Source organism: Gadus macrocephalus, chromosome 23 (assembly GCF_031168955.1).
Source record: "Gadus macrocephalus chromosome 23, ASM3116895v1".
NCBI lineage: Eukaryota > Metazoa > Chordata > Actinopteri > Gadiformes > Gadidae > Gadus > Gadus macrocephalus.
The window spans coordinates 15,088,346-15,213,355 of NC_082404.1; the positions used below are offsets into that span (position 1 = coordinate 15,088,346).

A 125,010-nucleotide genomic window follows, 5' to 3' on the forward strand; every position below is an offset into this window, starting at 1 on the left:
TACGTAACCCAGCACTCCGACACAAAGCCCACTGGATGCGACTCGACGCGAGGACGGTCTGAAGGTCCGAACGCGGTGATGTCAGACCCGAACCAGTCCTGGTAATTGTCCCGATCCTGATCCGTCACCCCGGGAGGTCTGGGGGTCTGTGACTGACAGCGGTCAGGGAGGACTCACAAACACACACACGCACACATTCACATTCACATTCACATACACATACACACCCCCGGAGGAGGACTCACACACACCGACCCCAGAAGAGGTAAGGCTGATTTCTGTTTATTCCGCAATGCAACCTTGAACCAGGTGCGGTTCACAGCGGGGACTGAGAGACCTGGCTCTCTGGCTCTCCGACCCCATTTCGCAATACTTGCTCGCCGCTTTTACCGTGTGTGTACCGGACTGGAGCCCTCGGCCCCACTGAACGTGTGTTCCTCTCCCCGGGTGGAGGGAGAGCTCTGACGTAACGCGTCTGGATGGAGGTCTCTAGACCCCCGTCTGGATGGGGGGTCTCCAGGTCTCCAGGCCTCTAGACCTCCGTCTGTATGGGGGTCTCCTCCTTCTGGATGGGGGTCTCACAGACATCAAGGCCCTCCGCATCACGTCAACAGACTGGGGGGGGGGGGGGGCTGCATGTGCAGGCTGATTCCAGCTGGTTATGTAAAGTGTAGGATGGTAGGCCTGATAATACAACGAAGTTAGCTCACGGAAACGATGTTAATGGCGCTTACTGTTTATTATTTCTAATGATGCATAATATCAACCGCCCATTGCAATGGGTCCATGCCGTGTTTGTGTGCAAACACGGCAATGCTCTGACTTGCTGCATTTGAGATACAGACATTGCGTTGACGTGGACTTGTCGACGTGTAAATGATTCAATGTAATGCTCCGGCTCGCAGCCGAAGCTAAAGCAGTGATGCTAAACCCTGCTCCTTGTTGCAGGTCTGTACTTTAGCGTGACGTCTGTGTGTGTGAGTAATGAAACCATATCTCACTCTCCCTGCAGACCCCCATCACCACCACCACCACCCCCCCCCCTCCCACCAGGGAGTCTCCCGCCCCCCTCCCCCCCACTAACACAGCCCCCCTCGCCCATGACGTCACCGGACTCCCCGCCGCTGGCCTCCCCGTCCCCCCCCCCCTCGCCCACCCCCTCCTCCCCGGGGCCCTCCTCCCAGCTGCCCCAGCAGCCCTCGCTGCCCCCCACGGGGGAGGTGATGGTGCTGGCCCTGGGGCGCAGGAAGCAGCGCGTGCTCATCGCCCTCAGCATCCTGCCCAACCTCTTCCTGGCCTTCCTGCTGTCGTCGGACCCGCTGCTCACGCTGGCCCCGCCCCACCACTGCCACCTGGCCGGCCCCCTGGTGGTCAACGTCTCGGTGCCCTGGGAGCGCGGCGGCCGACCCGGGGAGGAGGGCCGGCCCTCCCGCTGCCAGCAGTACGTCAACGGGAGCCCCCCCGCGGTGGACTGCACGGCGGGCTGGGACTACAACGTCACCGAGGGCCTGCAGCACAACATCGTCACCGAGGTAAACGCACACCGCGCGCGCACACACACCGCGCGCGCACACACACCGCGCGCGCACACCGCACGCACACACATTCCACACAACACCTGCATTCCACACCGCCGGTCCACACCCCCCCAACACCACACAACACATTCCAATCGAAACACACAGGACACAATACATACCACAACACACACAGACGCACACCACACGCAACACAAGCCACACACACACACAACAGCAAACACAACACACATGACACAATAAACAGCACAACACACACACGACACAAAACACACACCAGCAGCAACACACACACAACACGTGCACGCTGACTGGTCGAAAAGTGCGCAGGTGCGATTTGCAGGTAAAAAAAAATTGAATAGAAGAAATTGACTATTCCTTTAAGACAACTTAGATTCCCCCCCCCCCCCCCCTCCCTTTGAACCGCCACACACACACACACACACACACACACACACGCACACGCACACAGGCTCATGGCTGAAGGTGAAAACGGGAGGGGGAGATGCAGTGTACCCCTGAGGATGTGTTGATGATACAGTGTAGAGAACATGCAATATTGTATACGTGATACTTCCAACTAGCTCAAAAATAACTGCAAGTGAACTCTGATCGGTCAGCTTGACCGATCAGAACCTCATGGTATCCTGACACTCATCAGAGGAGCGTGCTTCTAAGGTGCAGGGAAAAAGTAAACAAACACATGGAGAAGCTATGATGCTGTTTAATGACCCGATATTGCATGCATTACATTACATTCGGTTTTATCGTATAGATATGATATATGGTTATGTGAAAATAGCTGAAAACCTTATTGTCCACCGCTATCTTACCCTCATCAAAGGTAACGATGATTACATTATCCAGGTGGATGTCTTTGTGAATATAGGGTTTGTGTTTTATAAAGCTAACCCTGCTAGCCGCCGCCGAGGGTCCTTTAACCGGCCCCCCTGCGGCCAAGCCTGCGGTCGGGCCTGCAGGGGGGCCGGTTACAGGGACCCCCCCTGCAGGCGCGGCCGCAGGGGGCCCGTGTTGAAGCAGGTCTATGCGGAGGATGATCCGTGACCTGGTGCTCGATGAAACCATGTTGGAGCTCTTTGCCTGACTAGCTGTGTTCAAAATCGTTCCCTATCCACTCACTCACTATTCCCTATATAGTGTTCATGATATAGTGCACTATTTAGGGAACAAACAAACGAGAATTCGGACACTACGCTGAACATTTCTAAACGTCATTTGCGTCAGTGAATGCGCCGGGTATTTGTGTGACGCAGACAGATGCGCCCACATCATGTAAACAAACCGGGCACTCGCGAGGAAAGCTGGAGGTTGTATTGATGTTGAATGTTACATTTCCTTGATCAAGGAATTCATTAATTTTTTAATGTTACATTTTCTATGTTAAATCCCGATTAAATTATTGACACTTCTAAACAAAACCCGGAGACTCCATTATTAAATGTATTCGGAAAAACACGACCGCATTGCATTGTGGTATGCGGGAGTAACATGTAGGGTACATCGTATGTACACTCAAATTTTGGGTATTTTAAGTGCACTCTTATAGTGCATGAAATTAACCACTGAGAATTCGAACACCACTACAAAATGGCGAGCACCCTATATAGTGCACTATATCCGTGACGGGGAACGATTTCAAACACGGCTCGTGTCGGAGCTCTTTGCCTGAGACTGTGTGTGTGGAGATGAGTGGTTTAACCTGCACACACTGATGACTCGATGTGCAACAGTTGTGCAGCCTCACCAGCCCCAGAGTCCAATCACACTGGGCCAAGTGAGGCCGCCTCAACCAGCCATCATCCACACACACACACACACACACACACACACACACACACACACACACACACACACACACACACACACACACACACACACACACACACACACACACACACACACACACACACACACACACACACACACACACATGTTACAGCATGATACATGCTTGGAGCTGATATGTCGGATCAGGACCTGGGTCACCCCCCCCCCCCGGTGCTCATGTGTCTCAAGGGTTCTCTTAACGTTTGTCCAAGGTTGCCAGGTATGCATGTGTTCACCATTTACAGCCCCTCCAGTCAACACAGCCCCTCCAGTACTCCCCACATGTCTGGTGGTCTGATCAATACTGACGGATTCGCTCCGGCCTCTCAAAGGATCGTCGCTGACTTCAGCGCTTGGAATGGTCTCGTTGTGACTCATGCCAGCGGTAGGAGCCCTGCCAGGACCGCACCGCCCCGCCCCACCCCGCCCCACCCCGTCCCGGAGCCCAGGCCCGGGTCTTGGCTCCGGGCCTGCTGGGGGACCACGCCCAGGCCTTCCCCTGGCGACGGCTCCCCTGGAGATCACGCCACGGAGAGACGTGCAGGAACAGCAAGACCTCAGAGCAGCTGCAGGCCGGCCGGCTGTGGCCATGGATACCCCGTCGTTGCCCTTGGTAACGGGGGGGGGGGGGGGGGGGGGTGTTGAGGAGGAGGAGGCCGCAGAGTGGGTCAGACGGTGAGAGGGGGGGGGCATCGATGAAGACGGACCGATGGGGACACACTTTTACTCTGGAGAGAGGGGGGCGTAAGAACCTTTACAGTATGTTCTCTGACTACCTGTGCGCTGTAGATGAGTTAACAGACCCATTCTCTTATTTCCTATTGGCTGGTTCCCCAGTTAAGTCCCTGGACTCTTCCTTCCTATTGGCCGGTGCACCAGTTAAGTCCCTGAACTCTTTCTTCCTATTGGCTGGTTCAACAGTTAAGTCCCTGGTCTCTTCCTTTCCAATTGGCTGGTGCACCAGTTAAGTCCCTGGACTCTTCTTTGCTATTGGCCGGTGCACCGGTTAAGTCCCTGGACTCTTCTTTGCTATTGGCCGGTGCACCGGTTAAGTCCCTGGACTTTTCCTTCCTATTGGCTGGGTCACCAGTTGTCTTTGGAGCAGGACAAATAAGAACATAACATGAACAACAACAACAATGACAAGGAGAATAAATATTGAATGTTTTAACAAAGAATTTCATGAAGCAAAACCCGATACTGTGACCGAAACTGAGATCCCTCTACGTGAAGCCCCGCCCATCTTCGGCTGATCACTGCTGAACCATGTGACCGAACCATGTGACCGAACCGAATGTGTCACGCTCTGCCAAGCCTGCTCAGAGGTCCCGCCCCCTCTCACGATGACAGACACGGGGCGCACCCAATCCCAGGCGAGGAGATGAGATGGCAGAGGAGTGCAGACACTCCGGAAAGGGGTCTTGCTCGGTAGACCTACTGATCAATACTCCGCCGCTGCGATGCTAAATCTGCATCCTGGCGGGCCGGAAACACGGTCGGATCAATAGTCTGTCAGCTGGTTCTGAGGTCACCACGGAGCCACATGGCTGCTCAAAGTCTGAAGGGGTCCTTCGTCAAGCCCACACAAACACACACATGTCCTCATTGCTCTGTTAGTTAGACAACATGTAAACAGTAGCGCTAGCCTAGAGGCTAGGCTACAGCAGTAGGCGCGGCAGTGGGACCTTGGACATTTGGTCCGAGTCCTCATTTTAACAGCCAGCCGAGCTGGTAAAATGAGCTCGCCTAGATGCTAGGGCGAGCTCATTTTACCAGCTCGGCTAGCCGGTCTGCTATTGGTTCAGGGTCGCGGTGCCGGGTACAACGTGTAATGTTCTTTGCTTTGCGATGATGTATTTAACTGCACGCCTGCGTCGTTGGTATGCAAATTAGCAAATCAGTTCAAAGAGCAGATCGTGTAATCCTGTTATCTGTCACCCTTTGACAAAACGTCACTTGGGGACTTTAGGACTGGAAAGGCTGCATTCCTCCTGGCCTCAGGCAGAGAGAGGAAGGCTGATCATGGTGTCGTCTGCTAGGACTTCACCGTGTCTCCTCAGCCTGCTGTAGGCAGAGCAGAGCGTCTATGGAGAGGCAGGGAGGTGCTGGAGTTGTCTGCCCGGACTTCACCCCGTCTCCTCAGCCTGCAGTATGTCCAGGAATGTGCAGGGAAAGGTCTCTGTCCGCCCTTACTTTAGAAGTGTGTCTGAAACATGAAATATAGGCCAAAGGTCATGTCTCTGACACTGCAGGAAGAGCTCGCAGTCCTGTTGTGTAACCCAGCCGGGGAAAAACCCCTCACTTTATTTTATACTGGGAATAATTTAAAGAAAACATTGTTGTGTTGCTGAGCTCTAGTATTTTACTTCCTTGATCCACAGCGTGCGAGCTTAAAGAAAATCCTATTTATCCAACAAGGTGTCATTGCTTGTCGAAGTTGATGCTGGCTTTCAGCTTTGTGACGTTTTGTGAGTTCACATTAATCTGATTCTATAATCCAGTGTGTGTGTGTGTGTGTGTGTGTGTGTGTGTGTGTGTGTGTGTGTGTGTGTGTGTGTGTGTGTGTGTGTGTGTGTGTGTGTGTGTGTGTGTGTGTGTGTGTGTGTGTGTGTGTGTGTGTGTGTGTGTGTGTGTGGGTGGTTGGGTGTTGCGCTATATGACCATCGAAAGGCAAGCGTTCCCATTCAACAAATTATTTCGCGGCATTCAAATGCTGGGATAATTCACTAGCCACAGCGACCAGTTAGATGTGAGGTTAAGCGCCTTCGGCCAGGAAGTGGAGATTTACCAACGTGCCAGTGTGCGACATGCTGATGCATGCTGTTAGGATGTGTCATGTGCTGTCCAAAATCACATGACCCACATGACACGCGCACAATAATTGTTAAATCAAAAAACATTTTGTGTGTTGAACTAACAGGTCAGAGCTTACCGGTGATCGGCGACCCTCAGATAAAATATTAACTAACTAATAAAATAATGACTTGCAACCCAGCGATGGGCTGCACTGCCGGACATGGTCTCTGCAGTGGGACCTCAGTGTTTCGCCCAGTAAATGTCTTAGTCAAGGTGGTCAAGGAGCGTGGGGGGGGGGGGGTCTCCCCGTTTCAATTCAATTCAAAAAGCTTGATGGCACGACCATTGTTGTGAACAGTATTACCGATGCATTATTGATCTTTATTTTTTACACCTGATGGAAGTATGTTTTGTTTCCCTACGAGAGTTTGCTACTTTGTTAATGCATCATAATTAAAAAATACATATTTAAAAAAATAGAAAAATAGCAAAAAAAATTGTCTATATACATTGGTAGTCAAGGCGGGGCCCTATTGTTGTTAAGGCGGCCGCCTTAACAACACAGTGCTGGGGGAAACACTGCACCTGGTCTGACTCCCCTGTCTCTGTCTCTGCAGTGGGACCTGGTCTGACTCCCCAGTCTCTGTCTCTGCAGTGGGACCTGGTCTGTCTCCCCTGTCTCTGTCTCTGTCTCTGCAGTGGGACCTGGTCTGACTCCCCTGTCTCTGTCTCTGTCTCTGCAGTGGGACCTGGTCTGACTCCCCTGTCTCTGTCTCTGTCTCTGCAGTGGGACCTGGTCTGTGGACAGTACTGGCTGGTTCCTGTGGAGGAGGTCTGCTTCATCCTGGGGATGCTGACTGGATGTCTAGGCCTGGGCTTTGCTGCTGACCGGTAAAAAAACACAAACACACGTACACGCACTCACAACCACATACACTCAAACACACACTGGGGATGGGCAAAACGATTATTTTCCGGGAATAAGTTCTTTCAGTTCCGTTCACTATCACGATTTGTTTGTTTGATTCGTTAGTTTGATTTGTTCGTTTGATTTGTTCGTTAAGTCAGATGGTCTTTTACGTCATTTGCCAGGGAATCGGAAATTATGGAATAAATGTTAATCAACATGCATGTAGCCTACTACTTTCTTACGTTCTGGCGAAATTACAGAGGTTAAGTGTAAATATTAAGCATATATTATAAAGCACATGCGTCCCTTTTTAAAGTATCCTTAATACATAATGGGGTGCGGTAAAAATGTAATGGCGTCTTCCAATTAGCGCTAATAAGCAGTGAAGCACGTTAGCAACTCGACCAAATGAGACTCGTAATGGTAGGTAAAAACAATACTTTATTAAATCATGTAATTGTGATGTAGAACAAAAAATAAATAAAACATAAAGTGCTAGAATGATATTGAAGCCAACAGCGATCGTTAGTTAACTTGTGTGTTGGTGCCTTATCATTTGTTTACCCATGGGCCATGGCAACGCGATTGCTACCTGCTCTCATTGGCTGAATCGATGAGAATGTTTTGGACTCAATCAACATAAGGTCGCGGGTAGACGAAGCTCTGTTCGTTTGTATATTTTATTTACATGCCCATATTTTTGTTATATGTTTAAAGAAAAAATAATCAGTTCTCTTGTTTTGGGAATCGGTTCTCGTCGGTCACCTTCGGGATTCGTTCGCTCTGACCGAATAGTTCGCGAGCGACCCAACACACACACACACACACACACACACACACACACACACACACACACACACACACACACACACACACACACACACACACACACACACACACACACACACACACACACACACACACACACACACACACACACACACACACACACACACACACACTAGAGGCTGCCTGTGAACATGGAGACATACATTTTTTTCTTTTGTCTCTCTCCTCCCTCCCTCCCTCCCTCCTCTGTGGTCCCTCCCCAGGCTGGGCCGGTCCAAGGCGCTGCTGACCTCCCTGACCCTGTCCGTGGTGTTTGGGGTCCTGGTCTGCGTGGCGCCGTACCCCTCGGTCTTCATCGCCATGCGCTTCGCCCTGGCAGCAGCGAGCGCCGGAGTCTACCTCACCCTGTACCTCACGCGTGAGTGGGGGGTCCTGGGTCCTGGGTCTGGGGGTGGAGGGGGTCCCCTTAGGTTCAGACCACGGATGGACCTCCGATGGGTGACTAGGACCCATCGGTCCTAGTCACCCTGGTGTCTAGGACTCGTATTGCCAGGGAGAGCCAGACCAGCGGGGGGGTCAGGTGGCGGGGTAACGGCTGGAGAGAGGGGCTGCCTTAGCCTACGTCCATGTCCCTAAACAAGGAAAGCACTGGAACAATTAGCTTCCAGAAGACCCTCCCCCACAGGAAGCCGTCCAGAGGGAGCGGCTCGGTCGGGCATTGTGTTGTTTGTGTCGCTCGTGACGGAGAGAGTGGTGTTTACCAAGCGGGGAGCTGTTGTGTACTTCTTATCCTGTTAGCGCTCGATGACCCGTTGTTTAGCTCCTTATCGCGCTCCAATCACCTGGAGACTAGACACACACACACACACACACACACACACACACACACACACACACACACACACACACACACACACACACACACACACACACACACACACACACACACACACACACACACACACACACACACACACACACACACATTAATGTTTCACTTTTCTAGAAGGAAAACTGCCCAGTGCTAATGTCTGCCATGGTGTGTTTGTGTCTCTGCGTGTGTGTGTGTGTCTGTGTGTCTCTGTTGGTGTGTCTCTGTGTGTGTGTCTCTGTGTGTGTGTGTGTGTGTGTGTGTGTGTGTGTGTGTGTGTGTGTGTGTGTGTGTGTGTGTGTGTGTGTGTGTGTGTGTGTGTGTGTGTGTGTGTCTCTCTGTGTGTGTGTGTGTGTGTGTGTGTCTGTGTGTGTCTCTGTGTGTGTGTCTGTATCTGTGTGTGTGTCTGTGTGCGCGTCAGGCCTGGAGCTGTGCGAGCCGTCCCTCAGGCTGCTGATGACGGTGCTGGCCGGTCTCCTGAGCGTGGCCGGGGAGCTGCTGCTGCTGGCCGTGGCCCTGGGCTTCCAGAGCTGGAGGGGCCTTCTGGGGGCCGGCGCCGCCCCCCTCACACTCTTCCTCTGCTACGGGTGGGTGATACAGGCACACACGGAGGGTCCATAGGTCCTCACGGCCCCCCAGTGTCTGCAGGGGCCCTACTTCCTCAGGGGCCCCCCAGTGTCTGCAGGGTCCATAGTTCCTCAGGGGCCCCCCGAGTGTCTGCAGGGTCCATAGTTCTTCAGGGGCCCCCCAGTGTCTGCAGGGTCCATAGTTCTTCAGGGCCCCCCCAGTGTCTGCAGGGTCCATAGTTCCTCAGGGGGCCCCCCAGTGTCTGCAGGGTCCGTAGTTCTTCAGGGACTCCCGCTGTGTTTCGGGGGCCCCCAGGGTCCCTAGTTCCTCACACCCCCCCCCCGCTGTGTTTCAGGGTTCCCGGGGTGTTCCCGGAGTCTCCACGCTGGCTGCTGCTGGCCGGCCGGTCCGAGGACACGACCTCCTTCAGCGGGAGGAGAGGCTCCAGCCGAGAGAGCCGGGACGACGAGAGCTTCACAGGTAGGCCTTCATCAGGGAGGAGGAGGAGGAGGGGGGGGAGGCGGAGGAGCAGCAGGCGGAGGAGCAGCAGGAGGAGGAGGAGGAGGAGGAGGAGGAGGAGAGGGTTCTGTGGGTTCTGTGAGATGGAGAACCAGCTGTGCTGTGATGAAGACAGGGTTCTGTGGGTTCTGTGAGTTGGAGAAGCAGGTGTGTGCTCAGTCTGCTGACCGGTGTGATGTTCCTCAGAGCTGGACCTGGAGCCCAGCGGCTGCAGCCGGCCACGCCTGTCCTACCATGAGCTCTTCCACAGCAGGAACATCTGGAAGAACATCTGCGTCCTGGCTTCACCTCGTAGGTCTCCCACAGCTTCTGCTTACGTGGACGTCGTCATTCAGTCCTCTCCTCATTCGCGGTCCTACAGGGTTAGGGTTACCTTACGGAAAGGAGATGAATCTCTCTCTCTCTCTCTCTCTCTCTCTCTCTCTCTCTCTCTCTCTCTCTCTCTCTCTCTCTCTCTCTCTCTCTCTCTCTCTCTCTCTCTCTCTCTCTCTCTCTCTCTCTCTCTCTCTCTCTCTCTCTCTCTCTCTCTCTCTCTCTCTCTCTCTCTCTCTCTCTCTCTCTCTCTCTCTCTCTCTCTCTCTCTCTCTCAGGTTCATTTCCCATGGCATCAGTCACTGCTACAGCTCGTTCCGCGGGGACGTCCGAGGCGACGCCCCCAGCTTCTATTGGACCTACCTGCTGTCCGTCTGTGCGGGGGGCGGGGCCTGGCTGCTGCTGTGGGCCACGGTGGACCGGTGCGGTCGCCGGGGCATCCTGCTGCTCTCCATGACGATGACGGGGCTGGCCTCGCTCATCCTGCTGGGGCTCATGGACTGTGAGTGGCGCTCTGTTAGACCCGGGTCTGACCCGGTCCAATGTAGTCCAGGTCTTGATCAGGACCAGGAAGGTCAAGCAGTGACCTTCCTCTGTCACTTACACTTTTTAGTGGAGGAGCTAATTATATTTGGATGCCACATTCATAACCATGTTCATACTAACCCTCCTAGGTATTCAGATTAGGGTATTTGATTATAATATAATATAAACAGAGGATTTAACTTTGAACGATTCAGGCCTTAATTCAGATGCTAGTGAACCCACCAGCTGTTGGCCCAGTCCTGTAAATATGAGCCAGGATTCATAACAATATCTCTTGAGTTGATGCGATTTGCCTTTGTTGACGTATAATATTAAAAGTCTAAACCAGGCTTCCGCTTGTTAGGCTGAATACAGAAACATGACCCTAACCTGCAGGATCACATTTGTAATTTATTTTAATTTATTCATCTGACATTGGGACATTGGAAGCAAAGTCACTGTAACGGCTGATGGCTAATGGCTAATAGAAGGTAACATCCCAGTACCCTAAAAGGTTGGATACCAGCACCGTAGAAGGTGACATACAAGAGCCGTAAAGGTTACATACCAGTACCGTAAAAGGTAGACACTAAAATCCAGAGTTAGCCCACCATGGCCGCTGAGTTATTGTCATAGTAGAGACACCAATACAGGCCGCTGCAAAAGACGTGGACCTGATGTGTTCCTCAGTAGAAACCACATCATCTGTTTTGACTCGTTTGGTGCTCCTCAAACGTATTTACATCCATTATGCATAAAAAGTCATGGATCAAAAATGTCTGCCCTCTCCTCATTCTCAACGGACTCTAAACTACATGATAATTGCAATTGCTAGGCTAATGTATGGTTGGCTGTTTGTATTTCTGAAATATTTTGACATAATTGGATCCAACGACCTTGATTCTTGAGTCTTCTGAAGACAGAAACGACCAAACCCGAAGTCCTGATCCTGGTTCCCCAGGAATGTTCTGCAACTTCCGTTGTTCTTTACCCAGAAAACGTCCTCGTTGTTTTGGGGCCAAGTGATATTGTTTTGACCCTGGCCCTTGAGCCCACAACACAAAGGAGGCGCGGGTTCAACTCCCTAACCCCCTGCTGTCCTCCTGTCCCTGTAGATCTGAGCGAGACGGCCATCACGGTGTTCTCCGTGCTGGGGCTGTTCTCCTCGCAGGCCACCGCCTCGCTCTGCATCTTCTTCACGGCAGAGATCATGCCCACCGTCATCAGGTAACCAGCGCCGCCCTCTGCAGTATGGATCCCTGATAGGTAGAGCTGCTCCGATACCGATACCAGCATCGGAGATCCCTCAGATCGGCCAGTCTATGCGGCAATACTCAATACTGATACAAGTAGATGCACCGAAACGAAAATTCTTGGCCGAAACCGAAACCAAATATAATGAAACAGTTGGACGAAGGCCGAAACCGAATACCGAATGTGGCTTTTAATGTTTTTCATTCATTTTGCTTTAATTTTTCACCATTGCATAAATCAAACAATTAAATCTTTTTTGTCTTGCTTTTCTATAAAAAAAATGTAACTTTTAAATAAATGAGTAAAATAATCAAATAATTTTTTTTTTTAAATAAAAGTCTTCGGTGTATTATGTTATTTTACTACTTCGGCCGAAACCGAACATCATGTTTTGGGCCATTTTCGGCCGAACATGTTCGGCGGCCGAATATTCGGTGCATCCCTAGATACAAGTTCATGCTGTGTGTCCTGCGTTTCCAGGGGAACGGGCGTGGGCGTGGTGCTGGCGCTGGGCTGCGTGGGCCGCCTCAGCTCTCCGCTCATGGACCTGCGGAACCACTACGGGTACTTCCTGCACCACGTGGTCTACTCCTCGCTGGCGCTGCTGGCCGTGCTGTCCATCCTGCTGCTGCCCGAGAGCAAGAGGAAGACGCTGCCGCAGACACTGGCCGACGGCGAGCAGTACCGCCGCCCCCCGCTGGGCCGCAGGAGGCGGGACAACGTGCCCCTGCTGGTCACGCCCAACCCGGAGACCTAGCCGCCTGGCCGGGGGGGGGAGGGGGAGGGGGACCGAGAGACTTGGTTCCCGGCTGAAGGACGCTGGAGATCTGGGGGGGGACCCCGAGACCTGGGGAGGGGGGACCCCGAGACCTTACCTCTAGCGCTGGCGATCCAGACATCTGGGGAGGGGTCCCAGAGACCTTACCCCCAGTGGAAGAGTCCCACTTTATCCCTAGGGGAGTTGACCCCAGAGACTTTATCCCTAGGGGAGTTGACCCCAGAGACTTTATCCCTAGGGGAGTTGACCCCAGAGACCTCACCTCTAGGGGAGTTGCCCAGAGACCTCACCTCTAGGGGAGTTGACCCCAGAGACCTCACCTCTAGGGGAGTTGACCCCAGAGACCTCACCTCTAGGGGAGTTGGACCCCAGAGACCTCACCTCTAGGGGACTGGACCCCAGAGACCTCACCTCTAGGGGAGTTGGACCCCAGAGACCTCACCTCTAGGGGGCTGGCCCCCAGAGACCTCACCTCTAGGGGAGTTGACCCCAGAGACCTCACCTCTAGGGGAGTTGACCCCAGAGACCTCACCTCTAGGGGAGTTGACCCCAGAGACTTTATCCCTTGGGGAGTTGACCCCAGAGACTTTATCCCTTGGGGAGTTGACCCCAGAGACCTCACCTCTAGGGGAGTTGACCCCAGTGACTTTATCCCTTGGGGAGTTGTCCCCAGAGACCTTACCTCTAGGGGAGTTGACCCCAGAGACTTTATCCCTTGGGGAGTTGTCCCCAGAGACCTCACCTCTTGGGGAGTTGACCCCAGAGACTTTATCCTTAGGGGAGTTGACCCCAGAGACTTTATCCTTAGGGGAGTTGACCCCAGAGACCTCAGCTCTAGGGGAGTTGACCCCAGAGACCTCACCTCTAGGGGAGTTGACCCCAGAGACCTCACCTCTAGGGGAGTTGACCCCAGAGACATCACCTCTTGGGAGGTGGACCCCAGAGACCTCAACTCTTGGGGAGTTGACCCCAGAGACCCCACCTTTAGAGGAGGGACCCCAGAGTTGGGGAGGGGTGGGGGGGGTCCTAACCCAGCGATCCTGTTGAACCGGGACCACAGACAAACACGCACACACAACTACACATACAAACCTACACACACACAGCTACACACAACACACCTACACACACAGGTCTTTAGCGCCCTCTTGTGGTCAGCTTCTCACACTGCACCTTGTAACACGGGACTCCTATGGGGTTATGTGTGTGGTCCATTAGTCTTAGAGGCGTTGCACCGCCTTGTAGCAACACGTGTGTCAGTGTTGGTGCCAACATGATGTTACGTCTAGTCCTGTGTCTACACTCCATGTTCCCGTAGAACCTTCTGGACCGATGTGGTGTTCACCCCTACAGGCTGTGGTCCTTTCGACCACGAGTGATGAACACACACCTTAAGGAGCCTCCTCAGACCTGCTGAGGTCGCTAGTAGGGCCATGTTGGATTTAGGCGGACTGGAGCACATGGACTTGACTGCAGTGCGGAGGTCCGGCCAGCAGGGGCAGCACTGAGGAGGCCTCAGTCCTTTCTGTTTGTACTGGAAGAATGGCAGAACGTCTCACTGGTGTTTTACTGGTGTAGAATCCGTCACTGATGGTGCGCCGTCACATAACTTGAACTGTATGTGATTTAGATAAGTTAAACCCATGTCCTGAAACCCGTTGGAGGGTTAGCAGTAGAAGCTCCTCACTAACTCTGATGCCAGTTATATTATCTATGTTTCATGAAGGAAGGAATGTCAGAGATTTCTAGATTAAATAAATAAACATAATTGTAACTCTAATGTGTGTGTGCGTATGTTTATGTGTGTATGTGAGTGTGTGTGTATATTGTTCACCAGATTACTTAACTAGTTTTTGTGCATGTGTGTGTGGTTAAAAAAGTCAGACTCCACTGTTATGTGTGTGTATGTGAGAGTGTGGTTATATCCTTTCCAAACACTGATGAAGGGGTGAATGGAGACTCCACTGTTGGGTTGGAGGAAACGTCTCCAGAAGACTTGGAGGATTTCAACTGAACAAACTTGAAGAATCATCTGAACATACGAGAAGGTTCAGTTGATCCACTGAGTTATTTATTAACATTATGCTTTATGAACAATTATAAATCCTAAACAGGTATCTTTAATAACTGAACATGTTGACTTGTTGTTCCCAATAGAACACAAAGATCTTCAGTTTAAAGTCATCCACCACATGAACATCTTAACCCTTTCCATTAGAACCCTTATCATCATTTATGATTATGTTGTTTAATCTGCTTTATATCACGTTCCATGTCAGGCATGGCAAAATAAAAACTGGTATCAAATTCCTTTATTACGATGTTGAAAATATATAAAATGTAGTAAAATAACATGCCATCAATCAACATTTAAAACACATTATACATTAGAAAGTAAATCTTTGTAGAACCTGATTAACCCAAAGGAAGATCTTCCTTTTTATGGTTTATGCTGAACCTTTCAGAAGCCCAATAAAATGCAGCATTTGGAAAAAGGGCTGTAACAATTGACTAAATAATCTAATCTAATCAAGATTTGAAGAGTCTGGGTGTAGTGGTTTTCAATCAGGGTTAGGGTTTCACAAATCTGAAACTATGTTTTATATTATGTATAGCCTCACTGTGATAATGTAGTCCAGATTTGAAGAGTCTGGGTGTAGTGATTTTAAATCAGGACCAGTTCTAATGCGGTCTGGACCACAAACAAGCGTTGAAATGTGCCTTTATTGCATTTTAACAAATAGGGAAATGGTTTCACAAATCTGAAACTATGTTTTATATCAGAATCAGAATCAGATCATATAATGTATAGCCTCACTGTGATGATCTAGTGAGGCTATACATTATGTGATGATCTGTGATGATCTAGTGAGGCTATACATTATATGATGATCTGTGATGATCTGAGGGGGCCTCAGTCCTTTCTGTTTGTACTGGAAGAATAGCAGAACATCTCACTGGTTTCTGACTGGTGTCTGACTGGTGTTGAATCCGTCGCTGATGGTGCACCGTCGCATAATTTGAACTCAGGGACGCGGGAAGTCAGTCCGAGGGGGGGGGGTCCTGAGAGAGAGTCTATATAATGACGTCATAATAAATGCTGCGCAACATCCATTGTTTACAGAGACGAGATGACGGGTGACGTCACATTCCGGGCTCCGCTCTGATAAACACTCTACTGGTGTGTAAAAAGAGTTAGGCAAACGTTAGCAAGTAAACAATGTGGAAATTAGAGTCAACTCGGCTGATACTGTGCTGAATTTCTCCAAACTAACAACATGCCGACAAGCTGTTGCAGGGGGGGTGCTGCAGCACCCTAAGCATCCCCACAAAAAAAACATAAGGGTTGTTTTTTATTGGTCGTCATGAAAAAAAACATAAGGGTTGAATCCCACGCTTTCTCTCTCTCTCTCTCCCCCGATCATTTTTATTGGTCGTCATGAAAAAAAACATAAGGGTATTTATGTCGATATTTATCAAATAAAAAATAGGGGGTAACACTGTTGTTTTTCTTTGGTCGCAACACTGTTGTTTTTTATTGGTTGACATGAAAAAAAACATAAGGGGTAACACTGTCGATATTTATCAAATAAAAAATAGGGGGTAACACTGTTGTTTTTCTTCGGTCGTCATGAAAAAAAACACAAGGGATAACACTTGTCGTTTTAATAAAATGAAACATGAGGGGTAACACTGTCGTTTTTATCAAATGGAACATGAGGGGTGACACTGTCATTTTCCTTTGGTCGTCATGAAAAAAAACACAAGGGGTAACATCGTTGTTTTTTATTGGTCGTCTTGAAAAAAAACATAAGGGGTAACACTGTTGTTTTTTGTTGGTCGTCATGAAAAAAAGCATAAGGGGTAACACTGTTGTTTTTTATTGGTCGTCATGAAAAAAAACATAAGGGATAACACTGTTTTTTATTGGTCGTCATGAAAAAAAACACAAGGGATAACACTGTCGTTTTAATCAAATGAAAAATGAGGGGTAACACTGTCGTTTTTATCAAATGGAACATGAGGGGTGGCACTGTAATTTTTCTTTGGTCGTCATGAAAAAAAACATAAGGGGTAACACTGTTGTTTTTTATTGGTCGGCCTGAAAAAAAACATAAGGGGCAACACTGTTGTTTTTTATTGGTCGTCATGAAAAAAAACATAAGGGGTAACACTGTTGTTTTTTATTGGTCGTCATGAAAAAAACATAAGGGGTAAAACTGTTGTTTTTTATTGGTCGTCATGAAAAAAACATAAGGGGTAACACTGTTTTTTATTGGTCGTCATGAAAAAAAACATAAGGGCTAACACTTGTTTTTTATTGGTCGTCATGAAAAAAAACATAAGGGGTAACACAGTTGTTTTTTATTGGTCATCATGAAAAAAAACATAAGGGTTAACACTGTTCTTTATTGGTCATCAAGAAAAAAACAAAAGGGGTAACACTGTTGATATTTATCAAATAAAACATAGGCGGTAACACTTGTTTTTCTTTGGTCGTCATGAAAAAAAACACAAGGGATAACACTGTCGTTTTAATCAAATGAAAAATGAGGGGTAACACTGTCGTTTTTATCAAATGGAACATGAGGGGTGGCACTGTAATTTTTCTTTGGTCGTCATGAAAAAAAACATAAGGGGTAACACTGTTGTTTTTTATTGGTCGGCCTGAAAAAAAACATAAGGGGCAACACTGTTGTTTTTTATTGGTCGTCATGAAAAAAAACATAAGGGGTAACACTGTTGTTTTTTATTGGTCGTCATGAAAAAAACAATAATGGGCAACACTGTCGTTTTTTATTGGTCGTCATGAAAAAAAACATAAGGGGTAACCCTGTCGTTTTTTATTGGTCGTCATGAAAAAAACCATAAGGGGTAACACAGTTTTTTTTTATGGGTCGTCATGAAAAAAAACATGAGGGGTAAGATTGTCGTTTTTTATTGGTCGTCATGAAAAAAAACATAAGGGGTAACACTGTTGTTTTTTATTGGTCGTCATGAAAAAAAACATATGGGGTAACACTGTCGTTTTTTATTGGTCGTCATTAAAAAAACATAAGGGGTAACACTGTCGTTTTTTAATGTGGTTCATGAAAAAAAACATAAGGGGTAAGTCTGTCGTTTTTTATTGGTCGTCATGAAAAAAAACATAAGGGGTAACACTTGTCTTTTCAAATAAAATATAAGGTGTAACACTGTTTTTTATTGGTATCTTTAATTTTAAACGTAATGCCATCATGTTAATTGCAATGTCATATATAACCTCAGACATAACTATTTCACAAATCTCAGTGCGAAGTGGCGAGCGCTGGGAGCTAACCCCCTGGAGACCAGGGTTCAAGTCCGGTTGATGTCATCTGTTGGAAGACTCTTGTTTCTATTTCAAGAGAATTATAAAGTCAAGTATAACCATTGTGTTGACTTCATTCAGTGTCTTGATGGTGCATTGATAATTTCGGAGGTTAACGCTCTAAACTGTTGAGGATCGGATCCCCGCAAAAACGTCGAAGGGGTAAAACTGTTTTTGTTTATTGGTCGTCATGAAAAAAAACATAAGGGGTAACACTGTCGTTTTTTATTGGTCGTCATGAAAAAAAACATAAGGGGTAACACTGTCGTTTTTTATTGGTCGTCATGAAAAAAAACATAATGGGTAACACTGTCGTTTTTTATTGGTCGTCATGAAAAAAAACATAAGGGGTAACACTGTCGTTTTTTATTGGTCGTCATGAAAAAAAACATAGTGGGTAACACAGTCGTTTTTTATTGGTCGTCATGAAAAAAAACATAAGGGGTAACACTGTCGTTATTTATTGGTCGTCATGAAAAAAAACATAAGGGGTAACACTGTCGTTTTTTATTGGTCGTCATGAAAAAAAACATAAGGGGTAACACTGTCGTTTTTTATTGGTCGTCATGAAAAAAAACATAAGGGGTAACACTGTCGTTTTTTATTGGTCGTCATTAAAAAAACATAAGGGGTAACACTGTCGTTTTTTAATGGTCGTCATGAAAAAAAACATAAGGGGTAACACTGTCGTTTTTTATTGGTCGTCATGAAAAAAAACATAAGGGGTAACACTGTCGTTTTTTATTGGTCGTCATGAAAAAAAACATGAGGGGTAACACTGTCGTTTTTTGTTGGTCGTCATGAAAAAAAACATAAGGGTAACACTGTCGTTTTTTAATGGTCTTCATGAAAAAAAACATAGGGGGTAACACTGTCGTTTTTTATTGGTCGTCATGAAAAAAAACATAAGAGGTAACACTGTTGTTTTTTATTGGTCGTCATGAAAAAAAACATAAGGGGTAACACAGTTGTTTTTTATTGGTCGTCATGAAAAAAAACATAGGGGTAACACTGTCGTTTTTTATTGGTCGTCATGAAAAAAAACATAGGGGGTAACACTGTCGTTTTTTATTGGTCGTCATGAAAAAAAACATAAGAGGTAACACTGTTGTTTTTTATTGGTCGTCATGAAAAAAAACATAAGGGGTAACACAGTTGTTTTTTATTGGTCGTCATGAAAAAAAACATAGGGGTAACACTGTCGTTTTTTATTGGTCGTCATGAAAAAAAACATAAGGGGTAACACTGTCGTTTTTTATTGGTCGTCATGAAAAAAAACATAAGGGGTAACACTGTCGTTTTTTATTGGTCGTCATGAAAAAAAAAACATAAGGGGTAACACTGTCGTTTTCTAATGGTCGTCATGAAAAAAAATATAAGGGGTAACACTGTCGTTCTTTATTGGTCGTCATGAAAAAAAACATGAGGGGTAACACTGTCGTTTTTTATTCGTCATGAAAAAAAACATAAGGGGTAACACTGTCGATATTTATTGGTCGTCATGAAAAAAAACATAAGGGGTAACACTGTCGTTTTTTGTTGGTCGTCATGAAAAAAAACATAGGGGGTAACACTGTCGTTTTTTATTGGTCGTCATGAAAAAAAACATAAGGGGTAACACTGTCGTTATTTATTGGTCGTCATGAAAAAAAACATAAGGGGTAACACTGTCGTTTTTTATTGGTCGTCATGAAAAAAAACATAAGGGGTAACTCTGTCGTTTTTTATTGGTCGTCATGAAAAAAAAACATAAGGGGTAACACTGTCGTTTTTTATTGGTCGTCATGAAAAAAAACATAAGGGGTAACACTGTCGTTTTTTATTGGTCGTCATTAAAAAAACATAAGGGGTAACACTGTCGTTTTTTAATGGTCGTCATGAAAAAAAACATAATGGGTAACACTGTCGTTTTTTATTGGTCGTCATGAAAAAAAACATAAGGGGTAACACTCGTTTTTTATTGGTCGTCATGAAAAAAAACATAAGGGGTAACACTGTCGTTTTTTATTGGTCGTCATGAAAAAAAACATAAGGGGTAACACTGTCGTTTTTTATTGGTCGTCATGAAAAAAAACATAAGGGGTAACACTGTCGTTTTTTATTGGTCGTCATGAAAAAAAACATAAGGGGTAACACTGTTGTTTTTTATTGGTCGTCATGAAAAAAAACATAAGGGGTAACACAGTTGTTTTTTATTGGTCGTCATGAAAAAAAAACATAAGGGGTAACACTTTTCTTTTCAAATAAAATATAAGGTGTAACACTGTTGTTTTTTATTGGTATCTTTAATTTTAAACATAATGCCATCATGTTAATTGCAATGTCATATATAACCTCAAACATAACTATTTCACAAATCTCAGTGGGAAGTGGCGAGCGCTGGGAGCTAACCCCCTGGAGACCGGGGTTCAAGTCTGGTTGATGTCATCTGTTGGAAGACTCTTGTTTCTATTTCAGGAGAATTATAAAGTCAAGTATAACCATTGTGTTGGCTTCAATCAGTGTCTTGATGGTGCATTGATAAGTTTGGAGGTTAACACTCTAAACTGTTGAGGATCGGATCCCCGCAAAAACGTTGATGGGGTAAAACTGTTTTTGTTTATTGGTCGTCATGAAAAAAAACATGAGGGGTAACACTGTCGTTTTTTATTGGTCGTCATGAAAAAAAACATAAGGGGTAACGCTGTCGTTTTTTATTGGTCGTCATGAAAAAAACCGTAAGGGGTAACACTGTCGTTTTTTAATGGTCGTCATGAAAAAAAACATAAGGGGTAACACTGTTGTTTTTTATTGGTCGTCATGAAAAAAAACATAGGGGTAACACTGTCGTTTTTTATTGGTCGTCATGAAAAAAAACATAAGGGGTAACACTGTCGTTTTTTATTGGTCGTCATGAAAAAAAAACATAAGGGGTAACACTGTCGTTTTTTATTGGTCGTCATAAAAAAAAACATAAGGGGTAACACTGTCGTTTTTTAATGGTCGTCATGAAAAAAAATATAAGGGGTAACACTGTCGTTCTTTATTGGTCGTCATGAAAAAAAACATAAGGGGTAACACTGTCGTTTTCTATTGGTCGTCATGAAAAAAAACATAAGGGGTAACACTGTCGTTTTTTATTCGTCATGAAAAAAAACATAAGGGGTAACACTGTCGTTTTTTATTCGTCATGAAAAAAAACATAAGGGATAACACTGTCGTTTTTTATTGGTCGTCATGAAAAAAAACATAAGGGGTAACTCTGTCGTTTTTTATTGGTCGTCATGAAAAAAAACATAAGGGGTAACACTGTCGTTTTTTATTGGTCGTCATGAAAAAAAACATAAGGGGTAACACTGTCGTTTTTTATTGGACGTCATTAAAAAAACATAAGGGGTAACACTGTCGTTTTTTAATGGTCGTCATGAAAAAAAACATAAGGGGTAACACTGTCGTTTTTTATTGGTCGTCATGAAAAAAAACATAAGGGGTAACACTGTCGTTTTTTATTGGTCGTCATGAAAAAAAACATAAGGGGTAACACTGTCGTTTTTTGTTGGTCGTCATGAAAAAAAACATAAGGGGTAACACTGTCGTTTTTTAATGGTCATCATGAAAAAAAACATAAGGGGTAACACTGTCGTTTTTTATTGGTCGTCATGAAAAAAAACATAAGGGGTAACACTGTTGTTTTTTATTGGTCGTCATGAAAAAAAACATAAGGGGTAACACAGTTGTTTTTTATTGGTGGTCATGAAAAAAAACATAAGGGGTAACACTTGTCTTTTCAAATAAAATATAAGGTGTAACACTGTTGTTTTTTTATTGGTATCTTTAATTTTAAACGTAATGCCATCATGTTAATTGCAATGTCATATATAACCTCAAACATTACTATTACACAAATCTCAGTGGGAAGTGGAGAGCGCTGGGAGCTAACCCCCTGGAGACCGGGGTTCAAGTCCGGTTGATGTCATCTGTTGGAAGACTCTTGTTACTATTTCAGGAGAATTATAAAGTCAAGTATAACCATTGTGTTGACTTCAATCAGTGTCTTGATGGTGCATTGTTAAGTTCGGAGGTTCACACTCTAAACTGTTCAGGATCGGATCCCCGCAAAAACGTTGAAGGGGTAAAACTGTTTTTGTTTATTGGTCGTCATGAAAAAAAACATAAGGGGTAACACTGTCGTTTTTTATTGGTCGTCATGAAAAAAAACATAAGGGGTAACACTGTCGTTTTTTGTTGGTCGTCATGAAAAAAAACATAAGGGGTAACACTGTCGTTTTTTAATGGTCATCATGAAAAAAAACATAAGGGGTAACACTGTCGTTTTTTATTGGTCGTCATGAAAAAAAACATAAGGGGTAACACTGTTGTTTTTTATTGGTCGTCATGAAAAAAAACATAAGGGGTAACACAGTTGTTTTTTATTGGTGGTCATGAAAAAAAACATAAGGGGTAACACTTGTCTTTTCAAATAAAATATAAGGTGTAACACTGTTGTTTTTTTATTGGTATCTTTAATTTTAAACGTAATGCCATCATGTTAATTGCAATGTCATATATAACCTCAAACATTACTATTACACAAATCTCAGTGGGAAGTGGAGAGCGCTGGGAGCTAACCCCCTGGAGACCGGGGTTCAAGTCCGGTTGATGTCATCTGTTGGAAGACTCTTGTTACTATTTCAGGAGAATTATAAAGTCAAGTATAACCATTGTGTTGACTTCAATCAGTGTCTTGATGGTGCATTGTTAAGTTCGGAGGTTCACACTCTAAACTGTTCAGGATCGGATCCCCGCAAAAACGTTGAAGGGGTAAAACTGTTTTTGTTTATTGGTCGTCATGAAAAAAAACATAAGGGGTAACACTGTCGTTTTTTATTGGTCGTCATGAAAAAAAACATAAGGGGTAACACTGTCGTTTTTTATTGGTCGTCATGAAAAAAAACATAAGGGGTAACACTGTTGTTTTTTATTGGTCGTCATGAAAAAAAACATAAGGGGTAACACAGTTGTTTTTTATTGGTCGTCATGAAAAAAAACATAAGGGGTAACACTTGTCTTTTCAAATAAAATATAAGGTGTAACACTGTTGTTTTTTATTGGTATCTTTAATTTTAAACATAATGCCATCATGTTAATTGCAATGTCATATATAACCTCAAACATAACTATTTCACAAATCTCAGTGGGAAGTGGCGAGCGCTGGGAGCTAACCCCCTGGAGACCGGGGTTCAAGTCTGGTTGATGTCATATGTTGGAAGACTCTTGTTTCTATTTCAGGAGAATTATAAAGTCAAGTATAACCATTTTGTTAGTTTCACTCAGTGTCTTGATGGTGCATTGATAAGTTCGGAGGTTAACACTCTAAACTGTTGAGGATCGGATCCCCGCAAAAACGTTGATGGGGTAAAACTGTTTTTGTTTATTGGTCGTCATGAAAAAAAACATGAGGGGTAACACTGTCGTTTTTTATTGGTCGTCATGAAAAAAAACATAAGGGGTAACGCTGTCGTTTTTTATTGGTCGTCATGAAAAAAAACATAAGGGGTAACACTGTTGTTTTTTAATGGTCGTCATGAAAAAAAACATAAGGGGTAACACTGTTGTTTTTTATTGGTCGTCATGAAAAAAAACATAAGGGGTAACACTGTTGTTTTTTATTGGTCGTCATGAAAAAAACCATAAGGGGTAACACCGTCGTTTTTTATTGGTCGTCATGAAAAAAAACATAAGGGGTAACACTGTCGTTTTTTATTGGTCGTCATAAAAAAAAACATGAGGGGTAACACTGTCGTTTTTTAATGGTCGTCATGAAAAAAAATATAAGGGGTAACACTGTCGTTCTTTATTGGTCGTCATGAAAAAAAACATAAGGGGTAACACTGTCGTTTTTTATTCGTCATGAAAAAAAACATAAGGGGTAACACTGTCGTTATTTATTGGTCGTCATGAAAAAAAACATAAGGGGTAACACTGTCATTTTTTATTGGTCGTCATAAAAAAAAACATGAGGGGTAACACTGTCGTTTTTTAATGGTCGTCATGAAAAAAAATATAAGGGGTAACACTGTCGTTCTTTATTGGTCGTCATGAAAAAAAACATAAGGGGTAACACTGTCGTTTTTTATTCGTCATGAAAAAAAACATAAGGGGTAACACTGTCGTTATTTATTGGTCGTCATGAAAAAAAACATAAGGGGTAACTGTCGTTTTTTATTGGTCGTCATGAAAAAAAACATAAGGGGTAACACTGTCGTTTTTTATTGGTCGTCATGAAAAAAAACATAGGGGGTAACACTGTCGTTTTTTGTTGGTCGTCATGAAAAAAAACATAAGGGGTAACACTGTCGTTTTTTAATGGTCATCATGAAAAAAAACATAAGGGGTAACACTGTCGTTTTTTATTGGTCGTCATGAAAAAAAACATAGGGGGTAACACTGTTGTTTTTTATTGGTCGTCATGAAAAAAAACATAAGGGGTAACACAGTTGTTTTTTATTGGTCGTCATGAAAAAAAACATAAGGGGTAACACTTGTCTTTTCAAATAAAATATAAGGTGTAACACTGTTGTTTTTTATTGGTATCTTTAATTTTAAACGTAATGCCATCATGTTAATTGCAATGTCATATATAACCTCAGACATAACAATTTCACAAATCTCAGTGGGAAGTGGTGAGCGCTGGGAGCTAACCCCCTGGAGACCGGGGTTCAAGTCCGGTTGATGTCATCTGTTGGAAGACTCTTGTTTCTATTTCAGGAGAATTATAAAGTCAAGTATAACCATTGTGTTTGCTTCAATCAGTGTCTTGATGGTGCATTGATAAGTTCGGAGGTTAACACTCTAAACTGTTGAGGTTAGGATCCCCGCAAAAACGTTGATGGGGTAAAACTGTTTTTGTTTATTGGTCGTCATGAAAAAAAACATAAGGGGTAACACTGTTGTTTTTTATTGGTCGTCATGAAAAAAAACATAAGGGGTAACGCTGTCGTTTTTTATTGGTCGTCATGAAAAAAAACATAAGGGGTAACACTGTCGTTTTTTAATGGTCGTCATGAAAAAAAACATAAGGGGTAACACTGTTGTTTTTTATTGGTCGTCATGAAAAAAAACATAGGGGTAACACTGTCGTTTTTTATTGGTCGTCATGAAAAAAAATCTAAGGGGTAACACTGTAGTTTTTTATTGGTCGTCATGAAAAAAACATAAGGGGAAACACTGTCGTTTTTTATTGGTCATCATGGAAAAAAATCTAAGGGGTAACACTGTCGTTTTTTATTGGTCGTCATGAAAAAAAACATAAGGGGTAACACTGTCGTTTTTTATTGGTCGTCATAAAAAAAAACATAAGGGGTAACACTGTCGTTTTTTAATGGTCGTCATGAAAAAAAATATAAGGGGTAACACTGTCGTTCTTTATTGGTCGTCATGAAAAAAAACATAAGGGGTAACACTGTCGTTTTTTATTGGTCGTCATGAAAAAAAACATAAGAGGCAACACTGTCGTTTTTTATTCGTCATGAAAAAAAACATTAGGGGTAACACTGTCGTTTTTTATTGGTCGTCATGAAAAAAAACATAAGGGGTAACACTGTCGTTATTTATTGGTCGTCATGAAAAAAAACATAAGGGGTAACACAGTCGTTTTTTGCTGGTCGTCATGAAAAAAAACATGGGGGGTAACACTTTCGTTTTTTATTGGTCGTCATGAAAAAAAACATAAGGGGTAACACTGTCGTTATTTATTGGTCGTCATGAAAAAAAACATAAGGGGTAACACTGTCGTTCTTTATTGGTCATCATGAAAAAAAACATAAGGGGTAACACTGTCGTTTTTTATTGGTCGTCATGAAAAAAAACATAAGGGGTAACACTGTCGTTTTTTATTGGTCGTCATGAAAAAAAACATAATGGGTAACACTGTCGTTTTTTATTGGTCGTCATGAAAAAAAACATAAGGGGTAACGCTGTCGTTATTTATTGGTCGTCATGAAAAAAAACATAAGGGGTAACACTGTCGTTTTTTATTGGTCGTCATGAAAAAAAACATAAGAGGCAACACTGTCGTTTTTTATTCATCATGAAAAAAAACATAAGGGGTAACACTGTCGTTTTTTATTGGTCGTCATGAAAAAAAACATAAGGGGTAACACAGTCGTTTTTTGCTGGTCGTCATGAAAAAAAACATGGGGGGTAACACTTTCGTTTTTTATTGGTCGTCATGAAAAAAAACATAAGGGGTAACACTGTCGTTATTTATTGGTCGTCATGAAAAAAAACATAAGGGGTAACACTGTCTTTCTTTATTGGTCATCATGAAAAAAAACATAAGGGGTAACACTGTCGTTTTTTATTGGTCGTCATGAAAAAAAACATAAGGGGTAACACTGTCGTTTATTATTGGTCGTCATGAAAAAAAACATAAGGGGTAACACTGTCGTTTTTTATTGGTCGTCATGAAAAAAAACATAAGGGGTAACACTGTCGTTTTTTATTGGTCGTCATGAAAAAAAACATAAGAGGCAACACTGTCGTTTTTTATTCGTCATGAAAAAAAACATAAGGGGTAACACTGTCGTTTTTTATTGGTCGTCATGAAAAAAAACATAAGGGGTAACACAGTCGTTTTTTGCTGGTCGTCATGAAAAAAAACATGGGGGGTAACACTTTCGTTTTTTATTGGTCGTCATGAAAAAAAACATAAGGGGTAACACTGTCGTTATTTATTGGTCGTCATGAAAAAAAACATAAGGGGTAACACTGTCGTTCTTTATTGGTCATCATGAAAAAAAACATAAGGGGTAACACTGTCGTTTTTTATTGGTCGTCATGAAAAAAAACATAAGGGGTAACACTGTCGTTTATTATTGGTCGTCATGAAAAAAAACATAAGGGGTAACACTGTCGTTTTTTATTGGTCGTCATGAAAAAAAACATAAGGGGTAACGCTGTCGTTATTTATTGGTCGTCATGAAAAAAAACATAAGGGGTAACACTGTTGTTTTTTATTGGTCGTCATGAAAAAAACAATAATGGGCAACACTGTTGTTTTTTATTGGTCGTCATGAAAAAAAACATATGGGGTATCACTGTCGTTTTTTAATGGTCGTCATGAAAAAAACATAAGGACTAACACTGTCGTTTTTTATTGGTCGTCATGAAAAAAAACATAAGGGGTAACACTGTCGTTTTTTATTGGTCGTCATGAAAAAAAATCTAAGGGGTAACACTGTAGTTTTTTATTGGTCGTCATGAAAAAAACATAAGGGGAAACACTGTCGTTTTTTATTGGTCGTCATGAAAAAACATAAGGGGAAACACTGTCGTTTTTTATTGGTCGTCATGAAAAAAAATCTAAGGGGTAACACTGTAGTTTTTTATTGGTCGTCATGAAAAAAACATAAGGGGAAACACTGTCGTTTTTTATTGGTCATCATGGAAAAAAATCTAAGGGGTAACACTGTCGTTTTTTATTGGTCGTCATGAAAAAAAACATAAGGGGTAACACTGTCGTTTTTTATTGGTCGTCATGAAAAAAAACATAAGGGGTAACACTGTCGTTTTTTAATGGTCGTCATGAAAAAAAACATAAGGGGTAACACTGTCGTTTTTTATTGGTCGTCATGAAAAAAACATAAGGGGTAACACTGTTGTTTTTTATTGGTCGTCATGAAAAAAAACATAAGGGGTAACACTGTAGTTTTTTATTGGTCGTCATGAAAAAAACATAAGGGGAAACACTGTCGTTTTTTATTGGTCGTCATGAAAAAAAATCTAAGGGGTAACACTGTAGTTTTTTATTGGTCGTCATGAAAAAAACATAAGGGGAAACACTGTCGTTTTTTATTGGTCATCATGGAAAAAAATCTAAGGGGTAACACTGTCGTTTTTTATTGGTCGTCATGAAAAAAAATTATAAGGGGTAACACTGTCGTTTTTTATTGGTCGTCATGAAAAAAAACATAAGGGGTAACACTGTCGTTTTTTATTGGTCGTCATGAAAAAAAACATAAGGGGTAACAATGTCGTTTTTTATTGGTCATCATGAAAAAAAACATTAGGGGTATCACTGTCGATATTTATCCATTAAAACATAGGGGGTAACACTGTCGTTTTTATCAAATGAAACATGAGGGGTGACACTGCCGTTTTTCTTTGGTCTTTTCATCACGACCAATAAAAAACAACAGTGTTACCCCTTATGTTTTTTTTCATGACGACCAATAAAAACAACAGTGTTACCCCTTGTGTTTTTTTTCATGACGACCAATAAAAAACAACAGTGTTACTCCTTATGTTTTTTTTCATGACGACCAAAGAAAAACAACAGTGTTACCCCCTATGTTTTATTTGATAAATATCGACAGTGTTACCCCTTATGTTTTTTTTCCCATGATGACTGATGAAAAACAACAGTGATACCCCTTATATTTTATTTGAGAAGGACAATTTTTTTTTTTTTTAATATGTTTTTTTTCATTACGACCAATAAAATACGACAGTGTTACCCCTTATATTTTTTTTGACAAAGACAACAGTGTTACCCCTTATGTTTTTTTTCATGACGACCAATAAAAAACAACAGTATTACCCCTTATGTTTTTTTTCATGACGACCACTAAAAAACGTCAGTGTTACCCCCTATGTTTTAATTGATAAATATCGACAGTGTTACCCATTATGTTTTTTTTCATGACGACCAATAAAAAATGACAGTGTTAACCCTTATGTTTCTTTTCATGACGACCAATAATAAACAACAGTGTTACCCCTTGTGTTTTTTTTCATGACGACCAATAAAAAACAACAGTGTTACTCCTTGTTTTTTTTCATGACGACCAAAGAAAAACAACAGTGTTACCCCCTATGTTTTATTTGATAAATATCAACAGTGTTACCCCTTATGTTTTTTTCCCATGATGACTGATGAAAAACAACAGTGATACCCCTTATATTTTATTTGAGAAGGACAATTTTCTTTTTTTTATTAATATGTTTGTTTTCATTACGACCAATAAAAAACGTCAGTGTTACCCCCTATGTTTTAATTGATAAATATCGACAGTGTTACCCATTATGTTTTTTTTCATGACGACCAATAAAAAATGACAGTGTTAACCCTTATGTTTCTTTTCATGACGACCAATAATAAACAACAGTGTTACCCCTTATGTTTTTTTTCATGACGACCAATAAAAAACAACAGTGTTACCCCTTGTTATTTTTTCATGACGACAAATAAAAAACGACAGTGTTACCCCCTATGTTTTATTTGATAAATATCGACAGTGTTATCCCTTATGTGTTTTTGCATGACGACCAATAAAAAACAACAGTATTACCCCTTATGTTTTTATCCACGACGACCAATAAAAAAACAATAGTGTTACCCCTAATGTTTTTTTTCAAGACAACCAATAAAAAACAACAATGTTACCCCTTATTTATTTTTTCATGACGACCAAAGAAAAACGGAAGTGTCACCCCTCATGTTTCATTTGATAAAAACAACAGTGTTACCCCCTATGTTTCAATGGATAAATATTCACAGTGTTACCCCTAATGTTTTTCTTATGACGACCAATAGAAAACAACAGTATAACCCCTTATGCTTTTATTCATGACGACCAATAAAAAAACAACAGTATTACCCCTTCTTTTTTTTCATGACGACCAATAAAAAACAACAGTGTTACCCCTTATGTTTTTTTCCCATGATGACTGATGAAAAACAACAGTGATACCCCTTATATTTTATTTGAGAAGGACAATTTTCTTTTTTTTATTAATACGTTTTTTTTCATTACGACCAATAAAATATGACAGTGTTACCCCTTATATTTTATTTGACAAAGACAACAGTGTTACCCCTTATGTTTTTTTTCATGACGACCAATAAAAAACAACAGTATTACCCCTTATGTTTTTTTTCATGATGACCACAAAAAAACGTCAGTGTTACCCCCTATGTTTTAATTGATAAATATCGACAGTGTTACCCATCATGTTTTTTTTCATGACGACCCATAAAAAATGACAGTGTTACCCCTTATGTTTTTTTTCATGACGACCAATAATAAACTACAGTGTTACCCCTTATGTTTTTTTTCAAGAATACCAATAAAAAACAACAATGTTCCCCCGTATTTATTTTTTCATGACGACCATAGGAAAACGGCAGTGTCACCCCTCATGTTTCATTTGATAAAAACGACAGTGTTACCCCCTATGTTTTGATGGATAAATATCCACAGTGTTACCCCTAACGTTTTTTTTTATGACGACCAATAAAAAACAACAGTATTACCCCTTATGTTTTTATTCATGACGACCAATAAAAAAACAACAGTGTTGCCCCTTTTTTTTTTTCATGACGACCGATAAAAAACAACAGTGTCACCCCTTATGACCAAAGAAAATCAACAGTGGTGCAAGTGGTAATGATGCTATGTTAGTAATCAAGGGGTTGTGTGATTGATTCTCTCCACGGTCTGATCGATTTTTGCTCTTTTAGTCAAACTTCGGCCTTGGCAAAACGCGAGTATTTATTCATTCCACCTTCCTGAATTGTGCTCCCTGGTCCCCGGAATACATAGTGCTTATAATATTGAAAGTGGTTGGATTCCATCATATGCTGTACATCAGAGTATGTTACAGTTTTTGTTTTTGGTCTGTTGGCTGCAAAACATTCTGAGTTAGCATACATACTTGATGATTGGGCCACTTTACACACACCTTTTATGCTCTATAGATTTGTATAGTCACTGGCCGCCTTTAAATTGTGCATCTATGCTATTACTATAGCCTACTATTATTATTGACACTTTTTTTTAGAAAATTCTAACTTTAATTTCAATTTTCATATTTTGTTCTTTGGTTTATACATTTGAATTCTTGACTATCATGATTCGTAACACATTTCGTGACACAAGTTTTTATTTGTTTTGTTACACTTATATCAAAGTATATTACACTATAACTTTCTTCATGGGATATTTTATTAGTCTTTGACATTTATCAAACCAATAGGCTATACAATATAGTCAATATAAATATTGTAAACATCACTGTATTACAAAGTTAATTCAAAATTAATTAAATATAGATGGATAGACCAATAGGCCTATTATTTATATTATAAAAAGGCCTATAAATATCTAAGCTAGGTATATATTATTATTTTTTATTATACTGACGCACGTATATTTATTCTGTTCAATGAGATGTTAACTGATAACATATAGGCTTTTGGTTATGGTAGCTGCCATGGTGACAATGGCTGGCTGCCACAGGTCGCTCATTCAGTCATACCTCTGGTTGGTTGCGACCTATTTGCCGCCAAAAGGGTCGCAATGCTTTTATGGTCGCGACCTAGTCGGTCAGCCTGCCAGAGCCAGCTGCCAGCGGCAGCCAGCGGCCAGTGGCCAGCGGCAGCCAGCGGCAGACAGCGGCCAGCCGTGGCTGGCCTGTCGTCGCAGCCAGCCAGCCGATACCAGCCAGGCGTCGCAGCCCGTCATTATGCCGTATAATTATCATGCCATCGTACTAAAACATACAAAAATGTTAAAATGAAAGAGGCAGATTGCGTCAATAAGTTTGACTAAAAGAGCAAAAACATGACAATCCGTGGAGAGAATCGAACAACGGTCTTCATGATTACTAACCTAGCGTGACTACCGCTTGTAACACTGTGGCAGTGGCTTCAAATTATTGCACTTATATTTATCTTAATCACTCTATAACGAAGAACTTTGTGCATAATATACGTTATTAGGCTTAATGACATTTAACAAAACAAATAGGCTATATATAATATATAAAATACATTATTTGAATACGCCCCAAATTACAACTAATATATTTTATTGATACTGATAGACCAATGATTTCATCATTTAAACTGTACTTCAATAGAAAAATATTGAAACAATATTAGCAATAAAGAGCTGTAGGTAGCTTTCGCCAGAGAGCATGGCTAACTGTCGCAAAAAAAACGTTAACATGCAAATCAACTGATTATATAGCCTTTGAGCGAGCCAGCCAGTGACCACAGCGACTGAAAGCAGCCAGACGAGCGACCAACACAGCGACCAATGCGACCTACGTCGCGACGCACGTCGTTGGCCACTCAGAGAGTTCGGCCCTACTGCCAAGTTGGGAGGGGCTGTTCAGCCGCACGCTTTGCCCCCATACACTGTGTTTAAAAGTTATCCCCCCTCTAAATTGACAGTTATACATCGGCCTCGTTTTAACGGCAGGCCAGAGCTCCGTTTCGCGCTGTTTGCTAATATTAAGCAGTCCGGCCCAAGTCACGTATTACACTACTTTTTTTTTTTATTAAAAAATGACCGCCAGCCAGCTCGGCCTGATATCGTCCGGCCGCTCGGGAAACATCCCGATCCTGCCGGTGGCCAGTCTGCCCCTGGACACAGAGACACTGAGGAACCAAGCGTATTTAACTTAAACCCAGGGAGGAGGTCATCCTGGGTGAAGGAGGCCTGGAAGGTGTGGATGTGTGTCAGTGTGTCTGAGGACCCTCCTCCACCTGGGGACACTCGGTAGAAGGACAGAGAGCCAGCAGGCCGGTCCAGATACACTCCTACTCTGTTAGAGCGAGGGGGGGGGAGACGTATGGATGTTCCACTACCGTTGTGATAGGCATCGTAATGATCATCACCACAAACAAGACCCCAGGACTTGTTGTTCCATCCAAGCTTGCTGTAACCACCCACTGTTTTCCTTGAGATTCCTCTGTATGCCACTCCTATATCAACATCTCCTACCCACTCTACCTCCCAGTAACAGCAACCAGTCAGACCCTCTCTACACAACACCTGGGCCCAATATTGAAATCTAATTTTGTGATTCGTATACGACTGTTTCTCTTTAACCCGCGTCACCCTTATGTTGTCCTCAGACAGAGAGAGTAGTTCGTGGGCTGTGTTTGGGTCCAGTGTGAGTTCACAGGCATCTGACGGGAGAAACAGACATGAATAGGCTGCTATTACATTATTATTCATTAATCATCACAATCATCATCATTACTATTTTAATAAACAGCATCACCACTTCTAGTTGAAATCTAAAAGGAAATACATGCAAAAAAAAAAAAAGCACACAATATGATTATTGTGTGCTATATCAAATGCAATAACCAGAATTAAACAGAATGATAATTATTATTCTAATAGCAACAAGATAATAGTATAACATAATTTAATCTTTTTTGATAAAAAAATAGACATGTAATTATGATTAAAGGGGACATATTATGAAAACAACACTTTTCCTGGGATTTGGGCTGTTGTATTTGGTCTCTGGTGCTCCCACACGCATACAAACTTTGAAAAAAGTCTGTACATGATTTTTTGAGTGAGATATGCATTTCTGAAAGTACCCCGCCTACAGTTACCTAACGAGCCAGTCAGTTTCGGCGCCCCCTCCTACGTAGGAAGGGGGCACATTTGAATATCCCCTCCCACCCCCTCCAATCAGAGCATAGCTACGATTTTGTGGACCAGCGGCAGGCAGCTCCGGCAGGGGGAGCTCGGCGCTAGCCCGGCAGCTCAGCTCCGGGAGTACAATCCCTTTCTCCGCCGGAGCTGCCGGACTGCCGCCAAAGCATCGGTGGCAGTCCAGAGGAGGAGACATGGAGGGCGAAGGGATTGTACTTCCGGATCTGAGCTGCCGGACTGCCGCCGAGCTCCCCCCGCTGGAGCTGTCGCCGAAGCTTCAGCGGTAGTTCAGCTCCCGGAGAACACCCGCCGGAGCTGCCGGACTGCCTCCAAGCAGTCCGGCAGCTCCGGTTGGAGGGGAGCTCAGCGGCAGTCCGGCAGCTCAGCTCCCGGAGTACAATCCCTTTCTCCTCCATGTCATTAAATATGGACTTCAGAGAGTCGAGGCCAAAGTTCCTTTCCCCCGATTCTTCTCAACCATGGCCAAGATAACCCCACTACGAGTCTATACTGGTCTCTGGAAGTACCAAAGACGTCAGACTCAGTCTTTATGATTCATAATATCATCCGAGGCGCATATAGCTTTTGGCCGAGATATTAGATACATTATATAAATACCTATATATTGTATAATATTATTATTATTATTATATTATATAGAGAGCTCCAGGAGTCCGCAAATGGCAACAATCACTTCTCCTCCATGATGTGGTTCACTCTGACAGCTCATTGGTCAATGGGCAGCATCTAATTTGCATTGAAGCTACAGACACCAGAAACAGTGCATTCTGAAGGGACTGAAACAGAGGGGAGTAGCGGTAAGCAAGATTATTTTTCCTAAAAGCTATTTCAAGCAAACAGCTTCAAAAATATGTTTTCTGGAACTCATATACTATGTTACCTTGTTAGGAAAACACCATAATATGTCTCCTTTAACGGTATCCTGATAATATTTTTTTTTTGTCTAAGGTTGTACAATCATCACTCATGATATAATCACAGCAATTATGTAAATGTTTATGTATGTAAGATTCATGATGTCAGTCATCATCTTCATTCCCAGAAGGATCTGAATGAACAGACGTCACCTCCTGCTGTGTGGATAGACTTTCCATCTCAATAGTTAGTGTGTGTGGTAAAGAATCAAACAGACACTTACACTTCTTTAGAGCTGGTTTCAGCCTCCACACTCCAACGTGCTCCACACTGGGGGGGAAACAAATTGAGAGCAGCATGTTGAAACATTCACCTTCATCATCTGCTGTCTCATCAGTTTCTACACAACATGAGTTACAGCTGCCTTTTCAAACCACTTCATCTAGCAGCGGGTTGAATCCTTGTAGGAGACTTTGTCCCTGAGTGGTGAGCTGTCCTCTCCATACCTGAGAGTGTCCAGTCTCCAGTGTGGATCCTCCAGTCCAGCAGAGAGCAGCGCAGCTCCTGAGTCTCCTGGGTGATTGTAGTTCAGGTCCAGCTCTCTCAGATGGGAGGGGTTGGAGCTCAGAGCTGAGGCCAGAGAAGCACAGCCTTCCTGTGTGATCTGGCACCCAGACAATCTACACACACCCATACACACGCACGCACGCACGCACGCACGCACGCACACACACACACACACACACACACACACACACACACACACACACACACACACACACACACACACACACACACACACACACACACACACACACAAACACACTGTTTATTTATTCCATCTGGATGAGAATAGTTCATGCAAAAGTAAACTGGTTAATTAAATTATTCAGTTCATATGAACGACGACTAAAAGCTTAATAATTATATTTAGATCACTGCACGGCTAGAGCCTAATCACCATGTCTACACTAATGACCTTCAAACTACCAAATAATTTAATTCTTTCTGAAATCCTCGTCCTCTAAAGATCTGTTGCTCCTCTGGCCTCTCATCGTCCCATCTGTGGTGAACTTAAACGGTGACACTAGTCTACAAATTAATATTGATACTGCATCTGTCGGGGATCTGAGAAAGGTGTCGTCTGTTCTTTTAGATCACAGCACACCTAGTCCTGGATCATCCCTTACTATTAAACAAACCCAAGACACATTTAACCCTAACCCTGACCTGAGAGTTTCCAGTGTACAGTGTGGACTCCCCAGTCCAGCAGAGAGCAGCTTCACTCCTGAATCCTGCAGATCATTGGTACTCAGGTCCAGCTCTCTCAGACTAGAGGAGTTGGAGCTGAGAACTGAGGCCAGAGCTTCACAGCATCTCTCTGACATCTGACAGCCACTCAGCCTTCGCACACAAAAAAAACAACATGTTACTGTGTTTATGTCTTCAATATTAATTAAAAGAGAAGTTAAGCCAAAGTTAAGAAAATATCTCTAAATGCTAATAATAAGCTTTCAAAAAAACCTGACTACATGTGAATAAGTAAAATAAGAATAATAAAAAGTAAACTGCACTAATATAACATACAACTTGTACTGTCATGGCAACAATGATAAAAATGTTTTCAATTATTCTTCTAAAATGTATTATTTGGGCTGTGAATTTTTTCTTTTATGGATGTAAATCAGGACATTAGATGTCTTTATTGTAGTTTTTTTTGTACTCTAATATAGATCGGTTGCACATTGATTTGCACATTGATAACGGTTTGCACATTGATGAAAACTGACCTGAGAGTTTTCAGTGTACAGTGTGGACTCCCCAGTCCAGCAGAGAGCAGCTTCACTCCTGAATCCTGCAGATCATTGGTACTCAGGTCCAGCTCTCTCAGACTAGAGGAGTTGGAGCTGAGAACTGAGGCCAGTGCTTCACAGCATCGCTTTGACAGACAACAGCCATTCAGCCTTCACACAAAATAAACAGAACATGTTAGGAACCCTGATTGTATCTTTCATTAGACTTTTCTGATGAATAAAAAATATATATTATACATAAGATCTTAAAATGTTATATGTTAAATGTTATGTGTAAAATGTTGATACTAACAATAACACTAAAACAGTTTTATACTCGAATGTATGACATGTTGTATTTTGTGTATTGTAATACATGTTATAAGGGTGGCAACATTTTGTATGTTATTGTAACTTTGATATTCCATAGTTTTATGGTGCCCGGTATTTCTACTGATTCAATCATTTTACCCGTATTTGTACACATTTGTACACAAAATTAAAAGTTGCAAAGTAATCCCAAAGTTGCCATTGCAACTTCTCAATTGTAAACAAAAAATATAATAATAGTGCCTTCCCATAATCCCCTATTAATGGGACAGTGGTTGTTAAAATTAAGGCGCAGTATTTGCATCAATGAAAGGTTATAAGTCTACATAAACTAATTATATTGTGGCGGGCAGCACGGGAATGACCTGATGGGAGACTAGGTTTAAAGCAGTCACACAATACACCGCACGACCCGACAGTTGCCTTTATTTGTACACCACACGCTCACACGAAGCACAGAGCGTTATCGTCACTACCACGACTCCCTTGGTGGTGGTGCTGCTTCCCCCGGGCCTCCCAGGATCCTATGTTGCACCCGGACACGGCGACCACGGCCGTGTTCACCACAATATAATTTTCATAGGAACAACTCAACAATTTATATTTGCTGTTGACATGACTGTTCATGGTATTGTTTTGTTATAATTTTTTGCATATATTTTTTATAGATATTTTATCTTCCGAATTTCAATTGAAGACATGGAAATACAGAACAATATGTAGAAATACAGAGCAACTAAATTGAATATAAAAATGTGTACAAATACGGGTAAAATGATTGAATCAGTAGAAATACCGGGCACGATAAAACTATGGAATATCAAAGTTACAATAACATACAAAATGTTGCCACCCTTATAACATGTATTACAATACACAAAATACAACATGTCATACATTCGAGTATAAAACTGTTTTAGTGTTATTGTTAGTATCAACATTTTACACATAACATTTTTATATTCAATTTAGTTGCTCTGTATTTCTACATATTGTTCTGTATTTCCATGTCTTCAATTGAAATTCGGAAGATAAAATATCTATAAAAAATATATGCAAAAAATTATAACAAAACAATACCATGAACAGTCATGTCAACAGCAAATATAAATTGTTGAGTTGTTCCTATGAAAATTATATTGTGGTGAACACGGCCGTGGTCGCCGTGTCCGGGTGCAACATAGGATCCTGGGAGGCCCGGGGGAAGCAGCACCACCACCAAGGGAGTCGTGGTAGTGACGATAACGCTCTGTGCTTCGTGTGAGCGTGTGGTGTACAAATAAAGGCAACTGTCGGGTCGTGCGGTGTATTGTGTGACTGCTTTAAACCTAGTCTCCCATCAGGTCATTCCCATGATGCCCGCCACAATATAATTAGTTTATGTAGACTTATAACCTTTCATTGATGCAAATACTGCGCCTTAATTTTAACAACCACTGTCCCATTAATAGGGGATTATGGGAAGGCACTATTATTATATTTTTTGTTTACAATTGAGAAGTTGCAATGGCAACTTTGGGATTACTTTGCAACTTTTAATTTTCACTTCCCACATAAACAAGGTGTAATATGTCCAGTGGCACCACTCTAATAAATGTGGTCATCAAAGGTACTGAGTTATTAGCTGATATTAGCTGCTTTCACACATATGAAGCATCAAGTGTGAATAAGTGTGAATCACCGTCAGGGTTGAATTTCCTTATATACTAATGCAGCGAAAAGGTGGAGGCCTTGTGTGAAAACGGCTATAGTTTAAGGTCATTTAGGAGTAATTCTCAACCAAGGGCAGTATTTGTTCTCAATGTCTTCTGATATTTAACTATTTGCACATTGAGTAAAACTGACCTGAGAGTTTCCAGTGCACAGTTTGGACTCCCCAGTCCAGCAGAGAGCAGCTTCACTCCTGAATCCTGCAGACGATTGGAACTCAGGTCCAGCTCTCGCAGACTAGAGGAGTTTGAGCTGAGAGCAGAGGCCAGAGCTTCACAGCATCTCCCTGACATATCACAGCCACTCAGCCTTCGCACAAAATAAGCAGAAAATGTTAGGAACTGAGATAAAAAGTGCTTAAAAGATTAAAAGAGAAGATCCAACGAATGATTATACATTTAGTTATTTAGACCTATAACCTTTGATGGATCCAAATACTGCAACTTAATTTGTTTAACTTCCACTGTCCTGTTAACAGGAGATTGTGGGACTGATTCATTAGATTATATATTTAGACGTCATTTAGGAGTAATTCTCAAACCAGGGGCAGTATTCGTTTTAAAAGACTTCTGAAACTTAACCTTGTTCTGTATCTGCACATTGGGTAAAACTGACCTGAGAGTTTCCAGTATACAGTGTGGACTCCCCAGTCCACCAGACAGCAGAATCACTCCTGAATCCTGTAGACGATTGGAGGTCAGGTCCAGCTCTCTCAGACTAGAGGAGTTGGAGCTGAGAACTGAGGCCAGAGCTTCACAGCATCTCTCTGACAGATTACAGCCATTCAGCCTTTACACACAATAAACAGTTAGGAACAGAGATTAAATGTTTTATTAGACATTTCTTATAGTTTAACAAATGATTATACATTAGATATTCAAATGGTATTTATATATTAGGTGTAAAATGTTGATACTAACAACAATATTATAACAGTGGTTTTCTAGTTCTGAAAACTGTATCATAATATTATTTTTATAGAAGTATGTATAGTGAGTTTAAACAGATACATTTTGTATGTTATTATAACTCTTATTTTCTATTATAATATATATAATTTTGAGCATATGGTAATACATGTTGTGAGAGAGCCTACCGAGATGTTTTGGAGGCTTTGATCAGTGGCAGCAGCCCCAGAAGACCATTGTCAGAAGCAGAGTATTTCTTCAGGTAAAACACATCCAACTGCTCTTCTGATGTCAGTACGATGAAGACCAGAGCTGACCACTGAGCAGGGGAGAGAGATTCAGTGGAGAGTCTTCCTGATTTCAGGTACTGTCGGATCTCCTCCACTAGAGAATTGTCGTTCAGCTCATTCAGACAATGGAACAGATTGATGCTTCTCTCTTGAGAGAGATCTCCACCTATCTTCTCCTTGATGTAATGGACTATTTGGGTATTGATTTGTGACCTCTTTCCGGTCTGTCCCAGCTGAACTTCTTTAGTGCGATTGCCCGGTAATGGACTTCCTCTTGGTCCCACCAGGCCTTGAAGGAGCATCTTATTGTTCTCTAGGGAGAGGCCCAGGAGGAAACGGAGGAACAAGTCCAGGTGTCCGTTCTCACTCTGTAAGGCCTTGTCCACCGCACTCTGGTAGAGGAGGAGGAGTTCATCTTCCTTGGAGGTTGGCTGTTCTTCTGAGAGAAGGTTGACACCAGCGTTGATGTAGGACAGAAAAACATAAAGGGCAGCCAGAAACTCCTGGATGCTCAGATGGACAAAGCAGAACATCCTGTCCTGGTGCAGTCCACACTCCTCTTTAAAGATCTGGGTGAACACTCCTGAGTACACTGAGGCTTCTCTGATATTGATGTCACACTCTGCCAAGTCTGCCTCGTAGAAGATCAGCTGGCCTTTCTCCAGCTGGTTAAAAGCCAGTTTCCCCAGAGAAACAATGATCTCCCTGCTCTCTGAACTCCAGTGTGGATCGGTTTCAGCCCTGCCATGATACTTCCTGTCCCCCTGTATGGACTGAACCCTCAGGAAGTGGCTGTACATCTGAGTCACGGTCTTTGGCACCTCTTCTCCTATCTGGGATGTTTTGAAGAAGTCCTCTAGAACTTTAGCAGTGATCAAACAGAAGACTGGGATGTGACACATGATGCGCAGGCTTCGGGATTTCTTGACGTGAGAGATGATTTTGCTGGCCAGTGTCCCCTCTCTGAATCTCTTCCTGAAGTACTCCTCCTTCTGTGGGTCGTTGAAACCTCTCACCTCTGTCACCAAGTTAACATACTCAGCCGGTATCTGATTGGCTGCGGCAGGGCGTGTGGTTATCCAGATGCGGGCAGAGGGAAGCAGGACTCCCCTGATGATATTTGTCAGCAGCACGTCCACTGAGATTGCCTTGGTGACATCAGTCAAGATGGGGTGGTTCTGGAAGTCCAGAGGAAGTCTACACTCATCCAGACCATCCAAGATGAAGACAACTTGGTCATGGTCGTATCTGTAGTTTCCTGATTCTTTGGTTTCAACAGAAAACTGATGAAGAAGTTCCACCAAGCTTAACTCATTCCCTTTCAGCAAATTAAGCTCTCTGAAAGTGAGGAGAAATGTGAAGTCTATGTCGTGGTTTGCTTTGCCTTCAGCCCAGTCCAGAGTGAATTTGTGTGTTAAGACTGTTTTACCAATGCCGGCCACGCCGGTTGTCATTATTGTTCTGATTGGTTTAACTTGTCCAGATAAGGGTTTAAAGATGTCTTCACATCTGATTGGTGCTTCCTCATTGGCTTCTTTCCTGGAAGCCTTTTCAATCTGATTGACCTCATGTTCCTGGTTGACCTCTCCACTGCCTCTCTCTGTGATGAAGAGCTCTGTGTAGATCTCATTCAGAGGTCTCTGCTCTCCTGCTCTAGCGATTCCCTCAAACACACAGTGGAATTTCTTCTTCAGATGAGCCTTGAGTTCATGTTGCCACTGGACAGCAGCAGCTCCTGAACCCCAAACCAGAAGACACATGCTATACATATTTCCAAGCAATAGGACTGCTGTAATGAAATAAGTATTCTAAATTCTACTTTATAACTAACTTTGTAAGTTGTGATATCATGGTTGAGTGTCAGCAGGAAGTGACTTGCTAACACGATTTAACAAGATAGGGGTGTTGATGGATAATGTTAATGTATAATGTTTAACATTCTTCAACCTCATCTCCCCGAAATAACCCTACATATATGGATCAAACCATTCAACCGGATACCCCCACAATAACCCTACATATCTGGATAAAAACATTTAACCTGATAGACGCACAATAACCCTACATGCATGGATCAAACCATTTAACCTGATAGACCCACATTAACCATACATATCTGGATCAAACCATTTAACCTATATAAGAGTATCTTACCACTCCCCAGCTTGTCGGCCAGTTCCTCCTGGTTCATCTCCATCAGGCAGAGCTTTGTGATGTCTACCACTCCCTCTATGGCGCGCCTCCTCTGCTCCTCGTTCTTATCATCCTCCTCCTCCTCCTTCTGACTCTCTGAGCATTGTGGGTAATCTGAGAAGAGTTCCTTCCAGAGCTTCTTCAGCTCCTTGTCTAGAAAAGCGTGTGCGTTCTCCTCAGCCCTCTGGAACAGAACAAATAACGAAAACTTTACTTTGAACTAACTGAGGCCTTCAGAAGTGACCGTCCAAGAAAAACGTCTCGCTTGTCTAAAGAGGGAAGCCTGGAGACTAAAGACATGCTTTTAATGCTCATGTAGAGCAGGGGCACCACTAGAGATTGTGGGCCTTATGAAAGAATATATTGGGCCTCCAACCTAGACCACCCAGCAGCCTAGAAATCCTATTGGACCTGTAGTTTGATAGGCTGGTAGCTCTAGTGTAGCCTGGTGCTAATACCAGATACTTAGCCTGCTGTCATTAACCATTGATTAATGTCAGAGGTACATGAGTGGTATCCCTCATTACTGTTGTTTCTGGCAAAAAGGCTTCCCTCAATTCATTGAAATTCAGTGGTATTTTATGTTTGCCAGTAAGGCTGCGCTGGCTATAACCACTAGGGGTCAGTGTTCAGTGACCTACCCTGACTGTATCGTAGTTAAGTAGAAGAAAATGGGTCCAGGCCTTGCTGCTGCAAACTTCCTCAGTAAACAGGCTTCCCGGTTCATCCACCTGTCTACCTCATATGTTGAGTCATATTTATGAATTTTATGTTTAATGAATAACTATATAATTGATAAGATTCTATGATTCACTAGGTAGCTCTGTGTTAATTGGCAACAAAGGAAGGTGAATAAATACAACCTTCCTTTGTATAAACTGGGTGACCAACTGTTGTCCCTTTTCCTCCCTCTCAGCTTTCTGTTTCTGATCCCCCGACTTCTTCCTCAACGACGACGTGTCAAACTACTGACAGTCTGTTCTCCGTCTGTTCTGCTTGTAACAAACCGAGTGAAGACTCTGTGCTGAAAACTGGATCTAAGCAAGACTGAACCATGCAATAAAGAGAGAGGGGTGAAATATAAAGACTATACTGAAAATTTAGCCAAACATGGAACAAACCCCTTGTTTGTTTCAATTGTTACGTTTGTTAAGTATCTATTGTTTAATAGATAACATTTTCATTTGAAATATATTACCTTAATTATTATATTAACTTAATTATATTAGACAATAATAACAATTATTATAATAATATAAATAATAATATTAGTGTTCTCTGAGTGGCCCCTGTCACTGATTGGCCCTTGGAACTGTCCTCTGCGCACCCCCCCCCCCCCCCCGACCCTTTGGGTCAACCCTTTAGAGCTGAAGTCAAATGTCTTGTTTCATTTCCACACCTTGATCAACTCTGTCTGATGCTGCTGAACAGACTGAGCACTGGTAACCTTTGACCTCTCCTGGTGTCGCCTGTTGAGAACACGCACACACACACACACACACACACACACACACACACACACACACACACACACACACACACACACACACACACACACACACACACACACACACACACACACACACACACACACACACACACATTTTATCTTTATTACTCCTGACTTTTGAATATCAGTAAGTAAAACAACTGGTTTGGTTGAAACTCCTACCTATCCTTTCTGGAGGGTTGTCCATCTTTTTTCATAGATGCTGTATCTTTATTATTTGAAAAAATCCTTACCCTTCCTCTTTGGAGGGTCGTCCATCTTTAAGGTCAGGAGGTTGACCCATCGACCTGTCGCTCTTCAAGGAGACACAGCTGGGTCCAGGGGAGTCTGCTCTCTCCTGCTGGACTCTTCTAAAAAAAAAAACAAGTACCAGGATTAATGGATGTCTGTTAGATGCTGTAGTTTTATAATCTTAGACAAATACTTACCTTTTCTCAATATACTGATTTCCATCTTTAAAGTTAAAAGGTTTATCCATTGAGTCGTCACTCTGCATAGAGGCACAGCTGGATCCAGAGGAGTCCGTTCTCTCCCGCTGCTCTGGGCTTCAACACACACACAGCTTTTACTCAGACTAGTGATAAAGTCATGATAGATCACTGCTGAGCTCTGAGATGGACAACAGTCACAGACAGAGAGAGATCCTCTTCTTACCTCTTAGCTTTACTCTGGCGGCCATGTTTCCCAGACAGAGTGGTTTTAGAGGTAGGAGCCCCCTCCTCTCTCTCCTCATCCATAGTAGACTGGAGACCTGGACACAAACACAATGCCATATTGTTTCTGTGAATTCTATTGCAGTACTGAACGTGAAACGACTGAAGTGAAGACTTCCTATCCTCCTCCTGTCTGACATACACTCACTCTATCACTCTCTCTGTCTAGACTAGATCAAACATCCACCCTCTATGGAGGGTGTTCGTGATGCTTTATCACTATGCTTCTAAAACGTTCAGTTAATATGGACAATTATTTATTTCCCTTTAGATCCGACAGTTATAAACCATCAATAATTAACAAATGTTACTAATACAACTCCACAATAAAAGTCCTCAACTGCCCAAACTAACCTCCCTACAAAATAAAAGTCCACAATACAAACAAACAGTTCTGTCCGGTTCCTGGACCAAAGGATCCGTACATAAATGGCCTCAACATGGTGAAACTAGTTATTGATGTTCTGACCCATACTCCTTCATTAAACAGGTTTTCTCAATGAGATCAGCACCTCTTTTACACCACAAACCTGGAAACAGTAAACTTGGACTGGAAACAGATTCATTTAGTAAGAATACAATAATATAGTAAGAATACATCACCAGTCAATATAAGAAAACATGAATTCAGGAAACGGTACCTTATCTTTTCCGTGATGAAATGTGTGCTGCCCGTGTCGAATGGAAATATAGAAGCACAAAAGCAAAGGAAAAGAGGGAATAACGAGATTTGGGTGTTCACCAAAATCACAGAGAAGTGTTTAGAAGCGAGACCGAACATTAACAAGGTTCTAAAGGTTCTGAGAGTAAAGATTGAGCTGCTGGGCTCCTCAGTGAAGACACTTCAACTGAGGAAGAGCTTTAAATCACAGCTAACTGCGTCACATCGTTTAAATTCCATCGTTTATGTGCCGTCAGGGCACATAACCAAAACTGATGTGATAAGATAAGGTAGTCAAAAACCACCAGGCCTCGGTGCTGACGCCCACAATGAGAGCTGAATAGTGAAACTAAAGTAAGTCATCAGGGCACTGGCGATTTCTCTAAGACTGCAAGGGAAGCTCTGATTCCCGTAAAATTTCAAAAATGAAATGGTTAAATATGTACTGTTGTGTTAACATTTCATTGACTAAAAATGGGTTAGAACACGTCCATCTCGAATACGAGTTTGTTCAGAATCAGCAGCTTATCGCAGGTCGACTGACACGATTTACTTCTCATACATTCCCGTAGCGCAGCGTTACTCATTGCGCGGCTCGCCAAGCCTCTATTTGCGGCTCGCATGGCAGTAAAAATACACAGTGATGTGATCATGCAGTGAATACAGGTATTTAATTATTCTTTCAAAACAAGCAGATACATAACATAAAACCTGTTAAAAAACTAATGCGGCTGCTCTTGTATAAACAATTAATTAAAAAATAAATCAACAGCGGCATTTCAAGGTTGAAATATAGCCTAGACTAGAAAATATATTTAAACTTGCTCGGCCCTAAACTGACTGACTGACTTGCCAGATTGGTGGTTTTCCTGCATAACAAGAGAGAATGTGGACTTGGGTGGATTGGGCTACTGTGGGGAAAAAAATGACTCAAGGTCAATAAAAAAATATTATGCATACCGTCTATCATAAGCATGCTCATGAATATGGAATATATCAAATCATTTACAAAAAAAAATCTTGTTTTATATCGCTAAATTGGACATTTAAATTGGAGGATACAATAACCTGGCACTTCATGAGCACGTTACCACGGCAACGCTAGCTTGGGAGCGCGGTTACTTTCAACATTTCATGCTAGTTAACTGTGATACGGCCTGAAATGGACTGAAATGGGCTGAAAATGTATAGATTTATAGTCAGAACAAGTCAGGCACCAGGTGGACAGATACAAAGCTCCACAAACCAGGAAAATGAAGATTCTGAGAATCCAACAACCGTAAATCGGGAGGAAGATGACAGAGACTGGGAAATGTCTTAATTTTCCTCTCAAAGGGCACCAGATTGATGCATTCTAGGTTAAAAGGTACCACATTTTCTTCCGGGGGAGCAAGCCCCCGGACCCGTAAGGACTTGGTTCCCTCCAAAGTTTCACAAAACTCTGTGGGTAACACTGCTTCAGGGATGACATATTAATAAGCATGCATACTTATGTATGACTGGATTTATAGGTTTTGATACTTTGCGGAAAAAATGGCTCTCCGGTTGACTTAGTCCTGTCAGTGCAGCTCTCCTGAAAAAAATAGTGAATACCACTGCCGTAGAGTCACAGTGCATTTGGGTATAAAGTACTGCTGCACTTTGTATCGTCTGTGGTGAAATCCAGGGACTCTCATAGTATCAAATACAACTGGAAGAAAAAAAGCTGAGTAAACACTTTTACTTTAAAGGACAAGGAGAACTGTACTGAGTTAAGAGACATAAAAGACCACAAACCAAACAGACTAAAAAGGATAAACTAAAGAAAATGACTGATTGACCTGTTCTCACACATGTGCACAAACACACACACACACACACACACACACACACACACACACACACACACAGGGCCGTTGCACCAAATCCTGGGCCCCTATACAAGAGGTACTGATGGGCCCCCCTGCGCTGAATTGTTGACGGGGGGGGGGGGGGGGGGGGGGCGGTGGAAGGAGCTTGACGGGGGGGGGGCTAGTACTATGGGCTGGTAGTTCATTTTTTATTTATTTTTTTGTGGGCCCCCCCTGGGCTGTGGCCCCCTAGAATCGTCATCACCTTTCACCCCTTTACGACGGCCCTGCACACACACACACACACACACACACACACACACACACACACACACACACACACACACACACACACACACACACACACACACACACACACACACACACACACACACACCAAGTTAAGTTATTATCTCTGAGGCTAATTCAAGGCTAGTTGATACTCAACTCACGTTTTGTTTGATAAGACCCGGTAGCAGGGTTTTGAAAAATAGCTGTTGATGTGCAAACAAACACTGAGCGGGTGTTTGTTTGTCAGAAAGGACAAAGCCTGGCATTTAATTGCAGTAGGTTTGGGAGTGGAAGGTGAAAAGATTTGCCTTATTGTGTGCAGTAGAATTTTGATGCATCGCAATGCATCGTAGAATCGAATTGAATCGAATCGTTACCTGGTGAATCGTAATTGAATCAAATCGTGAGGGCAGTGGCAATGCACACCCCTCCACCCTTCTGGACAAATTAGGACCAAGCATGTTTGTACTGTTGTGTGATTCTCTAATAGACAGGGTTATTTTCTTCTTTCATTTCTCGTCTCATCTTGTTGGGTTGGATTCTTCTTGTGCTCCTTTCTTCTTATCTTGTTACACCCTTTGCATGCAGGTGTTTAGATTAAAACGATATAAGGGCCGGTTTTTAGAAACACGCAGTAGTCCCACAAAATAAAGCAATTTAACAGTAAATATAAAGACTGTTGCAATGATTCATTACAGTAAAAATATCATCATTTAAATAGTGAATTAGGTAAACTGAATTCTTACTTGTTGTTGTAATTGAGTTTTATACACAACCGCATATTGTGTTGGCTTGTTGTCAGATAAGCAATGCAATTCGCCGCCTCATCAATTTTATATGTTGACTACAAACCATTTAAATAGTGTTGTAAATAAACTTCCAAAGCTTTTCAAATCTTAAATGGTGTTCTATTGGTCCTTAATGTGCAAAGTAAACAATGTTGGATGCGCACTTAAGCTACGGAGAGGGTCTCCGACAGACTCTCCGGCTACGGAGAGGGCTCTCTGTGTCTACGTACAGCTCTTTGCGGAGGACTATAAACCGGCCTCGAGGGTAAGCATGTTTGGACTGTCGTGTGATTCTCTAATAGACAGGGTTATAATCTTCTTTCATTTCTCGTCAATGAGTCATCTTGTTGGGTTGGATTCTTCTTGTGCACCTTTCTTCTTATCTTGTTACACCCTTTGCATGCAGGTGTTTAGATTAAAACGATATAAGGGCCGGTTTTTAGAAACACGCAGTAGTCCCACAAAATAAAGCAATTTAACAGTAAATATAAAGACTGTTGCAATGATACATTACAGTAAAAATATCATCATTTAAATAGTGAATTAGGTAAACTGAATTCATACTTGTTGTTGTAATTGAGTTTTATACACAACAGCAGATTGTGTTGGCTTGTTGACTTGGATTAATCTTGTGTTTCTTCCTTCTTATCTTGTTAAACCCTTTACAGGCAGCTATTCAGAAAGTAGCCAAGGCAAGGAGGCACACAGTGGCGGATTTAGCAAATTGGGGGCCCAAGGTGAAGATATGTATGGGGCCCTCCCCATCCAATCTTTAAAAGAGAACAGAGAAGAAAATGTGAAGATTGAATGTTGGATAGGCAGGTAAAACTGATCTACTGAGTACGGTGTCCTCAGAATACTCAGAGTAGAGGCCAACGTGTACTACTCCGACTCCTTAATCCGTAATCTGACTCCGTAACTACGGAGACCCCTCTAGCATTCAAAGTTCTCCGGCGGGATGTCAGATACGCAATGCAATTCGCCGCCCGATCAATCTTATATGTTGACTACAAACCATGCAAATAGTGTTGTAAATAAACTTCCAAAGCTTTTCAAATCTTAAATGGTGTTCTATTGGTCCTTAATGTGCAAAGTAAACGATGTACAAAATATATTAGGTGCAAATTCAAACCGGAGATTTGGTTCGGGAAATGATTTTGTTAGAGGACCAATCACAGCGCTTGCCGTCTCCGTTGCGTCGACGGATAGTTAAAAAACGTTGGATGCGCACTTAAGCTACGGAGAGGGTCTCCGACAGGCTCTCCGGCCATGGAGAGGGCTCTCTGTGTCTACGTACAGCTCTTTGCGGAGGACTATGAACCGGCCTCGAGAGTAAGCATGTTTATACTGTCGTTTGATTCTTTAATAGACAGGGTTATTTTCTTCTTTCATTTCTCGTCAATGAGTCATCTTGTTGGGTTGGATTCTTCTCGTGCTCCTTCCTTCTTATCTTGTTACACCCTTTGCATGCAGGTGTTTAGATTAAAACGATATAGGGGCCGGTTTTTAGAAACACGCAGTAGTCCCACAAAATAAAGCAATTTAACAGTAAATATAAAGACTGTTGCAATGATACATTACAGTAAAAATATCATCATTTAAATAGTGAATTAGGTAAACTGAATTCATACTTGTTGTTGTAATTGAGTTTTATACACAACAGCAGATTGTGTTGGCTTGTTGACTTGGATTAATCTTGTGTTTCTTCCTTCTTATCTTGTTAAACCCTTTACAGGCAGCTATTCAGAAAGTAGCCAAGGCAAGGAGGCACACAGTGGCGGATTTAGCAAATTGGGGGCCCAAGGTGAAGATATGTATGGGGCCCTCCCCATCCAATCTTTAAAAGAGAACAGAGAAGAAAATGTGAAGATTGAATGTTGGATAGGCAGGTAAAACTGATCTACTGAGTACGGTGTCCTCAGAATACTCAGAGTAGAGGCCAACGTGTACTACTCCGACTCCTTAATCCGTAATCTGACTCCGTAACTACGGAGACCCCTCTAGCATTCAAAGTTCTCCGGCGGGATGTCAGATACGCAATGCAATTCGCCGCCCGATCAATCTTATATGTTGACTACAAACCATGCAAATAGTGTTGTAAATAAACTTCCAAAGCTTTTCAAATCTTAAATGGTGTTCTATTGGTCCTTAATGTGCAAAGTAAACGATGTACAAAATATATTAGGTGCAAATTCAAACCGGAGATTTGGTTCGGGAAATGATTTTGTTAGAGGACCAATCACAGCGCTTGCCGTCTCCGTTGCGTCGACGGATAGTTAAAAAACGTTGGATGCGCACTTAAGCTACGGAGAGGGTCTCCGACAGGCTCTCCGGCCATGGAGAGGGCTCTCTGTGTCTACGTACAGCTCTTTGCGGAGGACTATGAACCGGCCTCGAGAGTAAGCATGTTTATACTGTCGTTTGATTCTTTAATAGACAGGGTTATTTTCTTCTTTCATTTCTCGTCAATGAGTCATCTTGTTGGGTTGGATTCTTCTCGTGCTCCTTCCTTCTTATCTTGTTACACCCTTTGCATGCAGGTGTTTAGATTAAAACGATATAGGGGCCGGTTTTTAGAAACACGCAGTAGTCCCACAAAATAAAACAATTCAACAGTAAATATAAAGTCTGTTGCAATGATTCATTACAGTAAAAATATCATTATTTAAATAGTGAATTAGGTAAACTGAATTCTTAATTGTTGTTGTAATTGAGTTTTATATACAACAGCAGATTGTGTTGGCTTGTTGACTTGGATTAATCTTGTGTTTCTTCCTTCTTATCTTGTTAAACCCTTTACAGGCAGCTATTCAGAAAGTAGCCAAGGCAAGGAGGCACACAGTGGCGGATTTAGCAAATTGGGGGCCCAAGGTGAAGATATGTATGGGGCCCTCCCCATCCAATCTTTAAAAGAGAACAGAGAAGAAAATGTGAAGATTGAATGTTGGATAGGCAGGTAAAACTGATCTACTGAGTACGGTGTCCTCAGAAAACTCAGAGTAGAGGCCAACGTGTACTACTCCGACTCCTTAATCCGTAATCTGACTCCGTAACTACGGAGACCCCTCAAGCATTCAAAGTTCTCCGGCGGGATGTCAGATACGCAATGCAATTCGCCGCCCGATCAATCTTATATGTTGACTACAAACCATGCAAATAGTGTTGTAAATAAACTTCCAAAGCTTTTCAAATCTTAAATGGTGTTCTATTGGTCCTTAATGTGCAAAGTAAACGATGTACAAAATATATTAGGTGCAAATTCAAACCGGAGATTTGGTTCGGGAAATGATTTTGTTAGAGGACCAATCACAGCGCTTGCCGTCTCCGTTGCGTCGACGGATAGTTAAAAAACGTTGGATGCGCACTTAAGCTACGGAGAGGGTCTCCGACAGGCTCTCCGGCCATGGAGAGGGCTCTCTGTGTCTACGTACAGCTCTTTGCGGAGGACTATGAACCGGCCTCGAGAGTAAGCATGTTTGTACTGTCGTTTGATTCTTTAATAGACAGGGTTATTTTCTTCTTTCATTTCTCGTCAATGAGTCATGTTGTTGGGTTGGATTCTTCTCGTGCTCCTTTCTTCTTATCTTGTTACACCCTTTGCATGCAGGTGTTTAGATTAAAACGATATAGGGGCCGGTTTTAAGAAACACGCAGTAGTCCCACAAAATAAAACAATTCAACAGTAAATATAAAGACTGTTGCAATGATTCATTACAGTAAAAATATCATAATTTAAATAGTGAATTAGGTAAACTGAATTCTTAATTGTTGTTGTAATTGAGTTTTATACACAACAGCATATTGTGTTGGCTTGTTGACTTGGATTCATCTTGTGTTTCTTCCTTCTTATCTTGTTAAACCCTTTACAGGCAGCTATTCAGAAAGTAGCCAAGGCAAGGAGGCACACAGTGGCGGATTTAGCAAATTGGGGGCCCAAGGTGAAGATATGTATGGGGCCCTCCCCATCCAATCTTTAAAAGAGAACAGAGAAGAAAATGTGAAGATTGAATGTTGGATAGTCAGGTAAAACTGATCTACTGAGTACGGTGTCCTCAGAATACTCAGAGTAGAGGCCAACGTGTACTACTCCGACTCCTTAATCCGTAATCTGACTCCGTAACTACGGAGACCCCTCAAGCATTCAAAGTTCTCCGGCGGGATGTCAGATACGCAATGCAATTCGCCGCCCGATCGATCTTATGTGTTGACTACAAACCATGCAAATAGTGTTGTAAATAAACTTCCAAAGCTTTTCAAATCTTAAATGGTGTTCTATTGGTCCTTAATGTGCAAAGTAAACGATGTACAAAATATATTAGGTGCAAATTCAAACCGGAGATTTGGTTCGGGAAATGATTTTGTTAGAGGACCAATCACAGCGCTTGCCGTCTCCGTTGCGTCGACGGATAGTTAAAAAACGTTGGATGCGCACTTAAGCTACGGAGAGGGTCTCCGACAGGCTCTCCGGCCATGGAGAGGGCTCTCTGTGTCTACGTACAGCTCTTTGCGGAGGACTATGAACCGGCTTCGAGAGTAAGCATGTTTGTACTGTCGTTTGATTCTTTAATAGACAGGGTTATTTTCTTCTTTCATTTCTCGTCAATGAGTCATGTTGTTGGGTTGGATTCTTCTCGTGCTCCTTTCTTCTTATCTTGTTACACCCTTTGCATGCAGGTGTTTAGATTAAAACGATATAGGGGCCGGTTTTTAGAAAACACGCAGTAGTCCCACAAAATAAAGCAATTCAACAGTAAATATAAAGACTGTTGCAATGATTCATTACAGTAAAAATATCATCATTTAAATAGAATTCTTACTTGTTGTTGTAATGGAGTTTTATACACAACAGCAGATTTTGTTTGCTTGTTGACTTGGATTAATCTTGTGTTTCTTCCTTCTTATCTTGTTAAACCCACACACACACACACAGACACACACATTATATAAGCAAAGTCAGAGACAATTTTTTCAATTTTAAAGGCTACCAATGTACCCTTATTCGGTAACCCTTCCTTTTACAGTCCTCTAATTACTAGGTATTTACCCGGTAAATACATGGTAAATCATAGTGTATTACTGGGTAATTACCACTAGTAATAAGAAGGTAAATACAGAGGTAGTTACCCGGTAAATACATGGTACATCATAGTGTATTACTGTGTAATTACCACTGGTAATAAGAAGGTAAATACAGAGGAATTACAGCCGAAGTACTAAGTAAAACCTCCACTATTACCCATCAACTCAACTAAGTACTGTGTAGTTGTAACTGTTTTAGGTTGGTAATAACTCCGATATTGTGTAGGCCTACTTCCTAGGAAATTAGGCAACCAATTCTTAGAAACACCTATTAATTCAAGTTACAATTGTAGTTATCCAAGGTTTATGTTGGTAACAGCCCAAGTTTAATGATGTACTATCTAGAAATTAGCATAGTACTTTCCAATAAATTACTTTTTCTTAGTTATTATTCATAGCTACACCCATTTAGAAAGGGTTTATTCAATTTACCTTAGAAACTATGGAATTACTTACCTGGTAACAACCTCTGCAGTAACAGTTTTCCTCTAATGTCATGGTACATCTTCTTAAATACTGGGTGCGAAGCCGTTTGTTTCCATGCTCTTACCAGCTTCTTACCATATAATTTATAATAGATACATTCCATTGTCCATGCAGTCAACACAAACTTGTACCATGTACGTTCTGCGACGTTACCTAGTAAAACACAACAATTTACCCAGTAAGTAAGCTGAAAATGTACTGTAAAAGGAAGCCTTGTTTGTTTCCATGGTATTACCAGGTTCTTACCATATAATTTGTAATACATCATTCCCTTTTCCCTGCAGTCAACACAAACTTGTACCATGTACGTTCTGCGACTTTACTAAGTAAAACATGACAATTTACCCACTAAGTAAGCTGAAACTCTAGTGTAAAAGGAAGCCTTGTTTGTTTCCATGGTTTTACCAGGCTCTTACCATAAAAGTTGTAACTGGTCATTCCCTTTTCCATGTAATCAACACAAACTTGTACCCAGGGCCGGCGCTGGCCGTTTTGGAGCCCTAGGCGACTCGAAATCAACTTGCGCCCTGGACAGGTTTTGCGAGCCGGGGGGGTGCTACGCTGACGGTTTCGGGCCGCCCTGACAATTACTCCCGCGCCCCCTCGCTTCTCCGTTCGCGTCGTATATTTTAATTGACATATTTTTTAATTAAGGGCGCCACCAGAGGGCGCCCCCAACGCATTTGTCGCCCTAGGCGGTCGCCTAGCTCGCCTATGCCGATCGCCGGCCCTGCTTGTACCATATATTATCTGCAACGTCGTTCACCAGTAGTTAAACACTTTAATTGTTGTTATAGAACCCCAAACCACTGTTGATGAAAGGCATATTAAAATTAAACAAAATCAAAGGCATATCTTTCTCTTGCTCTACCGGAGCATGCTGCCTCAACAGGTGCAATATTAGCCTCCGGTTTGATATCCGCCGGAATTCGGTTTACCACCCAATCGGAATCATCAACACAAGTGCAATACATTACGGGCTTAGTATGTTGAGTACAGTTTAGGACACCGTATCGCAAAAAATCTCAAAGACATGTTGTTGCTATCAATGTCTGTGCAACAACGTCATCTACTTCTGGCTGCTACCTGTTTTAGGGACCGTCTACAAATTACACTCACAGACTGGTGGCAGAGACGTTACCATGGAATTGGAATAAGGAATAAGGAATTTTAAAGAGATTATGGAGTGATTTGACTCAGAAGTGACATTCGGCAATGTTTTTCACGTCTGTGCCTTACCGGTAGGTCCATGTTTCCAGGAAGTCCACACAAGTCAATTACCGGCTACTGTAAATAAAATAATAGAGGCGCCAACAAATTTAAAACAGCCAAGTATCAAGAGGGGAGATTTTTAAGTAAAATTAGTTGGCCCCTCTGTAATCGACTTGTGTGGACTTCCTGGAAACATGGACCTACCGGTAAGGCACAGACTTCGAAAAAAGTATTTAACACTTGCTACGGAGTACAAAAAATATTTCACGAGACAACTGTGTCACAATAACGAGATAGTATCTCATAATAACGAGATAGAACTTCATAATTACAAGACATTATCTCATAATTACGAGATATCCATCTCGTAATTGCGTTAATTTGCATGCAAATTTGCCAATTGATGCACGTTCACAGTCCTAACCAGTAGGGGGAGATATGCATTTAGCCAGAAGGAGCACACCTTAATAGCCGAGACGAGACGACCAAAGGTCTCGGGGCTATTATAGTGTGCTATTATGGTTAACAACCATGCGCCATCTTAGGAGGTTCACCTGTAGCATATACAAATTGCAGATAGCAGCATCCATCATTACCCTACTACCTTGTAGCGACTACTATCAGTTAAGATACTTATCTCATAATTATGAGAAAGTTATCTCGTTATTATGAGATACTATCTTATCATTATGATATACTTTCTCGTTATTGTGAGTTAGCTATCTCGTAATTATGAATAAAGATCTCGTAATTATGAGATAATTATCTCGTAATTATGAGAAAGATAAAAGTCTCGTAATTATGAGATAATTATCTCGTATCTATGACAAAGATCTCGTAATTATGAAATATTCTCTTATAATTATGCAATCTTTATGCCATAATTACGAGATCCCTGATACTACGACAACCACGATTCAGACAGGGTAGGTGTGTGAATACTGACCCCTAGTGGTTGGAGCCAGCGCAGCCTTACTGGCAAACATATTGACTGGCAAATGAACACACCTCTTAAGGAGCCTCCTCAGACCCGCTGAGGTCGCTGGTAGGGGCATGTTGGATTCAGGCGGACTGGAGCCCAGGGCCCGGATTCACAAAGCATTCTTAAGAAGAAAAAATTAAGTAATTTAACTTCTTAAGTAGCAGCTTTTTTTTTACCCCAGAGACCTCACCTCTAGGGGAATGGACCCAAGAGATCTCACCTCTTGGGGAGCACTGAGGAGGCCTCAATCCTTTCTGCTTGTAGCAGAAGAATAACAGAACGTCTCACTGGTGTTTTACTGGTGTTGAATCCGTCACTGATGGTGCGCCGTCACATAACTTGAACTGTGTGTGATTTAGATAAGTTAAACCCATGTCCTGAAACGCGTTGGAGGGTTAGCAGTAGAAGCTTCTCACTAACTCTGATGCCAGTTATATTATCAATGTTTCATGAAGGAAGGAATGTCACAGAGATTTCTAGATTAAATAAATAAACATAATTGTAACTCTAATGTGTGTGTGCGTATGTTTATGTGTGTATGTGAGTGTGGGTGTATATTGTTCACCAGATTACTTATAGTTTTTGTGTATGTGTGTGTGGTTAAAAAAAGTCAGACTCCACTGTTATGTATGTGTGCGAGTGTGGTTATATCCTTTCCAAACACTGATGAAGGGGTGAATGGAGACTCCACTGTTGGGTTGGAGGAAACGTCTCCAGAAGACTTTGAAGGATTTCAACTGAACTAACGGGAAGAATCATCTGAACATACGAGAACGTTCAGTTGATCCACTGAGTTGTTTATTAACATTATGCTTTATGAACAATTATAAATCCTAAACAGGTATCTTTAATAACTGAACATGTTTACTCCCAACAGAACACAAAGATCTTCAGTTTGAAGTCTTTCACAACATGAACATCTTTACCCTTACCCATAGAAACCTTAACATAATTTAGTATTATGTTGTTAAATCTGCTTTAAATCACGTTCCATGTCAGGCAAGGCAAAATAAAAACATATCAAATTCCTTTATAACGATGTTGAAAATATATAAAATATTATAGTAAAGAAATTATGTAACCATCAATCAACATTTAAAACACATTTTTACGTTAGAAAGCAAATCTTTGTACAACCTGCTTAACCCGATGGAAGATCTTAAAATTCCTTTCATGTACGTATGCTGAACCTTTCAGAAGCCCAATAAAATGAATCATTTGAAGTACAGTGGATTATTTAAATCAATCACAAAGTGTTGTACTTCCACTAAACGGGTTGACCCCCAGAGCACACACAGCTGCTGCTCAACAACCCGACGCACTACAGGTACGTCCATGGGTCCACAGGTATTCAAACGTCCCCCCAACAGCTGGTCCTCAACAACGTCAGGACTGTGAGGACCCCCCAGACCCAAGCGGCCCCCTCTAATCTGACGCTCAGTAACCCAGCTGAACACAGAGAGGGCTGAGAGATTAACCACGAGAGACACTGATGTTACCTGCTGCTTACCACCGGAACACTGACCTGCTGTGGGTTTAGATCCATGAATGATTTGTGTGTGTGCGTGTGTGTTTATAGATTCATGACCGTTTTGTGTGTGTGTGTGTGTGTGTTTGTCTGTGTGTTTGCGTGCGTGTGCATTACTGTGTACACAAGTCTGTGTACACGTGTGTGTGTGTGTGCGATTATGTCTGTACATACGTCTGTGTGTGTGTATATAGATTCATGAACGGTGTGTCTTAATATCTATGTACATATGTGTTTGTTGGTTTGGGAGTGATTATGACTGTACTGGTATGTGTTTCTATGGGTCTGTGTGTGTGTGTGTGTGTGTGTCTACAATGGACATAGAGACATTGAGGAACCAAGCTTACGTAACTTAAACCCAGGGAGGAGGTCCTCCTGGGTGAAGGTGGACTGGAAGGTGTGGATGTGTGTCAGTGTGTCGAAGGACCCTCCTCCACCTGGGGACACTCTGTAGAAGGAAAGAGTGCCAGCAGGCCGGTCCAGATACACTCCTACTCTGTTAGAGCCAGCCGAGGGGAGACGTATGGCTCTGAGACTCTCGTCGTGAAGGGCATCGTAACGACCATCATGACAAAGAAGAACCCAGGACTTGTTGTTCCATCCAAGCCCGCTGTCATTACCCGCTGTTCCCCTTGAGATCCCTCTGTATGTCACTCCCATACGAACATCTACTTCCCATTCTACCTCCCAGTAACAGCGGCCAGTCAGACCCTCTCTACACAACACCTGCTCACAGATGTCAAACCTCTCTGGGTGATCCGGATACGACTGGGTCTCTTCAACATGCGTCACCTTTCTGTTGTCCTCAGACAGAGAGAGTCGTTTGTTGGCTGTGTTTGGGTCCAGTGTGAGTTCACAGGCATCTGACGGAAGAAACAGACATGATTAGGCTGCTAAACCATTATTATAAATTAATCATCATAATCATTATTATTATTATCATTATTATTATTATAACTAACAGCTTCAACCATAAAGATAATAATGGTATTCTAGCTGAAACCGTAGATGAAATACATGTTTCACTATAAACATGTTATTATGAACACGATGTGCTATGTCTAATGTTAAAAATAATTATAATAATTGTAAAAATAATAATTACAATAGCAACAAGATAATAGTATTATTCATTATTCATTCGTTTTTTGAATATATTATACACATATAATTATGATCAATAGTATCCTGATTATTAGTGTTATGTCTAATGTTCTATTGATAGTAATACATTAAACTAGAAAATGCATTTCCTCCAGAAAATGTATAAACGGTTACGTATAACGTATTATTTTTAATAGACCTAATTATAACAATATAAAAAATAAAAGTAATCATCATAATAACAATGATAATGTATGAAAATCATAATAATAATCATAACAATAATAACACTATGTATTCTAATAGAACATACAATACACACATAATACCTGGATACCATGGATTTGATACATGTAGGATTAATTGTGATTGTGATCGTGTACATTTTCGCATACGTAACATACATGATGTCAACCGTCATCTTCATTCCCAGAAAGATCTAAATGAACAGACGTCACCTCCTGCTGTGTGGATGGACATTCCATCTCAATAGTTAGTGTATGTTGTGATGAATCAAACAGACACTTACACTTCTTTAGAGCTGGTTTCAGTCTCCACACTCCACTGTGCTCCACACTGGGGGGGAAACAAAGTGAGAGCAGCATGTTGAAACATTCACCTTCATCATCCGCTGTCTCATCACTTTCTACATAACATAAGTTACAGCTGCCTCTTCAAACCACTTAATCTAGTAGCGGGTTGATCCTTGTAGGAGACATTGTCCCTAAGTGGTGAGCTGTCCTCTCCATACCTGAGAGTGTCCAGTCTCCATTGTGGATCCTCCAGTCCAGCAGAGAGCAGCGTAGCTCCTGAGTCTCCTGGGTGATTGTAGCTCAGGTCCAGCTCTGTCAGATGGGAGGGGTTGGAGCTCAGAGCTGAAGCCAGAGAAGCACAGCCTTCCTGTGTGATCAGGCAGCCAGACAACCTACACACACACACACACACACACACACACACACACACACACACACACACACACACACACACACACACACACACACACACACACACACACACACACACACACACACACACACTTTTTAAATCTTCCTGAAATCCTCTTCCTCTAAAGTTCTGTTCCTCCTCTGGCCTCTCAGCCTCCCATCTGTAGTGAACTTAAACGGTGACCCCAAGTTACAGATGAGTAATGATGCTGAATCTGTCGGGGTGTGTCGTCTGTTCTTTTAGATCACAGCCCACCTAGTCCTGGATCCTCCCTACATATTAAACAAACCCAAAGACACATTTAACCCTAACTCTGACCTGAGAGTTTCCAGTGTACAGTGTGGACTCCCCAGTCCAGCAGAGAGCAGCTTCACTCCTGAATCCTGCAGATCATTGGTACTCAGGTCCAGCTCTTTCAGACTAGAGGAGTTGGAGCTGAGAGCTGAGGCCAGAGCTTCACAGCATCTCTCTGACAGCTGACAGCCATTCAGCCTTCACATAAAATAAACAGGAACATCTTAGGAACCGTGTAAGATGTTGATACAAACAACAATACTAGTAACATTTGTTCTGTATTTCTGAAACATTTACCGTAATATAACCTTTATCGTAGTATGTATATTGTGTTGTGTGTATTGTAAAACATGTTATAAGTGTGCCTACAGATACGTTTTTTATAATATAACTATTTTTGTTCTGTCTTTCCACATTCAATTAGGTTGTTAGTATTTCTACATATTTTTCTGTGTTTCCAAATTGAAATTCTGAAGATAAAATAATTAAAAAAGTATATATAAAATATCATAACATAACCAAGACCTTATATCGTCATGATTGTTGAGTTGTTCCTATGAAAATGATATATTGTGGTGATCACGGCCATGGTCGTCGTGTTCCGGGTGCCACAAAGGATCCTGGGAGGCCCGGGGGAAACGGCACCGCCACCAAGGGTGGGTGTGGGGGATATGGTGTGTGTTTCGTGTGTGGTGTGCAAATAATGGCAACTCTCGGGGTCGTGCAAGGTATGGGGCACAAGTTTTGGGATTACTTTTCAACTTTTGCATTTTTGCATACCACACAAACAACAAGGTGTAATATGTCTAATGGTACCACTCAAATAAATGTGGTCATCAAAGGTACTGAGTTATTCGCTGATATAGTTTGACGTCATTTAGGAGTCTTTCTTAAACCAGGGGGCGGTAGTTGTTTTAAAAGTCTTCTGATATCGAACCTTGTGGTATAACTGTTTGCACATTGAGTAAAACTGACCTGAGAGTTTCCAGTGTACAGTGTGGACTCCCCAGTCCAGCAGAGAGCAGCTTCACTCCTGAATCCTGAAGATCATTGGTACTCAGGTCCAGCTCCCTCAGACTAGAGGAGCTGGAGCTGAGAACTGAGGCCAGAGCTTTACAGCATTCCTCTGACAGACCACAGCCATTCAGCCTTCAAACACAATAAACAGAATATGTTAGGAACGGAGATTAAAAGTGCTTAAAAGATCGAACTAGCTCACAGGAGAAACATGTTGTGGCTAACGAACAGCACAGGGCCGCCATGGGGCCACACTGGAGGGGAGGACGTCCAGTGATGCTAGCGCCTCAGCTCTTCTCGCTGCTATCAGGGATCAGGGAAGTGAGCTCAAGGAGATGATTGTGAACATTAAACTTCCTTCAGCAGTTGCCTGATGGTCTTGTAGGGATCCTGAACTCCGTGTAAACAGAGTCAGACCTAACAAAGCAGAGGACTGCGGAGCCCTCAACTATCTCTATCAATCTCTAGGCTTCCTTCTTTAAAGGTCCCATGGCATGAAAATCTCACTTTATGAGGTTTTCTAACATTAATATGAGTTCCCCTAGCCTGCCTATCGTCCCCCAGTGGCTAAAACTTGCGTTCGGTGTCAAACGAGCACTAGGTATCCTGCTCGTGTTTGAAAAAATGGAAGCTCAGGCGCGTTCATTTGGAATGTGGCCCAATATAATAATAATAATAATAATTGATCCGTTTTTTATAGCGCTTTTCTAAATACTCAAAGACGCTTTACAAATAAGAAAGGAATACATACAGACAGTACAGACACTCAAACAAAAGGGAAAAAATAAACAGCACCACAACAATAGGCAACACATTAAGAGAGCGGGAGAGTGGAAGATGGATTATGTCATCATAAGGGGCGAAGTGACCTCCATTTCTCTGCCTTGCCCGTCCAGAGAATTTTGCCCGCCAATGAGACAATGAGCTACGACTGTGCGAGCGCCACGTGTGTGTGTGTGTGTGTGATTACACACAATGTAACGCAATTGTTGTACACTTCTTTATTATTTGGATAACCGTTCTGCTGTTGGTGTTATGGCGCAGGTAGTGGAAGTTATCTTAGCCATTGTTGAGAAGGAATTGGGGGGAAAGGAATTTTGGCTTTGACTCCCTGAAGTACATGAACTGCGACATGCTGCCCGCCGCCCAATGCCGCGACGCACAACCGCCGCAAAGCACCACCGCCCGGCAGCGGGCAGCGAGCGGTTCAGTCTACTTTAGATTGATGTGGACTTGGAAGAACCAGAGACGTCGGAGAACCCAACGCAGTCGTTTGAGATTCATAATATCGTCGGGAGTATTGATACCATAATTCAACCCTCCATCATATTGCGTAAGCACATTTAAAAAGGCTTAAAACACCAAGGGCACTTGCCCTTCCCATCTTCAGACACTTTTACCGGGCTTCAAAATAAAGGACGACTATGAAACCCCCAGAGGTTCTGCATCTCTACATATTCAATCGTTTTATGTTGCTCTGTTTTCCTACATATTCAATTGTTTTATGTTCTGTATTCCTACATATTCAATTGTTTACGTTGCGCTGTATTCCTACACATTCAATCGTTTTATGTTGTTCTGTATTCCTATTCAATCGCTTCATGTTCTATATCTCTACATATTCAATCGTTTTATGTTCTGCATCTCTATATATTCAATCGTAATATGTTGCTCTGTACTTCTACATATTGTTCTGTATTTCTTCATCTTAAATTGTTTAACCTTGTTCTGTATTTTATGTTTTCAATTGAAATTCTGATGATAAAATATATTTCAAGAATATATGTATACAATGACAACAAAGACCTTATACAGTCATGGCAAAAACTAGAAATTGTTGAGTTCTTCCTATGAAAATCATACATTTAGTTTATTCAAACCCATAACCTTAGATGGATTCAAAAACGGAGACTTCATATCTTAACTACCACTGTCAAGGGGATACAATGTTGCAATGGCCAATTTGGGATAAATTTCAACTTTTCATTTTCGCATCCCACATAAACAAGGTGTAATATATCCAATTGTACCACTCTGATACATATGGTCATCAAAGATACTGAGTTATTAGCTGAAATAGTTTGACGTAATTTAGGGGTGATTCTCAAACCAGGGGGCAGTAGGTAAAGTCTTATGAAACGGAACCTTGTGGTGTAACTGTTGCACTCTGAGAAAAACTGACCTGAGAGTTTCCAAAGTACAGTGTGGACTCTCCAGTCCAGCAGAGAGCAGCTTCACTCCTGAATCCTGCAGATCATTGGTACTCAGGTCCAGCTCTCTCAGATTAGAGGAGTTGGAGCTGAGAACTGAGGCCAGAGCTTCACAGCATCTCTCTGACAGCATACAGCCATTAAGCCTTTGCACACCAAAAAAACAGAACATGTTAGGAACCGTGATTAAATGTTTTATTAGACTTTTCTGATAGTTTAACAAATGATTATTATACATTACATCTTTAAATGTTAGTTATATATTAGGTGTTTGGTAAAGTTGGGGTCACTGCACTATATCCAAATTGTCTGACTGTATGGGTTGTGTGTGAAAGTTGTTCTGTTAAGGGGGTTGCGGGTGCAGGCAGGCAGGTAGGACCCAGACGCAGACGGTTTCAGGAAAACGGCACTTTATTCACGCCTAAAGGCTAAGGCACAGGAATCAGGGAACTCAGGAGACAACAGGGACCAGGGAACACACAGGACGAACAACCACAGACAACCACAGCAAACCACAGCAAACCACAATGACAGCACCAGGAACAAAGGAAAGACGAGGGCTTAAATAACAAACACAACGAGGAACAGCTGAGACACATTAGGGGAGGGAACAGTAATCAACACAGGAGGGAAACACAGGGAAACACCCACACCCTGACAGTACCCCCCCCTTAAGGGTCGACTCCCAGGCGACCCACGACAAGCAAAAAACAAAGAAAGTCAAACCCAAAACGGGTGGGTGGAGGGGCGCCAGGAGGGGGGAATCAAAAAAAAAATGGACTGCGGCAGAGCCGAGGGACGTCAGGCGGGCGGCCAGAAAACTGCCCCAGGGCATGGCAGGGAGCCTCAGGCGGACGGCCTGGGGGGCAAGCAGAGGCAGAGTGAAGGCGGAACCCTTCAGGAGGCCGGCGGCAAGGACGATGAGGGCTCAGTCCCTCAGGAGACCTGCAGTGGCACAGAACCCCCTCAGAAGGCCGGCAGTGGTGAAGGCGGAACCCTTCAGGAGGCCGGCGGGTCCCCTCAAGAGGGAGGCCAGGTAGAGGGCGGGTCCCCTCAGGAGGCAGGCCAGGTAGAGGGCGGGTCCCCTCTGGAGGAAGGCCAGGTAGAGGGCGGACCCCCTCTGGAAGGCGGGACCCCTCAGGAAGGCAAGGCAGAGGGCTGGTCCCCTCTGGAGGAAGGCGAGGTAGAGGGCGGACCCCCTCTGGAAGGCGGGACCCCACAGGCAGGAGCGGAGGGCGGGCCCCCTCCGGCAGGAGAGGAGTGGGCTCAGGAACCGGACAGGGTTCAGGGACCAGAGTCAGTGCGGGAGCTGGAGTGCCAGGAGGAACCGGGTGGTACCCCAAACTCACCACCCCCACTCTGATTGTCCGTAAGGAAGGAGGCTGGTAGCTGGGAACCGGGGGCAGAGGCTGGTAGCGGGGAACCGGGGGCAGAGGCAGGTAGCTGGGGATCAGAGGCTGAGAGCAGGAGCGTGGAGGCTTAGGCCGGTCACCAAAGTCCGGTGGCAGTGGCATGTAGCTCTCCGGCCAAAAGGTTGTGGGGTTGAGCAGCTCGACTGCCCACTCGGGTAAGGCGTCCTCCAACTCTGGCCTTGACGCAACAGCCCTGCACATACGCCCCAACACAGCCTCCTGCTCCTTCCTGCTGGGAATGTTCTCCCAGCCATCCATAGCTAGGATAATCGTCACCAACAAATCCTCCAACTCACGGAAAAACAGAGCGTCCGCTGGGTCCAAACTTGGTGCTGTCATTCTGTTAAGGGGGTTGCGGGTTCAGGCAGGCAGGTAGGACCCAGACGCAGACGGTTTCAGGAAAACTGCACTTTATTCACGCCTAAAGGCTAAGGCACAGGAATCAGGGAACTCAGGAGACAACAGGGACCAGGGAACACACAGGACGAACAACCACAGACAACCACAGCAAACCACAGCAAACCACAATGACAGCACCAGGAACAAAGGAAAGACGAGGGCTTAAATAACAAACACAACGAGGAACAGCTGAGACACATTAGGGGAGGGAACAGTAATCAACACAGGAGGGAAACACAGGGAAACACCCACACCCTGACATGTTCATCATGACAAATGGTGCATAACAAGTTTCATCCATATTGCACCTTCCTAGTGGAATTGGTAGCCTGTTTTGTATGATGCACTTCAAAGGCTTGTTAAAGCTCCACCTTCTGGCCCATCCAGTTTTTGAGATATGGCCGATTTTGTCAGGAAAATACTAATGATTACAATAGGGTTCCAATGGATTTCTTAGGACCCCTAATAACAGTTGTTTTGTAGTTATGACAAATGTATCTTAATGTATGTGTACAATGTTTTGGGTGTATCGTATAACATGTTATAAGTGTGCCTACAAATACGTTTTGTATAGTATTTTGACTTTTATATTCTAGTATTATGTATATTGTGTTGTGCATATTGTAAAACATGTTATTAGTGAACCTACAGAGATGTTTTGGAGGCTTTGATCACTGGCAGCAGCCCCAGAAGACCCTCCTCAGAAGCAGAGTATTTCTTCAGGTAAAACACGTCAAGCTCCTCTTCTGATGAAAGTAAGATGAAGACCAGAGCTGACCACTGAGCAGAGGAGAGAGATTCTCTGGAGATACTTCCTGATTTCAGGTACAGTTGGATCTCCTCGACTAGAGAACGGTCGTTCAGCTCATTCAGACAGTGGAACAGATTTATGCTTCTCTCTTGAGAGAGATCTCCACCTATCTTCTGCTTGATGTAATGGACTATTTGGGTATTGCTCCGTGGCCTTTTTCCTGTCTGTCCCGGCAGAAAGTTTTTAGTGAGATTGCCCAGTAATGTATTTCCTCTTGGTCCCAGCAGACCTTGTAGGAGCATCTGATTGGTCTCTAGAGAGAGGCCCAGGAGGAAGCGGAGGAACAAATCCAGGTGTCCGTTCTCACTCTGTACGGCCTTGTCCACAGCACTCTGGTAGAGGAGGAGGAGTTCATCTTCCCTGGAGGTTGGTTGTTCTTCTGAGAGCAGATTCACACCGGTGTTAATGTAGGACAGAAAGACATAAAGGGCAGCCAGAAACTCCTGGATGCTCAGATGGACAAAGCAGAACACCCTATCCTGGTACAGCCCACACTCCTCTTTAAAGATCTGGGTGAACACTCCTGAGTACACTGAGGCTGCTATGATATCGATGCCACATTCTGCCAAGTCTGCCTCGTAGAAGATCAGGTTGCCTTTCTCCAGCTGGTTAAAAGCCAGTTTCCCAAGAGAAAAAACTATCTCCCTGCTCTCCGAACTCCAATGTGGATCAGTTTCAGCTCTCCCATGATACTTCCTGTCCCCCTGTATGGACTGAACCCTCAGGAAGTGGCTGTACATCTGAGTCACGGTCTTGGGCACCTCTTCTCCTCTCTGGGTTGTTTTGAAGAAGTCCTCCAGAACTGTAGCAGTGATCCAACAGAAGACTGGAATGTGACACATGATGTGGAGGCTTCGAGATTTCTTGACGTGAGAGATGATTTTGCTGGCCAGTGTCCCCTCTCTGAATCTCTTCCTGAAGTACTCCTCCTTCTGTGGGTCATTGAACCCTCTCACCTCTGTGACCATGTCAACACACTGTGCAGGGATCTGATTGGCTGCCGCAGGGCGTGTGGTTATCCAGATGCGCGCAGAGGGAAGCAGGACCCCCCTGATTATGTTTGTCAGAAGCACGTCCAATGATGTCGGCTCTGTGATATCAGTCCAGATGGGGTTGTTCTGGAAGTCCAAAGGAAGTCGACACTCATCCAGACCATCCAAGATGAAGACTACTTGGTCATGGTCGTATCTGTAGATTCCTGATTCTTTTGTTTCAACAGAAAACTGATGCAGAAGTTCCACTAAGCTAAACTCTTTCCCTTTCAGTAAATTCAGCTCTCTGAAAGTGAGGAGAAATGTGAAGTGTATTTCGTGGTTGGCTTTGCCCTCAGCCCAGTCTAGAGTGAACTTGTGTGTTAAGACTGTTTTACCAATGCCGGCCACTCCGGTTGTCATTATTGTTCTGATTGGTTTATCTTGCCCAGGTAAGGGCTTAAAGATGTCTTCACATCTGATTGGTGTTTCTTCATTGGCTGGCTTCCTGGAAGTCTTCTCAATCAGTCTGACCTCATGTTCTCTGTTGACCTCTCCCCTGCCTCTTTCTGTGATGAAGAGCTCTGTGTAGAAGTCATTCAGACGTGATGGCTGTCCTGCTCTAGCGATTCCCTCAAACACACACTGGAACTTCTTCTTCAGATGAGACTTGAGTTTATGCTGGCACTGGACAGAAAGAGCTCCTAAATCACAAATCAGAAGAAACATACTATACATATTTCCAAGCAATATGACAGCGTAATGACAGAAGTATTGTAACCGTTACTTTATGTGAATCTTAGAACTTGCTTAGTAGTGTTATCGTTGTTGAGTATTAGTGAAAAGTGACTTGCTATCCTGATATAACAAGAAAGTGGTGCATCTCTTCCACTCAGTTATTCTGCTGTTGATCTGCTGATACCCCCACAATAACCCTACATTTCTGGATCAAACCATATAACCTGATGCCCCCACAATAACACTACATATCTGGATCAAGCCATTTAACCTGATACCCCCATAATAACCTCACATATCTGGATCAAACCATTTAAACTGATACCCCCATAATAACCTCACATATCTGGATCAAACCATTTAACCTGATACCCCAACAATAACCTTACTTATCTTGATCAAACCATTTTACCTGATAGACCGACAATGCTCTTCAAAATAAAAGTATTTTATCAGTGTTATAACAGTTTATTTTCTTTAAAAATTAATAAATAAATCGAATCTGCTTTCAATAGGAGTATTCTGTATTTTCAAAATAAGAGTATCTTACCACTCCACAGTGAGTCGGCCAGTTCCTCCTGGTTCATCTCCATCAGGCAGAGCTTTGTGATGTCCACCACTCCCTCTATGGCGCGCCTCCTCTGCTCCTCGTTCTTACCATCCACCTCCTCCTCCTCCTCCTCCTCCTCCCTCTGACTCTCTGAGCATTGTGGGTAATCTGAGAAGAGATCCCTCCAGAGCTTCTTCAGCTCCTTGTCTAGAAAAGCGTGTGCGTTCTCCTCAGCCCTCTGGAACAGAACAAACATCAAGGAGAACTTTACTCTGAACTAATTGAGGACATCAGAAGCATCTGTCCTAGATTAACGATCCACTGGCCTAAAGAGAGAAGCCTGGAGACGAGCTCCACAAGATATGCTTTTAATGCTCATGTAGAGCCAGGGGCACCACTACAGATTGTGGGCCCTGTAAGAGCCATATGAAAGAATATATTGGGCCTCCAGCTTAAACCACCCACCAGTCTAGAAAACCCATTTGACCACCCGTAGTTCAATAGACTGGTAGCTCTAGTGTAGCCTAGTGCTAAATACCTAATACTTAGCCTGCTGTCATTGACCATTGGTGAATGTCAGAGGTACATGAGTGGCATCTCCCATTACTGTTGTTCCTGGCAAAAAGTCTTTCCTCAATTCATTGAAATTCAGTGGTATTTTATGTTTGCCAGTCCATATGTTTGCTAGTAAGGCTGCACCTGGCACCTGGCTGTATCGTAGTTAAAGTGTAATTCTGTCTTTTTCGTCATGAAAATCCATCAAATAAGCCCCCAGACACTTTTTTTTGTTGTTAATCAATTATAGAGCTTGCCCAAAAAATTTTAACCACTAATATTGCCCAAAATAGAACCAAACCTTTGCAGTAGCATGATTAGTAGGGGTGTGATGAGATCTTGTGCCACGAGATCTCACGAGATTAAACTCAACGATATTACCCGTCGCGTTAAAAATATGTCACGTGAGATTTGTGAGCTATCCAAAATTCTATTTGTGGCCTGTGGGGGCAGTAACGCGCCTTTACTACGTCTAGGCTGCCAGAACCTCAAGAAGGAGAAGGAAAAGACGAGGAAGAGGAGGAGAAGGAGGGGAAGCAGCGAAAGCAGCCATAAACTGTGTTCGAAATGGTTCCCCATCACGGATATAGTGCACTATATCGAACACAGCTAAAGACAGCCAGAATGACGTCGGAAAATACCCGTATTACCGTTGAAGAAGCCCCCACCACTTTTAAATAATTTGTTTGGCAGCATTTTGGGTACTTTGATTTGGTTTTATTATTTAATTTATTTTACTTTAACTTTTATAAATTTTAGTTTTAGTTTCAATTTCATGCATGTAAAGAGTTATAATAAAACATTTCAAAATGCATGTGCAACTCGGTTAAATAAAAGTCTGTGGGTCCAGTCATATATTTTGTCATTGTAGTTTTCTTAAAATTTTGTCTCGTCTCGTGAACCCAATATCGTGTCTCGTCTCGTGAGCTGAGTGTATCGTCACACCCCTAATGATTAGTGTCCCTGCACATAAAACGAACCATCAACTAGTGTTGCTTTCGTCAACGAAAATTATGACTAAATATCGTCGTCAACCACCCTTTATCACGTGAGGAAAACGAGACGAGACGAGACGCAACGTAAATGCTGGTCATCTGACAATAACTATAACTAAATACATAATGCAATATTGTTGACGAATAAAAACGAGACTAAATGTGTTTTACGAAATAATACTCTGCGAAAATGTCTCTTCATTTTCGTTGACCAAAACTTTCGTTGACCAAAAACCTGCTCGTCGCGGCAGTATTTAGATTCACAAGACGCAGCTGAGGTGGTAGCGTTAATGAAAACTTAAGGACCTGTCCACACTAATCCGGGTAAATATAAAAACGTACAACTTGTAGCTGAAGACACATAGTACATTGCACAAAGAAATCATCATTTCCATTTCGCCTTCCATTTTTATTTTGATGAGCACAAGCTTGTGGCAGCGTCATGGCAGTGTCATGGCAACCAAACGCCATCGTATCTGAAAGCCTCCATCTACCCTGACCACACTACAACGCGAACCCAGCGTTTTCATATTGATCCACCACAGCGTTCTTTTTTGAAAAGTATCCTTTTCAGTTACGGAATTCGCCGTTCTAATGTGGACGGTTCGTTGGTAAAATAAATACATTGTAAATTTATAACAGAGTGTCTTCCTGTCTGGAATGGGTGTATTCTTGAGTCTATAAGTTAACAATAATATTATAATAAGATTACCTTGTTTGAATTGTAAAATGGGTTTGGCAAAAATAAGATGTTGGTTTGGTCAATACTACTAGGTAGGTAGCCTACTTATACTATATTGACTGAGTTAAATAGAATTGCGTTACAAAAAAGTGACTAATACAATTTGCTTTAACTAAAACCAGACTAAAATAGTCATGGATAATTCTGACTAAAATAAGACTAAAATGCTCAGACTTTTAGTCGACTGAAACTTGACTAGACTGAAAAGAGTATGAACGTGACTAAAACTAATAAAAACTAAAATGACAGCTTGACGTAAAGACTAGACTAAAACTAAAATCAAAACAGGCCGCCAAAAACAACATTAGCATCAACAACTTAGTTAGCTTACCGGGAGTATCTTAGAAAAATTCTGTTTTCCAAGTCTGTGCCTTATGTCCACGTTTCCAGGAAGTCCACACAAGTAAATTACCGGCTACCGTAAATAATATAATAGAGGTACCAACAAATTTAACTTAAAAATCTCAATTCTTGATACTTGGCTGTTTTAAATTTGTTGGCCCCTAGTCAATAACATGGAATGTTAAATTGCTCCGGGCAACTTTGGGCAAGCTCTATACTCGATTACCAACGAAAGTAAAATGTCTGGAGGGCTTATTTTATGGCTTTTCATGCCGAAAAAGACCCCGGGTTCAATTTTCGCCGGAATTACACTTTAAAGGGTTAAGTAGAAAAAATGGATGGTTGGCCTTGCTGCTGCAAACTTCCTCAGAAAAAACAGACTTCCCGTTTCATCCACCTGTCTCCCTAATTTATTAAGTCATATTTATGAATTTCATGTTTGATGAAGAACTATATAATTGATATAAGATTCGATGATTCACTAGGTAGCTCCGTGTTAATGAGCAGAAAAGGAAGGTGAATAAGTAAAACCTTTCTTTGTATAAACTGGGTGACCAACTGTTGTCCCTTTTCCCTCCTCTCAGCTCTCTGTTTCTGATACCCCGACTTCTACCTCAACGACGACGTGTCAAACTACTGACAGTCTGTTCTCCGTCTGTTATGCTTGTAAGCTGACCGAGTGGAAGACTCTGTGCTGAAAACTGGATCCACGCAAGACTGAACCATGCAATAAAGAGAGAGAGGTGAAATATGTAGAATATACTACCCCCCCTTAGGTCACCCCTGTCTAGAGCTGAAGTCAAATGTAGTTTTTCATTTACACACCTTGATCAGCTCTGTTTGATTCTGCTGTACAGACTGAGCACTGGTAACCTTTGACCTCTCCTGGGGTCGCCTGTGGAGAGAATGCACGCGCACACGCACACACACACACACACACACACACACACACACACACACACACACACACACACACACACACACACACACAGTATCTTTTTAATACAAATATTTCCTGAATCTAAAACTACTAGTTTGTTGGAAACTCCTACCTCTCCTCTCTGGAGGGGCGTTCATCTTTAAGGTCAGGAGGATGACCCATAGACCAGTTGCTCTTCATGGAGACACAGCTGGGTCCAGGGGAGTCTGCTCTCTCCTTCTGGACTCTTATAGAAAAACAAGAACCAGGATTAAAGGATGTTTGATAGATGCTGTAGCTTTATAGTCTTTGACAAATCCTTACCCTTCCTCTCTGGAGGGGCGTCCATCTTTAAGGTCAGGAGGATGTTCCATAGACCGGTTGCTCTTCATGGAGACACAGCTGGGTCCAGGGGAGTCTTCTCTCTCCTTCTGGACTCTACTAGAAAAACAAGAACCAGGATTAAAGGATGTCTGATAGATATAGTTGTATAATATCTGATAAATCCTCACCTCTTCTTAATAGACTGATTTCCATCTCTAAAGTTAGAAGGATCATCCATAGACCAGTCACTCTTCATGGAGACACAGCTGGGTCCAGGGGAATCTGCTCTCTCCCGCTGCTCTGGGCTTCAACACAACACACACACACACACAGCTTTTACTAAGACTGATGATGGAGTCATGAGATATCAGTGCTGAGCTCTGAGAAGGACAACAGTCACAGACAGAGAGATCCTCTTCTTACCTCTTAGCTTTGCTCTGGTGGCCATGTTCCCCAGACAGAGTGGTTTTAGAGGTAGGAGCCCCCTCCTCTCGCTCCTCATCCATAGTAGACTGGAAACCTGGATACAAACACAATTACATATTGTTTCTGTGGATTCTCTTTAAGTACTGAACATAAAAATTACTTCAGTGAAGACTTCCTATCTTCCTCCTGTCTGACATACACACACTATCAGTCCCTCCGTCTAGAACTACACACTCTATGACAACTTATGTCTAGGGCTACACTCTAAATCACTCTCTATGATATTCTAGATCACACACACACACACACACACACACACACACACACACACACACACACACACACACACACACACACACACACACACACACACACACACACACACACACACACACACACACACTATCACTATCTCTAACACTGTCATTTAATTATGGACAATTATTTATTTCCCTTTAGATCCGACAGTTCCAAACCATCAATTGTTAACTAATGTTACCAATGAAACTCTGACCGAACTGACCTCCCTGCAGAATAAAAGTCCACAATACAAACAAACTGTTCTGTCCCGTTCCCGTACCAGAGGATCCGTATATAATCGCCCTCAACACGGTGAAACTAGTTACTGATGTTCTGACACATACTCCTTCATTAAACCTCTTTTACACCACAAACATTAATACAATGAGCTTGGACTGGAAGCAGATTCATTTAGTAAGAATAAATTAATATAGTAAGAATACATCTCGTAAGAAAACAGGAATTCAGGAAACGGTACCTTATCTTTTCTGTGACGAATCGTGTGCTGCCCTTGTTGAATGGAGATATAGAAGCACAAATGCAAGTAAAGGAGGGAATAAAGACATTTAGGTGTTCACCAAATAACAGAGAAGTGTTTAGAAGCGAGACAGAACATTAACAAAGGTTCTGAGAGTAAAGATTGAGGTGCTCGGGTCCTCAGTGCAGACAGATCAGAAAGAGGAAGAGCTTTGACCACAGCTAACTGCGTCACATTGTTCATGTGAATAGTGAAACCAGAGCCCGTGAAACTAAAGTAATGGCACGTTCACAAAAGCGAAGGGTTGCGCGACTTCAATACAAAGTCAACGTATAGACGCGTCCCAGGCGACGGGCGCGTTCGACTCCATACAAAGTCAACGTATAGACGCGTTCCAGGCGACAGGCGCGTTCGACTCCATACAAAGTCAACGCGAGCTCCCCGCGAGGCGGAGGCGCACTGAGCTTTCGGCCGTGATATTATCTATAAAATGATATTATACTATTATATATAGAACGTTATAAGATGCTGTCACCGAGAATTGGCGCGCTGCCAGACCCTGTCACCGAGTGTGAGAGGAGAGTTGACGGAGAAGATGGCGGTTGACCTAGTTTCAAAGTTTATACCGTTTATACGGTATAAAGTGTATTATTTGGTGTGAAAATGTCCACACCGCGGCAACCCTACGTTGCGCCGAATTGAAAAAGGAAACCGCTACAATGAAATAGCGGTAATTCCACATTAATTGATAAAATAACAGGGGATGGGAAGGGTGGATCGGTGTTTCAGAAGGGAGATGATTTTGATCATTTTAATTCCAAAGGGGGATACCATCCCCCCTCATCTCGAGTGCTGCCTACATCTGTTTATTTACAGATGTATCTAAGTTGGATTCATTTAATTGTTCCTTCATTCCTCCTGCCGTCTTCATCCAATGAATGATTCCCAACGTTAGATGTGTCTAGTGTCCATGCCAACCGTGTCATGTCTACGCCCAATCGAAACTCAGTGTAAATGAAGACCCTAGAAACACTGCCCTCTAGTGTTCGTACTTGGTTTAAGCACAAACAACATTTTATTGATTGGTTCATTTAAGTACAGAACGGAACTTTGTCAAGTTTGGTCGATGAGAAATTAAAAAAAAACATACAAAAGCAGAATCAACAGCAGCTATTAGGAGTCCAGTTAGGGGCCCTTGAAGGAGCAGTGAGGGGGGGGGGGGGGGGGGGGGGGGCAGGCCTCACCATCCTGAACAGAGGTCAGCCGGCCCCTGGGGTCTGAAGCAGCCCCTCTGCTGTGAGGGAGAGCCCCCCAGGACTAAAGAGAAGGCCCAGCGTTTAGGACCCTCTGCTGTGAGGGAGAGCCCCCCAGGACTAAAGAGAAGGCCCGGCGTTTAGGACCCTCTGCTGTGAGGGAGAGCCCCCCAGGACTAAAGAGAAGGCCCAGCGTTTAGGACCCTCTGCTGTGAGGGAGAGCCCCCCAGGACTAAAGAGAAGGCCCAGCGTTTAGGACCCTCTGCTGTGAGGGAGAGCCCCCCAGGACTAAAGAGAAGGCTCAGCGTTTAGGACCATCTCAGGGGTTGAGGATCAGGGGAGCGGTGAGAATGAGGGCGCGGCCCGCTGCTCTGGGCTATCGTCCATCTACTGGACATGACTGCAGTGTGGATGTCCGGCCAGCAGGGGCAGCACTGAGGAGGCCTCAGTCCTCTGTTTGTTCTGGGAGAATGGCAGAACGTCTCACTGGTGTCTCACTGGTGCCCCACTGGTGTCCCACTGGTGTCTCACTGGTGTCTCACTGGTGTCCCACTGGTGTCTCACTGGTGTCTCACTGGTGTATCACTGGTGACCCACTGGTGTCTCAGTGGTGTTTCACTGGAGGTTCAATGGTGTCCCACTGGTGTCTTACTGGTGTCCCACTGGTGTCTCACTGGTGTCTTACTGGTTTCTTACTGGTTTTGAATCCATCTATCACTGATGGTGCACGTCACATAACTTGAACTACGAATGATGATTTAGATAAGTTAAACCCATGTCCTGAAACCCGTTTGAGGGTTAGCAGTAGAAGCTTCTCACTAACTCTGATGCCAGTTATATTATAGTAGCTGTGTTGTTTCATGAAGGAAGGAACTGCAGAGATTTCTAGATTAAATAAATAAGATAAGGGTGAGGCTATTTGCACCCCTGGTACAATTATGAGTATATGCTATTTGTACCTTGGTGCAATTAATGATGATGAATGAATATGAAAGAATAAGATATGCCTCTTAGTCATAGTTAACTAATAGCCAATGATAATAAATGATTTTCTTTCCAAATTTAATTTGATTGCATTGGATTAAACATTACCAACTTTTTTATCTTCCTGACTCCATAATGGACACTTTAGAGAAAGGGTCAAATTAGAGTACTTAAATCTACTTGAGACTGTTGTATCTGAACAGTGTATCTTTTCAGATCTCTCTTTATACATTGGATAGTAGCCCTCTGCACTCCATGCTTTCATTGCTAGGTGTTACCCTTCATAAATGTCAAAGGTCTGCCCTGAGTATATTTTCCTCGGATGGTATTCCTTTAAAGAATCAAAAAAAACATTAAAGTCAGGTAGAATTATGAGAAAATTAGCAAAAGTTTGACATAAGACACTAATGCAATGTTGCATTTAAATTTGCCGTTTAGGGGGAGTAGACTGGAGACCTTGACACAATCACAACTCCATATTGTTTCTGTGGATTCTGTTTGAATACCGAACGTGAAATTAATGCAATAAATACCTCCTATCCTCATATCTAATAGTCCCACACACTATCTGTCTCTATATCTAGATCACCCACACTCGATCACTCTCTTTGTCCAGATATACACAGTATGTCACTCTCTATGTCTAGATCACCCAAACACACACACACACACACACACACACACACACACACACACACACACACACACACACACACACACACACACACACACACACACACACACACACACACACACACACACACACACACACACACACACACTATCACCAGCTATGTCTAGATCTACACATTCTATCACTATCTATGTCTGTCTTTATCCTCTACAATTAATTATAAGGACAATTATTTATTTTCCTTTTGAAATTTGGCTGTTTACAGGACAACTGAAAAATCTTAGTTTAAAGAGTTTACAGATCAGTGTACTGAACCGTTAACCATAACCATAAAGCATCAATAATTAACTTATGTTACCAATAAAACTACAGAATAAAATTCCACAACACAACCAAACTGACTCACTACAGTACAGAGTCACCCTGTCCATGAGATGGTTAAAACTCATCCTTTCAGTACAATTAAAAAACCTTTATGTTTGACTCCAAGTCGTTTTCCATTTAAATAAAAGGTTGTTCTGTCCGGTTCCCGTACCAAAGGATCTGTACATAAACGCCCTCCACACGGTGAAACTAGTTATGGGTTTAGTTTAGTTTGTTTTTATTTGTTAGGGACAGATGCAGCTCATGTGGATTGTGCACAATCCATCAGAAAAGCATCAGAACATTTAGAGCTTTAGCTCATTTTCAATGCCCGTCCCTGGAGGGGCCTTTATAATAACATACAGGAAAATATACGAGGAACTGCCTATCCATTCACCCATCTCTGTTCCACTTTTCATTCAACTCTACATCCCTATATGCAATAACAAGTTCACGTACTTGCCTGCCATTCCCTAATCTAGTCCTATACATTGCACATACATTATACATCCCCCCCCCCCCCCCCCTCCCGCCAGCACTGACATTCCCGCACATATACAGACAAACCCAAACTTAAGGTCTTTCTACCCCCGCACACCAACACTCACACTCACATTTAAATCTTCCCGCATTTCCCTATGCATACGTGGCTACAAATCTGCTTCTCTTTTAAGGTACTCCTTCAGTTTGCCCTTGAATTTTTTTGAGACCATAAATCGCCTTGAGCTCGGTAGGTAAACCATTCCACGCATTAGCTGCTTTGAAGCAAAATGAATACTGGCCGAAGGATGTTTTTCGGCGGGGTATCTTACAGTTCCCTGCGGCAGCGCCTCTAGGGCACCGCCCTGCGGCCCGCGTCGGTTGGATCAGGTGACAGAGAGCCTGCGGGGCATGACCATGCAAACATTTATCAGTAATGTTAATGCAAGATAAAGCTATGTAATTGTTAAAGCTGAGCATGTTCAAGTCCCCCAGGACGTCACAGTGATGTGATCTTATCGGTCTTTTACCTAAGGCCTTTAACGTGCGGTTGCAGAGTCTCTCCAGAAGTTTGACTGCAGAAGGACTTGCCTGCGACCATGCAGTTGCACATTAGCCAAGATGCGAGAGGATCATTGTGCGTACATATATTTTAACTGCTTCAAACGTTGAGAATTCTCTGATAAGTCTAAATTCCGTTTCACCGTTTTGCTCATTTTCTTCACATCCTTGTCAAATTTTAGATGAGCATCCAGAATTAAACTTAAATATTTGACCTCTGATTGAGAAATATTCATGTTATGCCCCATATTCCTTCATTAAAACAGGTTCTCTCACTTCAATCAGTATCTCTTTTAAAAACCATCTTGGAAACACAAAACTAGGACTGGAAACAAATTAATTTAGTAAGAATATATTATTATAGTAAGAATACATCAGTGGTCTGAAGAAAACATTAGTTCAGCAAACGGTACCTTAGCTTCTCAGTGATGAAACGCGTGCTGTCCGTGCAGAATGGAAATATAGAAGCACAAATGCAATGATGGCCAAAATCACAGGGAAGTGTTAGAAGCAAGACAGAACACTAAACCGGTTCTAAAGGTTCAGAGAGATTGAGCTGCTGGGCTCCTCAGGGAAGACAGATCAAGTGAGGAAAGAGACTTTGAACAACAGCTAACGACGTCTACTTGCTTTAGGTTCCTAAGGCGTCCGTCGGGGCACAGCACCATAACTGATGAAATGATGAGATAAGACAGAGCAACAGTTTAATAAAGTCCATATCAAGATATAAACCACCAGGTCCCAGTGCTGATCCCCAAACGGAGGGCTTAATAGTACAACAATGAAATCCTGTACTCTCAAAGTATCAAAATACAATTGCAAAAAAAGAAGCTTAGGTGAGGCGGGCCTATTTACTTTTTCAACCATGGTGGCACGGGGGGGGAGTGGCAGACTCAGGGGGGTTGGTCGCCCCCCCTGCCGCACCCCCCTCAGTCTGTCACTGCTTGTCGCTATAGGCTACTTTATTGAATCCGTTGAAGATGCGAAAGCATCCGGAGAACATAACAATAACTGTGAACACTTGTTTTTGTGTCATGTGTGTGATGTGCAATCTGGTTGCGGAGGGACATAAGGAAAGATCTGATGGAGACGCTGTATTACTCTAGCTCTGCGGTAATGCAAAGTGGTGTGCATGTGCGCTGATGTTGTTGCTGAAGATCAACCGTCTTGTTGTGGATGTTATGCAGTAGCGCATATTGTGGCTGCGTTGGCTGTATCGGCAGCTAATATGAAATTTGTGTGCATGTCTGAGTGAGTGTTTGGGGGCTGGCCGTTGATGGAGTTCGTTACTGAAGGCCCTGACTTAAACCCCACGGTATGCTACTGATTAAACCAGTTCTAAAGGTGTTGAGAGTAACGATGTACCTTCTTGGCTCCTGAACCATCCAACTGTTTTCCGTGGTAAGATAAGAAAAAAACAACGGTGGGAGGAGATCACAGCGGACACACACCTGGCTGGAGACCTGATGAAGGGTACGATAAGACAAAGCACACAGCGGTTGAAGGAAGTCCATAAACCACCAGGTCCCAGTGCTGACGCCCACACTGAGGGCTGAATGGTGAATATTATCCATGTTGCATGACGGAAGGAACTTCACTGAGATTTCTAGATTAAATAAATAAAGATAATTGTAAATCTGTAATGTGTGCGTTATGTTTATGTGTGTATGTGAGCGTGTGTGTGTATATAGTTCACTAGATTACTTACTTTTTGTTTTTGTGTATGCCTGTGTGATTAAAAAAGTCAAACTCCACTGTTGTGTGTGTGTGTGTGTGTGGGTGTGTGTGTGTGTGCGGTAATATCCTCCCTCCACACTGATGAAGGGTTGACTTGAGACTCCACTGTTGGGTTTGAGGAAACGTCTCCAGAAGACTTGGAGGATTTCAACTGAACAAACGAAGAGAATCATCTGAACACACGAGAACGTTCAGTTGATCCACTGAGTTGTTTATTAACATTATGCTTGATGAACAATTAAAATCGTAAACGGGCATCTTTAATAACTGAACATGTTGACTTGTTGTTCCCAACAGAACACAAATAATCTAGCTTCAGTTTAAAGTCATTCACAACATGAACATGGACATCTTAACCCTTTCCCATAGAACACTCATCATTTATGCTTATGTTGTTAAATCTGTTTTAAATCAGGTTCCATGTCAAGCATGGCAAAATACAAACTGATATTGGATTCCTTTGATAGAGTTCAAAATATGTAAAATATTAGTAAAATAATGTATCATCAATCAACATTTCAGAATTAAATCTTTGTACAACCTGCTTAACCCAACGGAAGATCCTTGCATGGTTTATCATGCTGAACCTTTCAAAAGCCCAATAAAATGCAGCATTTGGAGTACAGTGGAGTAAATATAAATCATAAACAGGGGCACATACCTTCAATAACTGTCCTGTTGCTGTACTGTTACCAACATTCATTCACAGTCATTCACAACATGGACATCATAAGCTTTTCCCATCGACCACTTGCATTATGAGTATATTACATCTGCTGTGTTAGGCTTATCAAAGTTAATATACATTTCAGAGCCATTTATTAGGAAACTATTAATGTCTGATAATATACAAATATTGAATTATGTTTTTATATTTATTCATCATCAATCAACATTTAAAACACATTTAACATTTTGAAGTAAATCTATTTACAACCTGCTTAACCCAAAGGAAGAGCTTCCTTTCATGGTTGATTCTGAAAGCTTCAAAAGCCGCTGCTCAACAACCCGATGCACTACAGGTACGTCCATGGGTCCACAGGTATTCAAACGTCCCCCTAACAGCTGGTCCTCAACCACGTCAGGACTGTGAGGACCCCCCAGACCCAAGCGGCCCCCTCTAATCTGACGCTCAGCAGCCCAGCTGAACACAGAGAGGGCTGAGAGATGAACCACGAGAGACACTGATGCTACCTGCTGCTTACCACCGGCACACAGACCTGCTGTGGGTTTAGATCCATGAACGGTGTGTGTGCGTGAGTGCATATGTGTGTGTGTGTGTGTGTGTGTGTGTGTGTGTGTGTGTGTGTGTGTGTGTGTGTTTAGATGAATGAACGATTTGTGGGTGTGTTCATGTTTGTGTCCAAATGTGTGTATATGTGTGTATGCATGTGTGTGTGTGTGTGTGTGTGTGTGTGTATAGATTCATAAACAATGTGTCGGTGCGGGTGTTTGTGTGTTAATGTCTATGTACATGTGTGTTTGTGTGTGTTTATGTCTGTATACATGTTTGTATGTGTGTTTGTGCGCATGTGTTTATAGATTGATGAATGATGTGTCCATGTATGTGTGTGTGTGTGTGTGTTTCTATGAGTCTGTGTGTATGTGTGTGTGTCTGTTTATAGATTCATGAACGATGTGTGTGAGTGGGTGTGTGTGTTTCTATGTTTCTGTGTTTGTGTGTGTGTGTGTGTGTGTGTGTGTGTGTGTGTGTGTGTGTGTGTGTTTGTGTGTGTGTGTGTGTGTGTGTGTGTGTGTGTGTGTGTGTGTGTGTGTGTTTGTGTGTGTGTGTGTGTTTGTGTGTGTGTGTGTGTGTTTGTGTGTGTGTCTACAATGGACACAGAGACACTGAGGCACCAGTCTTACGTAACTTAAACCCAGGGAGGAGGTCCTCCTGGGTGAAGGTGGCCTGGAAGGTGTGGATGTGTGTCAGTGTGTCTGAGGACCCCCCTCCACCTGGGGACACTCTGTAGAAGGACAGAGAGCCAGCAGGCCGGTCCAGATACACTCCTACTCTGTTAGAGTGAGGGGGGGGGGGGCGTATGGCTGTTTTACTACCGTTGTGACGGGCACCGTAACCATCATCACGACAAACAAGACTCCAGGACTTGTTGTTCCATCCAAGCCCGCTGTTATCACCCCCTCCTCTCCTTGTCATTCCTCTGTATACCACTCCCATATAAACCTCTCCATCCCACACTACCTCCCAGTAGCAGCGGCCAGTCAGACCCTCTCTACACAACACCTGGTACCAATATTCAAATCTCTCTGGGTGATCCGGATACGACTGGTTCTCCTCAACCCACGTCACCTTTCTGTTGTTCTCAGACAGAGAGAGTCGTCTTTGGATTGTGTTTGGGTCCAGTGTGAGTTCACAGGCATCTGACCGGAGAAACAGACATGATTAGGCTGCTAAAACATTATTATTAATTATCATCATCATCCTCTTCATCATTATTTGAATAAGCAGCATCACCCGCTTTAGTTGAAATCTAAGATAAAATACATACATCATTCAAAACATGTTACTATGACTAAGATAATAAGATATCATATTTTGATTATGATAACCGGCGTTGGTGCGTGGTTTGATTTTGCTTTGGTTCTTTTTAGTTCATTACCTGTCTAATATGCGTGCTATGTTTAATGTAATAACCTGAATTATAACAAAATAATAATAATTATTATTATAATTGTGACAAGATAATAGTTTAATTTACTAGTTTTTGAATATAAAATAGACTGTAGAATCTAATTATGATTAATAGTATCGTGATTATTATGGTGTGATGCCTAATGTAGTACAATCATCAGTCATGATATAATCACAGTAATAATGTACATTTTTACACACGTATGATACATGATTTTAACCATCATCTTCATTGCCAGAAGGATCTGAATAAACGGACGTCACCTCCTGCTGTGTGGATGGACAATATCAATAGTTGGTGTTTGTTGTGATGAACCAAACAGACACTTACACTTCTTTAGAGCTGGTTTCAGTCTCCACACTCCACTGTGCTCCACACTGGGGGGGGAAGTGAGAGCAGCATGTTGAAACATTCCCCTTCATCATCTGCTGTCTCATCACTTTCTACACAACATGAGTTACAGCTGCCTCTTCAAACCCGTTCATCTAGCAGCGGGTCAAATCCTTGTAGGAGACTTTGTCCATTAGTCTTGAGCTGTCCTCTCCATACCTGAGAGTGTCCAGTCCCCAGCGTGGATCCTCCAGTCCAGCAGAGAGCAGCGCAGCTCCTGAGTCTCCTGGATGATTGTAGCTCAGGTCAAGCTCTCTCAGATGGGAGGGGTTGGAGCTCAGAGCGGAGGCCAGAGAAGCACAGCCTTCCTGTGTGATCAGGCAGCCAGACAACCTACACAACCCACACACACACACACACACACACACACACACACACACACACACACACACACACACACACACACACACACACACACACACACACACACACACACACACACACACCGTATTTATTCTATCTGGATGAACATAGTTCAAATTGAAGTAAAAAGGTTAATAAAGTATTCATTCTATATGAAGGACAACTAAAAGCTTTATCATTGTATTCAGATCAAAGCCCGGCTAGGGCCTCATCACCATGTCTACACTAAAGATAACTCCTCAGAGGTACATAACATATAACACTTAACATCCATAACATACAGACAGCAACCCCTAACCCTAACCCTCACATGAGCTGGCCAGAGTTACATCACATATAACATACATAACATGCTAGCAGTTAACAGGACAGCAACCCCTCACACTCACATCAGCTGGCCAGTGTTCTGTCAGCTAGAATAACCTGTTAACTCATAACAGACTAGCCGCTAACAAGACAGCAAAAATAAACAACTCCCCTTCAAACTAACATATTTTTTTCAATCTTCCTGAATCCTCGTCCTCCAAAGTTCTGTTCCTCCTCTGGCCTCTCTTCCTCCCATCTGTGGTCCACTGACAAGGTGACCCCAGCCTACAGATGAATAATGATGCTGAATCTGTCGGGGATCTTAAACCCGTGACGTCTGTTCTTTTAGATCACAGCCCACCTAGTCCTGGATCATCCCTACATATTAAACAAACCCAAAGACACATTTAACTCTAACCCTGACCTGAGAGTTTCCAGTGTACAGTGTGGACTCCCCAGTCCAGCAGAGAGCAGCTTCACTCCTGAATCCTGCAGATCATTGGTACTCAGGTCAAGCTCTTTCAGACGAGAGGAGTTGGAGCTGAGAACTGAGGCCAGAGCTTCACAGCATCTCTCTGACAGCTGACAGCCATTCAGCCTTCACAGAAAATAAACAAAACATGTTACTGTGTTTATGTCTTTAACTTTTTCCATAATCAACAAAATAAGTTATGCCAATGTTAAAGAAAAAATATCTTTAAATGCCAATAGTAAGCTTTCAAAATATGTGAAAATATTCAGCATAATTTATCATTACAATTTCCCTAAAAATACACAGCTTTTAGAAAAAGCAGTTTTTAAACCATGTAGAATAAATCTAAACTCCACTTTAAAGCCTGAATACATGCAAATGAGTAGAAAAGAATATAAAAAAAATAGCAAGCTGTATTAAATTAACATACGACTCATACGGTCATGGCAACAACAATAGAAATATGTTGAGTTATTCTTGTCAACATATTTAGGGGTGGGAAATTTTGCTTTTATGGATGCAATTCTGTTCAATGTCTTCTGGTGTAACTGTTTGCACATTGAGTAGGCTGACCTGAGAGTTTCTAGTGTACAGTGTGGACTCCCCAGTCCAGCAGAGAGCAGCTTCACTCCTGAATCCTGCAGATCATTCGTACTCAGATCCAGCTCTCTCAGACTAGAGGAGTTGGAGCTGAGAGCTGAGGCCAGAGCTTTACAGCATCTCTCTGACAGACGACAGCTATTCAGCCTTCACACAAAATCAAGAGAAAATGTTAGGAAGTGTTTTATTCAACTTTTCTGATAGTTTCTAATAGATAGTATACAAATGATTATACATTAGATCTTCAAATGTTTGTTATATATTAGGTGTAAAATGTTGATACTAAGAACAATACTAATAACAGTTGTTGTGTATTTCTGAAAACTGTATCATAATATCACTTTTATAGTAGTATGAATATTGTGTATTTCTACATATTATCCTGACATAACCAAGACCTTAACAGTCATCGAAACAAAAAATAGAAATTGTTGCGTTGTTACAATGAAAACTATGTTGTGGTGATCACGGCCGTGGTCACCCTGTCCGGGTGCCGCAAAGGATCCTGGGAGGCTCGGGGTAAGCGGGACAACCAAAAAGGGAGTCTTGTGTGTGTTTATGTGTGTGTGTGCAAAAATAAAGGCAAATCTCGGGTTGTGTGATGTATTGTGTAGTTTCTTTAAACCTGGTCATTCCTGCTTGCCACAATATAATCAGTTCATGTAGACCTATAACCTTTGATTGATGCAAATACGGTGACTTCATTTGTTTAACTCCTGTTAACAGGGGATTGTGGGAAGGCACTTCCCACTTGAAAAGTTGCAATGGCAAATTTGGGATTACTTTTCAACTTTTAATTTTCACATCCCAGTAAAACAACAAGGTGTATTATGACCAATGGCACCACTCTAATAAATGTGGTCATACTGAGTTATCAGCTGATAAAGTTAGACGTCATTTAGGAGTGATCCTCAAACCATTGGTCAGTAGTTATTTTAAATGTCTCCTGATTCCAAACTATTTGCACATTGAGTAAAACTGACCTGAGAGTTGCCAGTGTACAGTGTGAACTCCCCAGTCCAGCAGAGAGCAGCTGCACTCCTGAATCCATCAGACCATTGGTACTCAGGTCCAGCTCTCTTAAACAAGAGGAGTAGGAGCTGAGAACTGAGGCCAGAGCTTCACAGCATCCCTCTGACAGATCACAGCCGATCAGCCTATACACAAAAAACAGGACTTGTTAGGCACTGGGATTAAAAGTGCTTAAAAGATCCAACCAGCTCACAGGAGAAACATGGTGTAGCTAACGAACAGCACAGGGCCGCCATGGGGCCACACTGGAGGGGAGTACGTCCAGTGATGCTAGCGCCTCCGCTCTCCTCGCTGCTATCAGGGATCAGGGAGTGAGCTCAAGGAGATGATTGTGGACTTTCAAACTTCCTTCAGCAGTCTCCTGAGGGCCTTGTAGGGATCCTGAACTCCGTGTGAACAGAGTCAGACCTAACGAAGCAGAGGGCTCTGGAGCTAAGTTAGGCCTTCAACCCGCTGAATGCTTCGCTGACTGATTGGGCACGTAAATGCAATTTAAATGGTTTCCCTCCCTACATTTCTTCATCTCTATCAGTCCCAATGCTTTCTTCTGTAAGATTATAGATTCTTTAATTAATCTATTATTTTGCGTTTTAAATCCAATCATTTTGCTTAAGCACATTTAAAAGAAACTAAAAACACTAAGTGCACTTGCCCTTCCCGTCTTCAGACACTTTTACAGGGCTTCAAAAATGAAGGATGACTATTAAACCCCTCTGGGGTTCTGTATTCCTACATATTCAATTGTATTATGTTCTTCTGCATTCCTACATATTCGATCGTTTTATGTTGCTCTGTATTTCTAAATATTCAATCGTTTTATGTTCTGTATTGCTACATACTCAATCGTTTTATGGTCTCTATTTCTATATATTCATTAGTTTTATGTTCTGCATTTCTACATCTTAAAATGTTGGACCTTCTGTATTTAATGTCTTCAATTGTAATTCTGAATATAATATATTAGTGCTTTCAAGCGATTCAAATATTTAATCGCGATTAATCACATTAATGTCATAGTTAACTCGCGATCAATCGCGATTAATCACACTTTTTTTTCTATTCTAAATATCCCTTGAACTTTCGAACAAAACTCTTGCTCAGCAAAGATGGGAAATACTATAACATTTATTATTTAAACCAGTATGAATATTCCTACCGTACGTAGGCCTATATACATTACCAGGCTATCGAATAACGCCTACACACACACACACACACACACACACACACACACACACACACACACACACACACACACACACACACACACACACACACACACACACACACGGTGGCGGAGTGGTAATTGGGAGAGTCAGGAGAATTCCCGCTGGGCCGTTAACGTTTCGGAGCTGTCAGGCTGATTACTGCGGGATAACAATAATGCGTTTATAAAAGTTCCTTGCAACGCCGTCCGGCAGCCTGAGCTGTGCGCCCGCAACCTCTAACTCACTCAATAAACAGTCAACGTCGCAACCAAGTCGATTTTGTCTAGAGGGGAGTAACTGAGCGGCCCCTCCCGAAGTGGTACAGCCCAGGTGGGCCTTGAACTGCAATTGGTCAGAAAGCCGTAACAGCTAATGACAACATTGAACTCTCCTGCAGCAGGCTCAAACAGAGTGACACAAAGACACACACACTTTTAAGGAGTTTTTCACCCGCTCCGTATCCTTGCTTGCCCCAACAAGTTTGTGCACCGTGCTTGTTGTTTTGTTTCCGGTGTAGCTAGATCCGGTATGGTGTTGTTGTTTTTCTAACGTGGCTAGTTGTTACTAGACAGAAGGTGATAAATGACAATGTGTGCCCAGCCAAAAGAGCGTTAATCGCGCGATAAAAAAATGAACGCCGTTAAAATTGGTTTGCGTTAACGCCGTTAATAACGCGTTAAACTGACAGCACTATAATATATATATATGAAGAATAAATGAAAAAAAATTATAACACAACAAGACCTCATACATTCATCACTACTAAAAATTGAAATTTGTGAGTTGTTAAAAATTATACATTTATTTTATTTAAACCTATAACCTTTGATGGATGCAAATACTGCGACTTCTTTAAAGGTGACATATTATAACACTGGGTATGAGTGTGATTAGCCGTTATATGCCGTTTTGAAAATCGGCCTCTACTGACATCACATGTGAGCTGGATGGATCAGTTTACCAGCCTACCAAGTGCACTGTATCACATGTTGCTCATCTCACATCTAAGTAGACACGCCCACTTGTGATGTCCCATTAACAGGGAATTGTGGGAGGGCACTATCATTATATTTTGTGTTTATAATTGAAAGTTGCAATGGCAACTTTGGGATGACTTTTCAACTTTTCATTTTGACATCCCACATAAACAACCAGGTGTAGTATTTCCCATGGCACCACTCTGATAAATTTGGTCATCAAAGGTACTGAGTTATTAGCTGATATAGATTGATGTAATTTAGGAGCAATTATCAAACCAGGTGCCAGTAGTTAAAAGTCCTCTGAAATGGAACCTTGTGGTGTAACGGATTGCACTTTGAGTAAAACTGACCTGAGAGTTTCCAGTGCACAGTGTGGACTTCCCAGTCCAGCAGAGATCAGCTTCACTCCTGAATCCTGCAGATCATTTGAACTCAGGTCCAGCTCTCTCAGACTAGAGGAGTTGGAGCTGAGAACTGAGGCCAGAGCTTCACAGCATCTCTTTGACAGCTTACATCCACTCAGCCTTCGCACACAATAAACAGAACAAGTTAGGAACCGTGATTAAATGTTTTATTGGACTTTACCTATAGTTTAACAAATGAATAAACATATCTTTAAATGTTAGTTATATATTAGCTGAAAATGTTGATACTAACAACAATACTCATAACAGTTGTTTTGTAGATCTGAAAACTGTACCATAATATTACTTTTATAGTAATAGGTCCCATGGCACCACTCTAATATATCGTGTTGTATGTATCGTAAAACATGTTCTAAGTATGCCTACAGATAGGTTTTGTGTGTTATTTTAACTTTTACATTCTAGTATTGTGTATATTGTGTTGCGTATTGTAATACAATTTATGAGTGAACCTACAGAGATGTTTTGGAGGCTTTGATCACTGGCAGCAGCCCCAGAAGACCCTCCTCAGAAGCAGAGTATTTCCTCAAGTAAAACACGTCCAGCTCAACTTCTGATGTCAGTAAGATGAAGACCAGAGCTGACCACTGAGCAGAGGAGAGAGATTCTGTGGAGATACTTCCTGATGTCAGGTACTGTTGGATGTCCTCCACCAGAGAACGGTCGTTCAGCTCATTCAGACAGTGGAACAGATTGATGCTTCTCTCTTGAGAGAGATCTCCACCTATCTTCTTCTTGATGTAATGGACTATTTGGGTATTGCTACGTAACCTTCCTCCTGTCTGTCCCGGCAGCACCTTTTTAGTCAGATTGCCCAGTAATGTATTTTCTCTTGGTCCCAGCAGACCTTTCAGGAGCATCTGATTGGTCTCTAGAGAGAGGCCCAGGAGGAAGCGGAGGAACAAGTCCAGGTGTCCGTTCTTACTCTCTATGGCCTTGTCCACAGCACTCTGGTAGAGGAGGAGGAGTTCAGCATCCCTGGAGGTTGGCTGTTCTTCTAAGAGCAGGTTGACACCAGTGTTGATGTAGGACAGAAAGACATAAAGGGCAGCCAGAAACTCCTGGATGCTCAGATGGACAAAGCAGAACACCTTTTCCTGGTACAGCCCACACTCCTCTTTAAAGATCTGGGTGAACACTCCTGAGTACACTGAGGCTGCTCTGATATCGATGCCACACTCTGCCAAGTCTGCCTCATAGAAGATCAGGTTGCCTTTCTCCAGCTGCTTAAAAGCCAGTTTCCCCAGAGAAACAATGATCTCCTTACTCTCTGAACTCCAGTGTGGATCTGTTTCAGCTCTCTCACGATACTTCCTGTCCCCCTGTATGGTCTGAACCCTCAGGAAGTGGCTGTACATCTGAGTCACGGTCTTGGGCACCTCTTCTCCTCCCTTGGATGTTTTGAAGAAGTCCTCTAGAACTGTTGCAGTGATCCAACAGAAGACTGGAATGTGACACATGATGTGGAGGCTTCGAGATTCCTTGACGTGAGGGATGATTTTGCTGGCCAGTTTCCCCTCTCTGAATCTCTTCCTGAAGTACTCCTCCTTCTGTGGGTCGTTGAACCCTCTCACCTCTGTCACCAAGTCAACACACTCAGCAGGGATCTGATTGGCTGCCGCAGGGCGTGTGGTTATCCAGATGCGAGCAGAGGGAAGCAGGGCTCCCCTGATGATGTTTGTCAGCAGCACGTCCACTGAGGTCGGTTCGGTGACATCAGTCCAGATCGGGTTGTTCTGGAAGTCCAGAGGAAGTCGACACTCATCCAGACCATCCAAGATGACGACTACTTGGTCATGATCATATCTGTTGATTTTTGCTTTTTTGGGTTCAACAGAAAACTGATGAAGAAGTTCCAGTAAGCTAAACTCTTTCCCTTTCAATAAATTCAGCTCCCTGAAAGTGAGGAGAAATATGAAGTCTATCTCTTGGTTGGCTTTGCCTTCAGCCCAGTCCAGAGTGAACTTGTGTGTTAAGAAGGTTTTACCAATGCCAGCCACTCCGGTAGTCATTATTTTTCTAATTGGTTTAGCTTGTCCAGGTAAGGGTTTAAAGATGTCTTCACATCTGATTGGTGTTTCCTCATTGGCTGGCTTCCGCGAAGCCTTTTCAATCTGTCTGACCTCATGTTCCTTGTTGACCTCTCCACTGCCTCTCTCTGTGATGAGGAGCTCTGTATAGATCTCATTCAGAGGTCTCTGCTTTCCTGGTTTAGGGATTCCCTCAAACACATGCTGGAACCTCTCCTTCAGATGAGACTGGAGTGGACTTGACTGGACATCATCAGCTCCTAAATTACAAACGAATTGACAAATGCCATACATATTTCCAAACAATATTACTAGTGTAAAGAAAATAATATTACAAATTCTATCTTATAACGTTGTTAGTAGTGCTATCGTTGTATCAGTGATATCAGTGACTTGCTAACCTGATAAAACAAGATAGTGGTGCATCTCTTCCACTGAGTTATTCTGCTATTTCTCTGCAGTTTAGTGTTTAACATTCTTTAACCTGATACCCCCACAATAACCATACATATCTGGATCAAACCATTCAACCTGTATATGAGTATCTTACCACTCCCCAGTTTGTTGGCCAGGTCCTCCTCGTTAATCTCCATCAGGCAGAGCTTTGCGATGTCTACCACTCCCTGTATGGCGCGCCTCCTCTGTTCCTTGTTCTTAAAATCCTCCTCCCTCTGACTCTCTGAGCATTGTGGGTCATCTGAGAAGAGATCCCTCCAGAGCTTCTTCAGCTCCTTGTCTAGAAAAGTGTGTGCAGTCTCCTCAGCCAGCTGGAACAGAACAAACATTAAGGAGAACTTTACTTTGAACTAACTGAGGACATCAGAAGCATTTGTCCTAGACCTAGATTAACGTCTCGCTGGTCTAAAGAGGGAAGCCTTGAGACTATTGGCTCCACAAGAGATGCATTTAATGCTCATGTAGAGCAGGGGCACCGCTAGAGATTGTGGGCCCCATGAAAGAATATATTGGGCCTCCAACCTAGCCCTCCCACCAGCCTAGAAGACCCATTTGACCGCCCATAAATCAATAGACTGGTAGCTCTAGTGTAGCCTAGTGCTAATTAACCAATATTTAGCCTGCTGTCATTGACCATTGATGTATGCATGCCAGAGGTACATGAGTGGCATCTCAACTGTTGTTTCGGCAGAAAGGCTTTCCTCAAAAACAGTTTTTGAGAAATGCATTGAAATTGAGTGGTATTTTAAATTTGGTCAATATGTTTCCAAAGTCTGTCAGAAGCCAGTAATGCCATGCTGGCTCCAAGTCTAAAAACCTTATTAAAATGTCACAGAAAAGAAACAGACCACTTCATACCCTTCATACCACCACAAGGGGTCAGTATTCACAGACCTACCCTGTCTGTATAGTTGATAAGTAGAAGAAAAGGCCTCGGTAAACATACTTCCCGGTTCATTCACCCATCTCCCTCATTTATTGAATCTTATTACTATTTAACTATTTAATTGATATAAGATTGTATTATTTACTAGGTAGCTCCGTGTTGATGAGCACCAGAGGAAGGTGAATAAATAAAAACCTTTCTTTGTATAAACTGGGTGACCAACTGTTGTCCCTTTTCCTCCCTCTCAGCTTTCTGTTTCTGATCCCCCGACTACTTCCTCAACGACGACGTGTCAAACTACTGACAGTCTGCTCTCTTTGCTGATAACTGGATCTATGCAAGACTGAACCTTGCAGAGGGGGGAAATATAAAGACTATACTGAAAATTTAGCCAAACATGGAGAAACAAACCCCTTGTTTGTTTCAATTGATACGTTTTAATAGATACAATTTTCACTTGAAATATAATAACTTGTGATGATGAATTATTATGATAATATTAATAATAATATTAGTGTTCTCTGAGTGGCCCCTGTCACTGATTGGGCCCCTTTGGTCGCCCCTGTTTTGAGCTGAAGTCAAATTTCTTGTTTCATTTACACACCTTGATCTGCTCTTCTTTCTGCTTTCGTAGAGACGGAGCACTGGTAACCTTTGAACTCTCCTGGTGTCGCCTGTGGAGAACACACACACACACACACACACACACACACACACACACACACACACACACACACACACACACACACACACACACACACACACACACACACACACACACACACACACACACACACAGGATCTTTTATTACTAAATATTTCCTGACTTATATTAGTCTGCAACAAGCAACTGGTTTTCTTGTTCGCCTGTTTAAAACTCCTACCTCTCCTCACTGGTGGGGAGTCCATCTTTACTGAAGTCAGGACCATGTTCCATAGACCAGTCACTCTTCAAGGAGACACAGCTGGGTCCAGGGGAGTCTGCTCTCTCCTGCTGGGGAGAGCTGAAAAACAAGAACCAGGATTAACCAGAATACCATGGATGTCTGAGAGATGTAGTTTAATAATCTATGACAAATCCGTACCTCTTCTCAATAGACTGATTTCCATCTTTAAATTGGACAAGAGGATGATCCATAGACCAGTCGCTCTTCATGGAGACACAGCTGGGTCCGGGGGAGTCTGTTCTCTCCTGCTGCTCTGGGCTTCAATACAACACACACACAGTTTTTACTCAGACTAATGATGGAGTCATGATATGATGGAGTCACTGCAGAGCTTTGAGATAGACCACGCACACACATACGCACGCATCCTGACATGTAGATATTAGTCTGCTACAAGCAACTGGTCTACTTGTCTGCCTGTTTTAAACTCCTACCTCTCCTCTCTGGAGGGGAGTCCATCTTTACTGAAGTCAGGACCATGTTCCATAGACCAGTCACTCTTCAAGGAGACACAGCTGGGTCCAGGAGAGTCTGCTCTCTCCTGCTGCTCTGGGCTTCAACACACACACATCTTTTACTCAGACTATTGTTGGAGTCATGATTTCACAGCTGAGCTCTGAGATGGACAACAGTCACAGACAGAGAGAGATCCTCTTACCTCTTAGCTTTGCTCTGGCGGCCAGGTTCCCCAGACAGAGTGGTTTTAGAGGTAGGAGCCCCCTCCTCTCTCTCCTCATCCATAGTAGACTGGAGACCTGGACACAAACACAACTCCATATCGTTTCTACGGCAATTCAGCGTTGGTTTACTCAGTTTTTATGTTAGCTGCTTATTGCTGGTCACAGGGGGGTGTGAGGCAGGGTGGTCTTTCCTAGATGCAGATTCATAGACCCCCTCATTCTCAATAAGGGCAACGAAGTTGCCCCCAGATGTTTCCAATAACTATTTAATAGCTATTTATTAATAACTATTGAATAAGTATTCATTAATAACTATTTGATAAATATTCATCATTCCACTCAGAAGGTCTAAGGGCTTAAAATGTGTCTGATCAAGTCAAGATCAAGTTCACAATGCGGAAATCATACCAACTGTTCCCTGGGCTGGTTAAACCACTCTGAAGGCAGGACCATATATGGCCTTCCTCGTGTCATATGACATTACAACCAGAGCTGTGAAAAAGGCTCACAGAGAACTAGAACCAGAACAAGATAAATACCTTAAACACCTTCACTAACCAAGATGTCTTCCTGACTAATAATAATATGACTCATTATGATGCAAATACAACTGTATAATGCATTCTATGCACCTCATAATAATAACAATACTCATAATAATAATATTAACGAAAAAACAATACATATATAACTGTATATTCTTAGAATCGGCTACATTTTCTAGTTAGAAAATACAATTATAATTCTGACCAACAGCCAATGCCTCTAACAGTGAGAGGTTTCACGGACACTTCAGTTTTAATTTTTTTTTATTAACCTGACATATTTAATAATAATGTTTAGCAGTACGTGTTTAGATAAAAATAACAATCTTTCTATTGATGATATATAAGTGATAGCAGTTATGATGCATCAGGGATCAGAGTTGAGTACAGTACCTTAGTCTTCTTCCTGCTGTAATGAAGTGAGTCGCAGCAAACCGTCCGACTCATAACAAGGTAATGTTGCTGTGAACCAACCAGTTGGACCAGTTCCCCTCCCAGTTTATACTCCTCTAAGACTAGCCTCCTATAGGCTGCTGTCCCATGACTCCACCCAGTAATGTGGAGTCAGACGGAGAGCTCTGATGTCCAAAAGCTCAGACAGAGAAAAACAAAGAGACACTTGATAGTTCAGACAGCCCGTAGACCAGGGGTTGGCAAGTAAGATTGGCCCTGGGCCAATTTTAATAATAATAATAATAATAATTGATCCGTTTTTTATAGGGCTTTTCTAAATACTCAAAGACGCTTCACAAATAAGAAAGGAATACATACAGACAGTACAGACACTCAAACAAAAGGGAAAAAATAAACAACACCACAACAATAGGCAACACATTAAGAGAGCTGGAGAGAGTGGAAGATGGCGGAGGATGATTTGTCAAATGTTGTAGGTAGTCCTGAAGAGATAGGTTTTAAGTTTACTTTTGAATGAACAGTGTATCAGAGTTTCGGATGGCCAGAGGGAGGAATACACTTTAAGAGGTGTCTTCAATAGAACAGCGGTTGGCAAACAAACATAATACATAAATCCTCTGGTTCTGAGAATGGTTGTGTAGGCCTAAACACCAGCAAATAAAATGGACATTGATACGTTGTTTTGCGAATACTCATGTATTATATAAATAAATATATAAAAGGGAGATACAAAATTTAAACATTCTTTTTTCCCCCCCCAGTTGTTGAGGCACTTGACCTCTGACCTCTTTAGTGGGTTGGCTCTGTAGTGAGCGAGGGAGTGGTCTTCCTCGCTGCCGAAGATGGCGCTGGGTTCAAGTCCTGGTGAGGGTCGTCTCCGTGGAAACCTCAGGTTGACCTCTGAACCCATCAACGCAGATGCATGGGGCTCAGGAGGTAGAGCGGGTTGGCTGTTGACCGGAAGGTCGCTGGTTCGATCCCCGGCTCCTCCTAGCTCAGTGTCGAGTATTGACATCGCCGTCGGTGTGTGAATGTAATCTTGAAACGAGAGATGTCATCTGAATTGTAAGGTCATCGACAACCTCAGTTGTTGTCTGTTGTTCCGTCCCCGTGGAGTAGTGGGGCGCACCGTGGGTTTATCCACCGGAGACCGGGGTTCAAGTCCTGCTGCTGCTGGTTTCGAGTGAACCATAACGAGTGTTCTTGTTTCTACATCGTGTGAATTGTAAAGTCAAGTATAACCTCTGAATCCTAGTCCAAAACCCCTGCAAGGAACCTAACCCTAATATCTAACCCCAGAACCTTGACCCTGAAACCACAGCCCTAATAGGAAACCCTAGAACATGAATCCTAATAGGCCACCTTATCCTTACCCTATCCTTACCCTATCCTTAGAAACCCTTACCTTGGAAGCAGATATGAAACCCTAACTTCAGAACCAAAACCCTTATCCTAGAACCAAAACCCTTATAGGTTACCCTTAGCTGTAACGCAACCATTGTACAAAAAAAACTAACCCTAGAACCTTAACCCCTAATGGGAAACTCTAACCCAAAAACCAAGAACTAAACCCTATAACTTAAGCCAGGGGAACGTTCAGATGTATCCAGATCAGGGCTCTGGTCCAGGAGAACCCAGCTCAGCTCTCTGGTCCAGGAGAACCCAGATCAGCTCTCTGGTTCAGGAGAACCCAGCTCAGCTCTCTGGTCCAGGAGAACGTTCAGAAGAACCCAGATCTGCTCTCTGGTTCAGGAGAACCCAGCTCAGCTCCCTGGTCCAGGAGAACGTTCAGGAGAACCCAGATCAGCTCTCTGGTCCAGGAGAACGTTCAGGAGAACCCAGATCAGCTCTCTGGTTCAGGAGAACCCAGATCAGCTCTCTGGTCCAGGAGAATGTTCAGGAGAACCCAGATCAGCTGTCTGGTCCAGGAGAACGTTCAGCAGAACCCAGATCAGCTCTCTGGTCCAGGAGAACCTAGCTCAGCTCTCTGGTCCAGGAGAACCTTCAGAAGAACCCAGCTCAGCTCTCTGGTCCAGGAGAACCGCTCAGTTCTTCAGGAACTTGGCGATGAAGAAACCGATAGTGTCACGGTCAGCCTGGTGGGAGAGGGGAGGGGCCTCTGTGGAGAGGGGAGGAGCCTCATTGGAGAGGGGAGGAGGGGCCTCTGTGGAGAGGGGAGGAGCCTCATTTGAGAGGGGAGGAGGGGCCTCAGTGGAGAGGGGAGGAACCACGTTGCTCAGCTCTGGACTGAACCTCTGGAGGAGCTTCAGCTGATCAGGGGTCAGACCGGCGCCTGGCAGCCCCGGGCCCCCGACGTGGGGCTCCTGGACACACACACACACACACACACACACACACACACACACACACACACACACACACACACACACACACACACACACACACACACACACACACACACACACACACACACACACACACACATTTTTGTGTTACCTGGGGTACCAGGCTCAGACAGGGGTAGGTGTGTGTGTAGCTGTGGTAGGTGTGTGTGTAGCTGTGGTAGGTGTGTGTGTAGCTGTGGTAGGTGTGTGTGTAGCTGTGGTAGGTGTGTGTGTAACTGTGGTAGGTGTGTGTTACCTGGGGTACCAGGCTCAGACAGGGGTAGGTGTGTGTGTAGCTGTGGTAGGTGTGTGTAGCTGTGGTAGGTGTGTGTGTAGCTGTGGTAGGTGTGTGTAGCTGTGGTAGGTGTGTGTTACCTGGGGTACCAGGCTCAGACAGGGGTAGGTGTGTGTGTAGCTGTGGTAGGTGTGTGTGTAGCTGTGGTAGGTGTGTGTGTAGCTGTGGTAGGTGTGTGTAGCTGTGGTAGGTGTGTGTAGCTGTGGTAGGTGTGTGTAGCTGTGGTAGGTGTGTTACCTGGGGTACCAGGCTCAGACAGGGGTAGGTGTGCAGGGCCCAGGCCACCTGCTCCTCGTTCTCCGCCAGAGTCACGGTACAGGTGCTGTAGACCAGGACCCCGCCCGGCCGCAGCAGCTGCACCGCCTGCAGTGCATAGATATATACATTAGAGATCAGTATACCTATACATATATACATTATAGATATAGATTATAGATCAGTATATAGATATATACATTAGAGATATAGGTTATAGATCAGTATATAGAGATAGATCTTTTATAGATCAGTATACCTATACATATATACATTATAGATATAGATTATAAATCAGTATATAGATATATACATTAGAGATATAGGTTATAGATCAGTATATAGAGATAGATCTTTTATAGATCAGTATACCTATACATATATACATTATAGATATAGATTATAGATCAGTATATAGATATATACATTAGAGATATAGGTTATAGATCAGTATATAGAGATAGATCTTTTATAGATCAGTATACCTATACATATATACATTATAGATATAGATTATAGATCAGTATATAGATATATACATTAGAGATATAGGTTATAGATCAGTATATAGAGATAGATCTTTTATCTATCAGTATACCTATACATATATACATTATAGATATAGATTATAGATCAGTATATAGATATATACATTAGAGATATAGGTTATAGATCAGTATATAGAGATAGATCTTTTATAGATCGGTATACCTATACATATATACATTATAGATATAGATTATAGATCAGTATATAGATAGATATTTTATCGATATACATTATTGATCAGTATGCAGTATAGAGATAGATATTTTATAGATACACATTACAGATCAGTATACCTATACATATATACATTACGTATACATTATATATCAAACTGCTATACCTATAGCAGTATGAATATAAATTATATTATATATTGTTATATTGTGTAATCTGTCTTCTAGTGTGTAACAGTGTTTCATAGCGTGTAGTAGTGTGTAACAATGTCTTATAGTGTGTAACAGTGTCTTATAGTGTGTAACAGTTTGTCAGTGTGTAACAGTGTGTCAGTGTGTCATAGCATGTAGTAGTGTGTAACAGTGTCTTTTATTTTGCAATAGCTTGTAGTAGTGTGTAAGAGTGTGTTTAAGAGTGTCTGATAGTGTGTTACAGTGTGTAACAGTGTGTCATAGTGTTGAATAGTGTGATAGTGTGTAGAATTGTCTGCTCTTCTACAAAAGCATCATCCAACCCCATCCTAATGTACTGTTCACCCTGCTTCTTCACCCTGCTCACTGTCACCAGCAAAAACAGACTCCTCAAAACCCCACACATAACATCCAAGATAACCAACCTCCCCAAACTCAGCCTGTCAGAAGCAAATGGACTTGCTGTTGCACACCTGGCACGTGTAATAGTCAGCAGCCCTGAACACCCTCTGAACCAATTCTTCAAAATAAGCCCACCTGGCCGCATATACGTATAGGATACTAGACTGGAGAGAGTCTTATTTTAAAATAAGTTTTGTCCCCTCAGCTATCATAGCACTGAACAAAAATATGTAGATCTTTCATCACCGTATATTGTCCATGTCATGTTTATTGCCATCAACATGTTTTGCTGTGGTATATGTGGGAGGAGGGTTTACCTGTTATCTGTTGTATAGGTGGGACAGTAGTTGTTTTGTTATCTGTGTGCCTCCCAGTGTTGCTACACTGTGTTGTGTCTTTTCAAATGTATGCTGCCCTGAAACCAACTTGGCTTGACTGTGTGAAAACAATCATCCCCTGGGGGACAATAAAGAACCTAACTGTCTAACGAGTGTCTAACATTGTCTGGTAGTGTGTGTGTGTGTAGTGGTGTGTAGTGGTGTGTAGTGGTGTGTAGCGGTGTGTAGTGGTGTGTCTCGGAGCTGCTGCGGTACCGCGTGGAGCAGCTTGCGCTGCAGGGGGCTGTAGGAGGTGATCTCCTTCAGGCTCCAGCCCACCGTCATGCTGGGTCTCTGGCCCAGACCAGAGCAGGGGGCGTCCAGAAGGACCCGGTCGAAGGAGGAGGGAGGGAACGGAGGGCCTGGGGGGGAGAGAGAGAGGGGGAGAGAGAGAGAGAGAGAGAGAGAGAGAGAGAGAGAGAGAGAGAGAGAGAGAGAGAGAGAGAGAGAGAGAGAGAGAGAGAGAGAGAGAGAAAAGCGGTCTTCAATCTGTGGGTCTGGTCCCATTAGAGGCTCCCAGGATGGTCCTTACTGTCCTGATCAGAAAGCCTTCAAACACTGGCGGCCGCTGTGTTTATAAGTATTGTATTGAAGAAGAGCCCCCATAGGGGAACGTATGTGTGTGATGTCACTGTAGTTGTAATGCTCATCTGTTCTAGCACTGAGTATGTGTCTAGAACAGAAGCAGCTCCCCTTGGTCGCATGGGAAAGCACCTGGAGGAGAGCCTCCATGAAGCCTCGAGAAGAGCCTCCGTAAAGCCTGGAGGAGAGCCTCCATGAAGCCTGGAGGAGAGCCTCCATGAAGCCTGGAGGAGAGCCCCCATAAAGCCTGGAGGAGAGCCTCCATGAAGCCTGGAGGAGAGCCCCCATAAAGCCTGGAGGAGAGCCTCCATGAAGCCTGGAGGAGAGCCTCCATGAAGCCTGGAGGAGAGCCCCCAGGCCCCCAGCCTCTAGCCTTCAGCCTCCATGAAGCCTGAACCAAGACGGCCGTCCGTACCGTCAGTGGCCAGCAGGGCGGGGTCGGAGGTCACGGCCTGGGTGCTGTTGAAGCAGAAGGCCCGGACGCACGTCAGCCGCAGCGCCGCCGCGTTCTGACGGATCAGCTCCACCTTGTTCCTGATGCGGTCCAGAGCCAGCACCTCCCCCTGCACGCACGCACACGCACACACACACACACACGCACACACACACACACACACAAACATAAACACACACACACAGCAGACACTTTTCTTATTGGTCGGTTTATTTTTTTCAAACCTCAAAATGTAAATAAACTTTTTCTGATGTTTTGTCTGCGGTAGTTTGGACTTTTATGAGAAGGAAATGCTTTAAAGATGTATGTATAGATGACCTGAACTTACTTACGCGATATATACTGGATATATTTATATACACAGTATAAAGTATATATATACGGTATAAACATACATATTAATGTACAGTATATAAACTTGCTGTATATATTTATATACTGTGTATATATGAATATAAAGGCATTGTGTGTGTACCTGGTTCTTCATGAGCCCGGCCAGGTGGCAGGTCTTCCCCCCCGGAGCTGCACACATGTCCAGGACGCGCTCCCCAGGGCGCGGGCCCAACACATGACCCACCACCACCGAGGGGAGGTTCTGACACACACACACACACACACACACACACACACACACACACACACACACACACACACACACACACACACACACACACACACACACACACACACACACACACACACACACACACACAGTGATCAACACTTTGATCCAAATGGACTCGGTGAATTCAGATGCATTTCATAAAGGAGCAGGTAGGGGTTAGACAGTACAGAGACATGTCATTAAGGAGCAGGTAGGGGTTAGACAGTACAGAGACAGGTCATTGAGGAGCAGGTAGGGGTTAGACAGGACAGAGACAGGTCATTAAGGAGCAGGTAGGGGTTAGACAGTACAGAGACAGGTCATTAAGGAGCAGGTAGGGGTTAGACAGTACAGAGACAGGTCATTAAGGAGCAGGTAGGGGTTAGACAGTACAGAGACAGCTCATTAAGGAGCAGGTAGGGGTTAGTCAGTACAGAGACAGGTCATTAAGGAGCAGGTAGGGGTTAGACAGTACAGAGACAGGTCATTAAGGAGCAGGTAGGGGTTAGACAGTACAGAGACAGGTCATTAAGGAGCAGGTAGGGGTTAGACAGTACAGAGACAGGTCATTAAGGAGCAGGTAGGGGTTAGACAGTACAGAGACAGCTCATTAAGGAGCAGGTAGGGGTTAGACAGTACAGAGACAGGTCATTAAGGAGCAGGTAGGGGTTAGACAGTACAGAGACAGGTCATTAAGGAGCAGGTAGGGGTTAGACTACAGAGACAGGTCAGGGGTCAGGTACCTGCAGGAAGACCAGGTCGGGCAGGACCCCATCGAAGGAGGGGCTCTGGTAGAGCGGCTCCGTCATGCGGACCCCCAACCCCCTGAGGAGACACAACCAGAACCGGTCCAGACCGGGTCAGACCAGGACTAAGGGAAACCAGAACCGGTCCATACCGGGTCAGACCAGATCCAAGGGAAACCAGAACCGGTCCATACCAGGTCAGACCAGGACCAAGGGAAACCAGAACCGGTCCATACCGGGTCAGACCAGATCCAAGGGAAACCAGAACCGGTCCAGACCGGGTCAGACCAGGACCAAGTGAAACCAGAACCGGTCCAGACCGGGTCAGACCAGGACCAAGTGAAACCAGAACCGGTCCAGACCGGGTCAGACCAGGACCATTAAATGCCTCCAGTAAGACTATGGTATAAAAACTTAGGTTGTATATGTTGTGTCCACCAGAGGGCAGTGAATCAGTCAAGGTCAATAGGCAGGCAATGATGCTTTCAGCACCTTTTTTTATTGAAAAAGGTCAGACACAAACTGAATACGGTTTCATCGAAAGAAACATTAATAAGCCATCAAAGATAAAGTCAAATAAGCCAGTCAGGCTAAACTGAAAAGACAAAATAAATAAAGGTAGGTCTAAAACAAAAACCCATCCTACCGACCATTAATGGCCCATTAAGAAATTGTTTCGCTCACATAAAGATCTGGCTGGCTGCAGTTTATTTGGCTGCAGACTTTATTAAGTTATTCGCCAAAAATACCAGGTGATTCACATTTTCTGGCTCTAGGGAAGAGCGTTGCGACCATGTTCCCCGCGGTGGATGACACTCGTTCAGACCTCACGGATGTCGCCCATATTGCCAGGTAGCCGGGTGCCAGCTGGGCGAGATGGGGGTACTTGGGGCTTCTCTCCTTCCACCAGTACAGGGGGTTGCTGTCAGACGGGGTGGGGGCTCATTGTCGTAGGCCATCAATTCTCTTTGGTGCACATCTTCAGTCGGTCTATCTGTTAAATGTAAATTCAAAAACGAATTCAAATTCGTTTTTGTTGATGTGTTATTTAGGCTACTTTTTATACTGCACTTTTCTTTTCTTCAATGTAGGGCTATACATAGCGAGTTTGAGTTGTTTTGAAAGGCACTCGATAATTTGAACCTTTTTTCAATATTTCTTATATCATAATTATTACCTGCTCCGGCCGAGTTTTGGCAGTAAACATCGCCAAAGAGGTCCACCATCGCACTAAGAGCACACTTTTCCTTGCACTGCTGTGGCACGGTAGTCGTGGCGATCTCATCTTGGCCTTCCGCGCCTGACTCCTCGCTGAGGTCTGCAAGCTCCCTCTGAACCTTATCTCGCACTGCCTGCCGCGACGCTCGTTCCAAAGGAACCAGCCAGTTCAAAACGCGGGTCAACGTAGCTGGCTGTGCAAAGAATGCATCTTTGTTGGGGCCATATCGCGCCTTCAGAATAGTGGACATCATTGTTTTCATCTCTCTCAGTCCTGCCGGTTCATCGTTGGAGGGCTTTAGTTGTGTCAGAAGCACATACTGCAGGGGAAGGTCCGCTGAGGCTGTTGGGTAGTGTTCTGTTGACAGCGCCCGGGTGGCTACTTTGAACGGCTTCAGCACGTCTTTCACCTGCTGCGGGACATCCAGGTTAATTGTGTGAGCCATGCACGGGACATCCGTGATCCTCCAGTACGTCTCTACAGCACTGACATAGTTGGTCGCATTATCAGTTGTGATGGCAAGCACAGACTGCCGCTCCACTTGGTACTCTTGTAGAATACTGTCGATGCATGTCGAGACATTCGCTGCTGTGTGAGCGGTTTGAAGCTCAGACGTGTCAAGGAAGACATTTCTCCTCTCCCAGTCCTCATCGATGAAATGGGCCGTGACCGTAACATAGGACTCGGTAGCCAAAGAACTCCACCCATCAGTGGTCAGTCCGAGTTTTTCTCCACACAGCATTCCCCTAATGCCATCTTTGATTGTCGTACAGCTTCGTTATTTTACCACTGATGGTCTGGAAGCAGGGGATCTCGAATCTTGGCTCTAGCTCGTGGACGAAGGCATGAAACCCGCTATCATACATCACGTTAATGGGCCTCATATCTTCGCAAACGAACCTCGTCAGCAAATCTGTCACTCTTTGTTGACGGGCATAGGGAAGGCCTCGTGAAGGTGATAGCATGGTGTCGATTCTGGCCTGCCTCGGCCCTGATCCCTCCCCCTCCCCCTCCCCCTCACCCTCCACCCCCTCCACCTCCAGCTTGCCGGGATGTAGTGAAGACAGGTAGGCTCTCAAGTTGCTGGTTTTCCCGTGGTATGAGAGTTTGGTCCTACAAATTCTACATATAACTTTATCCCAACTGGTTATTTTCCCCTGTATTATTTCGAACCCGAAGTAGCGCCACACTTTGCTTTTCAAATGGCGGGGAGTATAAAATGTTGATCTCCTCCTCAGGGGCTGTTGTCAGTGTTTAAAATACTAAATTGGCGCAAACCAGGACGCGATAACGCCACCTTCAGGAGCCCAGATGACCAATGATAGCCTTGCCAATGAGCTCGCGATTCACAACTCGGAATCTGAATTGAAAACAACGTTCAAGCAAATACAAAAAAGAATGCCCATAACAGGTTTGCATATTAAGGGCTGTCTAATATTCGTTTGAATATTGATTTATTTTTTGATATACGAATAATATTAGAATAACGAAGTTCGGAGTCAAAGCCCTAGCATGTATGCAAGTGTGTGTGGTTGGTTTTTTTTAAGTACCGGTTCGAGAAGCGTTTTAGCACCGGAAAGTACAGAGTAGGCACCGGTATCGGATAAAACCCAAACGATACCCAACCCTAGTCCGGAAGGACGTAATGGGTCCGTAAACCCCCTTGCGTTGTGACGACGTGGAACCATAATCAGCCCTTTAGGAGCCAGGACGTACAACATACAACAAGTGTGTGACGTTGTTCATGTTATTGATGTCAACAGTAATGAATAATCATGAGGAGGAGCAGGAGGAGGAGGAGGAGGAGGAGGAGGAGGAGGAGGGTCTTCTTACTTGGCGGGTTCCTGGGCGAAGATGGTGGCGCGGTGCATCTCGGAGACTCCATTACCCACAAACACCTTGTTCCCCTGGAAGGGCTTGGTGCACCCCCGGGTGCAGCGGCCGTCCACGTCGGAGAACACCGACACCGCGTCGCCCGGCTTCATGACTGACAGGGAGACGAGCGCCACTTTATTCACACTGAACCTTGTGGACACGCACATCGGAAACCTTATTTATACGGTTTGTATCGGTTGCGTTAGTAGATAGAAGATGGGAGGAGTTAGAGAGGACCGGAGGTAGGAAGTGGGAGGAGTTAGAGGAAGGGAGTGATGGAAGGTGGGAGGAGTTAGAGAGGACCGGAGGTAGGAGGAGTTAGAGGAAGGGAGTGATGGAAGGTGGGAGGAGTTAGAGAGGACCGGAGGTAGGAAGTGGGAGGAGTTAGAGGAACGGAGTAATAGAAGGTGGGAGGAGTTTGAGTAATGTAGTGATATAAGGTGAGAGGAGTTAGAGGAAGTTATTAAAAGAGAGTGGGAGGAGTTAGAGGACGTTTTTTAAAAGAAAGTGGGAGGAGTTAGAGGAAGGGTGTGAAAGAAGGTGGGAGGAGTTAGAGGAATGTAGTTATGTAAGGTGGGAGGAGTTAAAGGAAGGGTGTGATGTAAAGTGCGAGGAGTTAGAGGAAGGTATTGAAAGAAAGTAGGAGGAGTAAGAGGGTGTCATCATGAGGGGGTGTGGCCTTACACTTGGGCGTGGCCACGATCCCCGGGGCGAAGACGTTTGCGCCCCTCAACACGGCGGAGCCACACTGGGCCCCCACAACGACCTCTGACCTCAGTGGGACCAGGGACCTGGAGGAAGACAACCTTTATTCAGACGGTTCGTTCAGTTCGTTAAAGGTTAATGACTCTTAAAGATTTGTCATTTAATTTGTTTGACTTTTATGCAGTCTATTTTATTAATCTCATGCTGCTTCTCTCTGCTCTCCATCTCTCGTTTTGACTTGGGAATCGTACCTGCAGCAGCTTAACAGGGTTTGCCAGGCTTTTAAGACCCCAGGTTAATTGTTTCTATCTCCAGTAGTAAATCGGCAGTGACATTGTCCAGCTCCCCACCTCTCTGTTCCAGACGAGTGATTAGCACCTCCAGAGCTCGACCTTGGCTTGGTCCAACACACGTCAGAGCGTTCCGACAGCTTTTGTCCAGAAGGGTTCACAAACTAACCGTCCACGATCATCGATTCAGAATAATAATAATAATTCTGAATTCTAAGTGAGAACAACATTTAAGTAAGTGCCGATGTTAAGTGTAGGAGGGAGGGTTTAATTCATTCGAACGCAGCCCAAGCATTGACTTCCCGGTTGCATGAGGAACGAGTCTGAACACACGTTTCACTAGTTTACCACTGGCCAGTCCATTTTATCTGCTGGGTCGAAGCGACAGAAAATCCACATTTTTATCCAAACCTCACCCTGTGTTCCTAACACCCACATTTAACATTCAAGAGTTCTCACCGCCGCCTTAATCCCTAAGTCCACGAGCATTTGCAGTGTAGTGTAGCAGTATCGAACTTGTGGATTTGTTTGTTGGTACCACTAACCAGGGCAGTCTGTTTGCCCTTACTTGTGTTGGACCAATTAAAGCCACAGCCATTGGGAGCTGATAAAAACTAGTTTGGAATAGGGTGAATGTCAATGGCTCGACAACGGATCTTTAGGCCTAGGCAAACCGGCTAAATCTTGTAAATGAATACAGGAAAAGCTCGGAAAAATCGAAAAAGCTTTTGTCAAAGGAACCTTTCGATTTTTCCAGCCACGACCTGACAGAAGTGATTTCCAGATGTGTGGGGGTGCGTGTGGGTACCTGGGCCCGATGACCGGCAGAAGCAGCACATCTGGAACCCGGGGATGCAAGAGAATCTCCACGGCAACCGTCGCCGGCGAGCCGGACCTCTGCTGCCGCTGTAGAGACCACCCTGTTGTCAGTCCCTCGTGGAGACCACCCTGCCATCAGTCCCTAATGGAGACCACCCCCAGGGTGGTCTCCATTAGGGACTGATGGCAGGGTGGTCCTATCAGCTCCTCGTGGAGAACACCCTCCTACCAAAGACCACCCCGCCATCAGCTCCTTGTGAAGACCACCCCTCTAAAGCTCTCCGCCTCACCTGCTGCAGCTCCTGGGCCAGCCGGCGGCGGACCTCCTCCAGCGGGGCCAGGTGGGTGCTGGCCCGGACGCAGGTGAACCCCGGGGGGTGAGACAGCACCAGCAGCAGCCCCTGGAAGCGCCGCTCCGCCTCGGCCCGGCCGACGGCGGCCAGCAGCTGGACGGGGAGAGGAGGGCGGGTGACGAGGTGGTGAATACAGTTGGTGACGTGGTGAATACAGGTGGGGACCATGGTTACCGTCTCACCTCCTGGTTCAGGAAGACGTGTCTCAGATGTTCGTAGACCTCAGGTCGGAGGGAGACCCGTGGGAAGACGGACATTTCTTCAGGTCCTGGGTGTGACATGAAGTTGATATCGGAAATGAACAGAAGACGCAATGATAAGAGGACCTAACGGGTGGTCATCATTACTGGTGGTTTATAACAGGGATAAGATCGATTTATTAGGATTATCTTTAAATGGTAAAAGGTAAACGGACTGCATTTATTTAGGGCTTTTCTAACCAGTGGCCACTCAAAGCGCTTTACAAATAAGCTCAGTTTCACAGTGGTCAGGGTGGGGCGTCGTGGTCAGGGACACCTCGACGCTAGGAGGAGCCGGGGATCGAACTAGCAACCTTCCGGTTGGAGGTCAACACGCTCTACCTCCTGAGCCCTTGCTGCCTTACTATGAAGAACAGCTGTAGGTTCTGTGGGACAGGTCCTCTCATGTTTTAGTCACGTGTTCCCCTCAGTGGAAGAGAACCCTCCGGTTGCACCGAACTAACTGGGTACCAGTACAATACGAACCCAAACCAGTGAAAACACACCAGTCATAATGGGGACATGACAGTGGAACTCCTCGGCCTATGACCAAAATGTCCTGTAGGACAAGTTTAAGTGTTTAAGTGTGTTATTAAAGGTTTATTAAGGGTTTATTAACCTCATGCGCTCTACTCACGTGTCTCTAGCCGAGCTGCTTCCGCCTACGTCATCGTGTTGACACACGTGATGACGATGACGTAGACGATTATCTCTTATAAAATCGACTACATCTTTACCAGAGAAATTGCTTTTCTTTTATGTTGAAAATGCAATTATTATTATTAAAAACAAGAACAATGACATTTATCTGATTCGAATAATAACCTGGAATAATAATGAATACATGTATTTATTAAGCTACGTTACACATACATTATATTTTTATTATTATAATAAATATTTTGCATATCCATGGGTTTGCATATCCATGGGTTTATAAACTACAATTTCTTTCTTATTTAGTCATAATTTCACAAACTCTGCTAGAGAACTATGTCGCTCTTTTCATCTCCAAGACCATTTCACCTTTTTATTTGATTGAATAATTTCTATAATTTTCTATCATAAAAAGTAGCCATTTTTTATTAAAGGTAGTTCTTCACTCAATCATGGAATAGATTTCTACTGGACTGGATCATTTAGATAATTATTATACTTACAATTTAAAATAAATCTTGGTTGATTTACCTCATGGTTGAAAACATCATATTTTTTCAACATCTTTCAACAAAAAAACCCTATACAATTATATTCTGTACTATGTTCTATGCAACTATATATCCAAATTAAAAGATGTACATTGTGAATAGAAATGTGTAAATCGTAAATTCTAATAAAAACCCAACCAAACATCTGTCTATAGTCTGATGGCCATGGAGAACAGTTTTACATTTACCTTTCCGATCATGATTATGATTATAATCAACATCATCAAACTATTGCTATTACAAATGGAATAGAGTAACATAATTGAACATATACGCATGCACACACACACACACACACACACACACACACACACACACACACACACACACACACACACACACACACACACACACACACACACACACACACACACACACACACACACACACACAATGAATGACGCGTGGATAGGTGTGGTAATGTAAATGCATTCAAAGCATGCAGATCTTTATTGAGACAGTTGAAAGCCATGTTGCTTTAGAGATAACAGCTTTACAAAACAAAATATTTACAAAATCTATCTGTGCAAACAGTCCTTTACAACTCTCCCCTATAAGGTTCCCCGCAATGCGTGCATCCAAATAAACTTTGTTACGTTAACAAAACTACTCCATTTCTCACCAGAAGCTTCTATGTACACATAGTAGAACAGTTTATCGTCATGTGTTTTAGTAATGTATACATTTAGACCAATGATAAATGTCAGGAGACATTTCCTAGAGAAAGCTACTGAAATCAGGCCTTGGCCCTGGGCGTGGACATCAAATCTAGTCCCAGGAGTGGAGACGGGCCTTCTAACCACACTGTACAACGGCTTTGGCAAAGAGACTCACTGCCATGGAGACGACCATGATGCAGTGAAACACCTTGAGAAGAAACGGCAGTGCATACGGACAGATGTTCTGCAACACTATTGCATTAATGCTGTAGTAAAAGCTCTGGATACATACTCTATGTTTGTAAAAAGGCTTTAACAGGAAAAGTCCGGCAAATAAAAAAATGACTATGATTATTTAGTTTTCTGATTTAAAAAACAAAACACACAGGTCTACATGACAGTCTCTGTGAACAGCAACAATACGACATCATCAAATTAATTTTTCCAAAAAAAAGATTGTTTTCCACCCCATGAAAGCTCTGACCCCCGAGAGACTTCAGACAAAATGATTCAACTAGGAGACGTGAAGCTCTGAATCCCCTTGCATTAAAACGCTTCGTAAAAGCGGTTTCATCTTAATATACAAAAACGTGAAAATACATCTGCAGTGGCACAAGGACACCACTGGGGGGTGAGAACTAAAAGCATGGAAGAGTGCGTTGCTTAATACTATTAAAAAAACAAGATGGAGAACAAAACAAAACAAAAACAAAATAGCAAAACAAAGCAAATTTAGCCGCTAGCCCTGGGAGCTGGAGGGGCAACGCTAGGATAACATGCTACGGTACTAGGCTAGGGTGCTAATACAATGATGCTTGTTCCATGGTGCTAGTGCTAGGCTAATGCTATGGTGCTGTTGCTACGGTGCTAGCTCTAGGCTAACACTACGGTGCTAGCGCCACGGTGCTACTTCACTATGGGGATAGCGCTATGGAGCTGGCGCTAGAGCAATGCTAAGCTAACGCGTTGGTTGGGGGGGTGCAACAGTTCTGTCGCAATGGTGCCGGTGCTACGAAGCTGGCGCTACAGTGCTGGAGCTAGGCTAACGTCAGGGCGCTAGCGCTAGTTGGAGTCCTTAGTTGCGGTAGGGATGCAGGACTTGGAGCCGTTGTGAGACCTGTAGCTGGTGAAGCTGGGCGTGTGTATTGTGCGAATGCTCCTCCCGCCCGGACCCAGGGGGGTTGGCGACAGAGGGGAGGGAGAGGAGGAGGAGGAGGAGGAGTAGGAGGAGGATGAAGAGGAGTAGGAGTGCACTCTTATGTTTTGGGTCTGGGGGGAGGAGAGGGAGAGAGTTTTACCGGCGTGCTGTGAGGGAGTAGCAGGAGTGAGTTTAGGGTTTCCGTTAGAGAGGGAGGGGAGTTGCGAGGAGGAGGGGGAGGAGGAGGAGGAGCTGGAACGGGGAGGGTGGTGGGGGGAGGGGAGGGAGGACTTGTTGTTGGAGGAAGAGGAGGAGGAGGAAGAAGAGGAGGAAGGGTTATTGGTGTTAGTTGCATCCGGGTTGGGGGCGTGGGTGCCTTTAGTGGCGCTAGGATAAAAAGCAGGGATTTTAGAGACAGAAGGGGAGGGCGCTTTATGATCCGCTCGCTTAGCACTCCCGTTACCCTGCAAACAAGAGATGCCAGAACAGACAGAGGTGGTCAACAGAGGATCAAATGAAACAACAAGTATCACACAAAGGCAACAGGACAACACGGACCTCTAAGGTTACGGACACAGAGACATGGCTAAGACAGGACTACAGAGACTACACGGAGAGCTTTGCTTCTTGTCGGCTACACAGAGGGACAGACGCTTTACACAAAGGCAAGTTAAGAGGAAGCAGAGTTAGGTGACAGAGAAGCAGACCGATGCAAAAGCTGTTGCACACATATTGCTAGCTGGTTTACAGCTAGAGAATCTGTTTGTAGAGAGTTAGCTAGTGTACCATCTAGTGGTTAGGTTTCCTTAGCAAGTACACAGAGTTAGTTAGTAAAGAGTCGACAAGTAGAGTAAGCAATTAGAGTTAACTACTAGATAGAGGAAGTTAGCTGGTAGATAGGTAGCTAGGAGATTGAGGGAGTTAGCCGATAGAGTCAGCTAGGAGTAGCAGTAGGCGCTAGAGTTAGATGCAGACAGGTCAGTGTGCAGGCAGACTGGTTGCAGACAGGTCAGTGTACAGACAGACTGGGTGCAGACGGATCAGTCTCGAGGAGCGTTCTGTTGGTGCAGCTGGTTTTGGTTGTTGAGGGTTTCTTAGTAGAGGAAAAATACCGGTGAGAGATTTAGTAGCGGTGCAGTAAAGTGTGTCTCTCAGGGGAAGTGCATTGTGGGTGGGGAGGGGAGCGTAGCGGCTAGGTTGGTTAGCTTCAGAGAAAGCATTGGGGGGGATTGGGGGGGAATGCGACACTGTTTAGGAACTCAACTGTGATGGGAAAGGGAGCGACCACGCAGTGAGTGACGGGGGAACATCTCACTCGTCTTTTTGCCATCTCTCCTTTTTTGTTCTTTATTCGCCAACACAGTGAAAGCCGTGAGCAGTGAGGACATGCAGAAGCATACATTGGTGTTATTATTACGGGATGGAACAGTCAAAGAGTCATGCCTTCCAGTCCAAGACGACTCCAGAGGAGGAAACAACAGATCCACGCCTGGCGTCTCGTGGCCATTTTGTTTTTCTTTCTTAAAACCCCCAACCCTAAACTTTAATGTCAACGTCAAGCTCTTATTTTGAAAAACCCTTCAGGCGAATGTGTTTCCGGTGGCCCGTAGTGAAGCCCTAGGGTAAAACTACCTGTCGGAACTGCCTCTGAGCATCCGGTAGTTTGGGTTGTTTTGCTGGTTTTTCGGTGTTACCGGGCGACTGCCGGGCCTTCGTGGACAAGGGGACGGGCATCCGACTAGTAGGAGAAACGAGGCTCTGCAAGAGGACCCAAACCAAACACAAACAGGAGATAAACAAAAGAAAAACAAAAACAGCACATGGGGAGGTGAGAGAAAGGACAAAAAAGGTATAAAACAGGTGAATTCCCAGTTGGTTCAACAGTAAGAACACCATTTATATATCACCAGGGACAGCACATGCAACCCCCTCCAACCGTCACCCAAAATACATAAACATAAAATCTACAAACAGTTCATGCAGCTGAGGACAAGAAAGCACACAGAGAGCGGTCAGTGTAACAGCTTCAATCCCAGGACAGAGCGTTCCCACTGGTTGAAGACCCCGGTTAGCAGTGGAGCAGTGGAAAGATGAGAGGGAAGAGGAGGGAAATGCCACTCTTCAATCATGGAAACCATGATCTCACACAGACTAGGTGAAGAGCCCAAGGAGACATTTCCAACATTTCCAAACTCCCAAGAATTGGATTAATAAACGCGTAATCTCATCGATTAGGTGACGGAGAGAGGGTCATTTTGGAGGATTGGAAGAAAGGACCCAAAGCTTCTAGGAGGGTGGAGGAGCTAGAGAGAGACCTGTTGTTTAACGCTGGCTGGGGAACTGGGGGCAGGAGTGGAGGTAGCGGTGGGGGCGACTACGGGCCGAGGCAGGAGCTGGGGCTTGCTTTTCTTCCGCAGGGAGCTCTTGAGGGGTAGGGTGACCTTAGGACCGGACATCCTGGAGGTGGGCAGAGAAGCGGATCTCTTCAGGCCCTCTGAGCTCTTCTTTTCTCCCATCTTCTCCTCGGCCTTGTGCTCATCGGGCGAGCAGGGGCCCATCTCGCTGATGGTGGTCTCAAGCTGCTTGATGGTCTGCTCCAGGCTGTCCAGGGTCTTGTAGGTGCTCTTCCGGATCTCGCTGGTCCGTTGCAAGGAATCCGAGGTGTCCCGTTGTACCGAGACGGAAGTGGAAACCGGGACGGGGTTTTCGTCAGTGCGCAGAATCTCAAACCTCTTGGCCTCCTTGTGCTGTCGGACGGTGCCGTCCGTCTCCTCCTCGTCCTCATAGACCACCACCTGCAAGGTCTTCTTGCCCGACTTGCTTCCCGTGCGGATGGCCTGGGACAGCGCGGCCAGCTGCTTCTTGGGGAACTTGAACCTGAACTTCTTCTTGCCGTCCTGCTTGCCCTCTCCGTTGGACTCGTTGGAGTTCCCGGCTCCGTCCGCCAGCTCAGCGCTAGAGGAGGAGGAGCAGGAGGACAGGCTCCCTCGGTTGGCCAGAGACTGCCCCCTGGCCTTCAGGGACACGTCACTCCCTGCTCCTCCAGTAACCTGCTGAGCACCACTCCTATCAGAATCGGACCCTTCGCTCTCCTCGTCGATGCGCTCCTCCCCCAACATCCTCTCCATCTCCTCCTCGCACTCAAAGACGGTGGACAGCCGCTTGTACGCCGAGCGGATGTCCATGGGCTCGTCGAAGATGATGATCACCGGCTTCTTGTTGAAGCTGTAATCGCGCGTGCCCGTGGCGTCCGCGTCCTCGCCTCCGGTCAGGTCGCCCCACTTTCCGGACTCGCCCACCGTGAGGGTCTGGACATTGCCCTTCTTGGAGTTTACCAGCTCCTTGTACTCTCCACAGGACAGAGCCTGCACCTTGCTGCTGGTGATCATGAAGGCGATGTTGTCTGGCGGCGGAGGAGCCTCTTCTCCAGGGAGGTCTGGGCTCAGACCTGCCCCCTCATCCCGTCCCTTAGGTGGATCTCTGGCCCGGTCGGATGCCTGAGCCGGGGCCGTCTCTGGGAGGGGGACGGTGGGCAGCTCTCTGGGGGTTTCCACAGTGGAGGCGGACACAGACTCTACCATGATACTCTTACTGTTGGTCTCCTGGACCACCGAGGACTTTAACTTTTTTTCGTTGTTGATTTGGTTGAGGAGGATGAGGTTTCCTTTCTCCACCTCGGCCCCGCGGTCGCTCTTCAGGGACACGGAGCGTTTCATTTGCTTCCTGGGCAGCTTGAAGCCGATCAACCCCACGGGTTTTGGGGAGATGGGAGGAGGAGAGCTCGAGGGTGGAGAGGTGGGAGGAGGAGAGACGGCAGGGGGAGAGACTGGGGGAGAGCGAGCCGACGGTTTGGGTGGTGGTTTGGGTGGAGTCTGCGACTGCGGTAGCTGGCTTGGGAAATGGTCGTTAGCATTGACATTTGACACCTGGGATGGGGGAAAGGTGAACTCTCTGCTGCGTTCAGTGGACTCCTCCGGCGTGGTCGACGGGGGGTGCTCTTTGGTGATCTGACCGGTCACGTAGTAAATGACCTGCCGGGAAAACACAGAGGCCGTGGTTAGACGGCATACCTGACCAGAATGAACTGCAATAGATGGGACGGTAGAGGTGGGTTATAGCGGTGGGGAGAAGTTGTACGTACCGCGGGACTCTGGCGGGATTGGGTGTTTCCGTTTTCATCCGTGTCCGGACTTTTATCCTCTTTTTCCTTGGCTGGATCTGAAGTCTGCTAGGACATTGTGTGAGGGGTCAGTATTATTCGGCCGCTTGGGCGCTAACATAATGTGGATTAACATTAGCATCTCTGTTGTTAGCGCTGACTAGCTGCGAGGCCCTAAATTGGATTAGCATAAGCATCTTTGATATTAGCTCTATGCTAGGCTAACGTTCCATCCAAAACTCCAGTACTGTACAGTTGATGTTGATGATGTTAATATGAAAGCGGATTAACTAATGTATATAATGTAAAGTCTATCCATGATTAAATGTTATATTAGGAATCAATTAAGATAAGTTAATTAATTAAGATAAACTCATCAATTAAATTATCAACATTTAGGAAATAGAAAGAGAGTTCTTAAGGTATCTCAAAGAAAGTGAACTTTAGAATGGAATGGTAAAGCTGATAGGTTTAAATTTCAACCAATCGCAGCACCAGCTACATTATCCCCCAATGTGTTGGAGGTTCGCCCTTTCTATAAAGCTAGAGTACTGCTTGGTTGATATGGAAACCGACTCCCCTATCTCCAGCCCCAGGGTGACCACCGCCGTGGCCTATGAAGGTGAGGTGGTGAGAGGTGGTAGTTTGACGGAGAGGTGTGAGGTGTGAAGCGTGCTCCTCACAGCAGGGTGAAGGTTAAGGAGAAAGGCATGCAAAGGAAACGCCCCCTACTGAACCGAGTCTGCAACCACAGGCGGTCTCTCAGGACCACTCCCCTAGCTCAGGGCTACTTTGACCGAGGAGGATTTGGAAAAGAAACACAGAAAACAGATTGTAAATGCCTGCAGAACACGGCATTGATTCTTTTATTGATTCAGATTCGAGAGGAAGGTCAAACAAATTGAAATGAAATCAGAGATGGTAAAACACTGCAGCATAAATCAAAGACGAAGAGAGAAGACAGGGAGCCATCAGATGCAGACTTTATCCCCAAGCCAGACCCAGACCCACACTATCCCCACACTAGACCCAAACTAGACCCAAACCAAGACTCGACCTAGACCCACGCTATACCCAGGATATACCCAGACTAATAGTGGACCCATACACCCAACAGATTTGAGAGAGGAGAGGAGGAGGGAAGGCAGGGGGGGGGAGAGGATCTGGTGGGGGTCACAGGATTATTTGGAGCCCAACGAAGGTCACAGCAGGTGTACAGGTGAGTACAGGTGAACAGGGGTTAGGTTACAGCCATCAGGTGAACAGGTGTTAGGTAACAGCCATCAGGTGTGCAGGTGTGTACAGGTGAACAGATGTGTCCAGGTGAACAGGTTTGTACAGATGAACAGGTGTTAAGTCACAGCCATCAGGTGTACACATGTGCACAGGGTAACAGGTGTGTCCAGGTGAGTATGTGTTAGGGGACAGCCATCAGGTGTTTCACCTGTGTGTCAGTTTAGCGTGGGCAGGTGGTAAGCTGGTCGGCTAAACGACGACACATCATCTTTACCTTTGTTTTCTCTTTGAGGGCCGGGAGGGCCCCAGCTCTGAGCTCTTTGACCTGAGGCTCAACAAGTACGCCCCCTACAGGACACTTCTGGAACACCTGGGAAGGGGGAGGAGCCAGGACACGAGGGAAGAGGAGCTTTAATAGGAGGCTCCTTCACTGACCACAACAGAGAGAAGATATCAACATGCAACACTGTGTGTGTGTGTGTGTGTGTGTGTGTCAGTGTGTGCGTGTGTGTGTGTGTGTGTGTGTGTGTGTGTGTGTGTGTGTGTGTGTGTGTGTGTGTGTGTGTGTGTGTGTGTGTGTGGGTGTTACCTGTAGTTCTGCCATGATATTTTCCCCATCATCCTCCCCTTCTGTGATTGGCTCTGGATGGGGAGGAGGAGTGGCTGTCTTGGGTGGGGCGTCGGCCAGCACGGGAGTGGGTGTGGCCACAGGTGACACCTTGAAAGGTGTACTTTTGGGGGAAGGAGGAGGAGGGGCATCTTCCTCTTCCTCCTAAAAACATGGATGACCAAGAAATTATTTTTATTATTAATATAATCATCATTAAAATCATTATTTGACGGTTACAATTTACTACACAATCACCTGCAGCAAGCATTCACAGGTTAACCCATTCCCCGTACACAACAGAGATAGCTAGGATAAGACGCTACACAATGCTAAGTACTATTTTTAAGTGCCTGGACGTACAACATACAATGAGTGTGTAAGTGCTTAAGACTGCGTCGCGACACTAATCAGAAGCTACCACCATATATAGCCGTGTTTCCCCAGAGGCAGGGCCTGACGGGAGGGCTACACTCACCTGACCCGAGGACCTCTTGCTGGTGAAGACCACCTCCCCGGACCGGGTGGTGGTGAGCCCGGACCCAGACCCGGGGATGGACCCGGAGTAGGTCTTCCTGGGGGGGGGAGGCGGAGGGGACTTGCAGCCCTTCTCGGAGACGGTCTTTGGGGTCTTCTCTGCGGGGTGAGCGGGTATAGGGCCGGGAGTCTTGGAGGGTCTCTCCAGGACCGCGGGTCTGGAGGGCCGGTCGTTCCTCTCGGGTCCAGGGCGGGGCTGCTTCTCGGCGGCCCCGTCTGGCTTGGGGTCTTTAAGAAATCACAGATTGAGGGGTCCACCAGTAGGTTAACGTCCACGCTGATAAACCACTGTTACCTGGTTAAGGCTTTGACATTATGAATGAATGAATGAATGAATGAATGAATGAATGAATGAATGATTGAATCGTCATGAATGATGAATGAATCTTCGTGTAAACACCATTCATTCAATCATTCGTTCATTAATTCTGTGCACGAACCAGAAGGTCAGAGAGTTACACCAAATCATCCTTTCCTGGGGGAGGTGGGTCAGAACTTTAATGAAACGCTTATCAGACACAAGTCTGTGATTCTCCTGAATGAGTCGACCTGTTGTGACCGCGGCCCGGACCCCCTGGTGGTGGCGGTGTGAACCTGTACCTGTAGGCGTGGTCGCAGGGCTGGCCGGGTGTCCTGGCTCCTCCCCCCCAGCAGAGGCCGTGGGGGAGACGGGCGCGCCCTTCATCATGGTGGCCTCCGCCTCCTGCAGCAGCTTCTCAAACTCCTTCCCGTCGTACTGACCCATGTTCTGCCTCCGCTCCTCCCACTCCTTCTCCGCTGCCTGCAGGAGAGGAGGGGGGAGGTGAGGGGGGAGACAGGAGCGGGAGGAGGAGACAGTGGGGAGGAGGGAGGGAGAGAGCAGAGAGAGGAGAGTCGGAACATATTATGGCTGCATGCATAAGTTCAACTTTCTTTTGGACGGCAGGTGGCTCAGGAGGTAGAGCGGGTAAGCGGAAGGTTGCTAGTTCGATCCCCAGCTCCTCTTAAGTGAGTGTCGAGGTGTCCCTGAGCACGACGCCTCACCCTGACTGCTCCTGTCGAGCTGGCTGTCGCCTTGCGTGTCTGACTCCGCCGTCGGTGTGTGAATGTGTGCATGAAGGGGTGAATGTTAGCCAGTATTGTACAGCGCTTTGAGTAGAAAAAGCGCTGTATAAATGCAGTCCATTTACCATTCACCATTAAATGGACCAGACATGACTCTAAGGCCCAATCCCATTTCTACCCCTTACCCCTTCCCCTTACCCCTGCCCCTTGTTTTGAAGGGGTAAGGGTAAGGGGTAAGGGGTAAGGGGAAGGGGTAAGGGGAAGGGGGAAGGGGTAAGGGGAAGGGGGAAGGGGAAGGGGTAAGGGGAAGGGGGAAGGGGGAAGGGGTAAGGGGTAGAAATGGGATTGGGCCTAAGTGGTCCCATGGGGGGTCTACGATGACGAGGGGCGTACCTCGATGGACAGGGCGCGGCTTCTGCCCCTCCCCTGGCTGGTCTGCAGCTCCTCGATGATGTCCTGCCTGGTCCCCGACCCGTTGTTCAGCAGGCCGCCGCCGCCGCCGCCGCCGCCGGGGGGCTTCCTGGCCGGCTCCGGGGCCCTGGCCTTGGGGGTCAGGGGGCCCGGGGCGTCGGCCGGGACCCCCTGCGGGCTGCCGGAGGTCTGGCTGTGCTGGATGAGGACCGGGGAGCTCTGCGCGTGCTGGACCACCATGAGGGAGGAGGGGGGCTTCACCGGGGGGCGCGGCGCCGGGAGGGGGGCCGCCTCCGCCTCCGTCTGGCCGGACGAGGCGGCGAGGCAGGGGGACTCCCTGGGGGGCTCTCTGGGGGGCTCTGCCAGCAGGGTGGTGCTGGTGGAGGAGGTGGTGGTGGTGGTGGAGGAGGTGGTGAGGGTGGAGGTGGGGCCCCCAGGGGCCGGTCTCACGGCGCTGTGGGCGGAGACTTCGGTAGCGTACCTGCAGGGAGAAGGGGAGTCAGACATTAGTAACTCACTTCAATTCAGAAGACCTCATTTAGAGTCCCAACTCAACCACTCCTCTCCTCCTCCTGCTCCTCCTCTCCCCTCGCTCCCCTCCCTCCCCTCCCTCCCCTCCTCTCCTCTCACCTCCTCAGGGCGCTCAGTGTCTCCGTCAGGCTCCTCCCTCCCCCGCCCCTCCCCCCTCTCCATCCTCCCTCCCCCCCTTCCCCTCCTCTCACCTCCTCAGAGAGCTCAGTGTCTCCGTCAGGCTCCTCCCTCCCCCGCCCCTCCCCCCTCTCCATCCTCCCTCCCCCCCTTCCCCTCCTCTCACCTCCTCAGAGAGCTCAGTGTCTCCGTCAGGCTCCTCACTCTCTTCAGCATGCTGTCCAGTTTGTGCGGCTCCTCCTTCAGGAACTTCACCGCCTCCACCTCCACCCGCAGCACCGTCCGCATGCTGCCCTGCAGCCCCGGGAACTCGCCTGAGGACACACACAGTACACACAGTACACACGTTACATACACACCTTACACACAGTACACACCTTACACACAGTACACACACACACACGTTACACACAGTACACACATTAAACACACACACAAACAGTGTACCCACAAAACACACACACACACACACACACACACACACACACACACACACACACACACACACACACACACACACACACACAAACACACACACAGTGCACACACGTTACATACACACACACAAACACACATAATACACACAAACACACACACACACACACACACACACACACACACACACACACACACACACACACACACACGCACACACAGATAGTGTACCCACATTACACAAACACACAACACTTACACACACAGACACATTACATGTACACACACAATTGGTAACCTAGCAACGCTGAAGAGGGCGTGTCCTACCTTTGAGTCCGGCCAGCCCCTCCCCCACCTTCCTCAGGGACACGGCCCCCTCCTCCACCTCCCGCAGGGACACCGGCCGCCCGGGCGGACCCCCCTGGTCCCTCTGCAGGGAGTCCACATACCGCTCCAGGTCCCTGCACACACACACACACACACACACACACACACACACACACACACACACACACACACACACACACACACACACACACACACACACACACACACAGGTAGATAGACACACACACACACAGGTAGACACACACACGCACAGGTACAGACACACACAAACACACACACACACACAGGTAGACAGACACACACACACACACACACACACACACAGGTTGACAGACACACACACACACACACACACACACACACACACACACAGGTAGACAGAGACACGCACACACACACAACAAAACGTTAATTATTACATACATCGCTACCATTTAGCAATCTACTTTTTCATACTACTTTATAAAACCTTCACTATTAGAACTTACACTATTCCAAACACACTGTTCCAAACACAACTCTCATTAACCTCAGTAGAATAAATCCACGGGTCTCAAGGTTACCTGGGACTTAATTATAACATGCTCCACCGATTGAAGTAATTTATTCCTCTTCAGCGTACATGAAGGTAAAAACCGTCACTCTTCAACAGTAACTAGTCCCTAGAGGCTGTAATGTACGGTATGAACCACTAGGGGGCGGAACACACTCACTTCTGTTACAGACACGCTGCCTCATCACAACCACACAGAGGAAGAGGGGAGGGAAGCGACAGTGTGAACTTGAACCAACAGACACAGTCCATCATAAATCACTGAATCAATAAGCGGTCTTTAGAGGAGACAGTGGTGGACTGTTTTGGGACGAGATGGGATTGGAACCCTTCCCTAACCCACAGTTATGTCCCTTCTGGCGGTGTGATGTGAGGTCGAGGCTTGCTGACATTGTGTTAATGACAGAGGAGCCAAGCAGTTCTGGGACCCATGGTGATCCGAGTGTGAGATAGTCGTCCCAGGACCTAAGGGTCTGAGTGAGAGATAGTCCTCCCCCAGGACCCAGGGTGGTCTGAGTGTCAGATAATCGTCCGAGGACCCAGGGCGGTCAGAGTGAGAGATCGTCCCCCAGGACCCAGAGGGTCTCTCCCTGTCCTGGGCCCCACAAGGAGGTCTTTCAGAGTCCCCCCAGAGACAGACCGGGGGTCCGGTGTCTCCAGGACCGGAGGGACCGGGTAGACTTCAGAGGTCCTTTACAATGAGAAGACTACCTAACTCACTAACTTACGGACTAAGTAACAACCACAAGCACTAACCAAAAAACAAACTAACTCCTAAGACTGGAGGGATTCTCACGCCTCCGCTCAGCTGGCCTCAAATCACAGGGACTCTAATTAAGTGGACGTATTTAGAGGTCAGGATGCAGTTCTGCTGACTCACATCTGGCGACCTTCCAGCCCCAACGCTGAGCCAGGTCCGCCCGCACTCACCCTCTCCTGCCCTCCCTCCTCCTCCCCTCTGTCCCTTCCTCCCCTCTCGCTCCTCCTCCTCCTTTCTCTCCCCTCCTCCCCTCTCTTCTCCTCTTTCCTCCTTCTTTCCCTCCCTTTCTCCTCTCTCTCTCATCCTTTATCTCCCCTCCTTCTCCCTTCTCTCCCCTCCTCCCCTCTCTCTTCTCCTCTTTTCTCTCCCCCCTCCCCTCTCTCTCCCCCACCTTCCTCTTGTTACCCTGTTTCTCTCCCTCACTCCTTTCCTCTTCTGCTGTGAATCTTAGCTACTCCCTCTCCCTCCCCTCTCGCTGTCTATCCTTGCATCTCTCTCTCTCTCTCTCTCTCTCTCTCTCTCTCTCTCTCTCTCTCTCTCTCTCTCTCTCTCCCTCTCTCTCTCCCTCTCTCTCTCTCTCTCCCTCTCTCTCTCTCTCTCTCTCTCTCTCTCTCTCTCCCTCTCCCTCTCCCTCTCTCTCTGTCTCTCTCTCTCTCTCTCTCTCTCTCTCTCTCTCTCTGTCTCACCCCTTCTCTCTCCCCTCCCTCCCTCCCTCTGTGGAAGTCAAATCCTTGACTTCCTCATTAATCACGGATAACATCAAAATGGATCCCCGCCACCGTCCGTGAGGAGTTAAGATGGAGCAGACTGGGGCGAGGTGCTCCTGTTAAAACCTGTCTCTCCACGCTGGGAGGGCGTTGGCCCCCAAGGCCGTGTGGGTGTGGAGGCACGACACACTGCACAGCCTGGCTGTTCACCAGGACAGGGCCGTACTGCACTGGTACATGTGCTGTTCACCAGGACAGGACGTTCCTGCAGTGGTGCTGTTCACCAGGACAGGACTTTCCTGCAGTGGTGCTGTTCACCAGGACCTTACTGCAGTGGTCAGGTGCTGTTCACCAGGACCTTACTGCAGTGGTCAGGTGCTGTTCACCAGGACCTTACTGCAGTGGTCAGGTGCTGTTCACCAGGACCTTACTGCAGTGGTCAGGTGCTGTTCACCAGGACCTTACTGCAGTGGTCAGGTGCTGTTCACCAGGACCTTACTGCAGTGGTCAGGTGCTGTTCACCAGGACCTTACTGCAGTGGTCAGGTGTTGTTCACCAGGACCTTACTGCAGTAGTCAGGTGCTGTTCACCAGGACCTTACTGCAGTGGTCAGGTGCTGTTCACCAGGACACAACCGTACTGCAGTAGTCAGGTGCTGTTCACCAGAACAGGACCTTAATGCAGTTGCTCAGGTGCTGTTCACCAAGACCTTACTGCAGTAGTCAGGTGCTGTTTACCAAGACTTTACTGCAGTGGTTAGGTGCTGTTCACCAGGACCTTACTGTAGTAGTTCAGGTGCTGTTCACCAGAACAAGACCTTACTGCAGTGGTTCAGGTGCTGTTCACCAGGAAACGACCCCACTGCATCGGGGGTGAATTACATTCTAAATATATCCAACACCAGAAGGGGCCGTGGCGTGTGAGGCGGTCTCACCCCAGCTGGGACAGGACGTCCTGCTCTAGGCCCAGGTACTTTAGCCGGTCCTCCTCCACCAGGGTGCGCTGTCTGTGGGCCGGCTCGTCCGCCCGCCGCAGGGCCTCAGCCAGCTTCGCCCCCACTTCCTGCTCCGCCCACTTCAGCTGCTGCCTCAGCTCCTCCTGGTTCTGAAGCTGAGGACCGCCACGCAGTGGGGTTATCAACCTCACATCGCAGGACACACCCTGGGGTGTCCCGGGGGTCTGCCCCGGCTTACACCTACTGCACTGCTATCTTTATTACGCTAACATTGAGTTCATTTAGCAGACACTTTTATCCGAAGCGACATACAATAAGTACGTTTGTCAGAAGAAAGAGAAAGAACGATATATCGCTGTCGGTACAGTAAGGATGTTCATAGAAACAAGTGCCAAGCACTAACGATCGCTAGGTAAACCCATTCCCCGTATGCAACAAAGATAGCTAGGGTTAAATGCAACATTATGCTAAGTAATATTTTTAAGGGCCAGGACGTAAAACATACAATAAGTGCGTACATTAAGTGCCAGAAAGTATTATTTGATCTATTTAGAGATAACAGTCCTTTGCATATTGAGCAGATTGCTAGAGGAATACTTAAGTATTCTGGAGCTGAATCCAGTGTTCCGGTCGGTCAAGGTTCCGGGTCTTACCTGTTGCTGTCTCATCTGCTGCAGTTGGACTCTCAGGTCTGAGATGTTCTTCCTGAAGCTCTTCAGGTTGACCTGCAGGGGGCGCCAGCTCTTCTCCGCTGCCTGGACCGGGGCCTTCCTCTGACCCGGGACCAGATCAGACTGGACCGGGGCGCTCCTCAGACCAAGGGCCGGATCAAACTGGACCGGAGCGTTCCTAACACTGAGCACCGGAGATCCACCTGAGACTGGGACAGGATTCGGGAGCCGGTCAACGTGAGACTCTACAGGTGTCCATCACCCCAATCCATCAATCAATCAATCAATCAATCAATCAATCCAGCTTCACAGAGCCCTTTCTGTGGAGGGCGTCGACCCAAGGCGCCCCAGCGACACCAACCACACCAACACCTCATTAAACACTGTAACAGCCCTCTGTCCCTCTCTGCCATCTTACTCCCTTTTCATTTATTTAAACTTTTCCGGCATTGAATTACGCAGGGGAAAAATAACCCGTTATTGCATGTTAATGTATTATTAACGCAAGGCTGTGTCGGTTATGAAGCCGTCGTGTTCCGGCCGTTCGCCCGTCCGCCAGCAGCCGGGACAGATTACCCAGGGTGCAGTGGGGCGTGAACGCTCAGAGGCCTCTCGGCTACAGGTGATTTAATGTCCCTTTAAAATTTCCTCCGGCGTTGGGTTTCTTGCAGGGCTGAACCGCAGCGAGCGGAAACCATGGAAACGGGGCGGTGTACTGCTGGCCCCGGGTGTGCAGTGGGGAGTGACGACCGGGAGCAGAGGCAGTAAATAAAGGCCGGGACGGAGACGTCGGAGTGGGCTGGCTGCACACGCAGACGCCCCGGCTCAGGTTCATCACATCCAGCTGAGTAATGCACGACAGCCGAGAGCTTGGATGGAAGGCCTGGCGTGCATTTGACAATATATAGTTTAATGAAGTACTCTTCTGTTTACGGTTGGGTGTATTTATCGTTGTAGTTTCATTGCCGTTAAGAGTTTTATTCGTTTTTGTGTATTCTGTCAACCATGTGATGTTCAGGGACGCTAAACATTGAAAGTCTATTAAACAAGGTGTGTCCGCCTCAGGCCCGACAAAAGCCGAAGGAATGTTGTGAATATACCCGAGCGAGAGAAACGCCCTGAATGTTTACCTTCGTCCTCATCGTGTTCTCATTACCTCCCCGTAACCGTCTCATAATGTCCCATAACTTTCTTTCCCAATTTATAAGCTCATGTCTCACTATATCCTCATAATTTCACATGAGGTCATTAAAAGTTCCACAATGTCCTCATGAGTCCATGATAACGTCCCCATACGGTCTGCTGAGTGTTTCTTGAAGGCTGACCAGACCGGATCTTCACCTCCAGTCTGATCCTCACTCTGAACCACAGTATGACCTTCAGAGTGTGTGTGTGTGTGTGTGTGTGTGTGTGTGTGTGTGTGTGTGTGTGTGTGTGTGTGTGTGTGTGTGTGTGTGTGTGTGTGTGTGTGTGTGTGTGTGTGTGTGTGTTTCAGGGGTGTGTGTGTGTTCTTTTAGTATTCTTTGTGCAAGCATGTGTCTTTGTGTTTGGTGTGTGTGTTTAGTGTGTGTGTGTGTGTGTGTGTGTGTGTGTGTGTGTGTGTGTGTGTGTGTGTGTGTGTGTGTGTGTGTGTGTGTGTGTGTGTGTGTGTGCGTGCAAGCATGTGTGTGTTTTGTGTCTTTGTGTGTGTATGTTGGTGTGTGCAAGCATGTGTGTGAATGTGTTATTTTAGCACCTAAAAGCCTGAATGCTAGTCTAACCTGGTACTCTAGATAATTATTGAGTGACCTACCTGGTATTTATGAGCATGATGCGTGAATAACTGGTACATGAACGCATGAATGATTGACTAACTGGTATATGAACGCATGAATGATTGACTAACTGGTATATGAGAGCATGAATGAATGACTCACTGGTGTATAAGAGCATGAATGAGTGACTAACTGGTATACGAGAGCATGAATGTGTGACTAACTTACTGGTACTGTATATGTGATAATGAATGAGTGACTAACTGGTGTATGAGAGTGTGAATGAGTGAATCACCTGTGCTGTTGATGCTCTGGGCTGGAGATGAGGACATGGAAGGTCTCTCGCTGAGGACAGAGATGACTGTGTTAAATTCCTGATTAAAGGACCAATCACAGAGAGGAACAGATTGTGGTTTAGTGATTAGCAGTATTAGTAAAATAAACCGGCGTCGATGAGACATACAAACACAAACCGTTAGAATGATGTTAAAAAGCCTCAGATGTTAGTGTGTTTGTGTTTGGAATATTGTTATTGAGTCAAAACATTTGTTTCGTTCCGGTTGTGTCGTTGTGACAATGCTTTTAGCATGGCTAGCATTATTAGCCGTGCTAGCGTCATGATGAGCGGGCGGCTCATAGAGTAGCGAGGGGGAAATGCAGTCAGATAAACTAGGGCAGGAATCTGTTCACCTGGAGGAGAAACAACTCTCATCCATCTATCTGATTAGCTCTCCATTTCCTCTCCTCCTCCTCCTCACGTAACGTCCATCACACGGACCAGCATTCTGCGATGCTTCCACTGAATAAAACCCAGCACCGCGTGATGCCTGGGTTTCATCCTGTTGCTTACCTGGTTGTTTCTTTGGTGCTACCTGAGTTTGGCCCCTTTAAAAGTGCATGCTGAACAAGACCAGTCAAGCTGGCAATCTGTTGTTCCATAGCCTTCATTCGCTCTCTGCAGAAAACAGCAGAAAGTTTTCACACACTGGGGGCATTAACAGCGGAGCACAGAGCACGTTCCAGACACTCTCATTCCCGTTCCCAATCGATCCCTGTTCGCTCGTAATGCCGGATGAATGGCTCGGGCGTCCGGCCAGATATCGACTTGTTACTTGGGAGAAGTTTCTACTGAGCAGGAAAACTATTTTTCCACTGTAGTTTATAAATAGAAGCACGGGTCGGCCTGTTCTCAGGGGATCGGCCTCCCATCAAAATAATCCTGGGTCTGGGCCCGCTGACCTCGTGGGGACTGGAACTCGCATTAAGCTTTATTCCCACAATAGTGAATTGTGAAGGGTACAGAGTGAGGACACAACAAATCAGTGCACGTTTGATGTCTGAATGCAGGCAGCAGGAAGTATGGTGAGCGGTGAGCTATCGTCACTTGTTCAACAACAGAATGGAAGGCAAGAATTGTGGTGTTGATCTCAGCATTAGGCATCAAAGCTCAGATACGTACGTCAACAACGCACCGCAAATAAGTTCTCCTATTTCACCCCTGGCATTCTGGTTAACCTGTCGGTTCAGTTTGAGATCGACTCGAAGGTCTTGGTTTCAGACCAGAGAAACATATTTTTAGTTCTTGGTTTCCGTGAGAAGGTGGATCCGAGGTCCCGACCTCAGTTCTAATAAAACCAACCGCAGGCTAACCGCGAGCTAACCGCTAGCTTCCTGCGTTTATGTGCTCACCGGTGGGACTAGCAAAGCTAACATGAAAGGAGGGATTCGTGGCCAATCAGCTTCCACGGCTGGTGGATTGGAGGTTAAAGTGAGATGAACCCAGGATAACCTTACTGGTTGATCAGCTCTGACTCCTCAGCTTTTGGATTAATACCCTACACACACTCGCACACAGACACACACACACACTCAGTCACACAAACACACACACACACACACACACACACACCACACACACACACACACACACACACACACACACACACACACATGACACACATGCCCAAAACCATGCATCATGTGGCCGGGTGTTGATGAGGTGAGACAGCTCAGAGAGACAGACAGGTACTGCTATGATGGGAAGACAGGGTGGTGTGATGAGGGGTTAGTCCTCCAGGGAGCATGCAGCACCTCC

General features: G+C 44.5%; 5 protein-coding genes and 1 long non-coding RNA gene across 14 annotated transcripts; 2 read left to right on the forward strand and 4 right to left on the reverse strand.

Annotated features, from left to right (window-relative positions):
* Positions 1-1,085: 1,085 nt before the first annotated feature.
* Positions 1,086-14,487, forward strand: slc22a17 (solute carrier family 22 member 17). The gene is given in 10 exon segments (XM_060044851.1): positions 1,086-1,532; positions 6,970-7,073; positions 8,145-8,299; positions 9,174-9,339; positions 9,675-9,799; positions 10,025-10,114; positions 10,117-10,129; positions 10,429-10,652; positions 11,791-11,902; positions 12,410-14,487. Coding segments are annotated over 10 exon segments (1,698 nt in total). The 5' UTR covers positions 1,086-1,100; the 3' UTR covers positions 12,687-14,487.
* Positions 14,488-30,946: 16,459 nt separating this feature from the next.
* LOC132452668 (NACHT, LRR and PYD domains-containing protein 12-like) lies at positions 30,947-92,731 on the reverse strand. 3 transcript variants are annotated; one of them, XM_060045385.1, is made up of 23 exons: positions 92,591-92,731; positions 91,631-91,727; positions 91,407-91,526; positions 91,111-91,230; positions 90,910-91,029; positions 90,630-90,699; positions 89,234-89,450; positions 87,110-88,943; positions 86,579-86,752; positions 83,992-84,165; positions 82,982-83,155; positions 82,361-82,534; positions 62,222-62,395; positions 59,998-60,171; positions 59,047-59,220; positions 38,825-38,998; positions 38,345-38,518; positions 36,167-36,340; positions 35,607-35,780; positions 34,883-35,056; positions 34,660-34,706; positions 31,884-33,016; positions 30,947-31,794 (listed from the first exon to the last, which is right to left on the reverse strand). In XM_060045385.1, exons 2-22 carry the CDS (start codon positions 91,711-91,713, stop codon positions 32,367-32,369), a joined length of 5,349 nt encoding a protein of 1,782 aa, XP_059901368.1. In that variant the 5' UTR covers positions 91,714-91,727; positions 92,591-92,731; the 3' UTR covers positions 30,947-31,794; positions 31,884-32,366. The 3 variants fall into 3 exon arrangements, with proteins under 3 accessions (XP_059901368.1, XP_059901369.1, XP_059901370.1); XM_060045386.1 differs by lacking the exons at positions 35,607-35,780; positions 36,167-36,340; positions 38,345-38,518; positions 92,591-92,731 and having other exon boundaries at positions 91,631-92,311; XM_060045387.1 differs by lacking the exons at positions 30,947-31,794; positions 31,884-33,016; positions 34,660-34,706; ... (4 more) ...; positions 38,825-38,998; positions 92,591-92,731 and adding exons at positions 55,928-57,542; positions 58,313-58,359; positions 58,535-58,708 and having other exon boundaries at positions 91,631-92,311.
* LOC132452671 (uncharacterized) lies at positions 79,326-80,017 on the forward strand. Its single transcript, XR_009524459.1, has 2 exons — positions 79,326-79,497; positions 79,766-80,017. It is a non-coding gene; the product is annotated as an uncharacterized LOC132452671 (long non-coding RNA).
* Positions 92,444-105,776, reverse strand: nsun6 (NOP2/Sun RNA methyltransferase 6). Of its 4 annotated transcripts, none has more exons than XM_060045392.1 (13): positions 105,723-105,776; positions 105,029-105,114; positions 104,784-104,939; positions 104,483-104,580; positions 103,364-103,470; positions 102,638-102,791; positions 99,583-99,664; positions 98,711-98,830; positions 98,197-98,344; positions 97,416-97,561; positions 95,489-95,614; positions 94,840-94,935; positions 92,444-94,794 (listed from the first exon to the last, which is right to left on the reverse strand). In XM_060045392.1, the coding sequence occupies exons 2-13, from the start codon at positions 105,101-105,103 to the stop codon at positions 94,657-94,659; spliced, it is 1,446 nt and encodes a 481-aa protein (XP_059901375.1). In that variant the 5' UTR covers positions 105,104-105,114; positions 105,723-105,776; the 3' UTR covers positions 92,444-94,656. The 4 variants fall into 4 exon arrangements, with proteins under 4 accessions (XP_059901375.1, XP_059901374.1, XP_059901372.1 ...); XM_060045391.1 differs by having other exon boundaries at positions 93,152-94,585; positions 94,654-94,935; positions 105,723-105,775; XM_060045389.1 differs by having other exon boundaries at positions 93,152-94,935; positions 105,723-105,775.
* LOC132452670 (uncharacterized) lies at positions 99,671-101,815 on the reverse strand. Its single transcript, XM_060045393.1, has 2 exons — positions 100,763-101,815; positions 99,671-100,579 (listed from the first exon to the last, which is right to left on the reverse strand). The coding sequence occupies exons 1-2, from the start codon at positions 101,544-101,546 to the stop codon at positions 100,413-100,415; spliced, it is 951 nt and encodes a 316-aa protein (XP_059901376.1). The 5' UTR covers positions 101,547-101,815; the 3' UTR covers positions 99,671-100,412.
* A 932-nt stretch (positions 105,777-106,708) lies between the features above and the next one.
* LOC132452965 (sickle tail protein-like) lies at positions 106,709-124,831 on the reverse strand. 4 transcript variants are annotated; one of them, XM_060045801.1, is made up of 15 exons: positions 123,766-124,831; positions 123,211-123,260; positions 121,144-121,370; positions 120,470-120,645; positions 117,495-117,628; positions 116,899-117,046; positions 116,067-116,565; positions 115,230-115,410; positions 114,571-114,857; positions 114,075-114,257; positions 113,760-113,855; positions 112,232-112,318; positions 110,406-112,121; positions 109,723-109,848; positions 106,709-108,554 (listed from the first exon to the last, which is right to left on the reverse strand). In XM_060045801.1, exons 1-15 carry the CDS (start codon positions 123,861-123,863, stop codon positions 108,015-108,017), a joined length of 4,548 nt encoding a protein of 1,515 aa, XP_059901784.1. In that variant the 5' UTR covers positions 123,864-124,831; the 3' UTR covers positions 106,709-108,014. The 4 variants fall into 4 exon arrangements, 3 of the variants coding, with proteins under 3 accessions (XP_059901784.1, XP_059901783.1, XP_059901782.1); XM_060045800.1 differs by lacking the exon at positions 123,766-124,831 and having other exon boundaries at positions 112,232-112,315; positions 123,211-123,684; XM_060045799.1 differs by lacking the exon at positions 123,766-124,831 and having other exon boundaries at positions 123,211-123,684.
* Positions 124,832-125,010: the final 179 nt, after the last annotated feature.

What these genes read in the sequence shown, in the direction of transcription:
- LOC132452668 (XM_060045385.1), bottom strand. Translation starts at nt 91,713, where the DNA reads ATGGATGAGGAGAGAGAGGAGGGGGCTCCTACCTCTAAAACCACTCTG. An exon ending in TGTGCACTGGAAACTCTCAG is followed by an intron (nt 84,166 to 86,578) that starts GTCAGTTTTACT and finishes TTTTGTGTATAG; the next exon opens with GCTGATCGGCTGTGATCTGT. An exon ending in TGTACACTGGAAACTCTCAG is followed by an intron (nt 35,057 to 35,606) that starts GTCAGGGTTAGG and finishes GGGTGTGTGTAG; the next exon opens with ATTGTCTGGGTGCCAGATCA.
- LOC132452670 (XM_060045393.1), bottom strand. Translation starts at nt 101,546, where the DNA reads ATGCTGTGTGGAGAAAAACTCGGACTGACCACTGATGGGTGGAGTTCT. An exon ending in CCAAAACTCGGCCGGAGCAG is followed by an intron (nt 100,580 to 100,762) that starts GTAATAATTATG and finishes TACATTTAACAG; the next exon opens with ATAGACCGACTGAAGATGTG.
- nsun6 (XM_060045391.1), bottom strand. Translation starts at nt 105,103, where the DNA reads ATGTCCGTCTTCCCACGGGTCTCCCTCCGACCTGAGGTCTACGAACAT. An exon ending in TTCGCCCAGGAACCCGCCAA is followed by an intron (nt 99,665 to 102,637) that starts GTAAGAAGACCC and finishes GTGTCTCCTCAG; the next exon opens with GGGGTTGGGGGTCCGCATGA. An exon ending in CCGGGCTCATGAAGAACCAG is followed by an intron (nt 98,345 to 98,710) that starts GTACACACACAA and finishes GCGTGCGTGCAG; the next exon opens with GGGGAGGTGCTGGCTCTGGA.
- LOC132452965 (XM_060045799.1), bottom strand. Translation starts at nt 123,376, where the DNA reads ATGTCTCATCGACGCCGGTTTATTTTACTAATACTGCTAATCACTAAA. An exon ending in ATATCATGGCAGAACTACAG is followed by an intron (nt 113,856 to 114,074) that starts GTAACACCCACA and finishes CCCCCTTCCCAG; the next exon opens with GTGTTCCAGAAGTGTCCTGT. An exon ending in CAGCCAGCGTTAAACAACAG is followed by an intron (nt 109,849 to 110,405) that starts GTCTCTCTCTAG and finishes GTCCTCTTGCAG; the next exon opens with AGCCTCGTTTCTCCTACTAG.